Consider the following 143,277-nt stretch of genomic DNA (forward strand, 5'->3'; position numbering starts at 1 on the left):
CAGCCACTGGTGTGCATGTGTGGGGAGAAGGGCCCATGGCAGATTCCCAGATGTGACAGGCAAGTGGTTTCACCAGTCACAGTGTAGATGACAGTAGCTGGAGCAGGGAGGCAGCATACGGGGAACAGAGGCTGGTCTGTGCATTGCAGGTTTCTGCTTAGTTCCATCTAATATTCTTGCGCATATTAAAGAGTGAACGTGGGTATTGTATGTTCAGTTCATAGTGAGAACTAGATTAAAGCCTTTAAAGTAAAGTGGAAAGGTGGAGCATACTGAATTAAAAAAGTTTGTTGAGGTAGAATACATTTAGAGATAGCATAGGCTTCCAGAAGGTGCTACAGGGCATATTTTTGAATAATAGGCTTAGCTGGCAGCTGGCCATCCATTTTCATTTCTTTTCTGTCCAGAGTTTTTCATAAGCAGGAGCTCTGAAGCTGGGAGCAATCCGACATCATTCGGATTTCTGAATTTATTTTTAATTTATTTGTGGTGAGTTCTGGGTCTTGATTCTCACTGACAGTAGATTAACTCTTTTGCAGGGTTGTGTATGGCTTTTCTTTGGACTAACGTATGTATTGAGAAATGTACGTGAGCGTTTTTGTCCCAGTAGTTTTTCATACACCTTGGTCGCGTGATTTGAAAAAGAAAAACAAAAAAACAAAAACAAAGTCCAAAAAGTCCTTAGTACATGATATCTCTGGTTTTTGGTTCTGTCAGATAAATCCAGGATCCAGTGCATTAAAGCTAAATGATTTTAAAGTTGATGACCTTCTTAAAAAAACAGCAAAATCAGATGTGGTAATAGGCAAGGTTTAATTCGCTGTTCACGTTGCCTTGCCTTACCCTTGCCATGAGGCATTCAGATTACAGGCTCCTAAGTTTCTCAGCATTGGCCTTTGTCTGCAGCTGCCCTTTAGTTGGGGCACCGAGCTGCCCTCCTGCAGGAACTCTACTCAGTAGCTGCCTGTAGGCTAGAATTTTTTTTCCTGTTCTCTTTTGTTGACCACTGAAACCAATGAAACTATATTTCATTGTTCTGGTCATCTTTCCATCCAGCTCTCCACTGAACATCAGAGAAATTCAATAGGAGCCAACTTTTCTGTTTAGTGTTTCCCCATAAATTCTTCACTGCACTGACATATAAATTTCTTGGTAGGCTTCTCCATGATTTCTCTAAGCATTGTAGCCTTAACTCCTAGAAAAAATAATAAATGGTTTGTTTTGCTTTTACTGTGCTAGGCTGGATCGAGTAAAGCAAAGGCCAACAGCCTTAGTTGGTTGTTTTTTTCTTTTTTTTTTTTTTTGAAATGTTGTCAGAAGCTCTGTAATCACCATTTCTATTCACTTCTGCTTCATCCCAGATCAGCAAGCTTTAAAGTGCAGGGTTTTTTTGTTGACAGAACTTTAAAATGCAGTCCTCTGCATTTTCAGATAGATTTAAAGGCACAGCTGAGACTGAGAGGGAGTTGGAAATACCTAAACCCCTCATATTTCTGTGATTTCTCAGCTGACAAGCTTACTCATAAATTTTAATTTGTAGTGTTATTTCCAAGACAGTTACATAACACATGCTTCTGGCCCCAAGCAGATTTTCTAGATACCAAACATTGGTTGATAGCATTTTATCATCAGGCTCGGTTATAGTGCCTGGTTAGTTGGTGTTGCCAGCTAAGACAATCTAAGTAAGCTTTAACAGAGCACCTCAGAGAGGCAGAAAATGCCCCACATCATCTGTTTCACCACACAGAGGCTTCATTGAGCTTTCAGCCACCCATGGGATACATGGTTGAGGCTGAAATGGACTGGCCAGTCTAACCTCATGCTCAATGCAGAGCCAATATCAAAGTCAAGCCAAGGTTCTCAAAGCTTCACACTCTGAGCCAGTCAGGCTTCACACTCCAAGGATGGAGAGCCCACCATGACTCTGGCCACTTCTTTCACTGCTGAGCCACTCTGAAAGATTGTTTTCGTCTGAATATTTTAGTCAAAACATTCCTCTCTCCTCTCTGGGCTTCAAAATGTCCTACACCCAACTGCTCACAGGAAAATTTGAATTGCCAACAGGGACACAAGTCTTGCCTTTTCTATTGCAATAGTTGTATTCCAACCTAGTCACAAGGAAAGAAATGTGTGCCAGGCTACATCTTGGCAAATTAATATGCATTTTATGTGTGGTTGCTACTCAGCTGTATAATCACAAGTGGTGCTGGCAAAAATCCTTCCCTGAGCCACGTTAAAAAGTGTATCACATGTGGAGAGTAAGAAATGGTAGTACCATTCTGTTTGGGAAAAAAAAATCTCCAATACTTGGACAACTCCCCTGATTTTGGTATGTTTCTCCAGCCCTGGCCCTCAGCAAATCTGGCACCATATGCCATTTTATCACAACAGCCTTAGGCTTATGGGAAGGCTCTGGTCTAGTTCTCATGGATGCTGTTGTCTACTAAACAAAACTGTCCCTATGCTGGGATTACTCTCAGTTGTCGACTTGAAAAGCCATTCTCTATACAAAACAGCAAGCTGCCACTTCTTTTCATCGTGCACCACGGCTGCTCTTTAAATGTAAAACTGCAGAGTCAGTGGTTACTGAGTGGCAGTAGAGCCTGGACTTTCTTCCCTCAGCAAGTAGATTCCATGTTCACACCGACCTGGAGAGCAGAGATCCCTTCAACTCCCTCGTGTCCTACAGGAGAAAGAATCTATGCATCACTGTTTTTCAGCACGAAGAGATTGTTGGCTCTCTCTCACTTACTGGAAATAATCAGTGTAAAGATGTATGTTTTTACATCTACATGGTCATTTTTTGTTTTGTTTTGTTCTTCTATGTGCCATAAGCAATTGTCAGCTCTTCCACAGAGTCTTTTCCACAGAAATTCTGAGAAATTCACATGGAGTTTGCATCGAGTGATTTAAAACAGAAGCCCAGCAATATTGTGCATTATACAACCCTCCCCCAGATGCCTTGAAAAGCCTTTAAAATTGCTCCACCTTTCAAAGAGCTCCACCAACCTTCACCCTCTCTCCAAGAACTAGCTTATTTAAGCATAAACATTGCCACAGAACAGATGCTGGGATGGACAAGAGTGGTCCATGTAACCCCACTGTCACCACAGCTTCAAATGGCCAAACCAAGGCTAGGATGGGGAGAAAGGGCTGGGGAGTCAATTAGGCCCTCTCCACTCATGGCAAATCCACGTCTGCGTTAATGGTGTCAGTGCAATGCAGTATTCAGTTTTTCACACTACTGCCCTTTTGGCCAAGGAGTCATATATTAACCAAGTCTGAAGTTCTGGCAGGAAATAACAAGGATACAATGCATTTCAGCAGTGCTTTTCATCAGATCATTCCTACTTACTTTACAAACAGAATTAAGGAAGCCTCACAACATCCCTGTGAGGTAGGTGGCAATTCTTACACCCATTTTACAGGTGGAAAAAACAGGTACCGAGAGGTAAAGTGATTATCACAGCAAGTCAGAAGCAGAGCTGGAAATAAATCTAAGATCATTATCCTAGGTCCACCGCGCTAGACACTAGAGAACACCAACTCCCACATGCTAATATAAGCTAAGACACTACCTTTCTTTTCTATTTTAACCTCCTTTGGTGAATTTGACACTTGCATCCTAAGCTCCTTGTGGAGAGCCATGTGATCAGTTAATGATTTATTTGCACAGGGGGCCAAGGGAATGCCACACACCCTTACATGATCCAAGCATGGCTCTAATTGTCCAGTGTCCGCTTCCCAAGGTCATTTTTCCTTGTTCTTTACATATGTATTTATACATACATATGTTTTACTTAACTTTTTTTCTTTTAATACACCGAATCCACAGTTCTGAGGCTGTTATTAACTTCACTAGGAATTTCCTGAATAAACGATTAAATCTGTCTCACTGAGGGGGGAATAAAACAAATTTAAATGCTGTCACGTCCATAAATAATCCTTCGCTCGTCTGTAGGGCCTTCCTTCCAAGGACCTCCCATCCTATTACTAACAAAATATATTGAGCCTCACATCACCTCCGTGAGGTAGAAAACGATTCCCAATTGTAACAAGAGGGAAGAATGACTTGCTGGCAGTCCCAGCAGTGATTTCACTGCAGAGATAAGGCTGAATACCATAAAACCTGACTGTTAGTTCCCTGCACAGTTAGCTGAAAGGTGCTGCCTCGATGCCATGGCTCACACTTGGAGGCTTTAGCAGCTTGGCAGAATACTTGAAAACCAGCTTGAAAAAAATCAACAAGCAGTTGACAGGATGCAGGAGGGAAACATTAACTTAATTCATTGTGCACTATCATGACCTGGAGGAAGAAATGAGCTTTCCTGCAGCAGCAGTGAAAGAACAACAGAGCGTCTGTTCAGGATGTTGCATGTACTGTACTCTGCTAAGGACTCCAGTGGAAAAGAATGACATACTCAACATCTTACAACTGAAGACTGGATCGTCTGACATCCACATTACAAACCACGTACCTCTAATTAATAAGCAGTCATCCTTAATTAATCCAATGATCTAATGAAGGTGTGCATGTCAGAGGTGAGGAACGGGGATGGTCATTGAAATACTTTATAAAAGGACTCGTCAAGTATTTGGTAGTAAATGAGGATGGGAGGTGGTTCATCTAGACCAGTACATTGGTACGTGGAAGAGTCAGATGCTCTCAGTAAGGAAGAAGATGCCCCACACTGAACAGTTACAGATTTAATTTTTTTTTCCACCTCCAGGGAAGGGGTTTTCCAGATTGAGTGAACTCTGCTATGTTTTGAACTATTAAAATTATTATATCTTCTCTGTGAAGGAGAAAAGTGACACATCCCATATATAGTATAAATGTGCTGGTTTTGTTTTTCATCTAAATCTTTGCTCTTTCTGGGATTCTAGCAGAGTATTGAGCACAGTGGAATCTTTTCCTGTTGAAGACTTCTTTCCTCGATTTTCTTTTGCCACCTGCTTTTCATTTGTGCCAACTCTTCTCCTGTTTCTGTAGTAAGAGAACGGCTAGATGGTAGCATCCAAATTCTCCCTCTGCATTTCCCTTCACATATCCTGCTTTGTCATATTCTTTCTCAAAACTGAGGAGGTACATTCCAGTCTTCCTTCACAAGGAATTGTTTCTTAAAAACCTAACAGCCTTTGTCAAGGGAGCAAAGATTATGACAACAGGCTGCAAACCATGGGAAAATACACAGGCCCGAGAGGAGCAAAAGGAGTGATAGTGTAAAAACATACGTGGCACCGCTGCAGTGCTGAAGAATCCCAACACACCCTACAAACTTTATACATATGTACAGCTTACTTCATGCATCAGTGTAGTCCAGTCACCTTTGTGCCAGACCATGGCAGCTGCAAAACAAGGCACGTGAACTCTACCAAGCAGGTTAATCAGTGACAGAGCTGAGTGTACCTGTGGTTGCCTGGGCTGGGGTGTCGGACAACAGGACTGTGGGTGTGAGCCCAAGCCTAGGACATCTATCTCAGACACCCATCTAAGTTCAATGGGCTTTGGGTCAGCCCTGCCACAATGGGAGATGGCAGGGGGTCTTTTCTAGCTAATGGCAGGGTGAGTTATATGCATTATGCCAAAGACTGCTTTTTTTCCTGATTAGGATTAGAGCCTGCCCTGGGAACAATGGAACAGGCTGCAGCCCAGCAGAAAGAATTCGCTGAGCCGGCAGGGTCTGAGGTTTGCAGAGCAGAGCAGATGAGAGTGCATACCTGCACTTTTCTGGCATGAGGCTCAGTTTTAGAAGGGACATAGCTGTTAACCTGAAGCTTTAAACACAGTTGCATTGTCCCAGCCCAAAGGCGCTGCTGCAGTCCCGAAGGTAGAAATCCACAGACATTTAAACATTTGCAAGCACGTGTTTTTTCTGCCTTTTGTTACTAAAAAGATTTACTGAGGCTCTTAGAGTTTGCACAGTCCTGTTGGCACAAAAGATCTAAAAGATATAAGCTGAGATGCTACCTTTCTCTCCTACTCTAAAAGATATTTTGAAAGGCCTTGTTTTACTTGAGACTTTGGTATTTAACAGCGAAGTAGGCCACTGGATGGCTCCTGTCTGTCAAATTAAAAAAAAAGGATGTCAGAATTATCATTTCAGACTTTTCAAACTTGAACAACCAGTTATGCTTCAGAGATGCATAGTTACCTGTGGTTTAGATTCACAGGTGCCTTCAGAATGCTGTACCTGAGATTTGCTGAGTGCCTGTAAGTCATGGGGCTCCAGAAACTGAGCACATGTCAGGATCACGCTGTGAAGGCTTGGATTTGGTTTCATGCTCTGGGAACTGTAGCTGTCCCTTGTTTCACAGAAACCCTTCCACACTTGCTTTGCTAAATTGAGTTTCAGATCTTTAAGTCACAGGATTACATGTAAAAAATCTCACTTGATTTTTTTCTTCCCAGTACACTGAAGTACTCAGCTTGGAGCTGGATAACTCTCTTGGGAACAAATAATCCATCTGTGAGCATCTGCTAAATCCTAGAAGAGAGCTAGAGTTAACCTTGCCCACTGTCAATGTCACTTTGTCTCTTGTCAAGAGCAAAAATATTTGTGAGAAAGGGAAAATAAAAGTATTTTTACCTAAGTCCAATTTAAATTCACAGAGAAATCATAGACACTTTTGGTCTTTACTTTTGCAATAAAGAGGGGAAATAGTGCTTACTGTTTTAGTGTAGCAATGCTAAACACAGAATTCACTTTGTGAATTTAAATAATTGCAAATCCATGCCAACAGGAAAGGGGAGATCTGCTCAGCATGCCATAGGTGGAAACAGAAAAAGAAATAGTAGGTACAGTTGTTTATTAGCCTTCCCTTAGATGGCTCTAAGTGAGACAGATCCTCCCCACGTTCCTAAAGAGATATGGAACACAAAGCTTCCAGTAAGTACATTCACAGTAGTGACATTTGGGTTTCACTGCCACGTTAGGTTTTAAAGCACATCAGTTATGTGTACCATGTAGATATTACTGTAAGAAATGAGCTGGCATGTGGAAACAGGAAAATGTTCCTTTTCAAATGGACATACAGGGGAAATAAGGCACAGTTACCACAGTAGTACCTTTCCAGTTGAGAATCTCAAGATGAAATAATATTCAAATGATCATTTTAGCACTTTGCTTAAAATTCTTCTGATTCTTTCTCCTTTTTCTTCTTCTCCTTTTCATATGCTCCTCATATCCTGCCTCCTCATACAGTCAAATCATCTGACCTGGCCCTGCTGCTGGCTTTACTTAGCCTGCTGAGGGATCTCACATCAGAGGCAAGTTCAGCGGGTGCTGAAGGCCCTTCCACTTCATCACTCACCACCTCCTCCTCTGCTTTCTTCACCCCTGGCTCTTCCTGAGGTGCTGGCTGCTCCTCTTCTTGTTCCTCTTCCTCCTCCGCTCTTACTTTCTCCTCTTCCGGTTCCTTTGCTTGTACATATGATGGTAACCTCTCATCAAACGCCCTGGAGAGATCTTCCAATGGCCCCATCCCGATCTTCTCCTCAAATTCGTTGAAGGCGGATGGAAGGGGACTGGGCTCAACCCCTACTTCTGTGAGAGGGAAATAGTGGGACACTGGCTTTTCTTCTTCTAGCAGCTTGTAGCCTTTGGCCTTCGGGATGGAAGAGACAGCAATAGCGTGGAGGGGCTTCTCTGGCGCCTCCCCCATCTGCTCCTCTGCCGGTCTTCTCAGGGCCCTCCGGATCCTTTTCAGGATCAAGTGACTGATCTCCACCAGGTTAAGGAAGAGGGACACAGAGGCCACCACGAGCATGAACATAATAAAGATGGTCTTTTCCGTAGGCCTGGAGACAAAACAGTCCACTAGGTTGGGACAGGGCCACCGCCCACAGCGGTAAAGGGGAAGAATGCGGAAGCCATACAGAAAATACTGGCCAACTATGAACCCCACTTCAAAGAGGGTTTTGAAAATGATGTGGAAGATGTAGGTTCTCAGAAGGGTCCCCTCCAGGCGAAACTTCTTGGTCCCATCGGGGTTGTTGCCCTTGTTTTGATTTGGAGCTAGGGGCAGCTTCTCTTCATCCACCTCAGCTTGCTGACGCCTCTCAGCTTCCTCCCTCTCTTTCCTCTTCTCCTCCATGCGGACGTGGTGCACCGCGTGCCCAAAGTACACTAGCGAAGGTGTGGATACAAAAATGATCTGTAGGACCCAGAGCCGGATGTGGGAGATGGGAAAGGCCTCATCGTAGCAGACGTTCTCACAACCAGGTTGCTGGGTGTTGCACACAAAGTCTGACTGCTCATCTCCCCATACTAATTCGGCTGCTGTTCCCAGGATCAGGATGCGGAAAATGAAGAGCACTGTGAGCCAAACTCTCCCGATGACAGTGGACTGCTCATTCACCTGCTCTAAAATGTTCCCCAAGAAACTCCAGTCACCCATTTCTTACTGTCTAAGGAAAGAAAAGAAGAAAGAGAGTGACTACAAATTATGCTCCATATAAAAGCTTTCATGTTTTCCCACTGACGCTTGTTGTTACTTTTGACTAGTATTTCAGCAATATGCTTTGAGAACAGAAAGAAGATTGCTTGCTTCTTTGCTCTGATTGCAGTGATTTATTAGCAAGAGATGGGCTGGAAAGCCAGAGCAAACTGCTTGCCAAAATCATTCTTCCCTGGCTCTAAATGAGCAATTACTTTTGAGCCAAGGAGTGTATTTAACTCCTTTTCCAGATAGTAGTCTTCTGTGGTCTCTTGTAAGCTCAGTTATGTGTGCCTGCTTAGATTTTACACACGTACGAACACTTGCCAGCAGTACAGTAGAACACATTTATCAGCATGCAGAGCTGCAGTGGTTAGAATGAGTGAAACTTCTTCAGCAGAACTAAGCAGGGGTCAAGCAGATCTTGAATTGGGGCCCATCTTGTACATACACAAACATGCGCTTTCTATAGTTGCATATAGAAATCACTATGTTAGGGAATACCAGCAATAGCAACACCATTACTATGTTAGCGATAATTTGTAAGATTAATTACTGTCATATATACTAGTTTTTCTATACAGTAAATTATTTAGTGTTATAGGGGTTACTGCATCCTCTTCTGAAGTCAGTTGCCTCACTGACGTTGGAACCCACCTGTCATTGGGACCTTAGATACTAGCTCCTCTCTGTAAAACATCAGTGCTGCTATCTCGGGCTAACACAGAGCTGTAAGCCAGCTATAGATATCCTACTGGAAAGTTGATAATGTAGTTAATTTTTAAGTAATGCAGGTCAAACATTACATCTCTCAATTGAGATATTATTCCCAACCAGGACTTCATACTGCATATCCAAAACTTCTCACTGCATAACATCAGGTACAGGAAAATGAGAGCAGAGGAAACTCGTTTGGGATTGGCTAATTTAACATATTGCAGCAGTACGAAGACTCTGAGGAATGAGGAACATCACAGTGATCCAAAAAGATTAAATTGTGGACAATATCAAAAGAAACAGGTAACATTATTCATAAAATAGCTGTTCACAGGGATCTAAAAGTTCATCTCCTAGATGCTACCTCCAGCTACAGACTTCTAGATGAAAAAGCACACATACAGTTGCTGGGAGAATGTACAGTCATCAGTATGGAAATCTGAGTACCTCAACTTCCCTCCCTCCTTCAGATAGCACTGGGACATATTTGTAATCCCATATGTTATCACTCACCAGCACACACCAGTCTGTTTCAAATTCTGTGTGTACGTATTCACACATAGATGAACACACACAATACTGAGAGTTCTGTGGGTCTGGGGGATTTTACAAATTTTCAACCAAAAAATCCTTGTGATGTCATTTTTCTAAAACGCGTTAGACTCATTATTCTCATCTTCAAACACTTGAAACATTGAGCCCAGACATCAATGTTAGAAAATAAAGAGCAGAACGCAGCCCTTCAGTTTGCACAAACTCCTTGCATGCAGAAGTGGCAGACATATAATTTAATCACCAAAGAAAATTGCTACTTTGTCAGTCATTAAAGCTGTGTAAAGGAGTGTGTTAATGTCAGCACTTACATTAACAAGTCTAGCAGAAGATTATGCTGTTTACATACATTATCTAAACCGATTTAAACATTCTTTTTCTGCAGATTCACAGAGCAAAATATACCGCACATTAATGGTGTGCAACTCCGTAGAAAACACGACTACACACAATATTAGCCCCATCATCCCCCAGACACCACAGTTTACTACATCCCTTTCTTTCTTTGTGAGTCACACTGATACCCTTAAAGCTTGCAGCTTTCTACCTCTGACAAAACTCTGAACGCTTTTGAACTAGTCATGTTTTCCAAAACTCTGTCACAACCACTTTGCTTCCTACACGAGAGGCGGTCCAGTGTTGCTCAGTGGGTTCTTCAGCTGCAAGGAACAATTTTGGGTGGACCCCAGATGAGTGGTACAGCCAAACTCCACCTGCAATCAGTCAGCTCTTCTAGTCCCCCCCCAAAAAAAAAAAACAAAAAAAACAAGGGGAAAGCAACAAATGTAGGCAGTCCCCTCTTCCCTTAAATTGCCTATCATGAGGAAAAGAGGAAACTGCTTAAGATCACTCAGAGTCTACAAACTAATTATGTCCCTAACTTACATGGGCTTACTGCAAACCCCCACCCAGCAGTTCCAGATGCTGCAATCTGAGCACACTACCAGCAAGAAAGACTCTACAGATTAAGGACGTTGAGCAAGCAACTTGCCACTGGGAAAGGTTCCACCGAAGAATTGTGTCCCCCTCCTCTCCTGGCACTCTGCAGTGAAGAGTGAACTTTTGTCTCTTCCCTTCCCTACCCTAAAAGTCCCAATCTTGTCGCACGACTGAACAGATATGACTGAATTGGCTCTGATGGCAGGTTTTAGTTGCTGTGCAATATTTAAGCTCCGAGCCAGACGGCTTTATGAAGTGAGTGACAGTTGGTGACGTGGGGAACAATAGAGGGGAAAAAAAAGTAGAGAAAAAGAGGCAGAGACACAGAGAGGAGAATCCACTGAACATGAAAAAGCAGAGGGGGGAGAAGGGCAGGCAATGGGCAGTGAAAATCTAATGCATGCATAAAGGAGAGTTTGCATGGTTAAGCAGGGACCACAGCATCTCTGCTGATCTGCTGTAGTTCAGCACAACTCTGTGTGTCTCCACTTGCTCGTCTTTAGGTGTCACAGTGTGAGAGGTGAAAAGGGAGCATCCACATCTCTGATGGTGGCAGAACTAATTGAACTAATTTGCTACTTACACACAGCTCCAACAATTGAGTCTCATTGCTGACTTCCAGCACTGGTGGTCACTGGGGCATCACATCTCTGACATTCTTAGATACTTTGGTCTGGTCTTTGACATCTTTCAGCAGGAAAAAGAAGCGGTATGGAAAAACTAGATCTTCCCTCAATATTAACCAAAGCTGAGAAAGACTTGTTTTATGACCTAGACTTCCGGAGTCTTTGTTCTGCTTAGTTTATCCTCTAAATGCATTTTGTACATACATCAAAAATGTCTAAAACAAACTGTTTTGTTAAGGTGTGTATCCAAATTCCAGTAGCCTAGCAAACAGGAATGTTACCTCAGGCATAGCCATCTGCAGAAATGCTGGAGAGCCCACAGAAGAGGAAAATCTCATGTTCAGTAACACATCCTCAATACAACTAACTGCACGAAGTTTTGATTGTGAGGCAAAGTATATTGCTTTATTCTGAGGAGCTATTTTGGTAGTTTTTCTGCATGAATTGCTTAGAACATGCTCTTGGTGCCAAACTCTGAAGAAAAAGGGCATTAGGAGATACACCAAGCAATGATATAAGTACCTGGCTGATAAAGTGACAAATCAGCAAATCCTCCTCCTTTACACAAAAACATCACTGAAATTAATTTTCCAGAACAGCTCTGGGAGATTCTCTGTTTCTAGAAAAGTTGGAATTTGAGGGCCACAAAATTCTGTATCCTCAAACCAATTGTTTGAGGTCTCTTTTCACCATTTCTGAGCATTTGTGCCCAAGGAAATGCAGTACTTCAACTGTAGTCTTCCCAAACAGCTTCAAAACTAAGTTGCACAGTGCCTCTATCCAAAGAGCAACTTGAGGCATAAAGAACACTTCTCAGACTGGATTTCAGAGAGCTAGAGGATAAATGAGATGGAAAATAAGAATATTTTGCAAAAGGGACAACTTTAGAGAGACAAAAGAAAAATCAATCTCTATGCATAAAGTTGGAATGAAGGTCATATTTTGAACACCTTAATAAATCACTCTCTTAATAAAGAAGTAGTAGAGGTCTGGCACACGACATTTTTCAGCCTGTGCTATATAAAGCATAGAAAAAGGCTTCCTGGCAAGAGGACACACAGAGGAGATGATGCGGGGGCCCAAAAACACACTGTGATTAAGAACAGGCTCCATTTGTTCAACAAGAGGAATCAAAATGGTAAGGAAGAGTAAGGAATTCCTTTCTTGCTTTGTTTTGCTATTCACTGCTGAGGTTAACTATGATAAGTATGCAAGCAACTGGTGATCATTGCCACCCTTGTCCTCTCTTTGGGGAGCAGTTAAAGACAGAAGACTAATACAACCTGTGGCTCACATCTTTAAAGAATGCCTGCAAGCTGTGGTATCACAAAGACAAAATGGTTCAGATGTTAAACTGCCTGTCTCTATTCAGACTAAAACTGTCCTTTTGAAAAACAGCTCTGGCTGAATGTGTATATCCCTTTCCTGGGCCCTATCTCTAATAAAATGAGCCAAAACCCAAATCTGGTATGTAACTACATGGCTACAGTCCATCTTTAAATTACATCCAGCTACTGTCAGATACATTCCCCATTAACCTCCTATACTCCATTTGCAAACAGAGTCCAAATATCAAAGACTTTCTGGCGAGTTGCAGAACATTTGGAGGACGTAGCTGATGCAGAAATCACAGAATCACAGAATTGTAGGTGTTGGAAAGAATCTCTAGAGATCATCGAGCCCAATGCCCCGCTAAAGCAGTTCCCTACAGCAGGTCACAGGAAAGCATGCAGGCAAGTTGCAAGTATCTCCAGAGAAAGAAGACTCCACCACCTCTCTGGGCAGCCTGCAATGATATTCAAGTCACTCATCTTTGGGTACATGTAACTTCTTTCTGAATTATCTGAGTGTCTCTTTGCTGTCATTACAGTGCAGAACCTTTAATACAGGAACTGTGAGTTTGCTGGACATGAGTGGCTTGGGAAAAAGCACCTGACGTCTTCAACTGGTTTCCTGAAAAAAGCAAACACTGAGCTCTGGACCAGGTTCTCCAGCTAACTAGGGCCTCCTCTCCTTCCACAGGACAGAAAACAGTCTAAATGAAGATGGCAAATGAGGAATTCCTCTTGTATTGGTACTCCACAAGGAAGTAGTTGAGATGGCGATGGAGAGGAAAGAATAGAGCATGGGAGAACAGGAAGAGCACCTGATTCTCAGCCATGCGAGAAGTGCTGGAAATCAGGGCTGCTTTTCTAATACAAAAGCAGCATCTGTGAAAGAATGGAGTAAAGACCCATTAAACCAAAGGTCTGCAAAGAAGACCTCAGAGAGCATGGAACATCTGGGTGAGGCTGCACAAGATCTGCAACACTAACAGTGTCCAACCAATAGTGGGAAACACTTCCAACCTGTATACTTGGCCCATTTTTTATGCTTTCATTAAGCAATTTATAGGATTGCTGAGAACATATACCTCCAAATACCAGTGCAGGATATAGTCATGGCTAATGCGAGTAATATTGTTATTGGGAATTCTTCTTGCCTTGAAAAGAACCATGGAGATCTCCCACACTTTTAAGACTATATTTTCTTCACAAAGAAGTCTGTTTCATTGAGGACAGTGCACAACAAGCTCATTACCTTGGACTTCAGGATAGCAAACCTTGGCCTCTTCAGGGATCTGCTTGATAGCATTCAGTGAGATAAAACCCTGAAGATAAGAAAGGCCCAAATACAAGAACGAAGCCTACAGAGAGCAGAAGCAAGGACAGGAGCCTGGAAGGAATACAGAGAAATTCTCTGAGCGGCCAGAGATCAGGTTGGGAAAACTAATGCACTTGATAGGATTAAATCTGGCCAGGACATTAAGGACAACAGACAGGCTTCTGTAAGTACCTCTGTGGTAAAAGGAAAGAAAATGTGAGCCTTCTCCAGAAGGAAACAGGGACCAGATGAGATGAATCCACAGGTTCTGAGAGAACTGGCAGATGAAGTTGCTGAGCCAATGTCCATCATATCTGTGAAGTCACATTCCCACTGGAAAAGGGGAAATAGAATGTCAATAATTAAAAAGGGAAAAAATGGAAAACAAGGAGCTAAAGGCCAGTCAGTCTCATATCTCTGCCTGGCAAGATCATGGAGTGTATCCTCCTGGAAACTAAGCTAAGGGAAACAGAGGACAGCAAGGTGACAGGTGACAGCCAACTTGTCTTCACTAAGTACAAGTAGTGCCTGACAAATTTGGTAGCCTTCTACAGCAGGTAAGGGAATAGCAAAGATATGAGGAAGAAATTATTTATTCAGAGAGCAGTGAGGCCCTGGCACGACTGCCCAGAGAAGCACTTGATGTCCCATCCCTGGAGGTGCTGGGTTGGATGGACCCTGGGCAGCCTGAGCAGGTGGGGGCAGCCCTGCCTATGGCAGAGGGTTGGGGCTAGGTAGGCTGTGAGGCCCCTTCCTACCCAAATCATTCTGTGATCCTATGACTTCTTATCATTGAGCTGTTTTGATGTTGGTCACCAAGCTCCCAACTCCTAGCACCACTGAGACTGTAAAGTCTCCACTGCAACTCAGCCATTTGCTCACAAACTACGAGATCACTTGGGGAATGCGGGATTTTTCATTCCAAATGGATTTCCAACACAGACATGATGTCAGGACAAGGCAGGGCCGTGCTATTGAACAGCTCTTTTCATGCATGATAGCAGATTGTGCAATTATATAGTGCACAACCCTAGATAATGATACCTCTCCCTCAAACAAAGTTATCTTCTCCTGATCTGCTTAGCTAGAAAGTGGCACATGCTTCCTGTTCTTCTGCTGAACACATTAACCTTTCACTTATGGCTGAAGCTGAACACTAAACATATTAACCTTCCCTACAGGAAGCTGGAAGCTCTACACAGCTCTTATTTGCTAGATATTGCCCAACTTAACGGACACTTGTTTTCTAGGAACATGCTTCTTTGTCCATCCTTGAGCCAAAGCTGTTTATCAGTCTGATAACTAAGAGTGAGAGTCTCACCAGCTTTCGTCTTTTCTCTACCACCTACTGAAATCAGAAATTGTTTAAATTTAGCCAGCACTGGACAAATGTTTGGGCAGAAGTCGCCATGCCCCTGTAAGGCTGCTACAAGTCAGTGCCCCTATTTTTCTGAGATTTTTTCAACTTTGCCTGAAGTTCACCTTCTCTTCAGAGCCCTCAGAAAATCAGGGAATATATTTTGCTGGGAAATCACAGACAAAACAGAAAGAGAGGGAGAAAAATATAAAGCACCGAGGAGGGAAATTTGAGAAGTATGCAAGTAACAGGAGAAGAGGTGAAGGCAGGGTTGGATTATGCTGAGACTCAAGTGGAAGATAAATACTCACGGGAAATATGTTTTTAATTTATAGGATGGAACAAAACCAGACAAAGAATAAAGATAAGCAGAACAAAAGTGGAATGTCTTTCAGTATCTCTCTAACGTAAATGCAGCTCTGTTCTGAAAATTATTGCCAAGAGAGGGCATGGGGGATTACAGTCCAGCCCGCTTAATTGTGATACCTAGAAAGATACTGAAGCCCTTCACGAAACAATCAATTCATAAGTAGCTAAATGAAGATAACATAATAAGAAACAATCAGGAGGGAATTCTGAAGAACAAACACCATCGAACCAGGCTGATTTCCTCCTTTGGCTAATAGGCCTAGTAGATGGGAAGGAAATGGTAGATACCAAGTACACTGATTTTAATGAGTGATTTGGAAATATCTAGATCACAAACTCGCAGAGAAGCAAGCAGATGAAGTGACTATGCAGAGGTGGACAAGTTGAAGTACCATAATCAAGGGTAATTGTGAGGGCTTCACTTTTCCAGCTGGGAGGACCACATCCCTGAAGTTTTGGCTCCAGGATTGCCCAGCATTTCCATGGGAGATTTGGAAAACAACAGAGGGGAAAACTGAAAGGATGACAGCTGGGCTGAGGGGTTGCCATCTCTATGAAGGTTGGGGGCTGGGGGATCAGAATTTGACACGAACACAAGGCACTGCAGAGTTGGCCTACCTTCTGGAAAGGTGATGTATCAAGATACAATTCAGAGATGGTGAGGGCATAGACACCAACTGCACTGGTCCAAAGGAGTCGGCCTAGATGACCTCTAAGAGTCTGTTCCAACTCAAATGCTTCTATGATTGATAACCATTTTAACAGCAGTGCAGCCTAGAAAGAGCTGGATTGGGACTAAATATGAGGCTGTTAAGCAAGATTTCCACAGGAAAAAAAAAATAAAACAAATCTCAAATATAAGGGGAGTTTTGTGTATAAGACAAAGGAAGCAATTATTCAATACCGCTGAGCTCTCAGCAGGTACAGTGTGTCCAGTTCCAAGCACTGCATTTTCCAAAAGATGTAAACAAATTGGAGAGAGTTCAAAAAAAAACAAAAAAAAGATGAGATGAAAAAAAATATATACTTATAAGGAATGTGTAAAAGAACTGGGTTCATTTTCTGTAGGAAAGGAACAACAGGAGGGGAAGCATGATAACAGCCTTCCAGCACATAAACATTTGTTACAATGGGTGGAGAGACTGAGCAGTTGTCCTCCACATTCGTCAGAAGCAGAAGAAGAAATAATCAGCTTAATTTGCAATAAAGATGATATAGCTAGACATTAGAAAAACACTTTGCAACAGTAAGAATAGCAAAGCACTGCAGCACACTGCTCAGGGAGGCTGCAGAATCACAGGAGGTTTTTATGAAGAGGTAAACAAACATCTGTTAAGGATGATCTTATAAGCAGAAAAACAATCGTGGAGGCCTTCTGAGGTCTTCAGCCTGAGAATTTTATGATTTGTTAGCACCTGTCTCAGAGAAATAATCTCAGTAAATAAAAAGTATCTTGCCATGAACTCTGAAAACTCAGCTTGGACATCCCGGGAGTTCCTGTGCCACCCAGTGCAATGCTGAGCTGGACAGATAGCAACTCAGATTGGGAAGCAGGTGTGCTGCGTCAGCACTGTGTTCCACCAGAGCTAATTACCTTCTCTCTGGAGTAGGGCTAATTAGCAAGGGCAGCGTGAGGCACATGGGTGCCATGCCACTTCCCACACTAGGGCTAGCTCACGCCAAGCAGCAGAGGCATCTCTGTGCTGCACTGCCTGTCCTGCAAGGAGGGCTGTGCTCGAGGAAGCTTTGAGATGGCAGTTGCTTTGTTCTTCGCTTCAGGAATCAAGAACGGCTCTGAACGTGCTGTGGATTTAGAGCTGCGTGCTCCCTGTAACCCCATTTCAACCAATTTGTTCTCCTGCTATAGCAACTGTAAGATTAAACACCATGCCTTGTTTAGGGCGTTTCATCTGGACGCTGATGCTAAACATGAAAAACAGGGTGCATATGACCCGTGGCACTCCCAGCAAGAACCTCTTTTTTTTCCACACAGTTTAGCGCTGACCTTTTCCAGAGACGCTGATTGTATCTGAGGGAAGGAGCAACAGGAGCCACCCACCTCGTCCCGGTACAATTGGTGGAGTGGCATCAGTAAAGCAAAAATAGCCAGCAGCCTCTGCCAGGCGGCCTCTCGGGCTGCTGCAGCCACTAGCGGGCACTGTCTTCTCATTCAGGCACGATGAGGAACCGGAGGAGACCGAGGGATGCGATGAATGAGAGAAGGCACAAAGTGCCTGTTACGTGTGCCTGCACCCTGCCCTTAGACTTTCTCTGCGTATGCAGAACTAACACAAAGCAAACACAGAGAAGGTGGGATGATGCAGTAATATCTGCCCCAAATACCGTTTTTAGGCTACTTTTTTAATGGTTAAATAGATGGAGTCAAGCTGATGCGAAGATGACTCCTGCAATATCAATTTTACCTATGGAAACACTGTCACTTTAGTTGAAAAGGCAGGAGTATAGTCTGCATTTGCCAACACAGTCTGTATTTTGTCTTGAATTTGTATCCCTCATCCTTTATCCTGTTTGTCATGTATACCAGCTGACCTGCATGACTTCCCCTTTAATAACAGCACAGTTAATAAGATCTGAACCAAGCTTAAGAAAAACCTGCAAGGCAGAGGAGATAAGCTGTCACTTGTCACATGTAAGAGTACCACAGCAGCAGCACAAACACGGCTAGGAACAGAAGAATCTCAGATGCATGACTTCACAGCTTGGTACGACTTCATTTAAACCTTGTCTAAGCTTTGCAGACCTTTACAAACAGTGCTTTGCTTAGAAATTTGAACTTCTCACCCTAAAGCAGATGTTATTTCTGAATGTGTGTACTGGACAACCTTGTAAGCAAGGTGTACAAACATCACAGAGCTATCATACACAAAATGGTTGGACTAGATGATATTAGTGGTCTTTTCCAACACTAACGACTCTATGAAAATGCCTTTCCTGGGTCTCTGTGTATCCTCTTTCCCATCCTCTTTCCTGGCTCCTACCTAGAACCTGCCTCCTGATGTGGAGATGGCATATCAGCCAGAAGATACTCTTGAGAATACAAGCAAGTTGCATATGTAGGCGGTCCCAAGACTCAGTTATCTCTATGCATATATTCTAGGTTATGCTCCTTCCACACTATTGAGATCCTCTTCAAATAGATGGACAAATTGCTGTCAGAAGCAGTGAGGTACCAGGCCAATCACAGAACATGTTGCTTACAACCAATCTGAACTATGTAAAGTGGATCCAAAGAAAGCAGTGACACACACCTGATAATACTTCTGGTAATAATTAATTGCTTAATGCCTGCTAGTATAAGAGGAGCTAATAATATTTCCCAAGCTCTTGAGAGGATATTCATGTGTTTGTTTAAAAAACTTCGATAAGACAATCTCTTAACATTCTCAGGCACAAGATGCTGGAAGGGACCAAGCTTTTGAAGGATCTGAATGAGTGGGCACATCCGGAAACACCCTATGTTCCCTCCCCATCCACAGGGTTTGTGGCCCTCCAGCTTCTATAGGGAGCTTGTTCCCTGCTCCTTTATCCCTTCTTGTGAGCTCTTCTAACACCAAGGCCTGCCTCACTAAGTGGTTGGCTCAGGGCTCTTGGGAGCGTTGTCACCACCCACTCTCTGTCTTTATCTCCCTGCCTTCATTTCCACACCACAGAACGAGGTGGTGGAGGTGCATACAAGGTGTGGAGGTGGCTTGGGATGGGGCAGCATTGGGAATGGCAGAACAGACTGCTATCCCTGTGCTCCCAGTCCTTAAAGATGCGCATACCTGCCGTGCACTCTGGCTGACCTCAGCTTCCCATTTCCCACAGCAGAGAGTGTTCCCAGCCTCTCTGGGGAGGACATCCGTGGGGACGGTTCCTGTTTCCCTGCCCTTCCAGTCACTTGCCTTCCTGAACCTGATATGATTGTTTCTTTGGGCACAGAGTAAAGATGCCAGCAAGGAACGGAAACTTCTCATGCCTCAGCAATTTATTAAGAAGAAAAGGAGGTTATTGAACTTGGAAGCTGTCAAGCCAGCCGTTCTCTTTTCCTGATCAAGATGATAACCTGCTCATCCAGATAAATCATCCATCCAAAGGGCTTGGGCACCTCTGAGGCAGTTTGACCTCAAACTAACAAACAGGGAGGTGGAAGGAGGAAAGGACTGTTTGTGTGCAGACCTGCCAGAAAATCTAGATGCTAAGGCTGAAAGGCTTTCTAATTGAAAAGACCTTCAGAGAAGCACAATATAGAAGTCCACTCTATTGTAATACATCCTCTTTAATTGCATACAGTTGTGGCACCCCTTTCCATTTTATATTCAGTGAGGCTTTGCCTGCCCTTTAAAAGACCACAGCTATAAGAAGTTAGAGAAGATGCTAGGATGGCTCATATGACTCGGTGTTACAATTGATGCCTGCAGTCCTTACAAAGATTGAGCGGGCAGAAGTGAGTTAGAAAATGAAAAGGCATTACCTGCTCTGTTGCTTGTGACTTTGAATTGTGATTTCCTAATTAGCAATACCAAATATTTGTGAATTAGTATCCTGGTAACTGGAGCAATGACTTGGGTCTGCGACACACAACTCAGCAACACTGGGACAGTTGGTTATTTGAGCACTGCCTAGAGAAAAAACAAACCTAAGTTATCATTTAGTTTGACACATGTTGACGTCACTGTCTCAAGAATGACCTCAGGGATTCTTAAGTGCTCTAAGAAGCAGCCTCATTTAAAAAACCTTAAATCCAAAATGACCAAAACTTGTTTTTCCCTTCACTCAGGGGTAGCACTGGTAGAGATGAGAGAGCGGTAGTGAGTTTATGTTGTTAAAGGAAAGAAAAAAGTCCGAAGAGTTAATGCCTTGAAGGCAGTGTGCTTTCAAGAGGCCCATTTCCTGGCCATGATGGGAATGGCAGTGTTTAAAGAAGAAAACATGAATAATGATTGGGGAACTGATTAAAAACTTTTACTAGTCCCCAAAAATACACAATCCACAGTAAAGAAAGAACAGTGCAATGATTAAAGAAAATAACACAACCAGATTTAAAAGAGAAGCTGTGCTGGCTTTAAAATAAGTAGAACACATAACAGGTAAACAGAGGAGAAACTGAATATAAACCAGAAAACGGGAATTAGAAAAAACTGATGATGGAGGTAAAATAAGGGAAAAAAACACTGACAAAGCTTTTTCTTTCTTTGAAAGTAAATTAAGAATAAAATGAGTCCTGATCGCGGTATTGATTCTTTATCAGATGGAAATGTTAGATTGCTCAATAATAATGCAGACAAGACAGATGAAATCAATAAAAACTTCTGTCCTACTGCCAGGAAAAGAGTCAATGAAGATGACATGGTTGATGACACGTCTATTCCAATATCATCTCAGAAGAATTCGATACCATCTACTGAAATCAGGTATTTTACAGTCAGCAGGACAGGATACCTTGCACTGAAACTCTATTAGAAAAATAAAAACAAAAACAAAAAACCACCAACCACTGAAAAGGAGTTCTCCACTATTTGAGTCAATTTTGCTGTACCTCTTGGTGCAATGGAAGAGGAAGAGCCTGCAGTGTGGCATTTTGTTAAGACCACATAGAAAGGCGTAATTGTGGTACAATTGTGCCATAACTGTACTTATTCATAGACAACTACAAACCCACAATACGCTCTCAGTTCTGAGCTGAATAATGAAATAGTTAACGTAGAACATGGGGAATCATGATAACAAGGAAGGAAATGTAAGTAGGTACACTCACCCCTGGGAGTACAGAAAATTCATCCCATTTGACTGTACAGAAAAGTGCATATATTGTTAAATATAGCAAAACTGGTGCAGTATACTTAAGATCCTGGAAGGCAGTTTCCCTTCTATCACATGGCAATTTGATTTCAGAACTTGCCTGACATAAGATAATTGTCATTAAGTAGACTATTAATGGCTTATCAGACTGGTCCCAACATACAATTAAGAATGAGAAGTAATTAAGTTTAACTACATTTGTACCAAGATCCTGGAGGGTTTTGGTCCTTGGACTCACAATACTTTTAGTCCGCAATCTGGAAAAAAACAGTTGCATTTGCAAAACGTTTAATAAGACCAGGAGACATCTGAAACTTGGAAAAGGGAGCAGCTGATCTAGTGCACCCTGCACAGCACAGGGAGCTGGGAACACAGCTTTGCTTTAGCACAAAGAAGATCGTCTCCTGCACATGCACAAGATCAGCTACAGCTCTGCTGTAAGGAGGTCTGTCCAGGAAGAAGTGACTCTGCAGATGACCCTGAGCTCAGGACAGCTAAGGAGCTGCATATGAGCTTGCAGTGCAACACTGCTTGAAAGGGCTAATGCAATTCATGGGTGTACAGGTAGGGGCAAGATATGTATGTATACTGCCTCAGTTCTGATGTATATTCTCCAATTTTCTTGATTGTCCTCTACTGCCAAAATCTCACCATTATCTCTTCTTTATTCATCAAACTAGAAGAAGAAGAAGAAGAAAAAAGAGTGTTTATTTTCTAGTTCAGAAATCATCTTGTTTTAACTACCTGCTGGTTCAAATGAAGAATTTATCTCCTTGGACATATCTCCTTCTCACCTGGAACTGATCATTTGAGATCTGAGGTCTACCCATCTTTAGTCCTTCTGCCAGAAATACACTGACTATGAGGAAGCTCAGGAAGCATCATCACAAGCGGTAACATACATTATCATCCTGTAGATTTTTGCTCATGCATTTCAAAAGCTGATCCCGCCTGCGAGCAATATCTCATCTTTCAGTTCTAGAAAGATAGCACCTGTCTTTGTCTTTGCTAACCATAGAAGGCAAGCGAGAAGCAAATGAGAAGTGAGAAGACCAGAATTACTGACAAGCAGAATGAGAATGGCCTCAGAAAAAAAAAAAAAAAAGGATAAATATGCTGCCCAAGCACAGTGCACCTATCAAAGGACAGTCCAGAGACTACTTGAATGTAAACCACATCTCCTTCAAGCTTAAACAAGAAGATTCCCCACAAAACACCTAGGTGCATTTGTATCAAAGGGTATAAGGTATCAGCAACTGAGCTGCCCACAGCAGACTTGTATCTGTCCACCACAAAGTTGCCAGCAATTTTCTGATTATTATTGTATTGTTTCAGCTCTATTGGAGTATAAATTCTGGTATCAGTGAGCTGTCAGTAAACCCACAGATAGCCCTACAGAGACTTATGAGCAGCCAGCCACTGATCACATCCCTGAAACAGACACACATGCAGAAAAGTACTCTTGCAAATGGTCTTGGATGCAATTTGCTGTACGTATTGCCATGCCTGTTGAGAGTCACATGACTCTCCTGCAAGTAGATTTTAACTTATAGTTGGAAATTAGCACTGGAGTTAGCAGGTCTCATCAGTGCCAAAGACTTCGGGCACTGATGAATCACAGATGACAGAGGTTGGAACCACTTCATTTCCTGCAAACTAGTTCAAGCACTGTTATACTCAGAGTATTGCCTATTAAGCCAAAGCATGGAAAACCTGGACTTATCCTAGAAACATCTATCCTGGGAAAAGTAAAGGCTGCCAAGAAATTATGGGTGTTGATTTCTGATCTTCTTTTCAAGAAAGGATGCAGACAGCACAAGCCCAAATAGGAAAAATGGTAAGCAAGGAGAGTCCAATAGACTTGAAAAAGTAACATAGGCTTTCTCCTAGCACAGGGAGGAGGTTCAGGCTGAAACTTCTAGAGTCAGCACTGACCTCAGAGAGATGAACAGCCTCACAGAGGGAAGATAAAATTTCCATAGACTGCCAATTAAGGAGAGCTGTGAAAATGCCAAGTGCTTCTGACAATGTCCCTTTTAGGTAAGATATTTACCAGTGATAAAAGTAAAGATGGCCATACACAGACCACATGACTCTGACCCATGGAACCCACTGCCGTAGAATTGGGCCAGCAAGACAAAGGACCACGTTTATCCAAGAGCACTTAAGCTTTCAGCTGCTGCGTGGGTGCAGGAAGGGGAATGATCTTCTCGGGAAGGGTCTGTATCTGAACAGCATAGCTTTCGCACTGTGGGGACCAAGTGTTCCTTTTGAGTCATTAACTCAGCTATTTTGCACAGTAATAAAGCCTAGATAAGGAAACAGCCAAGAACAGCACAGATTGCCAGAGAGGGGTGGGGTAGAGCAGAGGTCCCTGCTTCAGATCCTGACAAAGCTGTTCACTTTTATTCCCCACCACAAGATAGCGGCTGTGGTGGCACAGGTTATCAATGACCAGAGCAATCCAGTGCCACTGGAAACAAACCCAGGGAATGAAGCCATGACGTGTTTCTGGCAAAAGCCTTCAAAGCAAAAACTCTGAGGACTGGGGAAGGTCTCTTGGGGCCCCAACTTCACTAACACAGCCGTCCTGACCATGTGCTGGCTCACAGTGATAACATTGTGTGTTGAGGTTGGCATGCAGTCCAGGTGAAATCATGAGTAGAAAAGCTTCCCAACCCTGCGTGGCCTCAGCAGTCACGTTCACAGCTCCTCGCCCACCTACCACCCCTCAACAGGCTCCACCCAGCACCCTCCTGCACCCACAGGGGCACTTTGCCCTTCCTGGCTTTCTTCCACAAAGCTGGGGTAGCTCTGGCTCCAAAGTAGCCATTGTATTTTCTTAGGAAATACTGCTACATCAAGTACCTGCACATACTGACCGCACACAAAAGCCCAGAGAGTCTGCTGGCACATATTCTTGCCCCATTCTTGGTATTGGTTAGACTTGATTTTAAAGGCCTTTTCCAGCCTAAGTGTTTCTACATTTTTTACACAATCACACCAAAATGCCCATTGGTGAGAGAAAAGAAAACCTTGTTACGCAGGTGAGAGAAATGCATCTAGCCCATGCACCCTTCTCCCAGCAAAGATGGGGCCTTGTCGCTCCCACTGGGGTCTGTCTTCTCCCATCCTGTACAACACAGCCAAACCCATGGGAGCAGTGCAGACAGTGGAATAGGACTCTGGAGATGAGGGGCTGGTGGAAGGTTGAGAGTGACGGCAACTTATCTTGGAAACACTGGTGCTCACTTCCACCACCTTCAGTGGTGAAGATGGCTGCCAATCCCACAGAGCACGATCAGGGTAGATGCTTATCTGGGAAACAGGAACAAAGTGGGGTCAAGGAGAGCTATTGGAGCATTAAGATTTGAAGATTAAAGAGGAAGAGTGATGTGGCTTGGTTGTTTGCAGGCCATTTGTAAAGAGCAGGGTGAAAATGAGTAACAGCTTGGGTTTAGAGGGGATGTCTTCTCTTGCTCTGAGGGCCAGCTCTCAATCATTTGCCTGCCAACGTTGAGACAACCTCAGACTGCAATTGCAGAAAGAACTACTGTGATCACTCAGATTCACACCTTAGAAAACCTGAGCCAGAAGTCTCGGCAGAAATCCTTTCCATCTCCACAAGGGTCTACTTTCTGACAAGAATCTAAGTAAATTAAAAGCCACCTTTGAAGAATCCTCCACAATCCTCAGTAAGAGACTGATTACAGAGAGCATTAAAAAGTTAGTTCTCTTTTGATGCTTTGAAAAAAAGTTTCAGATCGAATCAGTTATTGACTCTTTTTTCACTTGAGTCTCCTAGAACAAAAAGTTTGTTCTGCATATAGATATAGGTATACACACACTATGAAAGGTAGCCTTCAGCTTTATTTTTCCCTTCAATTCTTTGAACTCTTTCACTGGAAGGCTCTCTTCCAACACCCAGGCATATTCCCTGAAACCTCTCCCATCCAGGAACCACCAACAAAAGCACTAAATAGAGTACATGGGAAGTGACAATGTTAGTACTAAATGATACACACACCCAGTCTCTCCTAGAGCTATTCATCCTGAAGTTATTTACCAAAAGCTGCACGCATTTCCCCAGCTACGGCACCATCCTGGAATTCTGTTGTCAGCCAGTGAGCCACTCCAGTCCCCATCCTTCCTTGTCACTGCTGCTCAAGACAAACTCACTAACTGATAAGCATAGCCTGTATTCCTTTTTCTTTGACATGCGACTTGCAACAGCTAATGTTATGCTTGGATGCATCTTTCCAAGGGAACCAGGCTATTGCAATGTCTTTCTCTTCACTGCCTTACTGATTTTTCACTCATTACTACCATTCAATGACTGTTTCCCACTGTCTTTCAGGTGATTGATCGTAGAGTTCAATTATATACAGCAATAAGAGATCAACTTTGAAACACTTGTTTCCCCTTACAATTGAATAACCCCATCCATTTGGGAAGTGACACATTTCCTGTAAAGTTCTAACGTCGGCCCCACAAGAACCACCACCACCACGAATTTCTGGAAGCCCTGTACCAGCGCTACCCGTTCCTAATTCAGCCTACCTTGTTTAATTGGATGTTTTAAAGTAAAAGTAACCATCTGATCCATGTTTCCATAAGTGGGCCTCTACTTCAACAGCAGTTTTCCCTCTCTGGTTGGGGATAAAAGTAAATGATTTATGATTCTTGAACTGCTGCTGAGATCTTGTCTGTCAGAGGCATAAAATATCTCAGCAGAACACAGGAACATGAATAACTTGTTCTCAGAGTGTCTGCAGCACTAATCCTTCATCTGGCAAAGCTTATGCATGCGATTAACTTCGCTGCATCACAGGAGCTAGTGACAATGCACAGTAAAATACATGTTTACAGTTTTTAAAGGAACGGGGGCCCAGGAGAATGCCAAAGGGAAGACGAAACAGGAGGTTAGAGTGTTGGAAACTTTCCTTTACGCTGTTACACAGGCCTCGCATCTTTTCAGTTGTTGAGTAAATAGATAGCAGACTGCATTCCCACGGCCTGACTGCTTCAGGTGCGTTACACAAACTACAAATACAAACACAGATTCCCTTACTCCCAAGTGATTTTGAAGGTCAGTTGCTGAGTAATGAATGAGAGGAGGCAACACCCTTGGATGATGAGATTCATGAGGAAAATTGTGCGTTGTGCCCTCCCACGAAGGAGAGCTCATGGATCTGACATCACACTGCAGCTCTTCCATCTGCAATGGAGTCTCAGTTGCCTGCATCTATAAGAGCACCTGCATTTTGTTGTGGATCAGTGTATGCGAAGGAGTGAAATCCACTGTCTTTGGTGTAAGCAAAGGATCCAAGTGACACAAATCCTTCCTGGAAAGATGCTTTCCCCAACTGTCTGAGCTGGCTAATGCAAGAACAACTTACCTCCTATGAGATTATATCTTAGTTGTGTGTAACACTCTGGTTTCCCACATCATCCAGGCAGTTTGTCCATTTCTGTGTCAAGCTAAGTGCCAGAGGGGAAGCTAGCACACTGCAGGCTGCTCAGGTTTGGTGTTTCTGCTTGAGAGGACAGGTGTGGCTAAACGGTAAAACAATAGCCGTTGGTGTCAGGAAACACCAACCACTGCAGCATGCTACTAGATATTGAATCTTGAGTGACATTCACTTTGGTCTCTTGATTAGGACCAGGAAATACAGAACAACACAAGCATCAGCAAGGAAATACAAGCACTTCCAAGCATCAACATCCTGCACACTATGCACTCCAAGATATAGTGGCCTACGGCAAGAGACTCATGAATATTTCTAGCGCGAAGAACCTATATACCAAGAACAGTTTCAGAGACCCAAGTTGCAGAACCACTGCATTCAAGCTAGCTAGAAGGGTGAGGGTAAACAGCATCCACGGCTACTACGTGAAATACTTTGTGATCCACCAAGCAAAATATCAAGTACCAGAGAGGTCGTAGATGCCTCATTCCTGAAGCCATTCAAGGCAAGGCTGGATGTGGCTCTGGGCAACCTGTAGTGGTTGGCAACTTTGCCCATGGCAGGGGGGTTGAAACTAGATGATCTTTGAGGTCCTTTTCAACCCAGCCATTCTATGATCCTATGAAGTACACTCCTTTGGTCATATATTCCTTCAGGTTACTTTTGGCAATACAGACATCATAGAATCAAGGAATTGTTCGAGTTGGAAAGGACCCTTAAAGGGCATCCAGTCCAACTCCCCTACAGCTCCATCAGGTGCTCAGAGCCCTGTCCAGCCTGACCTTGGGTGTCTCCACAGATGATGGGGCATTCACCACCTCTATCGGCAACCTGATCCAGTGCCTCACCATCCTTACTGTAAAAAAAACTTCTTATATGCAATCTAAAACTCTCCTGTTTCACTTTGAAACCATTTCCCTGTCCTATCACAACAGACCCTGCTAAAGAGTCTGTCCCATTCCTTCTTATATCCCTCACTTCAGATACTGAAAGGCCTCTACCAGATCTCCCTGGAGCCTTCTATTCTCCCAGCTGAAGAGCCCCCAGCTCTCTCAGCCTGTCCTTGTAGGATCCCTTAGGTCATTTTTGTGGCCCTCCTCTGGACACACTCCAACAGGTCTACTTTTCTCCTGTACTGAGGACTCCACATCTGGACGCAGTACTCCAGGTGAGGTCTCATCAGCTCAGTGTAGAGGAGCAGGATCGCACCTTGGGAGTCCCATAATTTCATGTATTTGCCCCCACAGAAGTCTTTAGAATAGTTAGCTGAAAAAAATACATAGCATATATGGCACGTACTCCACACCTGGGTCATTTTTCTGTGTATAATAAACTGTTTATACTTCTTTCACACCTTCCTAAATTATTTTTCTTCATCTTCCCATCTTTATATATTTTTGACTCCTTATCCTGTCTCACTCTGCTTCAGCATGACCAAACTTTTCATTTCTTTACTCTGTGGTTTTTTTTTCTTCAATACATATCTCAGTAGTATTTGGATGGTATGGAAAAGCAGGCATCTTGTAGTTACTGTTAGAACCTTTATGATTCATACGGTAAGAGCCTGTTTATAGCCTTGAGCCTGCAAGGGCTTCTGGAATTTGAAATCCTTTCTCCTTCCATTTTCAGGGCAAGCAGCTGAAGAGACCAGGAATCTTGCCTCCCATCACAGATATCTTTGCCTTCCAGATAGCAATATTACCTTTAGATCCCGCAGTTCAGCAAATGGGCTATCATATAACCCAGTGTTTGCCCAGCCTATGCAATCTGATAGGCCACCTACATTGTAGAGAGTGATTAACATCTAAGAACGGATGGGAGGTGACCTTCCACACAGCCATGATATATTTTTGGAAGACCAAGGCAGAGTCAGAAGGGCTTAGTAAACTCTTTGATCATGCAAGTTTCTGGTTACAAGATAACCACCACTATCCTTCCCATAACTCCATTTATTCTTGAGTATGTGAATCCCCATCCCCATTTCTGCAGCATTAGCACCTACTGCTACACTGCATCTTTCACTCAGCTACACCACGATCCCTCAGCAGTTCCAGTAACTCACTGCCCAAGTGCTCTGCTTTCTGTGTTTGATGACATGGCCGTGTGCTTTTCTTGCTGCAAACTCCACTTACCTTCTGCAGCATCCCAATCATTTGACATGTGCAAGCACTCGACCACAATCTGAAAACTTTTAAGTACCCTTAAAAATCTATAAGAGAATCCACTTATTTCATGCATTTTTCATAGCTCCTCTCATTCTCCCCTCAGTTGTTACATTCACATCTGCTGCTAACCAGCCTCATTTTTAACAAAGCACAGCATGAGCTAGAGAAATCTCTATGTCTGGTGGCATTATAACATCAGGAGTACTCCCCCACTCGCATTATCTCCATGTCCCGCTTTTTATTTTCTCTCTTCCCTTTTCCTTCTCCTCCTTTCATTTTTGCTGGCACGAACAGTTACACTAGGACTATTGCAAACATGAGCTGGCTTCTGCTGAGCACAGCAACAGCTCAGCTAGTAATTTGTATCCCCTCACTGCCACAGGTTGGACCGAGCAGAGGCGGCTGATGCTGTGTGCTGCAGAACAACCCCAGGAGATAACAGCACCCTGAAGAGAAGACATAGGCTGCCCATGGGAAGACAGTGACATGACTTCTGCAGGACACAGACATCTTGCACTTGCTTCTAGCAGGGAGCAGGGAAATCCCTTTGAAAGCAGGACACCACCTTGCTGTCCTTCCTGGTCTAAGACAACGATGAAGATTTCTGTCAAGAGGGAAAGTAAAAAGAGCCACGTTGGTGGTGGCGACATCCAACAGTCCACCAGTTAATATATTTTGCAAGACTAGGAGTTGAAGGAAAGAAAAAGAACAAATGAAGTTCAACAGTTTTTCCCTGTGATCTCAAATTATAGACTTGAGGCACAATACTGGTGAGGTGGTTTCAGTAGTTTACTACTGGTCTCAAGAGCTAACAGGATGCCAGGTGCCCCACTGATGCACGAAGGCCTTAAGTGCACAGCTGCCTAACTCCTAGACGTGTAGCTATAAGTATTCATTTCAAGGGGAACTGTATGCTTATTATCTCAAATGTATTGCGCTTATTGATCCTGCGCAGTATGAAGAGCATTAAGGAAACAATGTTGAAGTGCAGGCAAAGATATTCTGAAGCCCTAGAGAAAGGCATTGGTGTGTGAAAAGATACAGAAAGAGGGATCAGAAAGCACTTAAACACTGTTCTGGAAGAGAGTGAGTATGAGGGGACAGCACCAGCTGTGAAACATGGATACAGAGTCCACATGGAGAGGATGAAACCTGACAGAGGAGCCACAGAAGGAAGATGAAGCTGAAGGGTGAGAAGGGGAAGGCAGCATATCTCAAGGGTAGTACAAAAATGTGCGGCAGGAGGCTGGGGACTGCAAGCAGCACAGCAGTAACTGAGGACAACAGAGCACTTCACTTTGAGGAGGTAGGCAGAAAGTCAGCCATTCAAGAAAAAAAAACTGAGATTTGATGGGTCCACATGTAAAATAGAGCTCAGATACAGTAAAATATGTGGTAATCTGGATATCACTCACAGGGAGAATAGCAGAAGTACTGGGGGGTAGCAAAGAGAAGTGGCCTTGGGAAAAGACCCAGATTTCCCTCATATCAAGATGTCAGAAATTATGGGAGACTGAAGAAATGGGAAGAAGCCAGAACAAAGAGATAGTAGTAGTACAAGATGTTGGACAGAAACAGCAGAAAAAGCAGAGGGGGAGAACAGAAGAAGAGAAGGGAAAAAGAAAGGTCAGGAAAGAGCAAAGCTGCTCAGAAAAAGATAGAGATTTCTAGAGGTAGCTGAGGCAACAGTAGATATCCCTGTGAGAACAGCCTTGGGATTACAGTATTTAAAGTAGACTAAAAGCTATGCAAGCAAGCAGTGGAGCAGAAGGAGCTTGCCAATGATGATGTGAATAGAGAGAACACAGAAAGGTTGTTCCATCTTGCAGAGACTGCAGCACGTGGAAATGATTGAAGGGATGACTGTAGGACTGGTGCCATATATAAGACACACAGTTGTAACAGTCAGTGGATAACAGCACAGAGAAGAGCTGCAGCCCCAAGAAGAAAAGAATACGAGCAAGATTATTTTCTTAATAAGGATGGAAGACTAAAGAGGCAAGTCAAACTGAATTTTTTCATTGAAACGTCTGTTTTGAAAAGATGATCCCTCCTCTAAAGGAGAAGCCCCTTATTTCAACTTCCAGGGCTTAAAGTAGTTGGGCCAGCAGAGTTGAAATTGCACCTTCAGCCATGGAGAAGCGAAGATCTTCATCTCCAAGTTCTTCGACAAAGAGCCTTCAGCACAATTTCATTTTATTTTCCAAAGTTTTTCTTCAGCGAGGAATTTTAGCATCATGACTTTTGCCTCCAATTCAGGAAGTAAAGCACTAGGTCTAGGATTATTATTATTTCAAAACAACATTTCAAACACCCAAATTTCCCACTCAGAAGGAACATGCTTCTTTCCCAACAGTTCCACTACAGCTTTCACTGTTCTCCTCTAGTGGAGAAAAGCTGTACACCAGTCTGGCACCATTTACAGGCTCCAAAATGATGTGCCTGCTCAGTAGTAGCTGAGTTTTTATATTCAGAGTTCCTTAGTTCAAACCTGTAAGGAGGGCAGTCTCAGGAGTATCACTGCGAGCTGCTTGTTTGTAATAATAATCCATTTTCTTTTAATCGTTGTGGGCCTACAGGTAGAGGTCAGATGCTCAGAAATGATACCCACTCGTAGCGATGATTCAGGTCAGTACGAGAACTACTTCATACCCCAGCAGAGAGAAATAAGAGACTTCTGAAATACTGAGAACAAAAAAAACATGTGCAGTCATTCCCACCTCCACGGTGCTTATAACCCTAAACACTAGTACTCCGCAGGCACATCAGACAGCTGACATTTCCTACTCCAACAGGTTCTGAAAAGCAATAGTTACCCCAAGTTCAGCAAACCCCTATCCTAACGCAACATTCCTGTGCTGCCATGCCGATCGCATCAGTAGATCAGCACCTCTGGTCAACACATCTTGGAAGCTCCTCTGCCCCAGCCTTGTTTCAGGTTAGAGCCTTTGCTTTATTACCGTGATCTAGATGGGAGTTCCACACCAGTTGCCGGCTGCCAGCGATTCAGGCTCTCATGCTCTGCAGTGCTTTCTGCAGAGCTGCTCAGCAGATTACACCAGCGATGGCATTTTATCAGCGCTGCCATGAGGTGAGTGCAGACATGATAAGGAAGTGTTAAAAGTCAACGAGGTGCCATTGACAAGGATTGAAGCTAGACTCACGCTTCCCCACCGACCATGTGTGCACTGAAGTTGTGCAGTCCAGTCGCCTTCTCACCAACTGTTCTTTGGCAGGCTGCACATTTCATCCTCCCTTTGTGGTAAGCAACTGAGAGTAGATACAGCCAGCTCATCTCCACTGGAAGCAGCCACAGCATCGGGCCTGTAGGAAACAAATCCTTTCTTTAGAAACCCACACAGGTTCCCTGGGTGAGCATTAAAGAGATTTTTTATCATTCAGATATTCTGATAGAGGGTTAACACAGTTGCTTCGGTTCCTTCCCACCACTCCCTCCCAGAATGGAAGGCTCCCTTGAAGAGATTCACTTCCCCAGAAGACTGCTTTCCCAGGCAAACATTCCCATGCTCTACATGGAGCCGAGCAGAGCCTCCAGCAGAACACCCGGCATTCAACCCACAGACACTAACCCCATGCACAATGGAGCCCCAGGGCTTAGGAGACCTGCTGTGACTAATGGCTTGATTAGAACCTAAGAGTCTCTCCTGTGGGTTTTCAGGGGCAGAAGAAGAGGTTCACAAGGAGCATATTTTTACTGTGCTGTTGGCACAATACCCAAGCTGGAAGTCACACAAGCAGCCAGCAAGCCAGAGTATTAACCACACCACAGAGCAGTACAAGATGTTAGAGTAAAGCAACCCAGTTCCATCCTTGCCACGGTGACCAGTAACTCTGCAGAGCTACAGCAGAGATACCTTAAGTGGCCACAGTATTTCAAACAGCTTGAAGACTGCTTTCAAAACAGCAGTCTCTTCTACAAACCTCTGTAGTAAGGATCCACTCACATATCAAGAGCATCTCCACCAGAGCTGTCACAGCTGAGATCCAGCTGCCCAAGCAACACTGCTCTGGAGAAAAAAAAACCAAACTTGCAGACTGTACTACAAACAAGCTCTAACACACAGCAAGCACCAACAACCAATGAGATAAAGGACTCCATTATATTCCTGAGGGACAGGTGTGGTTGCAGCGACCATCCCCTTTCCCAGCTGGTACCAATGCAATCCTTAGTGGCAGCCTCTGTGTTGTAATCCTCAGCTCACCTCCAGAAATTCTGCCTGTGCAAAGCTGAGGCACGTTGAGTAGCTACCATGCAGTCTGGCCATACTGTGACTGCTGCCCTGCTTGTATTTTCTTAGGTCAAGGGTGGGCCCATGACAGTGTATTTAACACCTATCGCTATGTCACAGACTATCTGCACTAAAGAAAAGATAAATTACTGAGCACAGTTTCCTTCCCCACTGCCAGGGCAAGCTGGTGGCAGTGCATGCCCTGCTGTGACAGCCTGCCTCCTCCCAGCTTCCCTGCTCGCACCTGCATGCCACTTTGTGCCCACCAACCCTCTTCTTTGCAGGTAGGGCCTGGCTTGTGCAGGAAGGGAGGTGTGTCCTGGGAGAAGCAGAGAGGATGCTGACTGACACAGGCATAGGATCACAGAACCGTTTGGGTTGGAAGGGACCTCAAAACTCACCTGCACCCAACCCCCTGCCATAACAGGGCTGCTCCCACCAGCTCAGGCTGCCCAGGACCCATCCAACCTGCTCTTGAACACTTCCAGGGATGGGGCTAGCCCTGCTCCCTGTCAAGGGAGCCCCACATCAGGTGCTTGGGCCCCGGCAGCAGTCTGACAGTGCTGGTCCTAGGGAGACAGGCCTTGCACCCTTGGTCAGGATCAAGGCTCCTGGCAGGCACCATCAGCTCCCTCTTTGTCTTTGTTGTTGGCCTTCAAGTGTTTTAGTCTGGGACCTAGCAAGCTCTTGAGAGCACAAAGTTTTGCAGAAATCCCACGCCTTCCTGGCTTGTCTGCAGCAGTAGCATCTGAGGTAGGGTTGCTCCCAGCATGTCTGCTCCCAGCCCTGGGCAAGACCTGCAAGTCTGCCTGCCTGGCGGGTTTCCCCCAGCATTTTCACAAGGTCTCCCTACTTTCTTTGAGCTTCAGGGAGTTCAGTTTGGGTTGAAGGGTAGGTCAGCTCTTATCTCGGATCTACATGCACAAGTGTAACCCTTACCGGTTCCCTTTCCAGCTCCAAGAGTTCCTGCCTGGCGGCACAGCAAGGACCATGCTTTCCCTCTTTGCTGGGGCCTTTCAGCACGAGTCAAGCAGTGCCAAAGAGCCACAAGGAGTTCTGAGAGACTCCCCAGCTTTAAGGAAAATCTTGGGGACATCTATGACCTTCCTCCTTGGGAGTCTTTGTTATAGAGCTTGCGGCAAGGGGAAAGCAGAGCCACCGGCTCCTGATCTAGGCCGGCCAGAGTAGCCTGGGGGTGACTTTGGGTTGTGACAGGAGCTGAATAAAGCCCTTGCTGGCCTGCAGGCCCTGTGAGACTGAGAGATTACATAAAGCCACCCTGAACTCCTTCTCTTTCTGCACATCGCTTGTATTGCAACCATCGTGGATTCAAGAGCTTGTGCTGCAGTTTGTTTTAGCAAATACTGTCGTTGTCAGCTTTCCAAATGTCTGTTCACACACAGACTGTCCTAGCACCCTGCCAGAGCTCTAAACATTCATCTGTGAAAAAAATTTCTAGGAAATTGCCTGCATTCTTGCCTATCCCTGTGACCATTTAAAGTCCAATCACACAAATATGAGCCCACGTGGATATGTAGGTGCCAAAGATCTAGTTCTCCAGAGCCTCGTAGATGTACGTGACTCCAGGAATCCTGCTCAGACCAATGCTACCTTCTTACCACAGGACATCATGCTCAGCAAGAGGTCCAGACTAACAACTGCTATATCCACCCCCCCACTCACGTGCTACCAGAGGACAGAGACGCCGAAACTGAGTGGGGGTGGATGGGAAGGGAATAGCACAGCAGGCAGAGACAGTTGGTCCCATGTGTTTTCTTTCTTTAAAGATAAAAACTTACACCAGTCAAATGAAAAGATCAGGAACAATGCAAGAATTTTAAAGAGGCCCAAGCTGCCACCTGAGTCAGCGTCTAGGCAGGATATTGATTAGCAAGGCTATTCTTTATTCCTCTGCTATTGTTTAAGACTGGCCTCGCTCATGACAGCAACAGGCGTGGGAACACAGCAGCTATGGTGTTAAAAAGTGTTTTTATCACCGAGCTGAGTAGAGGGGTCTCTGGGAACCAAAGATGGTGTGTCTGATAGTGAAGAAAAGGCACTTGAACAGAGAGCCTTACTCTGAGATCTCTAAGGCCAATCAAACATTTCTTTTGAGTTATGTTCAAGCTCCAGTGAGTTTGGAGAGATGCAGAAAGACAATATCTCTGCCTGCTAAAAATCCTTGGATTTCTCCTTGAGCCCCAGTAGCTGCTGCAGTGGAAGATCCTGGGTATGCATACTCACCCAAGTTTTAAACATGCCATTGGGTTCTGTAAGTGGTATGGCACAGCACAGACAACAGGATCACCACCCATGTCATTACCATGCTTGGGTAGGTTTTGCAAACCGGGCTGGGCTCCAGCCTACAATGGCCATCACAGGCATTCAGCAAAACCAAATGTACAGTAGTATACATCATTTCCATTTAAACTATCCATATGCTGCCAACTTATCATCCTGAAAAACACAGGTCTCTACCAAATGAACTGATGGACCACGGTGCAGTTTCCTGATGGCGCCAGGAAGGAATCATGCACAATTGTTGTCTCTCTGGCAATTCTACATGCACTAAAAAGCAACACACTTCATTACTTAAACACATCTGATTTCACTGACTAGAAGTCAGACAGTGACCACTCAGCAGGCTTTCAGCCAGGCAAAATATTTCTGGTTCCCTTAGGGCTGTGAAACATGCTGCTGATTTTATATTCTCTGTAGGTTTATTCTTCATTTGCATTACAATCTCAGATGTGACCACCTTATATATGTATGTATATATGTATATGTATATATATATATATATGTAGGGGTCTTATTTTCATCTATGCTTAAGACAAAATAAAACTGAAACTCCTTCGGGCGCTGACAGGACAAACATCTAAATACAGATTCACTCCAAAGACACTGGAAATGAAAACACACAGTGCACTGTAGAATGGACCTTCTGACACAGGACACGCTCTCTGCAGACACTACACATGTATGCCAGCACCTACAAAGATTCAACACTACCTCATGTGTCTGTGTAAGTACACACAGTTTGGTTGTAGTGTCAGTATAGCAACTTTCTCTGCAGGCTCTCATGCTTTGTTTCCATTCTTTCCAGAATCTCAGAACTATTTATGCTGTTTTTTATTATGTTGGTTGTTTATCCTACCTCCATGCCAGCTTGTACTCAGCATAGAGCAAGCCACGCGCCAGACGGGGAAGCTGAATCCTAGAGATGGGCTCACTCTGCCCACACAGCACCACAGACACTGCAGACTGAAGCCACTCAGCTGAAAACAAACTCTGCTCTAGCACTAACCCACACTCAATTCAGAGATAAGCAGAGCAGCTACTGCATCAGATCATAAGCTTAGCAAAGATGTCTGTTACGTCCTCATCCACGTCTTCTGGTAGTCGTAAGTTAAAGAAGCCATCTTCTTACCCACCATTCCACAGTCCAAAAAGCAATCCAATGAATATAGCAGGTTGCAATTTAAGGAACAGCTCCTCTCTCCTTGAGCTCAGGTGATATTACTTCCAAGCTCCCTTCTGATCCAGACCTAGCTTGCCCTCAGACAGCGTAGATACAGCTCACAAGCCAACAAGACCAAGGCACAGACTCCAATATGATCCTGCTGTCATCAGTACTGTTTAAATGTCCACACGTTCTCTGGCACTTTTTCTCCAGGCCAATGATGCTTTCCCAGGATGGATCAGGTACTAGCATCACTAATAGCAGCTCCCAGAAGGCAGTGTGGACAAAAGCAGCTGATCTGGGGTCTGAGGAGGGGTCGAGAGACATACACTGTGCTGTGTCATTTGCCCTCAGAGCCAATGAGCAGAACGGCCTCTCATCAACGTTAAAATATTGCCTTTTCATCCCATATTGGTCCAACCCAACAATCCCTTCCTGCAATGAAAAGCCTCATGTTTGGGCAATCGGGGCTCTGTTACCAAGCCAAGGTCACAAGAATGCTTCCAAAAACTTTTCCACTAAGGGTTAAGTTTATTCAGGAGCCTGGAGTACTAAGAGATGGATGTGCTTCCTCTGCTAATGCAGGGGCTCTTTATCCTCCCATGAGTTTCACCTGGTACTGTGCCACTGTGACTCCTAGCCATTTCAGCTTAGCATAGAAGCACTGAATGGCTTAGGCTGGGGGGAACTTTAAAGATCATCTAGTTTTATTACACAAATCCAGGCTACCACCCCCGCAGGACTTGGGGCATGGTATCTCACAGTGAAGAAGAGATGGCTCTGCCAAACTGCCTGAAAAATCCCTTGACATATTACATGGAAAATGTCAGTCTGTGAACCACCCCAACAAACGTTCCGTAACCAGAACCAGAGCCCAGAGGTTAGGACAGTCTATGCGAAACCTGGGGACAAAGTACAGGAGTTCTAACCATAGCACTATCTTACAGATGAACTACCTCACAACTCTGTTGCACTTGAACACAAAATGTGTCTCCAGGCCAGCACCTGCACAAGCAGGCCCAGTACCAATCCACATCTCACCATCAGCCTCTTTGTGGGTTCCTGTAATGCTGGTCAGTTTGCTTACACAGCTGCAGGCTATGACTTCACATCACATCAGTAGATGAAAGACAATCTTGTGTCAGTCCTGTGCTGGAATTTCTGCACAGTTCCACTTTTCATAGTGGAAAATAAAACTTTTTAATCATATGAAGAGATTTTGCAAGGTATTTTTAGTGCAAGGATGATCACAAGGATCTGAACAGGGGAGGAAAAATGAGAAAGAACCCTCGGGTGGAAGGAAAGTTGTGTGACCAGGATTAGAAAGGATTTGACTGGAACATTGGCTTGGATTTGCCCAGACTTGTCAGACAGCAATGGAAGTAGACCTCCTCTCAAGGGTTTTTGGGACAGGATTGCAGGAAGTGCAAGAGAAAGCAGCTTGTGTGAGCAGTATGGGCCAGCCACAGTAGTTTCAAGAGCAACACTGAAGTCTGGTATTAGATTTATACTGGACTGTGGGATTTGTGGAGACCTCCAACTTTTAAAAACCTGATGGCATTACAACACCAACAGCTCATCTCAAGGCAGCAGTCCTCATGTTTTCCCAACAATCTGCAAAGTTCACATTTCTCAACTCAGTAACTAAGATGTTGCCTCAGCATTTTTCTATTAGCATTCTTCAAAGCTCTTCAGATTTCCTCTGCCAGTGCAGCCACCCATCCTCCTCCAACAAATCTCAGACCTTAGTGATTATCACCAGTAAGATCATTGATGTTAGAAGTGCTGACTCGAGAAGATGAGGCTATTTAAGAGTGTTTTACCAGATGTCAGTTGAGTGATCCTGCATCATTTCATGAAGCATGTCACAAAACCTCTTTCTTCCCTGCTGTGTTAAATTGTTACTTACTCTCTCCCTGAGATAGAGACTTGTTTCTTCACAAAGTTGGTCTGAGAGGAACGCATGGGAAAAGTGTGGGAACAGCAGACAACCTCAAGGCTTCCCTTTTTCCTCTTCTCTGCTTCTTGTGAGCAATATTGCATGGTTTAGTTGCTGCACTCTGAAACGCTCTTTCAGTGGGCATGTCCTGCGGTGCCCCTGTTTTGGTGACAGCACTCCTAAATACTGAGAGCACTGTCAAAAAAACAGACTTGAGTTCCTTTTGATCTGAAAGAGACAATTTATTTTTCTCTTTCGGATAGACATAGAATAATTATAGAAGGCATCATGGCATCCACGTGGGAATCACATGCAAAAGCCATCTATCCTTCCAGCATGCGGTGCTTCAGCATCTCATCTCCTCACACGCACAGAAAGCCACAAAAATCATCTTTGGCCAGGAAAAACTTTACTCATGACTTCAATGGTTTTTATTCAAAACTTTTATCATGTCTGCATTTTCTTTTCTTTTCAAGAAAAATAAATCTGTGTTTTCTTATCAAGCAACCAAATCTGTATTTTGAGTACCAAATGTGTTCTAGAAGTGCTGTCACACTGCTGGCTGACACCACTTGTCAGGTTTTATCACCAGATTTTTGCACCAGCAACTCACAAAACCAGAAGAGGTAAAACCCACAGAAGAAGCATCTCAGTTCAGGCTAGCAGTTTTGCATATGGTTTTCTGCTCTGCACCCCTTGGTCACTCATCCTCTTAACCTCCACCAGCATTAAAAGCAAGAACATACAGTGTGCAAAGGTCTGGTGAGAAAGCAGTGCCTGGATTTATAGACAGCAGCCAGCAGTGAGGATTACAGCAGACTGCACCAGGTTGCTCACGAAGAGTAAGGTGAGAGGATTTCAATGAAATTACATAGGAATCTAAGTGAAGAAAGCCCTACCTGAGACCATCAGCAGTACTTCGGTGCTCAGAGGATTCCCTAGCACCAAGCCAGTCCTCACAGCTTCACAAATGGGTGCTGCCTTGGCCACCTGTAGAGCCCAGTGGTCCCGAGATGGTGGAGAGGCAATGGCAGACACTTCCTCGCCTTTGTGGCTGTTGGTGACTAACATGCACACCTGCTTCCTCTGCAGACTATCATCTCTCCTGGGCAGCTGGGCTGTGCATTTTACCAGGAAAACCAGGTGTCCAGAAATACAATTAAAGAAACTTAAATTCCTTCAGATCCTTCATGCTCGCAAAATGCACTGAATACAAATCTCTTTCAAGCTTTCCTCTAGAAAGCACTCAGGACATCATGTTAGTGCACAGGTGCTTAATGCATCTCTGTGTTTATTTGCATATATGCAGCCACACTGAAGGTGTGGCATGAGCACCAGGGCAGCCTGAATCCCTTTCATGGCTCTAGTTGACCTCATAGCACATTTTGGAAACAGAAGTTCCTTGTAAGGAAAATTCCCTAAGCACTGTACACTACTGCTGGGAATTGGGCTCATCTGTGAGCTCCTGCCAATAAGAGAAATATGCTTTTATTCCATATGTGTATGTGTGTGTGTGCATATAGCACATGAATATTTGTTCTGATGTAAAATGTACCTTTCTGTTCTCCTTTCTCCTTGGGCCAGCAGGGTACTCCTGCCCCCTCCGTTTGCTATAGCTTTTGTTGTTCACAGAAGGCATCAGAATCCAGCCAACACACATCACAGATCTGGTGAGAATCATTACTCAGAAATTTGTGCACTAATTAAGCTCTTAATTTTACACAGGAGATCATGTCCTGAAATGCCTTCATAGCATCACAAAAGAGAACAAGCTGGCTGGGATCAGTAAGCACCATCTGAGAATTCTTCTGTAACTTAGACCATCTTCTATTCCACTTCACCCACCCCCAGTCAAGCACGTCACTTTTCCCTCATATCCTTTTGCTGCTTTTTACTTTGAAGCTGACTTCCAGAGATAGCTCAAGTCCTCATTTCTCTGTCCCCCAGCAATGCCAAGCGCAGACTGAGGTCCTTCTACCACACTACAAAGCTAGGTTACTTTATAACAAGACTTGTCTGCCATTCTTTCTACACTGGTAGCGTTACTTAGGCAGCCTTTTTCTAAGCTCAGGCTTTAGAGCTGGGACATACTGCAGCACCACAGTTATCCAAACCACAGCCCAGGGACCAGCTGCTGGCACTGGCCCCACGTGGCAGCCTGTGCAGCAGACCAAGGTGAAAGGTTCCTCAGCACCCACACATCCAGCTGGCTGCCAACCTTTGCCACCCCAGAAGCTTCTGGGAAACCAGAATGACTCCTGATAGGAAAATCAGGAGCTTCAACAATCTACATCATTGTCCAGTCTATGACATTTGCACACAGAGGGACTCTTACGCACATGAATGGCCACAAGATGTAACTGTATCACTTACGTGAGTGAGCCTTTGCAGGATCCCAGCCCCAGGGATTACTGAGTCCAGCAGTGGGAGCGAGTGACAGCAAGATTCTCACAGCATACACGTGGGGTTCCTGATCATTAGAACAAAGTATGAATTATATCACTCCCGTTCAGATGACACAGTTTCCAAATAAGTGCAAACAAAATATTTTCCCTTTGTCAGGCCACCATCACATGATTTACATGTGGCACCCCTTACAACAGAGGCAATTGAGAAGTATATTGGCTAGCTGCTGTCTGCGCGGAATTCCCCCAGCAAAACTGGCCTGGTTAGCCTTGCAGGGCGGTCGACTTCCGCTGTTAAGGTTATTAAGTCTCACGGAAGTCAATGCAAATCATGAATGTACTTAAAAATAAGTATATGCCTGTGGACTGTGGTAAACTAGGATACTGCGCTTTCTGAGCTTTTATTTTTTTGGCTGCTTTGTTTACCAAGGAATATCTCTAAAGGACAGAAATTAGAGAAACTTTCTGAAAGCCGTAAGAATATCTTACAAGCAAGGTAAGTATAAATTTAATGTAAATGCAAGGCAGTTGTATTTACATTAAAATGATTACGTTTAAGATGCAGTTTCCTAGGCCTTTCCAGAGATCGTGCACTCCCTTTGACCCTCAAATAAGCATCTAACCTGGCTAAATTAAAAGAAAATGTAAACCAAATCTTCTACCACTTGCCAATGCAGGATGCACTATTGCCCCAGGCCTCAGAGATCAGGGTAGTTGTACATTCCCGCTTTTATTTAAGCTAATGAGAAGGAGTAGGAAGAGAATTTTTGAGGTGGGATCTTCTTCCTTTCATCTGAAAAGCGGTTACTGAGTTGTTCAAAGCTTTCATGCATAGCTCTGTGTGCTCAGTGCCTCTCAGCGTGTGACTTTCTAGAGACTACTGCTGCACCGTTGAAAGGAAAGGTGAGTTCTTCCTATATGACCCTGGGAAGCAGGCTAAAATCTCAATTAGCAGAGGGCCCCCTGAAAAAGGGGTATGGTTTTTCATTAAGGAGAGCTTGTGAGTGCTTCTCAGTAATTCATTCTATTCTCTTTTCGTTTCTTTGCCAATAATGAAACTCCTTAAAAAGGGTCAGACAGCACGGACATTTTTGGCTTGCAAGTCTAATAGTTTGGTTGTCTATTCTTCTCCATAGCTGCATGCCTGCATGTGTTCAATGACTTAATGGAACTGCTACTTTGGGGCAGCTAAACAGAGAAGCAGACTGCAGCTGCTTCTGAAGGATATAAATATTTTTATAGTCGGGGGGCTCAGCAAGTCCGACAGGATCAAAGACACCTGGGTTCTATTCCTGGCTCTTTTACAGACCTTCTGCATTGTTTTGCTCCTTTCGGTAGCTCTAACTGAAGACCTTTTCCTGCCATATCGATAACCTTAGGTGGGAGATTTTGATCTGAAAATCTGGAACACAACAAGGAATTTGGGGTGACAGGGCTGAACTGTGAATGCCGGCCTGGGCATTCACCTGATAACAAAATCCACCTAAAGCCGTTGAACTGGTCAACACCATGAATGGCTCCAAAGCCAGCTCTGCCTGCACCACTTACCAGTTAGCCATCTGCTCCCTTCAGATACTATTTTATGGCTTTCCTTTGTTTTCAGCAAGGCCTAAACAGGAATGAAATTGTGAGTCTTGTCGCTGGCCCTTTTAAACAAATAGCTCTGCCATCACTCTAATAAGTTTGACAAGTTGGTCTCAGGCCCTGGGCAGGAAGCTAATAAACTTTAAGTTGCTTTTCTATTGTTTTCCTAAAACAATTTGACTTCCTTTCTGATAGCTTCAAATTCCTTCATTAAAAATAGAGTAGCTGGGAGCCAGAGGAAGAGCTGAACTTGAGCCAAGTTGTGCTTACAATGCTGCCTGCGTAAGATCACATTTTTATCCTGATCCACGAAGACTCTTTAAAAGAATGGCAGGCAGACAGCTGCCAGTGCATGTCAGGAACAGCTCGGGAGCCAGTCTCCTCCAGCATTGGTCCTTCAGGCTAGAGGGAATCTCTGGCCAGTAAGCCAGTGTCAGACCACAGCGGGAGGCTGAGTTCCAGGGAGCGGACTGGGGCCAGCTCACCTGCCCAAAGTGTCCTCCCTCAGACACGGATCTCTTCTGGGAGCAAACAGGGACAGAGAGGTGGGCTACAGCAAGACACAGGGGCTGTGCTGAGCCAACGCTTCAGTCACCTGCTCCTCCCTTCACCTGTGCAGGCTCTGCAAAAAGAGGTAATACTCTGTTCTTTCTTCTCACTTTGTGAAACATATTTATGTACATATGTATGCATACTATATTTGTGTGAAGCAGCAGTTCATCTAGGTGGAACTGTACAGGACAAGGTAAATGTCTGGTGGCTGGGTAGATGAGGATTTATTGCTTGCAAATGGCTTGTTCCTCCCTTGGACAAATCTTTTAAGATCTCCATGGTTTGGTTCCTCCACCTGTAAAGCAAGGGGAGCATTTATTATTGCATTATTATTTGCAAAGCTCTTCTCGACTACTTAGAGATGCTGCAGAGTTGGGAGGTGGAAGCAGAGCTTGATTTTCAGCATCACAAAGAAGACATCTAAGCAATTACTTTGGGATATATGGCCATTTCTTCTCAGAGAGATGAAGTCCTCTTCCAGTTTTTCCCAGTGAAAACTTTATTGGCAGGTGATGCTGGCACACAGTGACATTTCACACCTTGTTATTTCTTGTTTTCTCTTTTCTCATTCTGGTGCTCTGAGCTCTGTGGTGGTTTCACACTGATGGGCAGCTCAACTCCACCAAACTGCTCTCTCCATCCCCTTCCTCAAAAGAAAAAGGGAAAAAAATACAATGAAAAAGAGCTCACAGGTTGATGTAAGGACAGGGAGACTGCTCACTAGTTACCATCACGGGCAAAACAGACTCAGCGTAGGGAAGTTACTATAATTTATTGCTTATTATTAACAAACTAGAGCAGTGAAAAGATAATAGCAAACTAAAATCACACTTCGATCCTGCTCACCCTCCTCCCCCTAAGCAGTACAGAGGAATAGGGGCTGCTGTCAGTTCACAGTCCTTCATCTCTGCTGTTCCTTCATGGTCGCTGCCCATGCTTCCCCAGACCTCCTGCTCCACCATGGACCCCTCCTGGGCTGCAGGGAGCTGCCGCTGTGTGCCTGGAGTGCCTCCTGTCCTCCTCCTGCACTGACCTAGGTGCCTGCAGGGCTGCTCCTCTCACATCTCTCACCCCTCTCTCCCAGCTGCTGTTGCACAGCAGATTTTCCCTTCCTTAACTCCTCTCTCCCAGAGCACACCCAGTGTCACTCACGGCTCAGCTCTGGCAGCAGCTGGTCCCTGTTGGAGCTGCTCTGCTCTGACATGGGGCAGCACTGGGCTCTGCTCACAGAGGCCACTCTGCAGCCTCTGCACTACAAAAAGCTTGCCACAGAAACCCAATACAAGCTAGAAAGGAACGGTGGGGAAAAATGTCCAATGGCATCAACAAGGATTTTTTTTTTTTTACTAAGGGAGGAATAGCGACTATAAAACTATCCCTCATCATTTGGGGACCTATCTCACACGCTACTCCTGCTCCCTTGGGCCAGGCCTGTCTTTGGGAATTTGCCTTCTGCTGGAGGATGCCTTCAAGCTGTCTCCAGAGGTCTAATCTATAACCAAGAACTTCTTTCTCTCTCCTTCTCTTTCAATCATACCCACGGCAGGGGATTTGGGATAGAATGCCTCACCAGGAAGGTAGCATCCTCAGGCACTTGAGAGAGAGTACTTAGCCATGTCCATTCAACACGTGACAATACAAAGAGGCAGAGTAACTGCAATGCTGGCCAGGCATCAGAGATAACATACCTACAAGAATTTTCTGTCTCAACCATTGGTGGTGACAGAGAGGCATCCGAAATTTCCCAGGACAGTAAATCTGATGTATTCCCCAGCCACATAGCCCTCTGTAGCAGCAGGACAGAGCGAGATATTTTACTTCTAGGCAATCTCTTGAAGTTCTCAAATCTCAGGAGGACATTTACCTGCATTTGAAGCAGCCTTCCAGCAAAGCCAGATGCTGCAAGAGCATCTGCTTTATGTGAAGAAGTTCTTTCTTATGTGAGCTCTCATCTGTATTACTGCATGCTTGCAGACCTTCTCCGCGTGCTGTGTCGGCTTGCTCTCGCTGTTTGTTTAAATCCCTGACACAGAATGAATACTCCATTAAATAACCATGGGATCAGTGCTGAAAAACTCATCACGCTGAAACTCTGTGCAGGATTTACCTGGCTTCTCCATGAAAAGGAGCAGCTCTGATAAGGCAATAAGGGAGGTGCAGGAAATAGAAAGAGAAGGGGACCTCTTGGCTTATCAGCTTCAATCCCTTTGAGTAACAGGCAAGTACAAAACAAATGGCCTTTTCTAAACTTACTAAGCTCTATCCTAAATCTCATTAGGTTTTTGCCCTCACTTCTGTTACTAGAATGCTGTTCCAGCACCTCCTTCTCTGCCCTGTTGCTTAGAAACCTTCTGATTTCCAACCTAAATTCATTCATGGCCAATTTATATCTATTTATTCTTATGCCACATTGTCCTTTAGTGTATGTAGCTCTTCTCTCTCCCTAGCACTTACTCGCCCAACCCCCAACTCTGGGAAGTATTTATAGGCAGCAAATCTCTCCTCTCTTAACCTTTGTTCTGCCAGACTAAGTAACCAAGCTCCCTTGTAGTATTCACCCTGCAGGCACGTCACACCATGTTTTAATTACTTCAGGTAGCTGCAGTAGCATGAAGCTCAGTGCAAAATAATGAATGCAGGAAAGCTTGTACTGATACCTCATCTATTTTCAAATCAGCTCAGATATCTGTTTGCAGTCACTTCTGTGACTGGTAAGTAAACACACTCTTGGCTGAGGGACGCTTTCCGTTCCTCTGATCACCCTGATGCCTTTCTCTGCACCTGCTCCAGGCTGAGCATCTCTCTTGAACATGAGCAAGCACTGCACACACTGCTCTGCTGGGGGTCTCACATCCTCTTGAACAACATTAATCTTACCTGCTGCAAGTGGAAATACTGCTGTGTCCTTGGGGTTCACCTGCCATTTTTACCTGCACATCCCATCGCTGGTTCCTCCCCTGGTGACCTTCACCCAGGACGTTCCCTTTCTGTCATGCCAGCTAGGAACTTCCAAAGGCTAAGAGAGATTTTTGTTACAGCAGCAAGGTCCTAGTGTGTGCGACTTTGTATTTTCCCATTTAAACCTCACCTTAGTCACTCCAGTCATAAAGAGCCTCCAGTTCTCCTGGTGCTGGAATCCACCTCTACCCCAACACTACTTCCCAGCTTTCCTACATCAGCAGATTTCAGTAGCATTTCTACTTTCGGTGCCAAGGTAATTAACACAAACATTTAGAAAAATCAGTCCTAAGTACAATCCTTGATCAGCCCCACAGCTAACTTCCCTTCAGCCTGTTAGGAAACTGGTGTCTCAGTGCCAGCAGTCTCTTACTCACTTGAGGATTTCACTAATAATCCCTGCCTTCTTCAGCTGAATCTTCTACATTAATTTGCTCTTTTTTTCTGGGACACTGTATCTTGTGCCTCACTGAAGTCTAGGTAGATACAGTCTGCTATGTTTCTTTTACCAAGAAGATCAGGAATCTTAGCCCCAAAAAGCCACTTATATTTGATCAAAAGATGGCGCATGTTGTTCTATTTTTCCCTTACCTCCTGTATTTCTCCTTTGCTGCAAAATATGTTCTACAGCGCTGCAAACTGCTGAGATTCACAGTCTGCACATGGCAACTGTCAGCTGTTCATCTCATTCCCACTGTCTAGGGGAATCTTCTCTTCCACTTGATCTCCTCATTCAAGCCATAAAAGCTTTGCATAGCAGTTGCTTGGGGAAGGGAGGAAAAATCCTTCTTCCCAGCTCACCAGTGGAGCTGGGGAAGCTGCCTCTGTTTTTCTCAAGAGGTGGCAATAGCAAGAGGAGGAAGGGCACACTGAGGGTCTGGCAGAGGCATCCATACAACACCCCCACCCTCCTGTCTTTTGCATCCCACACTGCCTTCACCCATTTCCCTTCTGTGCACCAAAATTCAAACAGCTCCCATCATCACCAAAGAAAAAAAATGAAAAAAGAACTCGTAACGGTTACCTCATGTGCTCAATGTGTGTATCTGACAGAAACCTTCTCCTCATATCATACATACATACATATACAGCATATCTGTTCAATTGTAGGGGAACTAGAACAATGCTCAGGTAAGAAATATAAAGGAATGATAAAGAAAAATCAGATCTGACCATTCTGAGTATACAACAAAGGTTCAGCAAGGCAGGGAGCATATGCTGTATTTCAGACAGCTTGCTCACAGGAACAAGCCCTAAGACATCTACAAGCTAGAGCTGTATTACTAACATCTGTTTTGGACATCTCTTTGATGAAGTTCTTGACAATTTCACTGGCATAAAATCAATGGAATAATCAAAGATATAATACTGCTATGCAGGAGAGAGAAAATCAACTCCAGAAATATTCCTATTTTCTTTGAAGTCATAGGAGACCCTTCAACAAAAAGTTAGAAATGTAGTGGCAAATGATTATCAGTTTCTTGATATCAGGAGTTGACTGAACTGTAATGGGAACGTACTGCATGTCCTACAGCAGCCATCAGTGAGGATTTAGCAGGAGGGAGTTTTGCCCTCCTGAAAATGAGGCGCATTCTTCGCTTCAGGATGGGAGTGCCCACATAGGGCACGAATCCAAAGTAGCTTCTGTACAGCTCTATCCCTGCATAGCCTGGCCTCCAGTCTTCTGATTTAGCATGAGAACAATGATTGGATCAGAAGAGTTGTCAGTTCTGTGGTTTAGTCTCTGGACTTCATGATCTACATTAGCTGCTGTACAGAGACAGCTGGGGAGTTATGTTCTGGATGGGAGATACTTAGCTCAGGAAGGATGGCTAGAGGATCACCAGCCAAAGTTTGTGTGTAGCAAAACAGTCTTCTAAGCAAAACATACTCTCCTTTATCAAAGCAAGAAAGGCCCAAATGTTCATGTATCGAAGTGTATGTGTGGGAATGTGGGAGGCTGTCAAAAACCACCTCGCCTGACAGGCAGGTTCTCTCTATGCATCTCTAAGGGGATCTGGGATTTGTTTCTGGGAATCACTAAGTGCCCTGTGGGACAAAGCAGTAGCTATGCTCCAGCTCCTTACTTGCAGAGGCGCAGGATCTCACTCCTCACAAATTCTGCTTTGCCTAATCTTGAATGAGTCAGAAAAAAACCCTTCACTGATGTCCTGTGCACAAGAACCTTCTCAAGTTCTGGCTGGGATAGCTGTGGGGCAACCCCATCTCTTTACATTTAAGGAAGACTTAGACCATGGCATGTTATCTGGAGGAGGAGGTGTAAGGAGCAGCGGCAGCAGCAACTGGAAGGGACGGGGTTCAGAAGGCAGCAGTGAGTGCCTCCTGTCAGTATGGGGAGGGTGGCACGGGGAGAGGCTGAGTATGGAGAGGGAGAAAAAAAAACATGGTCTTTAAAGGAAAAAAAACAGGAAACTAGGTTTGAAAATAGAAAGATTAAGTTGGAGGTTGTGGGAGAGACAAGAAAAGTAGGTGAAGAAAGAAGGGGAAAGGCAGAGAGGCGGTGGGGAAGACAGAAAGTGACATGGAAAGGGGGTGGAGAAAAAAGAGGGGAAGAGAGAGAGAACCATACAAAAGGAATAAAACCAAGCAACTGAGAAGAACGAAGGATTGAACTCAAGTACAGAAAGGAAAAGCAAGGAAAGGAGGAAAAGAAGAAAAGACACTGGAAATCAGGTAAGTAACCTTGAGGGGGAAATAACTAGAGAAGCATCAACAGGGAGATCAGGCTGTTAGACTCCAGGGTAAAACAGCAAGAGGGGAGAGGTGGCCTTGGTGAGGCAGAAAAGGACAGACAAAAATAACTTCACAGTTCTGCATTTTCTTCTCATTTCTCTCCAAAACATTCCCACTAGTAACAAGGTGGGCTTGGAGCATTTAAAAAATTACATTGCCTTTGCCAAAGGCACTGACAGAACTGACGGAGTGCCCTTGCAGTGAATGTGGATACCAACAGATTTCAGTGTACAGGAAGGCAGGATAAAAGCTCCAAGTACCCTCCAACATTATAATGTGCAAATTGCAGTTTCTCCTAGATCCTGTCTCAGCACACTGTCAGGCTGAGTGGTGAAGGGAACTCTTACCTGTGAGAAGCTACCAGGGCATGAGCGCTTTAACAAGCATCTGCTTGAGCTGCCTATCCCAAAGCACACAGAATAGTTTAAAATGTTGTAGCTTCTTTTCCATGAGGATACTCTGTCCTGGAGTTTGTGGCACAGACCCTGGGAATGCAAGTCAAGTGTAGGAAGGTGCCATGCTCGTGTCCCCCAATCATATGTACAGCACACACAGTGGGTGGAATGCTTTCCTTTTCCATCCCAACACTGCTCAGAGCAGCCTCAGGGCAGACGTACACAGATCCAGGGGACAAACACTCACCCCCACTAGCAGATTCCTCTTTTTTTTTTGCCTTCCAAACTTTTTTCCCCCTTGCATTTTCAATAATTATCCTATTACACTTCTATAATTTAACATCTCTTGTGTGTCTCAAAGAATAGCCCAGCTTGAAAATATGGTACCCTTATAGCTCCATCTGGAAAGAAGCAATGACTGAATGCAAAGGTTATCTGGTAATTGCCACCTCTGATCCAGCACAATTTCTTTGGTAACCCAAAATCAAACTTTCATTTCCCAAAGGGTCATTCTACTCATCACTCATAGCATCTAATGAATGAGCTTTGTGCCATTCTGGTTTTAATAGCTTGAGTAAACTGAGGCAATACCTCTGTCCCAGAAGTACTGCACGAACCCATCAGAGGATGATGTAAATAGCCTTTCTGGATAAACTTTAGACAAAAACAACAACAACAACAAAACCTAACAGGCTAAATCAGCATTAATTGCTGAAGTCTTCCTTCACGCTACCATCTTGGTGAAGCAGTATGTATGAAAAGTTTTCCCTGCTGCTTATATGATCCTCTCCTTAAGGCTAAAGAACTCAACGTGTGGGGTATATGTCTGCATATCCGTGTGCAGCTAGGAGTGGGTTAAACTGTTATTCAGAATTCTCACATCCTTGCTGTAGTTGTGCTAGAAGCCAAGCATTTCGGCATCAGCTGGTCTTTTAAAAATCAACTTTGAGAAGAAAACAGAATCTTTCTGACTTTCTTCCCTCTTTCCTTGAGAGCTAAACGATAGTTGAGGAGAATTCCTGAAGGGTTCAGGGTTTAAAATACTCATCAAAATCTGGCTGCTTGGGAACTATGTTAAGTATTCCTGCCACTGTAAGTATTTGGGATTTGTTTTTGTTCTTCCACTCACCAGAATATATTATCACAATTCTTTAGTATTTTGGACTTCCACATGAAAAATGTAAATCTTGCCACAGAAGATACAGAAGTTCCTACCCAGCCTCTCTTCTCTTTTTGACCTTCAGACAGATTTCACTCATTCTGCATGTTTGTCCTTGTTTTCTGACTTATCTCAAAGCATTGAAGGAATGAGTAATTCAGCTCTATTCCAGGTCATCAGGGAGCAGATTTCAGAGACTGCTCTGCACCTCGGGTGCTGCTGTATGAAGCACGAGGACAGAGACTTAAAATTAGAAATAGCTCCCGGGAGGCACCAGAGAAACTTCAATCTTCAAGCTAAAAATTCATAAAGAGAAAAATAAATCAATTTTATGGCTATTGATAAGCAACAGAGAGATCTCACTAAGCACTGTGCTAATAGGCCAGCTCTTTCCTGAAACAAAGAAACATTCATGCCATGCAGCAAGAAATGAGCATACAGATGAAGAAATGAGCATCCAGTCTATTTTCCAAGAGGGGTCAGTATTTTTTTAATGTAAGAACTAAGAGTTTTACACTTAACATTTCTATCTTTCTTCATTACCTTTGTTGTGATGGACACATCTTGAGAGTGGTTGAGAATTTCTGTATGATGCTCTTCTGCCTTAGAAGTGGAAAAGCTGGCAGGTGCCTTTGTCAGGGCACAGGGTGACCACAGAAGCAGTGGTCCAGCCAGGGTGTTCCAGAGCTCCAAGATCTGGTGAAAAAGGGAAAGAAGAGTGGCATGGGAGAAAAACTGTCCCCAGTTTAAAACCACATAGAGCTATCCAAGACTGGGTTTTAATCTTGCTGTTCACTCCAATGTCCTATGCCATGAATCACTCAATCCATGTTTGTTTACAAATGGTTCCCCAGCGGTGCCTCTTAAATGCCTGAATTTTGGATGTGGTCTGACGGGTGGAACTGATACGTGCTTCTGCTCCACTGTTAACCCAAGAGAGCTCCGTGTCAAACATACGTTATACAGGTCTGAGATCATGGAGGAAAAAGCTAGCAGATTATTAACATCTCCATCCAGCTTCTGAAAGTAAATAACATTTTTTTATCTTAATCTCTGACTGCTGTAAAGTTGCTATAATACCATTTGCGTACCTCCAAGTAATCATGAAAATAAGTACAGAAATAATTGTGAAGCAATCAGATACTGTAGGGATGAAAGCCGTAGGAAAACCCATGAGGAAACGAATAATTCTGTCTTTTGAATCGGACTTGAATAAAGTACAGTAAATGAGGCACAGGCCACCCACTGAACAATAAGGAGAAAACAAAGCATTGAATAGCTGCTGTGCAAGAAAGTCCCAGCCAGGCTGGCACAGAATGAGGCAGGCATCCTGTACAAAGAATGAGGTGACAATGCAAGGATGTGGTTAAAGGCTCATAGCTATGAGGCACAGGCACAAAGAGATTGAATTAAGATTACTTAAAAAGTAAAGATTACTTAGAAAAGTAACTACTTGATAACTCTCTACCGCTTTTGAGCATTTAATATTAGCTGTTGTTAAAGGAGTATGTATATGCCGATACATGCATGTATGCTTAGTATATAAAATAATCCACTCACAAGCTACAGCCATACTCTGCTCTGAATGAGAAACAAAATACTTGGAGGCAAAGCTATGGCAATGAGGCTGGGATGTGAAGAGCATCCTATGGATCTTTGGACAGAAAGAAGAAATGTAATACTGAGTGGGCATTAGACAGCTGCTGAAAATTTCCCCATTCTAAATCTGAAAGTGCTAGCAACCTGAGTGATGTAGAGATAAGCAATCAAGAGAGCCAAACAGCTTCAGGCATGGGACCAGAGGAGGGAAGGGGTAGGCAGAGGGGAGAAGCAGGGACATGGTATGTCTGAATGTGAGCCGTGTCCTTTTCCCATTAACTCTACAGTCTGTTTTGCTTCAATACTGCTCTACGTTGCATCTTGTGCAGTCTGTGGAACAGCCTAAGCCCATGTGGACTGTTTGTTTTACCACTATATCAGGTCCAATGTGATGCCTACCATCACCTCCTTGTCCCCTTACACCAGCCTCCCCCACTGACGATGCAACGCACACAAACAGTTTCTGTCAGCAGAGCTCAAGAACTGCTTTACTATGGCAATCCCCACATTTGTCAACGTGATTCTGCCTTCCAGAGTTCCCTCTGCCTTGTTTGGCTGTCCCCTCTCTGGTACACAGCTCTGCCCAATTTAGTATCAGTTGCAGATACATCTAGGCTAGCTTCTCCCCACAGAGATAAACAAACTGTCAAGAGCACCGAGCTCTGTAATTCCGAAATGGATGCTCTTCAACATGCTGGTTAAGGAATAAGGAATAATACCCATCAGCCTGTTTGTAGTGTTTACATCAGAGAGAGAATTGATTTCTTTTTTCTAGCAAAAAGCATATCTGTGCCTTTATTTAGCTTATCCCAGGTCCATTTCTATCACATTTGTTTGGCTAAGGGCCTATATTTGCAAGGCACAGAGAGAATCCCAAGAGAATGAGAGGGTGCTCCCTGCATGCTAAGTATAAGCCTGGATGCCACTACCATGTAACTATTTGAAGCAGGCTTTCAAACACAGAGGGACAAATTCATTCCTCAGCTGGACCCAGATGAGTTCAAGGTCTTCTCTGTTTTTAGTCTCTCATGTCTGCATCGGGCAGAGCTGGGCTCTAACGCCTGGGTTACATATGAGCACAATCTGGCTACAGACATAAAAAAAAGAAAACCAAAATATTAGCTATTCTGTACAGACAAGCAATAATAATACAGCAAACGGGGAGCCTGCAGTTTCCACTATCACTCTAGATGAAAATATTCCACATAATACCGTCATCTGTGTGTGTAACACGTCCCTGATGTATGCACTTAGAGGTGTTGAGTGAGCTCCCTCTGTGCTCCTGTGCGTCAGGAGGTGACAGGTCATTCGGCTCCCTTATCTCCTCACCCACACCCTTTTTTGTGAACTCTGAGATTTTCCACATTTGGAGAGGAGGGGGAAGGCACACCTCATTAGGAATAACGAGCTGTCTGCAACTGCAAGCTGGGCCATGGCCTGGGTATCAGCACGACCCCTCCAGAATCTGCAGTGAACTCAGGATGAGCAGAGAGATGAGAAGCATGGGATGGCTGTCTGCTGGCACAGAGGTGTTAATACAGAGAGCTGCCTCTCCTGTGAGATATGAGCACAGGAGTCAAAGTCACTGTCCTTGCTGCTTATTCGGGACAGGACTCAGACCCCAAGGAACTAGGAAGGAACCCAAGCAAACATGTCACTTATTTTTTGTTTTGTTCTTTGGAAGCAGAAAGGAACGAACCTATTAGACCAGATCCATGAACAGATCAGAGTAACCACTCTGGCTAAAGAACTATTCTATTTCAGGCAGAAATTTATCATAAACACGTGTACATGCCTATGAAGCCACAGGGATGGTGTTTCATGGAATCATAGAATCAGAAAGGTTGGAAATGACCACTAGGTCATCTAATCCAACCACCAATCCAACACCGTGCCTACTAACAATGTCCCTAAGTGCCACATCAGTGTGTTTCTGCAACACCCCCAGGGACAGTGACTCCACCACCTCCCTCGGCAGCCTGTGCCACTGCCTCACCACTCCTTCTGAGAAGAAATTTTGGTAAGCTTTGGATCACAATACCTGATGTGTCACTGCACGTTTATTGTATATACACACAAAAGAGCCAGTGCCAGTTGACTGAACAAAGCTATACGTACTGTGGTGGGCTTCAGCATCGCATTGATTTACATCCAGTTGCATTGACTTATGACCTGAGGCTCTAAAAGGCCTCTGGAATTCAAAGCATTGCTCTCACACTGAAGAGAGCATTTCTCAATTTATTCATCTTTTAATGTTTAAGTCATGTGCCCCTAGAAGGCTCCCTGACAACAAAGGAGCACTGTATTTGTACATTGAAAAGTCAACTTCCTTTGAGACACTGACCCAAGGCTGTGCACTCTGCTGCAATAACAAGATGGTCACCTCTTAGAAAACACCCACTGGTTCTGCCAGGCATCTCTGCTACAGAAGAGTAGCATGACAGGAATATATTTCAGATTACAGAAAGATAGAATGGCTTGGGTTGGGAGAGACTTCAAAGATCATCCAGTTCCAACCCCCCTGCTGTGGGCAGGGTTGTGATCCACTAGATCAGGCTGCTCAGGGCCCCAACCAACCTAAGTGTCCAAGACAGTATTGTCTCGGGACACAAGCAAGAAGGGCATCAACTTGTCCTGTGGTTGTGGTGGGTAGAAAAAGATTAGAAGCAGTGCTTGTCACTATCACAAAGTCTAAGAAGCAGTGCTACACGGCATAAAGGCCATAGATTTGCAAGCCACAGACACTGTCCCCATGCTGCATAGTGACACAGTGACCTTGAACATGCAGTTTGAGCATTTCTGCACCCGAAGTGGAATGCTGAGAGATTGTACTGCTGCTAACAGGGGGCTGGAGATCATTAAGTGAAATGTGCAGCCGTAAAGCAAACCTGGGCTAACTACCTGGCAGTGCAGAGATGGAAACCTCTTTCCTAAGTGTCTACAGGTGTGAACAGCCAAATTTACAGTGCTGGGAGCTCTCAGGTCTGGTTGCAACCAGACAGTTATTAATGCAAGGGAAAAGACCTCTGCTACGTGCCTCAGCAGTAGCTACCTGCTGTGCCACAGATTGCCTGGACCTGGTAGGAGGTGACAAAGCTGGAGGAAGGCAGGCCACGAGTAACTCCTAGGCACTGGCCTTGCCACAGCTGGCTGGCATGCTCCACTAAACAGGACTGAGGCTTTCAGTTGCTCAGAGTGGGGGACCTGTTGCACGGCCTTGAGCAAAATGCACTGACTTCGAATCCACGACTTTCTCACCTCTCTGGGGAACCACACCTCCATGACACAAAGGAGCCCTTCTCTACAGCCTCTCTGAGCCTGCCTGGGACTCACCAAGAGAAAGAGGTAGGCTGAGTGGGAGAGCAGAGAGTACAGTCAGGCTCTCCACCTTATTTTAGAAACAGTCCGCAGAGATGTCGACCTCCTGTCACCTTCCTTGTGGGAAAAGTTAGTGTGAAGTGTTGAGCTCAGCTATTTATATCACTGCTGATAGTCTCGCCTGTCTGATAAAGAGGGGAAAACAGTGGATTCCTAACAACTCCTGGGGAATCAGACTCTTATAAAGAAGGAAATCGGACAGCGATAGCCTTCTTGCCTTTTTGGTGCGACCTTCCTAGCCGTGCTCCACAGCCCTGGTCAGTCTGCCCAGCAGAAATGCAAAATGCCTGCCTGCCATTCACAGCACATTGCATCAGGACAGGAGAGGCAAAACTGCTCTGAGAGCTACGAACACTTCTCCTCTCACAGAGGAAGGTAGCGCAAGGAAAGGATAGTGGAGAGCTGCACTTTGGTGCTGAGCCAGCCTGGCATACTAGCAGGTGCCATCCCGCTGGGGTATTTTTACCTTGGAATTTGGCAGTCACAAGGCTCGGAGTTGGGTGGATGCCATGCTTGGTCTGCAGTTTTGATACTTGTTTTTTTCCCAGCTTTAATTGCGTTCCAGGTGATGATTAAGGCAGGACAGCCACATCGCTGGGTTTATGCTGGGCTTTGTCACATACACGTTTCATGCTGCCAAGATCTCCCGGCTGCACACAACTCCTTTGTTAATCCAGCGGAAAGCTGCCAGCCAAGTGCACCACAGTGCAGTGGCACAGCCAGAGACACTGCATGAATATGCATGACTGCTGTCAAGGCAGCCTGCTATCAGGTGCTGAGACCTCACAAAGATACCCAGAGGTATTTTTTTGCTGAGTCACGCCAGAGAGAGATGAGATTTGTCCAATTAAGTCCAAAGTAGGAATGTAAAAGCTACAGATGCTCACACGCTGAGAGGTCAAAGCATGTGGGGATAACAGTCTGGGAATGAGGAAAGGGAACTATATGGAAAATTCCCAATAATGGTAAAGCCCTGATGAGAAAGGCTAGGTCAAAGTGTGTCCTGCATAGCCTGGAAAAGCTGTCAGGAGGTGACAGTAATTCTTTGCTTGCTGGCAGCACAGAACTAGATGCTTTCGCCTGCTGTTGTCAGAGGCCCTTTAACTGGCATCACAAGAATAGCTCACTAATACCTAAAAACAGCTAAGCCAAAAGCACTGAACTAGGAAGGAACCACTTTCTCTTGGTATCCAACACCTATCCCCTTGCAGCAGCCCCCTGGCTCTCTGGGGCTGCAGCAGGAAAAACATTCAGCTCTTTGGGCAGCCCCTCCACCAAGCAGCCTGTGCAGGGGAGCAGCCAGAAGGGAAGGACAGAAGGAATGGCCCTACTACCTAGTCCAAGCCTAATTGCTGCCAACATTGGGTCATTCAGATTTAACTCCTTTTGAAAGATACTGTGCAAACATTTGACTGTCACTCTCATGTCCGGTGCCATTTTTAACCTCTGGACTCCTCCTGCACTCACGTGTGCCAAATTCATGTTCAGTACACATTAATTTTAATATTCGAGAGTATCTAGGTGTAGTAACCTTCCCTACAGGATGGCTTGTCATCAGTTTGTCAAGAAAAAAAAAGAAAAAGAAAGAAAAAAAAATCCTGGATTAAATGCAATTCTCTGTAAATATCTCCTATCACTGATTTATCTGTCTGTACTGAATTCCCTGGGGCTCACAGAACAAAGCCATATTATAATTTCCCCCGAACACACTAACTGCACCAGAGTCATTTGGTGTAAAGTCATTTCAAAAGACAGGCCCTCCGATTTCACAGTTTACCAGTGCCAATAGGGGGAGAGTTAGCAAGACATGATGATTTTCTGTGTTGCTGCTCTCTGGTTCTTGGCTGGCAGCAGATAAAACAACTTCAGCATACCCCCGAAGCCTCCAGGATCTACATTCACATGACTGCAGCATGTCTGCCAGCAAAGAGCCACAGCCCATCTTTGGCTTCCCTGTATGCCCCTTCTTTCTCCCTCCTCACACAGATTCCAACAGGTGGAGGGGCAGCAGGAGACCGCCTCCCATCTCCTTACCTGGGAAATCCTCATGGTAGCCCTCAGCAGCACCAGCAGCTTAGGGATTCAGCTTTTGATCTTTGTCTCATCCATCCTTGCAGACTGACACTGCGCACAGACAAGTAATGGTGTAAATCATCATGTGCATTGCTACATTAAATTATACCAGTTACATAGCTGGAGGAGGGGTATCATTCTCTCAGCAATCATATCTCTGTGCTCTCCAGCTTTTGCTCACAGGAAATCTACACAATATTACTGCAGTAAATTTTCAGCGTTTAACAGTGTCTATTGTCCACAGTCTTTGCACAGCAAAAACAACTGCTTCTCAAATATGAGATGAAGGAAAATAAAGAAGCATTAACACTTCTGGCCCCTATAACTGTGAAGTTTACCTCGACTAGTGCTTTTAGTATTTCATTATAACGATTATTAAGTTTGCATATATTTATTAAAAAGTATTTTTATTTAATTAAAAAAATTAAATAAGTCCCTCTTATTTTCCAAAAGAGGAACTGTGGGATCAGAGCCCCTAACCCATGCACAAGAAAGAGCTTCTCAGTGCCCAGGGAAGGTATGTACAGTCAGCCTAACTGGACCAAATTATTACACAAGAGCCCCACAAAAGACAGAGTAAACCCATCATTCTCTTTTTATCCAGGGGGTTAAATTTCTTGGCCAGAAACAATCTGCCAGAGTAAAACAAAACTGAAGTAGGCTCCCCTACACCTCAACTTTGCAGTCACAGTACCAGCCCAACTAACTTTTCCTCCTCACAGCATATGATTGTTCCCAGAAGCTCCTGCTCCCCAGGAAGCATTGCAGGGAAACTTTTCTTCTTTGTCTATATAATTTGAGCAGTGAATACCATCTCAGGGCTTAAAAGGAAGGAACAATCTCCACCATTTTGACTGGGTAGGTATGGCAGTGTGGCTGCAAGTTAGGTTTATAACACTGGCACAGCTCTTGGAAATCTATACACATCCCAAAACTGTTCAAACATGAAACAGCTGGAACTAGTCATACTGCCAAACCAAAGCACAACTTATGGGCAAAAGGCAGGTGGGCAACAGGAAGGCTTTCCACGCATTTCTTTCGGTGATGACACTGAGATCAGAAACAAAGCCCAGATCTGCAGGGTCTTCACATTCTAAGTGTCAGTGTAGATTTCATGCAAAGGCAACACATGAACGAGCCCAGGCAGTGCTGAGACCAAGCTGTGTGCTCCAGCCTTATCTCCTGGAGAATCAATCCATTTATGGATTCTCCAGAGTGCCGTTTGCAGACGGATGAATACTGTTTTAACTACACAGTCCACAGGGGACACAGTGTGCAGGCTGTGGTGAAAGGACTTTCTAAAGTGAGAAAAAAATCTGTCTCACCCTCAATATTTTAGTAGCTCGTTTACAGATTGTGGTTGGATCGTGCTGAAAGTACTGAATTAAAAAAATAAAATAAAATAGAGCCAGCCAACTCACATTGTCTTTAGCAGATATGAAACAAAGTTTTCAGCAAACATGAACCCATTGATTTCAGGTCAAATAAAAACATTCCCTTCGACACAAGATAAATCGTTTCACTCCATGCATCCCTAGCTGGCCATTTCCTAACCTTAGGATCACTCTCTTCTATCTTCTCCCACAGAGGCTGTCTCCAACTCTGTCTTCAGGACTTCTACCCACTCCTGGTGAGCAGAAATGGGGGACTGGAGTTTCCTGGGAGAGTTCCTCGAGGAGGTCCACAAGCACTCCACAGTGGTGGGGAAGGTCTGGTTGACTGTGCTGTTCATCTTCAGGATGCTGGTACTCGGTACAGCAGCTGAGTCCTCTTGGGGGGATGAGCAGTCCGATTTCATGTGTGACACTCAGCAGCCTGGCTGTGAGAATGTCTGCTACGACAAGGCCTTCCCCATTTCCCATGTCCGGTTTTGGGTGCTTCAGATCATCTTCGTCTCCACCCCGTCTCTGGTATATATGGGCCACGCGATGCACACAGTGCGCATGGAGGAGAAGAGGAAGATGAAGGAAGCAGAAAGAGAGGCCCAGGAGATGAAGAATAGTGGTGACACGTACTATCAGCAGAAGTGCCCCATAGCAGAGAAAGCTGAATTGTCTTGCTGGGATGAATCAGGAGGCAAAATCATACTCAGAGGCAGTCTGCTGAACACCTATGTCTACAGTATTTTGATTCGCACTGCCATGGAAGTTGCCTTCATTGTGGGACAGTACATCTTGTACGGGATCTTCCTGGAGACCCTGTATATCTGCCAGCGGGCACCTTGCCCCCATCCTGTCAACTGCTATGTTTCCCGTCCCACAGAGAAGAACGTGTTCATCATCTTCATGCTTGCCGTGGCCGTGCTCTCCCTGTTTCTCAGCCTGGCTGAGTTATACCACTTGGGCTGGAAGAAAGCCAAAGAAAGGTGCTCCCGTGCCTACAAGCCCAGCCCAAGCTCAGCTCCACGGAGGCTGGAATCCTCCCCACAAGTAGAAAGAGCCCAGATGTACACTCCCCCGCCGGATTTCAATCAGTGTTTGGCAAGTCCCAACGGGAAGTTCATCAGCCCCTTCAGCAACAAGATGGCCTCCCAGCAGAACACAGCCAACTTCGCCACTGAGAGGGTCCACAGCCAGGAGGATGCTGCTGGGGAGGGGCCCTTCGTGAAATCCAGCTACATGGAGAGCCCAGAGGTGGCCAACGATTGTGCGGCGCCTGCCCTCCCTGAGAGCTACTTCAACGAGAAACGCCGCTTCAGTAAGGCCAGCCGTGCCAGCAGCAAGGCAAGGTCCGACGATCTGTCGGTGTGACCTGTCTCCAGGAGGGAGGAGGAGCGGTCTCAGCGTTTAGTAAAACTCCTGCAAAGTGGACTGCAGACTCTTGCCACAAATCCCTCTCCGTTTTAATGCCCTCCTGCTCCTTTTCGGTGAACGTCATTGTCATAATCAGACAGCACTTCTCACAGCTTAAGGCAGGGGCGGCCCTTGGAAGACGCATACCTGGAGGTTGAAGAGAGGCACCAGTCTTCAGATGTGAAGTTCTCAGCCCCTGAGACTTGAGGGGACTGAGGATTCACCAACCTTAGCCACAGGCTGGCACGCTCCTGCAGCTGCCCGGCTGCCTCAAATGCAAGGCAGCCATCACTGTGACACCATTCTGCAGACTGAGTGGACCTCAACCCGCTCCTGTCTTTTTTGATGTCTATTCAACATGTACTAAAACAGGTGGGCAGTTATACCGAGCTGAAGCTTCTCTCACCTGCAGGGATCAGAAACACGCTTTTAGAAAGACTTCCTCTTTTTCTTTGCTCTTTCTCTTTTTAACCCCCTCCCCTTTTAACCCCTACCCAGATATTTTAATCCAGTTTACTTATACAGTAAATCCTACTTGAATTTTTGACACTGTGCATAAAGCTCTTCCCCATAGATAAGGATGCCCATGCACAGCTGCCTCGTGTCTAACTTTGGTATCCCTTCCTCATTCTTAAGCCAGCAGAGCAGCTGGGCCGGGGCCCTGGGATATCGCTCAGATGACTGCTTGATGAAGACTAGGGAATGTTCCCAACATACTTATGTCATCAATTACAAGCAAGACACCCACTAACAGAAATAGAGATTGTCCTGTGAGAACAGATATCTAACTACTAAAAAAGGAGGAAATATCACATGGAAACAGTGATTTTTCCCCCTTTTAAACTCATCTTTCAAGCAATCTGAATGCTGCCAAAAGGGTGCTACCACCTGCTCATTTGGGAGAAAAACATCCTCTGTTTATCTGCAGAACAGGTACAGCCTGTGTTTTCTTGCTACCACCCCATCAAAATATTTCAGCATCTTTTGCAAGGAGCAAGAGTCCTGTCCAGGTCCTGCACATCACTGAGCTCCTGGCTGCTCTCTCAAGTCTGCCAGTCACTGCAAGCTATTTCTCCTCTCAGCAAATCTCTGTTCTGCAAACAGGTCATCTTCATCTTTACTGCTAGTGCACACAGTACAAGAAACCACCTGCAGACCACCTCTTTTCACCACTGTAAACTCCCAGAGCAGCCGCTGGAGCCCAGCACTGCACAGTGAGCCTGGTGGGTGAGGTCTGCAGGCAGCTCCCACCCTGGACATGTTTTCTCACTGCAGAGCTGACATATTGAGACCAACCAAAGCCACGCCACTCCCTGTTGTTTACCCTGCACTGCCCTTTCAGATATGGGCTGCAGCCTCCCAATATTGGACTGTGTAAGCGAATGGCCTGGGACCAGCTTGTCAGGGGACTGAGCCATTCCCTCTTTTAGGAGCTGCTACGAGTTTGTGAACCCTTGCTCCTGCATAGTTAGCTTTGGTACAGTTCCCTGTACATGTGCATACATACCCCTACACAGAAAGGGCAAAACCTTTTTTGTTGTTGTTGTTGGTGTTTTATAAACATGTATTTTTTAATCTTGAAAAGACCAGTGTGCTCTTCTCAACATGTGATTTTAGTCAACTGTGCATAGGTTTCTCCTAATAAAGTTCTAACTCCATCTCTTCGTGTTGGTGTTGTGCCTTTCACATGGCTGGAGAATGAGCTGCTAGCATCTATCAGGCTGCCTGCCAGCCCCTGCTGCTCAGGGATCACCCGAATTCCCATTGCCCAGAATGGCAGAGATGAGGAGATGGCTTGGCCAGGGGGACAAATAATAAACACTGGGAAATGATTGATTGACTAGCTAGCAGAAAACCCTCCAGCTCCCCTGCACTACCAAGAAAGAACAGAAAGAGCTGTCTAGAGTGCAGCTGCTCTGTCTAGTTCCATCCTCTAGCAAGCACACTTTTACACACAGAGACCTCTTGCTACCTGAGGCCAAACCAGCAGGAAAAAGGTCCCCTGAGCACCTGATTGCATGTCCATGGCCTTGGAAGGCTTTTTAAGATGCAAGGTCCTACGAGACAGTGAGAATCCATGGCTAATCATCACTGTAGAGAGCTCCCATATGAGAGAGCTACTCAGCTCTCATAAGACTTGGTTTTCCAGCCCATCTCCCCTCTTCATGCCTCCCCTTCCTATACCCAGTCTGAACTTCATCCCTTGTTTCCACTTTCTGGCTTTCACAGGCTCCTTTCTTCTGACCTTGGATCTCTCTGTCCACCCAAAGGAAGTGCCCTTCCTTCCTTTCTCCACACAATCTCCCATCCCCAGGGATTCTTCATGCTGGGAAGCTGGAGACAAGTAAGGCACTGCACTCCGGCAAGGAGCCTGAAAGAAGGCACAGAGAATTAAACTGGAATTTGATGAGGACACTGGAGTAGGGACCTTTAGCTGTCAGAATCTGCAGGGATCAAATGAGGCTTGGTTTGGGAATTTTCAGCACAGACATGAGGATATCATGTGGGCACCCACTGCCCCACAGTGCAGCAAGGGGAAAGTATTAGTTCTAGTACAAATTTTTACTGACATATGGACAGCTTTGAGTGTGCCCATCCCTTAGGATGCCCCCTTGGTGGAAGAGATATGCAGTGAGCAAGTCAGGAGCTTGAAAGCATATTCATAGATCGCTTCCCTCAGATAACTTGGCTCTAAAGTGATACTGCTGACAAGTGGTGGTCTAAACTTAAAAGATTCTATGTCACAGGCACTTAGAGAGGTAGTGTCTGGAGACCAAGACATGGTCAAAGAAAGAAACAAGATAATAAGGATCTTCTTTACACTACTTCAGTCCCCACAATCTAAACAAATTCACAGGCTGGGTTTTGGTGATCTTTGAGACCACAGCAGGACAACCATCCCATCGCAGCTCTCTGTCTGCCATATAAACTCATGCATCAAAGCCAACAAGCTCCCTCTGCCACTCTTACCTTATTGCATTCATAGTTCTGTCTTCCAGATAGAACAAGCAGGGAATAGTTGATGGATGGATGTTTGTACTGGCTGACAGACTGTAGACTTATAACTCGTAGAATCCATTGTCAAGGAGAGACAAGCTATCATATCACAGCAGGAGGACATTTACTTCAGCCAGTAAGCAGAGAGGCTGGCCTGTCATTTCAGAGTTTGTATTCATTGCTTTATACCAGATGGACATATGGTCGGACTATCTTATAGCTGTGGCCTAAATCAACATTACGTATTAAATTCAACCCTTGGATAGGCACTCAGTATTTAAATGGCTGCACTACAAAGACAGTGCTTTGAGGGGAAAAAGAAAACATCTGAGAACTTTTTATTCTGCATTTGTCCCTTACTACTCAAGAGCCTTACTTGATGGGGCTAGCACAGTCTTTGAAACCTGTGTATTTTGCAGTGAGAGATGGAACTGCCATTTAACAGAAATACTGACTCTTGTCTTCACCTCGTCAAATTCACACCTCAAATTGCTCCAGCATTTCCTTCTCTTAATGGTGTCAGAAGTCAATTCTGTCTTACAGTTGTTTGCTAATCAGCTGCAGAAAATATGTGTTTCATCAAGCTCTTAAAAGAGAAGTGCTCAATCCTATAAAAGGAAAAACTATATTTAAAAATACAGAGAATGCCAAAACTAACAAAGTAACGAATCAGGGCAAGGTCATGCCTGTAGTCCCTCTCCTCTCTCCAAAAACCACAGTGGGACAGCTGAGCGGGCAAGAGACAGATGTGGGAGATAGTGAGGGCAATACCTAAAATTAATGGCTGATCTGGAGCACGAAGATGAAGCAAGTTGTTTCCTCTTTCAGAACGTGTGAGCTCATGGAAACTCAAAGCTGATCTTTAAGATTGCTAAAATGGAACTGATGAAAAGATGCTGGACTGCAATCTCCCCTTAAATATTTTTCATAGTTACTGAATATCCTGCATCAGAAGGGACTCACAAGGGTAGAATCATAGAACCACAGTATGGAATCATAGAATGTCTTGGGTTGGAAGGGGCCTTAAAGGCCCTCTAGTTCAAACATCCTGCAGTGGAAATGGTTGCCACCTGTTAGATGAGGCTGCCCAGGGCCCCTCCAACCTGGATGACTGAGTCTAACTCCTGGCTCCACACAAGAGTACCCACATTTCAAACCCTATGTCTGAGAGCATTGTCCAAATGCTCCTTGAACTCTGGCAGCTTGGGGCCACGACCACTGCCTGATCACCCTCTGGAGGAAAGAAAACATGACTTCAAAGTGCAAAATTAATAGCTTTGCTTTTGCCCTAAGTGTTTGTCGCTTGTATGGTCTAGATGATTAAGACTTTTTCTGAGGATCACAGGAATGGTAATACCACATACATACATATATATAAAATACTGTCATGAAAAGATGATGACAGAAAAAGAAAGAGGATCAAATGAGCTTATAACACCCACTGTAGACAAGTAATTCAGAAATGCTTCATTTTTCCTCCAGTGAGCATTGCTTTACAGTTTTTAAAATGAATTTTCTAAGACCACATTCACATACCACCACTGGCTTCCCACAGATAGTTCAGCAATTGAGTTTGACAGGCAATAGAGCTCTTAGAAGCTGAATGACAGTCACGGAAACCCTGTTTTACATTCATATGTACAAATATTCACCCCAGAGACAGTTGTGCATCCCCTGAGCCATCAGGAAGCACAAACAATACTGTGTAACCAGTCCTGTCAACCACTAGCCAAACAACATACCTTCACTGTACATGCCATTTACTCACACCAGAACATGTTTTAAGGACGGTTACGGAATAGGTCTATCAGAGTTAAACATCTGAGAGAACTGGGATCCATTAGTACTCTGTGGGTAGGAGAGGTGGTTACACATTTAGCTGCCTTTCACAAAGACCTGAGATGCTGCTGGGAGTCCCCTGCACCTACAAAAGGAGGTGTGTGGATAACGGGTGCAGATGATCTCACTTTCTTGGTAGCTCACAAAGTCCCCATGGGAAAATGATTTTCCAACAGCTGCTTAACACAAGCACTTGTCACTGTTCCGTGCTTCTGCACGCAGGCCTTCAAAATATCCCTGCAAGCTCCTGCACTTCAGAAGCACACAACGTAGCAGAAGTGTTGCAAAAGCACAGTCACTCATGCATAAACCACGCTCCCCAAGTCTAACCCAATTTGCCAAGTTAATGCAGGGCTTTGTAGCCTACCTATTCACACAAAGGCACTGGGCTCTGGATGGATAAAAGTAATCAATCATGCAGTGTTTCTTGGCAAAAAGGACTCCCCTAGAGCAAGCTGGGAAGCAAAGCTCTGAAAACCTGCACTATTTACTTATTCCTGTAAACTGATTTCTGGACTGAGGCCTGTAAGATGGCTACATTAAGTCATGTTCATTCCTCGAGGTGGCTACAGTGTACTAGTGGATTAGGAAATCCCTTCCTTTTTCCCATTTCCATATTGCTCCAGCCTCAACCCTTGCTCAGCTGTCGTGATGAGCTCCCAAAAGGCCACAGCTCCACTTCGACGCCTGCAGGAGCAGGGTAAGGGCAGCAGTGGACTTGGATGACAAGTTGACACTTCCTTGTCCTGGAGGTGATATCCTTCGTATCACTGCCTGTGTTGCCCCCTTCCTCTGATGTGTAGGTGCCCCATGAGCTCTTTGTAGACCACTGCTGGATTTTATGAGGACATCTCCATCTGGCAGGGCTGGACCATAGTGGGAAAGCACTCTGAGATTACTTTGAGTGGAGTTCTGTGACTCACTGTTCATACACAATAGCTCCTCTTCACCGCAAGATTAATTTAGATGCAAGGGTAAGGCAGATATGGCCATGCCAGACACTGGAATGAATTGTGAAGGACCCATGAGAGAGTTAAATTTTCTTGTTCGTGTTGGACATGAGCCTAACCTTAAAAAGGCATGTCAGCAATGGTCAGCTATACAATATTAAGAGAGCAAAAGTCACATCTAGCAATTTTTCCAGAAACTGGATATGGGCTGCTAGGACATGCCATTTTTAACAGACCCCCTTCCCCCACCAGTAAAATCCGACACTCTCATACTCAGCTACACACAGGCTTTCACAAAAAACTTAGATTAGCCACCAGCTCCTGCCCTTAAAAGGAATCAGATTAGCAGGGAGAGGGAAGCTTGGGGTCAGAAACTTGCTATTTGTTTGGGTGTGTTCTGAAGTAAATGTCATGCCAGCTGTGCAGCCTGGGAACAAAGTCTGAGGTTGAAAAGGGCTCTTAACAGAACTGGTTTGATGGGTGCCACGATGCAGTCAAGAAGTCTCGGAAGCAACTATTTCAACTTAACCATCACTAAATAATGCTCGTTTCCCACCTGGCTTTTCTTCCACTTCATCCCACATCCAAGAAAGCATTAGGTATGCGTGCAGAGCAGAAATTACCATCACCTTCACTACATAACATGAAATGATGACCCAAGGCACACACGGTTTGTAACTGATACTCCACTGAAAACTGGGCTTTTCTTCCTTTCCTCTTATAGATCACTAGAATGCTTTTCTCATCCTTTTTTTTTCCCTCTGAAATGAGACACCGGATTGTTTTCCCCCACCCCGGCTCTTATTTTGTTAGGATTCAGCCTGGTGTTCCTTTCCTTATTCCTAGTTTTTCCAGATTTCCTTTTGACTCTGGCAATTCCAGTGCATCAAATTCAAGGACTTTCTGAAAAGTTCATCGACATCCCCGCTTCTAAGTTACTGACAAAGATGTTCATTTTATTAGAGATCAGAATAAACCTCACTGGTCCTTGACAGCTCCCTCTGACCTCACAGGCACATTGCAGAGTGGTACTGGGTGCCATGTAAGAAGGACGTAAAGACATTAGAGAGCATCCAATGTAGGGCTCTGAAGATGGGGCAAGGTCAGGAGAGCAGGGTGTATGAGGAGCAGCTGAGGTCTCCTGGTTGGCTCAGCGCAGAGCAGAGCTGAGGGGAGGCCTGATGGCGGCTGCAGCTCTCCCAGGGAGCGGAGGGGCAGCGCTGAGCTCTGCTCTGTGTGACAGCGACAGGGCGCGAGGGAACGGCATGGAGCTGTGTCAGGGGAGGGGCGGCTGGGGGTGAGGGACAGTGCTGCACCACAGGGCGGTGGGCACGGAGCAGGCTGCCAGGGCAGAGGGCACGGCCTCAGTACTGGAGTTCAGGGAACATTTGGACACCACTCCCAGACATAGGGTTTGGATTTCAGGTGGTGCTGTGTGGAACTAGGAGTTGGGCTTGCTGACCCTTGCTGGTGCCTTTAAGCTCTGGATATTCTCTGATCCCTCCCGGTACCTCTGCAATGCAGGCAGTCCTATCAGAACAGTGAATGTAATTAACAACTAGAAAGAACAGTCTGGGGATGGGATAATTTCTAACTACTGCAATGTGATTTAAAAGGTATGCACTGGTACTGATAGAAGTTACTGATCCCACCAGAAATTACTGGTTATGGTCTTCTCCCCTGCACTAAGCAGGAGTTGGGTTAGCCACCCCAGCATTAAAGTCTACACATCTGTGAAAAATTTGCCGCAGTCGATGCGCTGCAGTTCATAATGATTATTTTCTGTCCACAGTGCTGCTGTTTGTTTCAATCCATTTAGCAGTACTCATTAGCTCCCTACTTCAAATTAGGGTAATTGAGAGTAAGAGATCATGTAATAAAGTCTTTTACTAAGGGAGACCTGCCACATTCCCTTCACTGACTCATTTGTCGACTCTATCAGCTTGCAGTCGTGCTTTACCAGGAATCTTTCTTCAGATTTGCCAGATGATTCTTGAGAAACATCACAACACCCCTTTGTTATCATCTCATTATCGCCAACAATTTAAAATGGTAAGCTTCTTTTCAAATTTATCCTACTGTCTTACACAGAAAAGACATTGAACTCCAACACCAAGATGGTTTTGCCTCTGACCCAATCTCACAGCCAAAACCACGGTTACCAAAGCCCTAGAAAAACTCGTGCCTGTCAACAATCTTTAAAATAAATACTAAAAAGCAGTCTTATGACAAAGCTGCTGTTAGCCATACCATTGTCTGGGATACTTTAAATTCTTCTTCTCAGGGAATCTCAGTCACTCGCATTAAATGACTCCCAATTGGGACATGAGAACTGGAAGCAGCACAAATACCCATGGAGCAGTGACCAGTACAGCTGACAGCCACACGGCACCAGAATGGCAACAAAAGATAACACTGCGCCCAGAGGAGAGGCTCCAATACCCATCTGAAGCTTCGGAGAGCACCCTCAGCTCCCTTCTGCAGGAGGCTGTGCGCATGACAACAACCAAGTCAATGAGCCTTTCTTCACCTGAAATCCATCTGAAAAATGACTACAGTGGCCCTGCCCTACTGCTGAGATCTTACAGGACCAAACATCCTGAAATGGGCAAGAGGCGGATATGGGAACCAGAACAAATAAAATTATATCCAAAGCAAAATCAGTCAGAAAAAAAATCAAGATAAAAAAGTTAAAACTCCATGTCTGAAGCTGCAGTAAAACACAGAGATGGCACTGTGCACGTACAAGTGTACCATGCACAAAAGCAATGCAGGACTATTTCTATTTTGTAAGAGCAATTTTTTTGCAGCCACGATGGGCCAGGGATGTAAGGCAGGACCTGGAGAAAGATCACATCCCTAGTTCAAACAGCTACTAATAGAGTTGGAAAAACAGATGAGGTTTTATACAAACCTTTCTGCATGTTCTTTCCTACCTCAGAGCTTTCCTGGTGAGGCAGGGAACAAACGTTTCTCCAATTTGTGAAAAGATTATCTATTTTTCAGTGGCCTACTGAACACTCCATGTGAAATTGCACCAACTTCTATTCAGCTCAACTTCCCAGTGCTCCCTCTCCAATTCTCCCAGTGTCATAAGCACCACTTTATGTTCATTACCTTCATGTTTTGCATTATCACCTACCAGCTGCACAACTTGCAGCTACCATTTCAACAGCTTTGAAAAACTGTGAAAACTCTTAGAAGAAAAGCAGTTAATTCCTTCTGGCACTGTTGCATAACAACGGGTAACTTTATTACTTCACTGAAATCATCCGTTGGTGATTTGTAATGGATGTCCCTTCCGACAATAAGCAGTATGTACCTCCTTTACTTATGAACATAAAAACAACAGTACACATCTTCTCTGCTAGTTCTTGATACCAGCAGCATTCACCCTATGGTTCTGCAACTGGTACAACACCAGATTTAGAGACTGTCCATCCTTTTCTGTAATTCATCTGGTTTTATTTTTCCTTAGAACGGTTATGCTGAGCTAACTGCTGCTGGCTCACTTCTGATTTACCAGTCTGATATGCAAAATAATACTTTTTCCATTCGACTTTACAAAATGTGTTTAAGAGACCTACCACACATTTGCCATTAGACACTGAAAAAAAGAGCGACAAAGGTCCATTTTAGGCTAATAAGAATGATTTTCTCAAACCTGTGGGAAAAATGCAGTTTGAAAGAAGGATTATTTTCCCAGGATATGATTGCTGCAGGACCAAGAATAGAAGGATGAGTTATAAGCCTTTCAAAGCAGAGATTTATCATGGAAAATTCTGACAACCGTCAATGCAAGCAATGCCGCCAGGCACCATTTAGAATCCACAACATCTTTCAAACCTGTCGGCGTTTTTTAGAAAGGGCTAAAAATAAATGCAGAAATGCAGCAATATATACACACACATATATATATTATTGTTCAAAAAATAACAGGTGGTCCTGCCAGCACTGTAAACACAGATGACTCTTGAAAACAGTTAGCAAACACTCAGCTAGACAGCCCTTCCTAGCCATGCAAGCAGCACATTCAGAGCTCTCCCTGAATTCTCCCAGTCCATAAGCCATAATCATCTGGGATCCTGACTCCCCGTCATGACGAGGCCTGAGGACTCCCAAGCGTTTTGATCTCCTTCACTTTGCACAATTCCACCCTTACTGACCTTCATCGGATTATTGCCCTTCTGAAAATAACACACACAGAACAGCTGGTGGGGCCAGAGACATCGTGAATTTAAATAGCACAGGTCCTTGAGATGAGCTTTACATCCTCTCTTGTAGCTCCTCACCACTTGATCTGGTCCCCATCCTCAAATAAAAAAAGGGTATATACTAAAAGAGAAAAGAGACTGGGGTACTATGGGCAATCCAAAGGGATTCAATCAGCCAGTCTGGATGACTGAGCATTGAAACTCAGCAGGGAGGGCAAAGCAAGTAAGAAGCTGCCCTTGAGTCTCAAAACTTAACCTAAGCCTGCAGCAAAACAAAAGGAACACATTTCACCCCATGCACCAGGTGTGCCTTTCCATTTCACAGCAGGAAGAAGACAGGTCACAGGTTTTATTGCACACACAAATCCTACAGTTTGGGCACTTCTGTATGAGTGTGAAAGCATAACGATACAGCTCAACATAATAGGAACCCACTTTAAGGTGCAAAATGATCTCTTTGTAGCCCCTATTTCCTGGTTGATCAGAAGACAGTAACTAGAATCACTTACACTTGCATTTATCTCCTTTCATTTCATATCATCTCGACCCATTTGATGTAATATATATGCCCAAAAAAGCAAATGAGATGGTAAAGATTAAAAGTGCCAAACATTTAAATGCTGCCACAGGGAAGCACATCTGCCACAGTATCAAAGCACCAAGCCTCGAGACACAGCAGCTGAGCAACCGTGGAAGCTCAGCAGCACTCCAACCACATCTAGGGCAGCTCTACAACTAAAACACAGAGAGCTCATCTTATCCTGGAGGTTCCTCCTTATCAGAGCCTTCATCTTCCAAGGAAAAAAAAACCACCTACAGCTGATGAGAAAACTGGCCTGCTGTTATTCCAGAGAGGTGCATAATTGAGCCTGTATGATCCTACAGACGACCAAATGCAGCAGATGGCTGTAGGCCATGCAGTTTAGGATGACAAAGTTTGAACAAAAGAAAAACAGAAGGCAAAGAGTGTGTCTTTCTCGCTAGGACAGGGGATGAACAGCTACACAACCAGCATGCCACCCAGCATTCAGCCCGCTTCTGCCACTCACAGAGACCAAATGCCCAATCCTGCAATTTAAAAGGGAAAAAAAATAAGAGGGGAAATAATGCAGTCCCCAGGAAAGGGCACTCAGAACAACCAACCACCTGATATGCTGTTTCTGAAATCCAGAGAAAAAAGTCTCAGAAAATGTCACAGAATCACAGAATGGTAGGGGTTGGAAGGGACCTCTAGAGATCAGCTAGTTCAAACCCCCTGCCCAAGTAGCTCCCTAGCCTAGGTTGCACAGGTAGGTGTCCAGGTGGGTCTTGAACGTCTCCAAAGAAGGAGATTCCACCACCTCTCTGTGCAGCTGTGCCAGTGCTCCATCACCTGCACTGCAGAGCTGCTGGTCTCATGATGCTGACTCTAAATGCCACAGCTCCAGCTTCCAGGGCTGTCTCTCACAGCCCACACAAACTCCAAAATTACATGTAAGTATCAACACACACAATTTCAACAAAGCAAGGAAAGTAAACTGACGGTGCAAAAGCATGCAGGGGAAGATGAGATGCATAGATCCACACGCTGTACTATGAATGGTGCTTGGTCTGGCAGCATTTAGGAGTTTATTTTTTGCCAGTTCCACCCCAAAGGATCACCAAAATGAGGAGTGGAAACATGGAAACATTCTTTCCATTTCCCTGGATGCCTTGCTCGCACAGCAGCTGGCTGAAGGTTTACACCAACAGACAGACTGGAGCACAGACAAGAGTGATACCGCTCCACAGGAAGCAATACAGCACACTCAAACAGTTTATAAATAGATTTCCACTCTTTTTGACTGCTGTGCAGCTTATAAGCCCAGACTGACTAGTTTTTTATAGTCACTGTGGTCATCGATTGCTGCAGGACAGAGATAGCACCATTAGCAATACAGCTGAGAGAGGTGAAGGCCCTTTTGGTGGCAGCGTAAAGAGGTCTGTGATTCTGCATGAGTACTGCTCACGCTGCAAGGCTCCTGACAGTTACAACACCTGAGATTTGGGTAGTCATCAACCAGAGTGAAAAGTAGCACTCTGTAATCAATTGGAAAGCCAGCCATAGGAACACTTTTTGTGGGGAGAAGACATATAGTAGAACACCCACAGTTAGGTTCCGGCCATTTCTACTGCACTCAGATGCTCTCTGTCCCCTGCAAGACCGGGGCAAGGAAACACTACACCGGGCACTAGCTGCTCGTGGCTGCCTTTGGACACAGACACCAGCCTGGATGTGTCACCCTCCTGCGGCAGCCAGCTGCACTGCCCAGCTCACAGTACAGCTGCAATCTGTGCCTGCCCACGGCTGCTCCGAGCCCTTCCAGCTCACTCCCCTCTCTGAGCAAAAGCAATTCAGAATGCAGGCAAAGAAAACAGAGGCAATACAAGTCTATTTTCTGGAACTCTACTACCCCAGAAAAGTGCATCTACCTAAGGGGCATCCAAATTCTGTTTGCATTCCTACCGGGTATCTCTGATTTACACCATGATCAGCTATAGCCATTTGCTCACGGAGAAGGCATCCAGGTAGTCCAAGAAACAATAAAACACTCAGACACGTCAGGATAACTTGTTTCACGGCTTTTTAAACACTAATTTCAATGGACACTGTGGAACAAAAGCCTGATCGCAACAGACTTTGAGTGTTGGACTCAAAGTAAACATCAGTGGGCATAACTTATCACTGTATCAGCCACATAACGACTGTGTGGTTGAAACTCACTATGAATCAGTTTTCTTTACAAGAAATTGAGAGTGTAAATGCAAGTTTACTGTACAGGAGTGCTCTGAGGCATGATATGTTTGTGAAATATTATGAAAAGGCAAAGGATAAGGATAGTAATACTTTGCAAAGGTAAGCAATCATTGTAAATTGGTTAAATTCCAGCCAGGAGGAAATCTGCACTCTGCTTTCAAGAGGAAGAGTTCCCCAAACTTGGTTATTCGTTAGAGCTCACTAACGATAATCAGTGAAACACCGTTCACTCACGGTGGTCACTGGAATAGCCTCCTGCTCCTCGTCTTGTTGCAAAGGGTGACAATAACACATCCTTGGAATATGCTTCTGTAAAGACAACGCATCTTAGAATAACTACACATTTGGACAAAGCAAAAATGGGCGACGCCACTTGCTCAGAAATTGACAGCCGCCTGCTATTTCAGAGAGCTCTCCTCTAATTGCACACACCTGCTGTGGCACAAAACACTCTAAAACACGTCTCTACAGCAATGCTGCTCAGGAGCAGCCAAATCCCCCCAGGAGGGACTGCAGGCTCAGTCTTCACAGCTTCACAGAAGCTGGGATTTTCTTGCAGGGTAACACTGGAATGGAAATGCAGATCAGTGCACTGCCAGCCTCCTCCCTCCCTCCACCTCTGCTCATTTATATCACGCCATCTCTCTTCCTCACTCTGCCTCTTTCCCCCCTCCCTATATCTTAACTGCATTTTCCTTTTCCCCCTCCATCCAGCATCTCTGCCTGCCTCGCTCCCCACACAACACCGAGGCTTGTTTTCTCTTGAGCTGTTATTTGATCAGCTTCTGCAATGGTCTTTTCCATCTCTCTGCTCTGTCTCTCTGCCTCACGTGTCCAAACTCAGAAAACTCAGGTAACCCTGCACGAACAGCGCTGCTTTAAGACACCAAAGGGACAGAGGTGCTGGTGGCTGCGCGATTCTCCTCCTCTCTCTGCCTACTGCTCCACCAGAAGCCCCTCAGCTTCCATCAGCGCTGGGTACTGCTCCTACAGGGATCTGAGGACGTCCTCAAGATGTGCAGCACCGGACCCACTCGCCCCACCCCGCGCCTGCGCGGTGCCCGCTGGAAGCTGTAGTTCACCGCCGAGCCCGCCTACCGGGCGCCGCCCGCAAGGGGACTCCGTTTCCCGTCGTCCTCCGCGGCCCACGCGGCGCGGTGCCGGCAGTGCCGCCGCCATGGGTTGGGGCTGGCGGCTGGGCTTGCTGGGCGGCCTGGCCGTGTGGGCGCAGCGGCGGCGGGCCGCGGCAGCGCAGAGCCCCGCGGGCACGGAGCGGCGGGAGCTGGAGCTGCGGCTGGTGCAGGTGGTGTTCCGGCATGGGGCACGCACCCCGCTGCGGGCCGTCCCGGGGGCTGCGCCGGTGAGGAGGAGCGGGGCGCCGGCTTCCGGGCTCTTTTCTTCCGGAGCTCGGGGAAACGGGACGGGGGGCGGCACGAGGGAACGTCCGGTGCCGGGTTAGGGCGTTCTCCTGAAGCAGTCCGTTTGGAAGCAGGTGGAGTGGCCCCCGAGCCTGCTGGAGGTGCCCGCTCACACCGAGCTGGACTACACGGTGACCGACCTCCGTGGCGGCCCGCAGCCTCCCTCGCCCTATGAGGAACGCTATAGGAAAACCGCTTTCAAGGTGAGGCTGGCTTCCTCTGCAGGCTGCTGTGTTGTTTGCGTGCCGCAGGGAGACCCTTCCTGTTCTTTGTGAGCAGGGCGGAGCGCTGGCAGGACAGCTGACCACCGTCGGGATGCAGCAGATGTTTGCCCTGGGGGAAAGGCTGAGGAAGAGCTACGTGGAGGAAGCCAGCTTTCTCTCACCTGCATTTAAGCCTGCTGAGGTCTTGTGAGTTTTTTAGTACCTTTCCGGTCTTTCCTTTGCTTCCTCCCTGTGCTAGGGAAACTTTCAGACCGGCATATGCTCCTCCCCAGAAAGCAGGCTGGGCAGCTCAGTCTGCTGGGCAGCTCAGTCTGCTGAACGTCGTTTGAGACCTCCCTCAGAACATGAAGCAGTCCTGGGAGGGACGCTAGGGACAGATGACACCCAAGCACAGGTTTCCAAAGCCACACTGAAAAGCCAAATCCTCAGTTCCAGCAAGTCCTCCCCAGTTGCAGCCCCAGTCACGTGTAGGAGAAAGTGCTACCTCACACACTGCTTTCTTTCTTTCAGTATCCGTTCCACTAATATTTTCCGGAACCTGGAATCCACGCGGTGCCTGCTAGCTGGGCTGTACCAACAGCAGAAAGAAGGTTAGGGAGACTTCTGTCCAGTACTATTCCCTTCTCAGTCTTCCTAGATGCACGCGTCTGTCACATCCTGACTCTCCCTGGCTCCTGGTTGTTGCTTCGTAAGCTCATTGCTCCTGGCCCTCTTCCCCACTCTGTCCTGTTTGGTACTTCCTTTATCAATTTGTCACTTGCCTCCCTCTCTTTGTGTAGCTTACTGCTGGTGCTTGGATCTGTTGCCATCAGTGCTGCAATTTCAGACCTACTGAGGAGGTTTGCATTAACTGCACTTCAGAATCAAGAGAGCAAAGAGTTCCAGGTCCAGTGTTCACAAGATGCACTTTCACATCTGAAAAAACTTTGAGTCTCAGAGTGTGTCAGCAGTAGGAGTCCAAGATCCTTTGCAAGTTCAGTATCTGGAGTATAATATTCAGCTGTATCTGATAGTTGACAACTACTTGTACATCCTAGAAGTATACTCTGGAGCTTTAAGATCTCATCTCTGTTCCCTCTGTACTGAGTTCCAGGAACAGATAAATAACAGAAGTGACTTGGCCAGAGATCAGTACACCTCATGACAAAGAAACTAATTTTTGTTTGGCACATGCAGACAATAAAAGCAAGTGGACACGCAACTAGGTCATATTACAAAGTACACAGCAGATAAATACACAGATGTCCTAATCATCACACAGTCTTCCTTCTTATTCCACAGGCGCTGTTGTCATTGTCACTGATGAAGCAAGCTCAGAAATCCTCTACCCCAATTACTCCAACTGCCAGCGCCTCAAGTGCTTGACCAGGTAATTGCCAGCCATACCTCCCTTCTATATCATTTTACTGCAGCTTCATTTCAGCAACAGTATTTCAAACAGCACCTTTTATTTCCTTTTCTTGCTGCCTGTTGGGAATGGGTAGCTAACTGTAAAACTTAAGGTGAGCACAGTCATATACCGAGCAGTAGCACCAGAACAAAAAAAAGAGACCTTTTCTTGAAAGATCAATTCAATTTAGTGTGCTAACAAACACTCGTTACTAACTAATGTGTAGCTATTCTGTGGCATTGCTGTGGGGCAGAATTTACATCCCTTAACACGCTTTTAATGTGTGAACACATTGGGCCTCCTTCTAAATTGATCTTCTCTTGCCACACTTAAGCTTGAAGAAACTGAAATATACTCCACCTTGACACATCTTAACAAAAAGTACTGAATTCAAATAAGAAACACCTGACATAAAAAGAACAGCTGTGTTTGCAGAATCTAGTACTCCATAAATGCTTATACCAGGTGGGGCATGGGGTGGAAACCAGACAACAAGGCAACTATATGCTAATACGTAATCCAACCAAATGGTAATATTTTGGTCCCAGGTTATCTAAGGGTTTTCAGAATTCACTTGCAAAAGCTTATTGTCAGGTAGTGGGCTGTTCATGACAGTGGTGAGCTGAAAATCCATAGAAGCAACTCAGGAAAGCCAAAGTATATTCAGACTCAGCTAGTCATACTGACAGTGCAAATAGAAAGTGAGGTGTGAGTCCTTCCCCTCCCTCCACTCATCTCCCTTACTGTACACATTTTGCCACTGTGCCAAGGTGGGTTTTTTAAGCTGCATTAAGAAGCAGTGGCCCAGCCCAAAGGTTACCCACACTAGAACATCCAGCACATTTGATTTCAAACAGAAAGTACAGCTGTTTCTGGGGGAAAAAATGAAAAAAAAAAAAGAAAAAAAGGGGAAAAAAAAAGGCAATCAATGACAGTAAAAAGCACCAAACTTTCTCATCACTTCCCCGGCAGACCTGTGTAAGAGAAAAAAAAAGAAGTCTGCAATATACTTAGCTTCAAGTACTGCTAGTCTCAGCTAAACTTCTTAACAGATAATTCAAAACAATGTTAGTGGGGCGTATGGATTGTACCAGAGTGAGAAGCAAATTGAAGCTACCAATGTTTATCTGGGTATTTCTGTTTTCCCACATCATGCATAAATTTGTTCAGAGTTCCTAACCTTTTTGCTTCCGTGAGGTAAAGGCTGTTCCCCAGAGATAAGAGGCTTGCAATCCCATCATCAGGAATTCCTCAGTCTCCTCTGGTACATCTACCCCTTACTAATATGAGACAGTTCCACTGGACTGGGAGTTACCAAAAAAAACCTGAGAGATAATAAGCCCGATGTGTGAACAGTTTTTGGCTTTTGTTTTTTTTTCCCAATTCCCTGACAGGCAGAAGTTGAAGGATGCTCAGCTACAGCCAGGTATTTCTGATGACTTAAAAACAATTAAGGAGAAGATGGGTGTCGGTGGTGATGAGTCTGTGGACTTTTTTCTCCTCTTTGATAACATTTATGCTGAGCAGGTAAGCTGGTGATCTGTTGCATAAAGAAACATCACTTTTTTTTTCCTGACCCCAGGCATATGGAGAAAACAACAGAGGTGCCAACTCTCACTGATACCATTGGGTATCCCCAGTGTAATCCAGGAAGTCAATAGAAGTAGCATGGCCTTTTTGAAAAGCAAGAAAACGGAGTCAGCTTTCTTCTAGATGTACTCCTGTGGTCAGGTTCTTACCCTGAAATACAGCATCTTCTTTCAAACATAATGCAGTAATGCTGAGAGGGTGGTTGCTCCTTGTTTACCCCATCACAGTGGGGTAAAAAAGGGAAAACACAGCGTTCTTTTTTTTGATAGTCAACACCTAACAAGATAATCTTAATTCTGGTTCCAGCTTACCACCCCTGAGCCAGATTGTCTCTGCTACTGGAATAGAGCTGAGTTTATCTGTGCCTCTCTTTAATACACCTTTTTGCTGGTGCAACTGGTAATTGGACTTGCTGCGAGTTGACTAACTCAAGGCCTGTTACACTGTCTTCATCTAGCCTCAAGAAAAGACATCCAATATTTTGGTCTGTAGAGCAAGTCTGTGTGTTTAAAAACCTGTTTACTAGAACTCCTCAAGTGAACACAGTAGTGTGTACAGTAGGACAAATGCTGTAATACAAACAGCCATTTTCTGAAGGCGGTCGTTTGTATGGCTTCAGGATTGGCTTAGAAAAGAGCAAACCTGTTCTTAATGTTGCCTTCTTTCCTTCCAGGTGCATGGTTTGCCAAGCTGCCCTGTGCTGAAAGACTTTCAACAGACCATTGAGCGTCGATGCATAGACTCACTGCTTTTCGTTCTGGAAGACAGTTCAAGGTGATAGCTTCTGTTTGTGCCTCCAGCCTCAGCCTTTGTTTTGTTTTAGGTTACCCAGGGTGGATGAGCTGCACCAGCTTACAGTGGCAGACAGGAGTTCTTTCCAGTCTATCGGAGGTCACTGTCCCCTCATCAGGCTTGTGCCTTAGCCATCCCAGCACCAAGTTCAGTGCCTCGAGTCAGGAATATGAGCTAGGACAAAGGAGCCCGTACTGAGGAGGCAAGATGTGTTCTTAGGTCCTGTTTTGGTGGCAGTCATGGAGTAAGTAATTTCCAAGGAACAGGAGCAAGACACTGTGGTAAGCAGTGAATGCTTCAGTTGCTAAAGTGGCATCAGGGAACCCATGTCACAAAAGCAGAAGAAAATAGGAATTCTTCAAGCCTGGGTGCTGAGGCTGCACAGGCAAAGTTGTCCTTGCAGACACACAGCTACAATTTGATTTCCAGCCGGGTACGTTTATTCCAGAGAGGGCACCTGTTCAGCTGGGCTGCAGAGTGTTGATGCTAGTGGGAAAGGTGATGCCAGGCCCTCCACACACGTAACAACTTGCAAAACAACTGTTGCTACATGCAGTTAATTTCTTGCTTCACAGTAATTTGTGTAGGCAGCAGTTGCTAACCTAGCAGCAGTTTTCTTTCCAGAATCTATTGGAGCTGCCAGTTGTCTGCTCTTCTCAGATAGTGGCACAGGGCTGCCTTTTCTGGTAGGACACTTGGCCTTAGCCTTTTCTTCAATTTGTATTAAGAGATTTTAAGCATTGATTTTTCTCTCAGTTCCGCAATACCCAATACAGTCACACTCCCATTTCCACTTAGGTATTCATTAATTAGTTTCTTCACAACAGAAGTTGTCTGAAGGGCTCCTCTTTGCTACAGAAGTAACAATATTAAAAAATAATAATAATAAAAGCAGTAGCTTTCTTCTTATTTCTACTCCCAAAGGCACCCAACACTTCAGGTTTTTTTTTTTTTTGTTTTTTTTAGGGTCAGCTACTGTCTTCTTCCCTAGTAAAATCCATGCTTCCAGAATCACAGCTAGGGAAAGAAAACAGGACAGAGAACATCAGGGAGCTTCTGGGTTTTCCTTTTAGCATACCACATCTTGTGAGACTGGCTTGTTAGCACTTCTCCCCTTCTAATCTGCAATCATGTTGGAATCTCTGCGGTGACTAAGCGACTGCTGAAAGAAAACGTAACCGTAGGGATCACATTCAATAGTTCTTAGCTCCGTTCAATACACGTTATCAATTTGTAAGAGAAAAGCAGTTTCCAAGTGTTCATTTGAAATTAAGTAGTTTGAAGGTTAGAAAGTTAGTAGATTTATTTCTGCTTCTTTTGTAGAGAAGTTCTTCAGATGAGCGTTGGTCTCCTTTTCTATACCTTACAGAAGAACATTAGAGAAGCAGCAGATCCCTCATCTCCAGCTGAAAAGGCCAGGTACAGGGCAGATCTCTCCCTCTAATCGTTATAAATTCTGACTTGCTGTCAGTGTGAAAAAACAGTTCAGAGGGATGTTCAGTGGGTGGGTAAAGAGGATGAGTGCTCATCTGCTAGAAAAAGCGTAAGCGATACTGGCTGTCTGTGGGAAAACACAGCTAACCATTTAGGACTGTTTTTTCCCCCCCCCTTTTTTTTTTGTTATCAGAAAGCTCATTCTGTACGCTTCTCATGATGTTACCCTTATTCCTCTCCTGCTGGCCCTGGGCACCTTTGATCACAAGTGGCCCCCTTATGCTGCAGATGTGACCCTCGAACTGTATCGGCACCGGCAGTCCAAGGAGTGGTTTGTTCGCGTGTCTTACCACGGAGAGGTAGGATCCCCTAGGAAGCCCGCCTTACAAATCCTGAGCTTTTGGTTTTGCTCTACATCTGTGCAAAACTGTGAAATAAGACTTGTTTTGAGCATGCCATCAAGCTGAGTAACAGAGTAAGACACATAGAGCACATCTATAGTAGCTGAGGTATCTTTTCTCTTGAGCTGGCTGTTGCTCTGATGTGACTTCACACAAGGACTTGCCTCAGCCATCTTATTTCCCTGCTGCAGAATGCATCTGGATTAACAACAAAGTTAGCAGTGCCTTGTGAGGTCTGTGATTCTGTCTCTTTGCCTTTGCAGGAGCAAGTGGTGAGAGGATGCAGAGCAGGCCTCTGCCCACTGGAAGAATTTCTAAAAGTTCTTTCACAGTACTCGGTCAGTCCAGAGGAATACAATAACCTGTGTTCTCAAATGGACAGGAATCAGCAAAGTGACTTGTAAAACAGCAGTCTTAAATTAAACACTTTAATATCATCAGAATCTTTGACTATTTTTCTTAGTATTCCTGCCAGCCACCCTTCCCTATTCTAAAGCTATTGTAGATGAGGGAACTTTTTCTGAGCAGACACAGGGTGGCACAGTCACATTTCACTGTTAGTAACGAGAGGAAGGAGGCTGAATAACAAAATGGCTCAAGTTCACTTCTGAGACAGCCATACAAAGGCAGAAAGAGTCTGAAAACAGCAAGGGAGAGAAGAGCCCTGTTGGAACTGCCCTGCTGCCTCAGGAATACATGAAAACATAACAGCTCGTCATATGCTGGGACTGTGAGATGAAGCCCAGCCTGCTTTGTGCTACCAGAACTAAGAGCTGCAGAAGCTCCTGTGCCTTTCCCTTTCTTTTGTCATGCTGCAGATAGACAAACCTCACAAATCACATAGCATTTAACTATCCCATCTATCTTCTCAAGTGTGCTTCTGTGCACACAAAACCTCTCTGAAGGGACAGTAAGCGTCCTAAGCTCTCCCCTGCACTCCAGTAATTATGGAAATTCTGCTGTGAACATGCAAAACAGCTACAGTGGGACAAGTACAAGAACAGGCACTCAGTGAACTCTGCTTAAACGTGAAGAAAGTCTGTGGAGCTGCTACTGACTTCAGCTTTGGGCAGTGTTGCAGCTATGTAGGTCACTCCAAAAGTAATGCCTCCTATTTATTTCCATGGAAACTACATCTACCAAGAGCACGATAACACTATTTGTTATAGCAAGTTCTCAGCTACAAAACTCTGTTTTTCAACAGTCACCACCACTAGCTGTGCATTTTCACCAGCAATGAACAAAAGCCTGCATGCCACGCCCATAGAAATTACGCCAGCAGAGGTGTCCCACTGTTACACAGCTGCTATGATGATGTGGCTATGTCATTGGCCCAAACAGCTGGATGTCAGGAGGCACCAAATCCAGATTATACAATGGGCGTGATAGGACAGTCCAGCCAAGATTAGCAGTGTACTTCATGGTCCCCAAATGGGTTTGGGGCCTGGCATTATTGTGTTGCAAGAGAAAAACTGTCCTCTTCCCTTGCCTGACTCAGGAAGTTTGAGCTTTCAGCTTAGTCAGCATCATAATATAGAGGTCAAAGTGGATGGTTACTCTGGCTTCCAGGAAATTCAGAAGAATCACCCCTTTTCCTGCCTCAACACAGTGCACATCACTGTAGCCACTGAGGGCTGCGTGTTTGTCTTTGATGAGGAATCCATGTCACCACTCCATGGACTGCTGTTTTGACTTTGGCTCATAATGGTGACACCATGTCTCATTACTGGTAATGACGCTGTCCATGAAACGGTCACCTTCAGCCTAATATTGGTCCAGTAGGTCCTGACAATCTTAGATGTGGGGTTCTTTCTGTTCCTGTGTGAGAAATCCTGGGACCTACCTGCTGCAAACATTGGCACCATCATTTCCAATGCACTGAAGCGGATATTCAGCTCTGTGCAGAGTTCCCTGGTCATAATCTGCTGATTCACACAGATGAGCTGATTGAGACACTCTTCATTCCATGGTGTGACAGCTGTGCTCAGCTGTCTAAAGCACAGCCTGTCTTTCATGTCACTGTCACACCGCTGCTAAAATGCACCACCCACCACCTCACTGTGCTCACATCCACCGTTTGGTCTCCACAAACGTTCAGCAAGTGTTGATGAATGTCCACGGGTGCCATTCTTTCTGCACGGAGGAATTCAATGACACACCTTTGTCTCATCCGCACTTCCACGTCAGATGCCATTTTATAAAACTGCCCCTTTGCTGCTGTATCACCAACATCCACTTTGATATCATAATAAAACAGAAGGCGTTATTTTTGGAGCAGCCCTCGCACTTTGCACTTGCTGAAACAGGAATATTGCCAGCATAGCCAAAAGAAGTATTTCTAGCTGCGATGCTAAGGATTTTTCCTAAAGGACAGTACTAAGGACCGCTATGTTGCCAAGATTTCTCTCTTAGTTAATACAACTTGGATCCTACTTTCTTGGGGATGCGTGAAGGCTAAAACATGGGGACCACTTACTGAAGTGGTGCTGCAGCACTGGTTGTCCAACACCCCTTCTCACTTGAGACTGCAGCGATGTCACAAGCAAACCCCTGACAGACAGGTGACTGCAGGCATCAGGCTACCTTCTCCCAAGAAGAGTGGGCTGGATTGAACTCTTTCCTTAGAATCATAGAATCATAGAAACATAGGGGTTGGAAGGGACCTCAAGAGATCATCGAGTCCAACCCCCCTGCCAAAGCAGGTTCCCTACACCAGGTCACACAGGTAGGCGTCCAGGCAGGTCTTGAATATCTCCAGAGAAGGAGACTCCACAACCCCCCTGTGCAGCCTGCGCCAGTGCTCCATCACCCTCACCATAAAGAAGTTCTTGCGCACATTCATGCAGAACCTCCTGTGCTGCAATTTCTGGCTGTAGATAAGCCTGCATCTCTCCACTGACCCTAAAGGAGTTGCTAACTGAAATGAGGATACCTACTCTTGAGCTGTATACATCCAACAGAAGGAACTGAATCACAGACTCACAGAATAGTAGAGGAGAGAAGGGACTTTTGGAGGTCATCCAGTCCTCCTCAAGCAGAGTAACCCAAAACAGAATTTCCAGGACCACAACCAGACAGCTTTCAAATGTCTCCAAGAGTCCCCACAAGCTCTTTCATCAATCTGTTCCAGTGTTTATCCAACCTCACAGAAAAAAAGTTTCTTGTGTTCCAGTTTGTGCCTATCCTCTTGTTCTGTCACAGAGCACAGCCAAAAAGAGTTTGACTCTTAGGCTTAAGAGTTAGGCTGCCCCCACCACAGTTACTTGCTGACACGGTGCACAATGAACAGAACAATCTGCATACTAAATACATCACTGGAGGTCTCACTGAACTGCTGTCAGAAGCTGTCAAAAAAGCAAACAAAATGTTACTTTCCACGTAAGGCCTAAAACCATAATAGAGTTACATAAAAATCAATGGCCTTGCTTAAGAACACGTTGATCTGCTCTAACCAAGCTCTCTCTTAGGCATGGTATGAAGTATATCGAGAGTAGAGATTGAAACATGAGGCATATGATCATTTAAGTCATCTGCAAGACATGGACTGCTTAAGAAAGGAGATATTAAAGAACACTGCTGGAGGCTTGAGCTGTGGCGGTAGGCAAAGCAGGAATTCACGCACACTCAGAAACAAGAGCCAAGATCATATCCCAGCAAAATCGAGTGGGAACTGCAATTGCAACACTCAGAAACTGCAACACACTCAAGAGAAGTCAGCAGCACAAAGCTGTTCTAGCGCACATATGATTGTTAGAAGGCATTGCATTCACACCATTAAAATAATCTGATCGCTCCAGGCAGGAAAACATACTGAAATACATTATTGCAACAGCAAAGGATTTCAGAAAAACAAGCCACCTCCTTGGCAGCAGCTAGGAAGAAACCTCTGAACAGGTTGTTCACGCTTGTCTCATAGATTACTGCACCCCATTCTGCCTTCCCCTTGGAGCAGAATTGCTTGGACGGCACATTGTCCAAAGCCCACCAAGCAGCTACAAAGCGGTCACAGCCAATAGTATGAAGGTGGTACATTTAAATACTGATTTTGGAAGTGGGATTGATGGGACAGTGGAAGAGTTCAAAGACCACAGGACACAGGTGGTAAGTGCAAAACTGCAGAAGAGCTGCACCATTTCTGAGAAAAATAAATAAATGAAAACAGTAAAATTATGTATCTCAAGATACATATGTACGTAGAGAGAGAGTGTGCTAAATTTCCTATAGAACCAATGCATCTATATGGAACAGCCTCCTTTCCACAAGATCCATGAAAGACACAAATCCAAAAAATTCCAAAACTTTCTTACCCCAGGGCTGTTAATAGGAGTTGCTGAAGTGAACTAAGGGAGTTCAGCCTCAGGTTCCCCTCATGAACTGCTGCTAACCCATGTTCACCTGCCTCCCTGGCCATCTTAATCCAGTGCAGTTAATTCACATTGATCAGCTTAAACCTAAGACTTCTCTTCATTTTGCATTACAAACCTGTCCTCGTAGAGGATGTTACACTTAAGGCAATGTTAGTACAGCAGGTAACTGTCAGGAAAGCTGACAAACTTAGGGTATTGTATTCATTTTATGTAAACAGATTCTCAAGGTTTCTAGCATCTCAGAACAGCATTGCTTTCTTTCCTGCCTCAAACAAAAACAACCAGGATGGCCAGACTGGATGATCGTAGCGGTCTTTCCAACATTAATGATTCTATGATTCTATATTTATCAAATCCAACATAATAAAGCTAGCAGTTTGATTTGGGAGTTTAATGCCTGAAAAAAAACCAAAAAACATTTCAGGAGATATGCTTTAATCTTAAACAGAACCGGCACAATAAAGCTCAGTGTTACACATCTATCACAACAAACAGCATTAACAGAAATAACTGAAAACTACGTGGACTGCCTGAGAATAGGAAAATCTTTCAGTTAGAAGTCGCTTCATCAGGAGGACAGCACAGACCACGTAAGCAACACAGAACTTACAGCTCAGGATAGCTTTAGGATTACTACCTAATCGACACAGTGAAGCACACTCCATTAAAGTACCGGCCCACATCAAATACGGATCATTTCTCCTCGTGAAGTATCAAAACAGGGACCAGGCTTCACCAACGGCCTGCCAAGGCTGTATGAAAGTGTTCACCGCCATGAGCAAAGAAGACCAGCATCAAATGTAGCTTTTCTTTCATCGAAATAGAAAACAGCAGAGTAGACAACCAATGTGCTGAGCACTGCAAATGTAATTCATGCCATATCTCCCAAAGCCCAAACACTTCGGTGCTACACATGCTAAGTTCCAACAGTCCAAAGAGTTCAGTTTCACATCTGCCCTCCTTAGGAGGGGTCATTCTCTCAGGATAGGCGCAGCCAGCGCTCAAATCCCAAGACTGAGGAAACTCAGATCTCCATGTATTGGTCTGTCTCCTGAAATATTACCCATCAGGTAGCACTAGGAAGTCGGTACCGAGCTAGCTGGTCTAGCACATCACTTGTTACGCCCTTTGGTGGATTAGCTAACCCACGGTACAGGCACAAAGCTCAAATTCATTTGGGCAGTGCTGAAAACCGCCGGCGAACTTCACAGGTGAGCTGTTCGCAACAGTCTACTACTTTAAAACAAACAGATTTCAAACATTTTAAACTTTTGATTTAGCAGGCACATTACTTCGCGTTTCAGAAGTTCACCATCTGCTGGGTTTACCTTTTAAGTCTCTGCGCTCCGGCTGCGCAGCCATCTGGGATGAGATAATTTGAACAGCAGACTGTTTCCTCCCATGCTACTAGAGAGGAAGAGCAGCCAAGCATGTATGAATAAAGTCTATTTCATTCTTTCAGACAAAAGTGGAGGAGGAGGATTTGAAAATTAAAAAAAAAAAAAAAAAAAGAAAGGATGGGGGAGAGGAACTAAAAATGGCAACCCCAATTTCCTTCTTCAAGTGCACCATGACTACCAGAGCTGAGTCACAGCTACTACTGATTAAAAATAAGCAGGAGAGAGCAGAGCCTGAACTTACAGATCCTAAGGTGAATTTGCAAGGCTGGCAGCTAGAAAGCTTCTACATTTGGGAAAAGGGGGAAAAGTGAGATCAGAACAAAATAAAGCAGCTCAGTCTGCATCTACCATGTAATTTTTCCAACTGGAGCAAGCTGAAGCCTTTTGAATCTCACAGCTGGGAATGCCACTGAGGTTAAGGGGACCTTTGTGACTCAGGAGGACCCAAGTCTTCTGCATTTTCTGCAGGAAAAATCTTGTTAAGATGCCAAATGCCAACATATGAAGTCAGATGGAGCTTTAATTACCCAACATCTTAAAAATGCATCTTCCCACTTGCCAAGAGCCCTTGATGCAGTCATTGTATATCCTTTCCTACCTCAGTATGTACAGAAAGAAGTGGGGAAGACTTACACAAAAAAATTCTGCTCATTACCATGACAATCAATTCTGCTCCGTTCAACACAGTAAAAACAGTCAGATGTGGCAGAAGCAGAAACGTTTATAAAAGTTGCACTGTGACAATTCCCATGCAAGATCCTGAAAAGGGAGCTGTGCAACCACTTAAAGAAAAAGTAACTACTGTACAGGAATAACACTTACTATGTCATTGTCAGCTGTCTGAAATCTTGACAAGCCCATGCTTCAGGCACGCTACTTGTCTTGTTAAGAGGGAAGCACCACAACATACATCCCACACGTTGTCAGAAGAGTAATTCTCACCCAAAATCATCTCAAATTTGCATGACAGCACAAAGGTGAATTTGGAACAGCCAACACAATGCTTTGAAGATTGCGTGCCTCCTGAGGTGAGTGGGTTCACTCATTCTGTAACACTAACAACTAAACTTTGGTAAAACAGCCACGGACATTAATTCTTTTTCCACCCTTTAAACATCAGCTGACTTTTCACAAACTCACGCACAAGCATATTAAAGATACTCATTCTCATGTGAAGTTTCGTACAAATCAACAACCTTCTAATTACAAACAAGGGCAAGCGAGAGGAAGAACAGAGACTACATGCCCCATATACAGTGCTGGCGCGAGCAGAGAGCAGCTACAGAGCCCACTCCCTCCCCTACAGATGTGATATATCCCAGTTTTCTCCAGCAGTGGGGCACAACTCACAGACCGTGGTTTAGCATCCAGTCTTTTACTTCTCATAGACAAAAGCAGAAATCCCGCTCGCTGAAACTCTCTGAGAAGGCAAGTTGGAAAAGACAGGATTAGGAAGCAATCGATGAGAACTGCAGCAAAGCAGTAATTTACCCAGCAGGGCTGTCTTGATAAAAATCTACTCACTGATAACTTCTTTCTCACCTTTGTTATTTAAGTTCATTCATTCCCTGCTATCTCAGCCTTTGAGTGACAGAAGTCAGAGATGCAACACAATCCAAAGCCCCGGGGGGGGGAAGGGGGGGAACACAGCCCATGCACCCTGCACAGCATTAAGACTCCAGTGCTCAGCAGGTGGACACTGCTGCTTTGGGAAAACTCAAACCACTTACCTTCCAGAGTTGCAAGCACTTGCCAAGAGAATGCAATAGAAACAACAGGTGTAATCTGTTCCTTGACTGTGAGTAGAAGAAAGATCGTAACCGTCATCCCTGGGGCATTGAGAAATCTCGCTCCAAGGAAAACCAAGCTTCATCCAGGAGGAAGCAAACAGAAGCACCCTGCACAGAGCACGTGGCTCCTACACACCTGATTTTTATGAGCCAACGGAGCTTGCCCCACCTAGCCACCAGACTGGCTGTGACCACTGGACAGAGCAAACATTCACCTTGTCAGCCTTTCGATGTACGTAGGAATCAACTGTACTGGATAAAAAAGACAGTTCATTTTGTAAGAAACAATATATTTTATTTTTCTGACACCACAGCCCTGGCGAGTGGTTTTGTACCAAATTTAATGGAGGTTACACAGAACGTTTTACGCTGGGGAGGAAAAAAAAAAATAACCACAAAAAAAATTCCGGATAACTTTTAGTGTCTGTTCCACTCCCACATTAATAAAATCACTTGGGGTTTCTAAGAAAAGGAGAATAGGAAACAGTGAGAGAGACTACTGTAGAATGTAACAGTGTCCAAGTCCAGCCCCTTCCTAGAAGTGGGAAGAGTCCCCACGTGAGGAGAGGCGCACCTAGATTTACCCCCCAAAATAACACAATGTATTGCAGCTGCCATAGGAGGAGATAGAAGGGGGACGGAGAGAGAGAGAGAAGCCTATTTAATAAAGAGTGGGAGGGAGAGACAGAAGGTGCTGGACAGCACGCCATAATTTGAAAAATATGTCCTTAACTTATTATTTATTTCTTTTAAAAGATTCCCCTCACTGAACTTAAGTTCCTTTTTGTGCTTTTCATTAATACTCTGCTCTGAGGTCGTAGTTTGGTTTTTCTATACATTGGAGTTGAAGGAAAATAGTCCGAAGTTCTGAAGATGGATTCTCCACCTAAAGTAAACAGCCTAGAATCCCATTCTCCTCTCACCCCAAAGACTAAAGTCTCTGCTAAAATCCCTTTTACAATATAGTACAGTACACAAAAAGAAAACAACAAAAAAAAAAAACCAACAAAAAACAAACCCAAAATAACCGAGAGTCCTGGGAGAAGCCAGTCCGAAGGACGTAAACATACAGAGAATGGTGCAACTTGTGACAAATGGCAATTCTCAAAATACAGCTACAGATTCTCAAAGCAGGTGCCGTCACGGGATACCCAAGTCCACAAAAATAATTTTTAAAAAATAAATCTTAAAAAAAAAACAACCTGTTAAAATGAATAATTTTTTTTTTCAGGTAATTCCATACATTCGAGATTTCCCAAAGTGTCCTCTGGTCTCTTTTCACCTATTGCATGGCCAAACTGTATTCCTGAAGCTCCCAAAAAAGCCCTCAGGACTTGGAATCTCATCTTGACAAGGATTGGAACATCCAGTCTTACGGTAGCAGCTTAAAACATCATGTTCCCTGGGTTTCCAGGGCCTTGGCTAAATCCTCCCATGCCAACATCAGCAGCCATACCTCGGGGCCTCATCTGGGGGGGAATCATGATGTTTTGTTGGGGTCCCATCATGCCCTGCATTGACATCATCATCCCAGGTGACCCCACGGGGCCCGGGTGGCTATAGAGCCCTGCGGGGGCTCGGTCCTTTCCTGGGATCATGCCCACGGCAGCCACGGGGTTGCTCATTAGCGCAGGCTGGCCAGGCATTGCTGTTTGTGCTGGTGACATCATGCGGTGGTGCGGCCCCATCATGCCTTGCTGCAGAAAGGCCGGCGGTCTCATTGGGTTGTGACCCGGCATGGACGGAGCCGTCCCGAGGGGGATATCCGGAGTTCCCACTGGCCCAGGGCCCCCCATGCCAGGCAACGTTAGTCCCATCCGTGGGGTCTGCTCTCCAATCATCCCCTGCATGTGGGAGAACCCGGGCCCGGGGCCCTGTGGTTGCTTGCGGCCTGGCACCTCCCCGCGTGGGAAATACTGTAGTGTCTGGCTGGGCTTCTCCGATGGGATAATCCGGGACAGGTCGAACTCAGGTATTCCCGTGGCTCCAGGACGGATCACCTCCTGCAGCTCTGGATCAGTGAAAACCGAAGGCATATTGTTTCCGAGAACAGTGAAGGAGTCCGGACCACCAGGGCCTCCAGTCTTGCAAAGTGCTGGATCTGTCGAACTTTGGGGCAGGTTGGTGGGGCGCCCCAGAGGTCCTTCTCCATGGAAACCCATTCCCGCTGGGAAGTTGCCTTGTCCACCGCTGGGCCCGTTGTGTGGGAATGGCACCTGCTGTGGAGGGGACTGTACGGGAGGGAACCCCTGCGGGAAGCCCAGGCGTCCTTGAGGTACCATTGGAGACTCTTGGGAACCATGCCCCATCATCGGGTTGTGTGACATCAGGCCTGGTCCCACGGGGACCCCGTGAGGAGGTATATTGGGTCCCATAGCATTTGGAGAGGGCATCTGGTTGTTATGGGAAAGAGGCTGGGTCATTCCCATGGGGCTAAGGGTTGGCATTGGACCCACTGGGTTTGGACCTGAAATTCGAGGATTCTGAGAATTAATGCCCATTCCTAGGGAAGAAATAAGGAATCGGATTTAGATAACAGCCAACAACCCACAAACAGTGAAGATACCAGAGAGCTTTCCGCATGGTAACCAAGTCCATACACATACACACGTGAGAATTAAAAATACCAAAAACTCAGTGCTAATAAAAAAAGCATCAGAAGTGGCTCCAGAGTGACATTTTAACCAGAAAATTGAGATAGACTGCTGTGCAGGTGACATAAGCCTGTCACTGCTCTATCAAAAAGGAACTGAAGTAAGTAGTCTCTCAATCCAACGTGTACCCTTACTATTTCCCTGGTACTCTAGCTGAGGCAGTCAGTGACAAACACGTCCATGACACCTGTCCACCAGGAGGTGACAACCTCCTTTCAAAACCTAAGAAGAGATGAATGAGATAATGCTCATAAGCCTGGGTAGCAGAGACCAGTGAGCTATCGTCAAACTTACTCAGGTAAGCCAGCTTTCCCAGGTACATTTAGCAACTCTCACTACTACTGCATGAAACAAATAGCACAGCTACAGGTAAACTCATCAAGAATTCATTGCTAATTGCCACTTTCTTCGAACATCCAGTCATCCACTCTTTCAGCTGCATTAATTCAATTGGGTGGCTACTTATGTATTTAATAAACATGTGCCCATCATCACTGAACTGTCAGCAGAAATTGGATTTATCCTATAAATGTGCTGATCCACAAGAAATCCCAGAAGATCGGCATTTTATGTTACCTTCCCTCCCACCCTCTCAAGTAGGGACCAGGACGATTTCCCTCAATCCTGGCATTACACATGCACCACATATAAGTAAATTTTGAGAAACTGCTTTAACACTCTATTCTGTAACAAAGGCAATACATGAAGCATAACGGAGGAGAAAAGACTAGATGATTCAGTGTCAACAATTAAACAACTCTGTGAAGCTTCTATGACACTGCCTGAAGAAGATGAAAGAAGAGTTCTCTCTGGACAGTATTTTTTTACTCTGGAGAGTAGTTTCAGGACTGACAATTACCTTCATGAGCAGCTTTGACTTACATAAGTAACTCCATTCAACCTGAGTGGAAATCTCTCCTATACACAAAACAGTTTTTACAAAGGGATTTACAAAGGGAAGATTTACAAAGGGAAGACACCTTCCAGTCAGAGAAACTGGCTGCAAAGAGAACGTCCATCTCCCCGCTGCAGAGAACTACAGCCGTCTTCCTTGAAAAATACCCATGGCCCTCCATCCTTCAAGGTTTTCCCTCTCACCATCTCCACCTGGTGAAACTTCCGCAAAAATCACCCACTGTATTATTTGATAGCTTGGGCTTATGTTTCTTAGTATTTCTTACCTGGTACACTGTTCATAGGTGGCAAGTTTGGGGAACGTGCAGGAGGGGAGTCATCATCTGAACTGGCCACAGTTTTGATGGCATCATGATAGAGCGGTGTTGAGCTGGGCATGGCAAATTTGGACATCCTGGACATCATAATGGAGAGAGGATTCTGGGAGAGGGTCGGCTCTGGAGGCATTGTGTAAGGACTGCTAGAGGGAAGATTTCCAGGGAGAGTCACAGGAGCAGGCTGGCTGACTGTGGAAGGAGGTGGACCACCTTAGGAAAAGAGGAGGGGAAAAAGAATTTTTGTTTAAATCTTTTCAAAGTTTCTTCTAGTAAAGCTCAAGAACTAGAAAACATTTTTATTACAGGAGACCATCTGACACCTGCAGTCAGAGCCCGTGCAAGGTAACCAGACAAATAAGCCTATCAGCCAAGATGGTTAACATTTGTTATCTCAGATTTTACTGCTGACTATCCTGAGCCTGTACAAATCCAAACAACTATCAGGTAAGTCTACAAATCCTACAATTTGACTTCCCTGCACTGAAGACAGATGTACGTACCAGACCTAGTCATAAAAATCCAAAATAAATACATGGTCAATTAATTGCTCCTCCACCCACCAAGCGTCAACTGTAACGCCTTCCCCTTTTTCTTTAGGAGGCATCTAACAAGCACAGAAGACACAGGCAAAGCAACGAAAAGATGTAGCAGATATTACGCTGAGACACGTGGGCAGATTTCTGACATGATATATTAGCAGCTACAAACAAAACTCCTTGTTTAAATTTCACTTTGGATTTTACACATGTATGTATGCTTACCGCTCACTCCAGTACCTATCAGCTTAATGTATCCCTTTGTTCTCCCAAAACTAGAAATATCTGCACTTCCAACCTCCTTTGTTCTTCAGCAATGAATTCCACACCCCTCAGAACACATTTGAAGGAAAGATGCTAAATCAAAGTCGTATCATCCCTCAACATTCACTGCACGCTTTCGGCCCACCTCAGAAGAAGGAAGGGAGAACAGAGAAGACAAAAATCCCGCAGTGCCAGAACGCTTCCACTTTGAAAGAATTATATATAAAACGCGTCCTTCAGGCGCAGACTGAAGCATCTGGTTCTGACTTGCAGGAGCTCGAGCTCACGCTGAGCAGACACCAACAGCCAGGCTCCCCTGCCGCACACCCTACAGCACGGAGACGCAGCCAGCAACCCTGCTCCGTGATGTAAGGGTCACCCTGCCCGCCACCGCCGCTGCTGGAGATTCCAGTCTCACCAGCCACGTCCCAGCCCGAGCCTCTGCAGCGCTGTTACCCGCGGCAGCACTAGGGGGCAACGTGGGCAAGCCTCTCCCAGCCTCGGGCCGGCTCTCAGCAAGGAGATCTCCCCAGGCTGGAAAGCTCCCGCGCCTGGAGCCTGGCCGGAGGGTGCAGCCTGCTCCTCTGCAAGGGTGGGGAGCATCTGGGAGAGGAGAAGGGGGGAGCAGCATACCAACAACCCAGAGACACTCAGGAGCACCCTTTCACTTCACTGTCCTCCCAACGACCGTCCCTCACCCTGACCAGACCTCTGGGTAACCTCGCTGAAGCCAAAGGGCCGACTCACCCGACTCCACGTTCCCCAGCATGGCCGGAGAAGACATGGTGAGAGACGCCTTGTGATTCGGGGGGATGCCAGGGCTCTGCAAAGGAGGCTTTGGAGACGAAGTCCATCCCGGAGAAGGTGCGGGGAGAGACGGTGATTTGAGGTGGACAGGAGAAGCAGCAGCAGAGCCCAAGACAGGGGGGGACTTGATGGAAGCAGCAGCTGCTGCGGCAGTGGGGCCTGCAAGCATTCCTGCCAGCTGGGAAGGTGTCTGAGGAGACTTGAGGTTCCCCGAGGGAGACCCCATCATGGGAGACTGGACCTGGCGCATGGTGGGAGACTTCAAAGGGTTGATTCCTGGAGAATGCACCTGACCGGCTGCGGAGATATCCAGGGGCTTGCGGCCCAGGCTGCGCTGCGCAGGGGGAGCAGTGTTGAGGCTATTAGGGTTACTGGTGGGATTGAGAGGTAGTGGCGGCATGTGGCTGAGCCGGTTGTTAGTCCTTTGGTCAGGCCCCATCTGTTCTCTGAGGTTTCGGAGACCGACTCCCGGGCCCTGAGACATGGGAAGGAAAGGCCTGGGACCCATGCCATACTCCTGCTGTGGGTGCTCCCCGAACGGCAGCGGCACCATCTTCTGCTGAGAGGAGAGCATCTCCGAGACACCCGGTCGCAGTTTCATCATCTCTTCGGGCCCGACTCCCGCCTCCCTCAACTTCTGTGGTACCAGGGGTGGGTTGGAGCCCATGCTGACATTCATGCCCATGTCCCCCTTCATGCCACCAGGGCCCATCCCAAACTCCAGCTCTCTGCCAGAGCCCATTTGGGGGGGCATTCCTTTTGGGAAGTCCCCCCTGGAGGGGCTCATCGGCCCTTCCACTGGCATGCGAGGGAAGATGGGGTTATTCCCAGGCTCCATGTGTCTCTGGGAAGCGATCATTCTGTTGATCTCCATGCCAGGCCTGATGCCTTCCATGTTGAGGCCAGGAGGGAGGCCCATCTGCTTCTCAGCCAGCTGTTGCTGATAGATTTCTTCCGGTAGGCCCTGCGGGTTGGGGAACCGCTCCCCTCGGCCAGGGCCACTGAAGACACCCTGACCAGGAGGGAAGTTTCGGCCATCTGGGATTTTTGGCACATCATCTGGCCAATTGACTCCTGAAAGCCCCGGCCGAGAAGGGGGATTTGGGACATTGGGGCCCTCCATGTCAGGGTTCATCATTCCCGCAAAACCAGGCAGGCGCATCTGGCTCCCAGGCATGTTGGGATGAGGGGCCATGCCCCTGGGGGGCAGAGAGTGGGACATGTTCATGCCTTCGGGGAAGGGCTCTGGACCCCCAGGTCCCCAGCCTTCCCCAGGGGTCATCTGATAGGGAGGGGGGGGGCCTCGGACAACCCCACGAGGCCCGTGCTGATGGACCATCATGTCCTGCAGGGAACACTGCTGCACAACAACCTGCTCTTGCTTTCTTCTCTTCTCCTCATAGAACTCCTGCTGCAGCTTGAGCCAGGCCACTTGCTCAGGAGTCATGTGGTCCAGGTGATCCGGGCCTATCGGTCCCGACTGGGAGTTCATTGGTGGCGGCCCCATTTCATCCGGAGAAAAGGGCATGTCCCTGTGTCCTTGAGGGCCAAACGGAGCCCCTCCATCTGTCCGAGACCCTGACCCTTTGCCTAAACTTTGGGATTGAGCCATCATGGCCTGTATTGGCCCTTCAGGTTTCTTCTGGGGACCATCCATCACCCCAGAATTTGGAGGTGGCCCTCCGCTTTGCCCTCCAGCAAACTCCTTCTCATCAGGGAAGAGCATGCGCTGTATGTCTCTCAAGGTCTGCAATGAGCGCTCTCGATGTTCCAGCTGCTCCTGCGACAGTCCATCTGGATTCTCGCCCAAACTGGATGGGTCCCCACCAGGCACCTGCTGGGGAGGACCTTTGGGGTCTGCAGCAGAGCTATTGCTACCTTGGGAAACAGGGCTAACTGCACGATTATTGGGGGTTGAACTCTGCCCAAATCCTTCTGTCTGCAACGGGGTCGAGTTGGCAGGGCTGCCCACGGACATCACTTTGCTTTCCACGCTGGGACTGTCCTGGTCTATGGGACACGGGGGACCAGTGGATTTGGATACTGGTGCTGACACAGGTGGAGTCGGCTGCATTTTGGCGTTCTGGGGAGGGTTCTGGTCCTGGGCAGCGGGGGGCTGCGGCTGCGGCAAGGGTTTGGGTTCAGTCCGAAGTGCATTGATCTGGGGGTTCTGAAAGAGAAAGCCACACGCCATCACCCCCTTCTTACAGCTGTGCAACATAAGCAGAGTTGCCAATATAATGTCCTGCCTTATCCCCACCGGCCCACACTCTGCAAGGAAGGGTGGCCTCGTTGTAAACAGCATTTACGGAGCAGCATCTCGGCCGTAAAATAAATGAAACAAAAAAACCCAAACATATTTAATCAAGCATTACAGCGGGTACCCCTTGCTTCTGCCTTAGCTCTGTATGATCAATGGTTGGAAATACACTACACAAATACTGCAAGACAAACTCTTCTTTGGATAATTCAAGACATTTATTTGTAGAAGGCTAGGAGCAACAACCAACTCTCTCTTTTCCATCCCAAATCTTATTCCAGAGCATAAACAATCACTCATCTCTCCCAATCAAGCATGCACAAGCACATTGAACAGTTCCCTTCCCACCCACTCGCAGGCAACTCCCTACCAAGGGTACAGTGTTTCGTTCCACCTTGCTGTTTGAGATGTTCTGGATATGAAAGGACACGATGGTTTCCACCTGTCCCTTCAGCACGGCTTCTGCAGCCCTGCAAAGACAGACAGATGCACATATCCACTTGAAGCTAAGAATCAAATTTTCCTAACCAGCATCCTTCAGCCATCGTTCAGCTGGCAGAAGGGAAAAAGACTTCACCACACATATTTGACACCAGATAAGCAGTAAAAGGAAAACACACCTATAAACTCGACAACACTTAGGGGTCACATCTCGGTTTAAGCCACCCCAGCTTCCACTTGCTGTGTGGACTGCAAACCAATATCTTACTGGCATCTACCAAAATTGTACTCCATAGGAATAAATCGTCACTTCCCAGAGAGCAAGAGGCCTCTTCCCCACTCCAAACCTTTCAGCATCCCAAAACACTTAACACCACCCTTTTGCTACAAAAACATACTTGACGGAGAAAGGGCACCTGAGTTTCATCAAAAGGGAATAAAAACACAAGCCCCTTTCCCTGAAGGCATTCAAGCATCTACCTACTTGTTGGCCATCTCAGTAGAAAAGACGTAAACCACTTTGGATGGAGTCTTCTGCCCACTTGCTGGCTCCAAAGCAGCAGTCAGGCCATGGGAAGGCGTGGAAGACCTTGGGGCTGAAGCATTTGAAGGTGTCATGGAGTGCGGCGTGTGCTGAGAATCCTGGGACTTCACATGATCAGCAGAATTGCAGTCTGGAAGGGGGAAAGAGGAAAAGAGGGGAAATCACATCTTCGCACCTCTCTGGGAACCGTTTCTGGTTCGCATCCGGAAACTGACAGAGTTTATCTTCCTCTGAAGTTTCCTGCTTATCCACCAAGCACTAATAAAGGCAATTCATTTATTACACGATGTCCCTTCCCTCTAATGCCATGCTGCCCTGGAGGTACAGCTGGGAGAAAGCTCATCTTGGCACATACCAAGACAAGCAGCAGTTCCCAGAGCTGGTCTCTTTACATTCTCTAATGGCCACAGAGAACAGCAGGAAGACTACACACAAAAATGTGCAAATATAAAAATGTCTGCATTCAAGGAGAACACTGCAACAAACTCTCGTCCTGTCACTTTAGACAGGACACCTAGCAAACAGACAAAATAAATGAAAGATGGACAACTGTCCATCTTGTCTGTTTTCACACCACCTCACAAGGCAGTGTTGAAGCCAGGAACACAACGCAGAAACCTCAACTCTCTAACTTGTGTTACCAGTCAGAGTGCCACAGGTTCTGTATCTGTGTTGACAAAACAGGCTTGCATATTGTTCAAAACCCCAGTTACAACAGAGCAGTTCCTGAAAGGCCAAAGGCCAGAAGGAAACCAACAGGTTGTATTTGTACTTTTGAATCCTCTGGGGGAGTTTCAGAGTCACAAAGGAACTTTCCCATCAGAGTCAGGTCTGCACTTCAACTTAACATGAACAAGATGACACGCTTACTGATGTCAGCTATAGCATCCCCTCTCTACTTGCTCAAGACCTTCAGACATCTTTGGCTGGAACCACAGATAAACAAACATTTCACTAACACTCGCATAGCAATTCTCTGTCTCACAGAGGATGTACACCAATTGTCTGCAGTTGTGCACATATCCTAGCAAGCATACCTTTGATTTCAGGGTCGTCATTAGGAGTCCCAGCTTCCCTCTGTTCAAAGGAGTCTGCTGAAATGCTTCTCTCTCTCTTTCCCTTCCCCTTGGCACCATTTCCAGCCCCGTTCTTCAGCCCCATGCTCCCACCTGGGCCAGGGAGCACTTTTGGGGGATGACCTCCACTTTTGGGGTCACAGGGAGAGGGCTGGGATTGGCTGGTCGAGCCCCCTTGCTTGCCCTGGTTGGAAAACTTGGAATCCAGCTGGGGGTTGCCAGACGGGGACATCACTGTAGGGGGACGGACCATCACCTCCTGCTTTGATTTGGGGCTACTGGGGGCAGAAGGAAAAAAGGAAAAAATAATAATAATAATAAAAAGAAAGTGACAAATCACTCCATGGATTCATTCAACCCTGTGGGAACAGAAAGTAGAAACAACCACTGCCACCTTTGCAAGCTTAAGACAACTGCTGACAAATAAGAAATGCCTGCAAGCTTAGAGTCATCCAGGTGGTTTTTTCAACATGCCCTGAAAGGGTTATTATCCAAGATGGGATCTCATTGCTCAAGAAGACACTAAAGCAAGCTACAGACCTGCAAGATCCCAGGAACTGCTGTCACATGAGGACCTACCTCTGGGGCTTCTGTCAATAAAGACAACGGTTTCTATGTGCACAGAGAAGCGCCTCACACCAAGACCGGCTCAGAGTAAACAAACACAGTACAATAAAGTTCACCTCACTGCTCTTGCGGACCCAAATTACACAGCGTAGCCCTGATTCGAGCAGATCCCCCCCCCCCCGCCACACACCTCCCCATCCAGTTCTACAGGGAGCACAAGGAAAACCCAGCATTACTGCAGCATTCATCATACTTCAGGGCGAGCTGCCAGGAAAACACAAATCTCTGACCGTGAAAACAATTAAACCAGCTACAACCTGCTTCTGAATAACGAAAGAGAAGGATACTATCTCCCTGCACACTTCTTCGAAATAGGGTAAATGAAGCTTCTTTCATGTGCCAGAACAAATTCAGAGTCTTCTCCTCCCCTCATCCAGTCAGTCAATTGCACCCTAAAAATATTTTGATCCTCTGGGTTTTACGAACGCTATCAACCATCTTTTTCTCCTCAGCCTCCAGTTACTCCATTGCTACTGCTTTTCTTCCCCAGCATCAGTGACACTTACAACAGGCAGCGCTCACTAGCATCCTCACTGAGGGACTCACACATGCTATTTCCTCCTTCGGATGGACATCTGAATCAGAGGCACTCCCTCTGAGTTACTGTTAAGGTCCACATGACCCCTAGGAGTAAATAATCAAACTTGAGAATGCTGTCAGTCAGATCACTGTGAGTCCCTGGATGCTGCTTCGCTTCCATATTTTTCCCCTTACGAATTAGCAGAGGAGAGATGCTGACCTGCTGCACCAGCAGGTGAACGATACACAGGATCTCAGTGCACAGCTGATCAGTTCTCCAGGCTGTTCAGTTCAGGCACATAATAAGAAGGAAGCATTTTGTGTGAAAATACAGAAAGACCTTCTGCTGCCCAACCACCCCTAGGGGAAACAGATAATTAGAAAGGGGTGGAGGGAAGAACACATAAGAAACAGCACGTTCGCTCTCCTACAACCTATTTAGATGCCTGATGGAAGGGAAGAGGCCATGAGGAACACCGAATCCAAACTTCAAGGGCTTAGAGCTCTTTCAACTCACCCCGAGCCTGGCAAATGTGGAGGCACAGAGGCACAGCACAGCTGCCCGACAAGAGCGCAGACTGGTAAGTCACATGCATCAGCCTGGCTAACACTGCAGCAGAGCAGGGGCAGCATCACGCACCAACCCAGAAGGCTGTTTTGCTTACCTCTGTGTGTTGCCTGACGGGGAGTTCCTCACTTTGGGGTTACTGGAATGCATTGACAGAAATCCTGAGCTCAGTCTCACACACACGCAGATGGGCTCTTGTCAAGTTCCTCTGGGGACCGCGCCGCCAGAGGCAGCTCCGAAGCACTCGCTGCCACCCGCTCCTCTCAGTGCTGTCTGTCTGCTTGCCTTTTTTCTCTTTGCTCCTCTCTGGTTTTGCACGGGGTGCTCCCCTCCTGCAGCTCCAGCATTCTCTAGACGCGTGCCTCCTGCTGCCCAGGGGAAGTCTCGCATCTCCAGGGCACTCTGTTAAAACCATCCCACAAGAAGAGAACAGAAATCTGGTGAGGAGCTTCCCAAGCAGATGCCTCTGATGCGAAGCAGTAAATGGCAGTCCTTCACTGTTACTGAGAAGACGCAGGAGGAGAGCTTTCAGATGGCTCAGCACAGCTGTCTGTGTATTTCAAACAGAGGCAGCCCTGGCTGGCCGTTCAGTTTACAGGCAGAGGCCAGCTCTCTCTCATCCAAAGCAAATTGCACTGGAGACAATAAAGCAGGGAAGCTTCTCATACCTGCATGCTTTGATTCCATCTCTACGCTCAGCATGAAGACACCTCAGAGCGAGCCAGCAGGAAGCCAAAATTACAAATCCCCAACATGACTTAGCTATCTAGACTTCCCCCGTGAATGGCCATAATCTGATATTTCTTAAGAACATAAATTCTGCTGAAATCTTTTCTGTCTCCTTGGTCCAATACAACTAGACATACGTTCAGCGATGTGTGCTGAGAGTTGCACAGAGGGAGGAAAATAAAATGCCTTCCTGTCCACCTGTAAGCAACCAGCTATGCTGTGATTACTCTGTAAATACCAGAGAAGTTAGTCAGTCATTATTTCCTATTAGAAAGGCCAAAAGATCACTAGAGAGCAGTCCCTCTAAAATTTGCTCAGCAACAAGGTACAAACTATCGAGACACTAATAAACAAACAAACAACAGCAAAAACCACACAACAAAATAAGCATCTTTTTCAGCTTATTACCGATAAACAAGCATGCATGATGCAAGCAACGTGGCACACAAAACTGTTTCTGGAGGAGGAAACTATCGAACATTACTGTTTACGTCCTTTGGGCTAAATTATTTTGGAACAAATTTCCGTCTTGTTTATGTTTCAACAGAATCTCTTCTCTTCATCTCATCTACTCAGATGCAAATCCACTTAATTTAGAATCTAACCAAGATTTATTGTTAATGTATTAAGCATTGCTAGTTAAATATTATTCAAATGTAAATATTCCCAGTATTCCTTCCCAGCACCCAAGAAGCAATTTCTTTCTGTATGTATCAAATGAAACAAAATAAACCTCATCACAAAGGGAGTATGTTGGATACGTATTATGGAGAAACTACCACTTGAATTGTATTTAAAAAGCAAAAACTTGGTTTGTTTCTATGTTGACATGAGAGGACTACATGTCACCTTTGGCCAAGGAGTGTTATCAGTAACATATTATTGAGCGTATGGTTCTCCAGTTCCCAAAATGATTTTGTTGTGAGGTTGTGCCATTACAATTCTTTGTGACTTTGCACGGCTGTGCTTGAACAGGGCAGCTCTCCACACTGCAATCCTTCCATGAAGAACAACACCTCCAAGGATTCTCCCCTCTGCAATGTACCTCCTTCACGAGGAAGAGGAATCAGCTCCACAGTCTCACCTCCACTGTGCTGCACAACCCATTAACAAGGGACATGTTTCTGCAGTAACGGCCTCACTTGTCCTACCTCTTACTGGGCACAATCAGATGAACTCCAGCCTGAACTGCACACTCCACAAGATCCACGTGCCTCTCTGGGACTTTAAACTGGTTAGCCCATTGATTCCAAGAACAACGTTGAGTTACTCCATTACTATTGTTACCATTATCGTGCTGTAATTGGAGCTGCTGCTATACCAGCACACTGAAGACAAAAGAGAACATCTTCCCAAGCATCTAAACCGTAGCAGCTTTCCATACAAATTCTACTACAAGTTGCTACTACAACTGTTTTGGAAACAAACCTGTAGCTTATCAACATCACCAAATTCCGCTTTTCAAAACAGATTTACTCATCGTTAGAAGTCAGTAAGTCTAGACAAGGTGAAAGTGTGACTGAAAATACAGTGAATTTCATGTTAATTAAAAAAAAAAGTGAATAGGAGCAACAGTTTTAAAATGAGCTGAGCTCAATCTAAAAGGAGCATACAGGTGCCTGAGTGTTAGACTTCAGGTATTCTAGTTGCTTCCCTCTGCTTTTCTTCCACTTCTGATATTTCTGCATTCTGATGTTTCCTTCTATTGTAAGATGAGAATTTCCTCAGATTCCCAGTCTTGCACAGTGCAATGGGAAAACACGAAGAATAGAATCACGACCACACTACTGCCTGTGCAAGACTTCTGACGTCACCAAACTTTCAAGTACTTCACAGGGCAAATTAAAAACCTCCCTTTCTTCCAACCCTGCATTTTATACTACGTATACATATCTTCCATTTAGCAGAACTGACATGCTCTGAAAGGGACCTGTATATTCCAACCTCAGTTTAAATTTCTTCTTACCAGAGAAAGCTACAAAGGACACATCAATATCGTCACTGGTGCAACAGTGGCAACTCGCCTTTCTCTGCTTCTCATCTCTGCACACTGGGAACGTGTCATCTTTTATAATGTGAAACTGAACACCTCATGATTTTTCTAAATGCACTTCTAACATACATCTGTCTGGAGAGCTAGGGCCCAGTAATGGAAAATCTCTACAGAAATGCATTTTTGCAGTTGGATTCTGCTAGGCATCGCAAAGCCCTTATCACTGCCTTAGAATTAGAGGTAGGGTCACTGATGGTGAATGATGAAGCAACTTTTTAAAGCATTTTGGCAAGCTGCATCCAAGGCTGTATTTTCAACATTGCTTTAAGGCATGCCAGGGTGGTTCGACTATCTGCTCATTCTCACCACTTCTCTCCTGACCAGATCAAGGGAATATCTGAATGGGAATCAACCCAAGGCAAACAGCAGAAATCTCCTTTCAGCTGGATCAGTCTCCCTGTTCTGGCTGATGATGCAAACATCAGTGCCAAGCTCAAAGGAGGTGAGAACAGGTGAAAAGTAGCCTCACCCAACTTGGAAGCACTTCGGATGGCTAAAAACGACTTTAAACATCAATTTCGGAGACAAAAGAGACGGCCGCGTTTGCAGAGCTATTAAAGGCCCTCCCCTTTCCATCAAGTAGCTTACCAAGACCCCTGGCGTCACGACACAGCAGTACTCATTGTGGAGGCCATGAGGTGCAAACCACTCCTCTCACAAGCAATGATCACCTGAAAACAAGGAGAGAGGAAGAGTTTCAGCAGTAAGAACACACAGCCCAGCCAGCTGCCACCCCTCCCTTCCCTGCACCTGGTCCCACAAGCAGAAAAGTCAAAACTTGCTCTGAGTCACTGATAGGGAGAGCCTTTGCCTAGGCTGGCAACATTTTGTCAGCAGCAAAAATGCCATCGTCAGACTGGAGCCATCTGAAGAAGTTTGCAGCACAAGGATGCGCAGAGGGGAGGTAGCTCAGACCTGCTACAACACTCCCACATTTGAGCTTGCTGGATTATCACGAGCACATCAGTGCTCCAAGAGGCTGGCACAGGTCTCATATGAGCAACCTCCTCCTTCTCTGCACCCATTCCTCTTGAAAGGCTCACTTTCCCTTTCACTGTGAGTTCAGCCAAACCCCTATGCTCCATACAAAACCTCCTCCACATCCACACAAGCCATAGACAAAAACACAAAGCTTCAGGTAAAGTCAGCTAACACTTCCATTACATCTAGGGGGAAATCAGGCAGGTTTTGGAAGGAAGACACACTACCTGCTGTTCTACCAGCCCTTATTTCACATCACTGTGCTGTGCCACGGGAAGGAGGGAGCCCAAGTGAAAACCTTTCAGTGTAAGACAGTCCAAAACTCTGCTCATGAGGAGCGCAGACAGGACCCTTTGCACCATGGTTGTTTCTTATAAGGCCAAAGGAGCTCACAGCCTAAGAATAGATCAGCCACACTCTCAGTACAACCCTGCAACAATAACACTCAGCCACATCTTAAAGAAAACACAAGTGCCTGAAAACGTACTCACACAGAGAAACACAGACTGTGAGGCAGAGCTCAATGGCAAAACTTGAGGTCAGTAAAGAAAGAGTGGCTAGCTACCTGCCAGCCTCTTTGCCTCACCCACTCTGAAAACTGGCGAGGCTGAAGGGGCAGAATGAATCCGGACAGCATCCAAACCGACAGGGCCAGCACAGTCCCACTGAGCACCCCAGTTACACCAGCGGACAGGACAGCCTTGCAGTTAGTGTGACTGCATGCCAAAAGAGCTACCAGGGCTTTTTCCGTGCTACCTCTGTCTGTTCTGCAGACCAAATCCCTCCCACAGGAGCAGCTGTGAGGCTCTATTAGTCCTCCTCCCTCCAATGTTCTCCAACTGTTATCTACTGCAGCTTCACCTTAATAATGACGCAATATTTTGTCGTGTAATACACTTCAACGAAACCAAACTACAAAGCTGGTCCCAAACAATGGAGCTACATTCTCCACTCAATCCAGCCAAATCAAACAATGAAATCATCAACGTGATAGACCATCCTTATCTAGCTAAGTCACACCTGCAGACAGAAGCTGAAACAAATAACTATCGCAACAAGCTGCTTCATCCTGCAAGATGTACCACAGCAGCACAACCATCCCTGCTTCCAATTACCTGCCTGTTTCACCTCTTCCCTATCCCCACCCAAGAGAACAATAGTGGCTGTGCCGTGTTGGTGCCTATAGTGACGCACCAATGTCAGAGCAGTGACAAATTCACCCCTTCCCTTGAAAGAGAAAGCGCAAACACCAGCGTACATCACGATGGAGAGAATCTACCAGAAGAAAGCAGTTGAAGCTCCATTGCTTGAAACTTCCAAGTTCAACTTGGCACAGCACCAGAGAAAGCCTGATAAAATTAAGGTGAGCACCATGAGAGGAACAAACACGAGCCAGCTTTAAGGTGACCCAGGCTAGGTAATGCCACCCTTTAATTTCCTTCCCTTTGCTGCTCACCAACGCAGTCTTAGCTCACCGCCAGTGTAAGACAGCTTGGCTTCTCAGCAAAAGGGTGAGAGCACACACACAAGCAGCCACCTTGTGTACCTTGAGTACCTACCAAGACACAGATGCTCATCTTAGCTTAGCTTTCGGTAACTCACTCGTGAGCCATCTTCTGTGAACTAACCATCCTATGACTGTGATGCAAACAGAAGTTAAAAGAAGATAAAACAAACAACACAAAGTAGCTTTTTCCCCCTTTGTGTCCTTAGACTGCAGAAGCAGTGCTCGTATTGCTTGACAGCAACAAGTGGCCAGGTACTTGCAGGTGTACAGCACTGTGGCTGCTTCAGCAGGAACAGCTGTACGTAGCGCTGATTCACTTCAGTCTTTTCTCCCTCTTTGAGGAGGAGAATGTGGAGATGAAATAAAGGCACACCAAGTAGATAAAAGTATCAAACTTATGGCCTCACTGTGACATGAAGCATTAAAGGCAAGAAACCTCTCAGCGTACAAGAAAGAGTGCAGCTCTTTTTTTTTTTTTTTTCCCCACAGCCTTTCTGAGGCTGTCAATCTGTGCTGGACCAAGGGTGGCAAGAGCCCAAAATCAGCATGGAAAAAGAAAAAGGCTAGAGACCTGCTGCTACTGAAAACAAGTGATGACTTTGAATGCAAGCTGAGCCCACACCCTGAATTGTAGCTGGGGTAGTGAAGTGGGAAAGAGATGAAACAGCAACTGGAGTAGAGACTGCACTGCAAAGAGCTGGGGCCTCAGGAGGGACTGAGAGCAATGGCATCAGCAGCAGGAGCTGTGTGAGCCACTGCCACCAGAAAGCGAACGTATGCAGCCACCAATGGGTTCCCCATGTGACTGAAGAGGTGAGGAAAGGCAAGGAATGAATCCACACACTCCTTCTGCAAAATTTGGTTGGGAAGGGCACATCCTATTTCCCCCATTCTCTATCACTTAAGAGGGAGAACACCTGCACTGGAAAAAGGTGACTCCAGAGTTACTGCTGGTTTTCAAACACATGCAAATCTTAACAGTTGGTTAACATCTGCCTTTCCTGCACGCTTGCGGCTGAACTGCATGTGTTACCATTTTTAATAAGCTGCTGTTTAACAAAGTATCTGATTACACACCTCATTGATAAGGGTGCAACTAGGAAACGAGGACGCAGGAAGTGTTATTCAATGCTTTTATTCAGCTGTCACACTCCTTTAAGATCGTACATAAGCAAACAGACAAGTTGACATGAGTATGCCAACACCACACACATCTCCCCATGACAACTGAGGAGGTGGTGACACAGAACACTTAATATCTTGAATCAGTCCATACTTATAGATATAGCCCCCACCAGGGACTTCTAACTACATCTTTAAATGGGCCCCACCTCTCTTAGGAAAAGCTTTCCCAGAACAAAGCACACACCTGTAATACAACCTTTGCTGGACCCATTTGCATTCAGATGGGTTTGTCAAAACACTGCCTTACCTTCTGTGGGCCAAGCACGTGCTGCAGCCAAGCAAATAACTTCTATCAGCCGAAGACTATCCAAGTCCATACCTGCCAGCCACCATTTGCACTTGTGATCCAGCTAATAACTAACTCTAACAAAGGCAGGTAACCCTTTTTAGCAGGTAACCCTCCTACTTCAGCCATCCAGGTGGCTGCATGCTCACCGGTGTTGGCACAAAGCAAAAAGCAGAGTCTGATGGTACAAGCATGGATAGGCTTCAGATGGTTGTTCAAAGGCACCTACACTTCTCCCTTGCCTATTTCTTCTGCACTTTTTCTTAAGTGAGAGCAGAAAATACACTGGGTACCTACAAAACCACCAGGGCTAGAGACACATGACCAACACACATCATGTGGAAGTATTACAGTTCTGCTTGTACAAGTAAGTAATCAGTAGATAGTTAACTATTACCAAGCCCTCTCTATAGCAGTGCTTGTAAACACCATCCTTTAAACAACCAGCATCATAACTCAGTAGACATTCAGGTGAACACTCATGTGTTCCTTCGGCCAGAATGGCAAAGGCTATTTGCTCCAGGAGCACCTCACATGGCCCATGGATCTCATTCTGCCCCAAACCAGACGCTGATCTGGGAAAGCTAGCAAGTGTCAATCAAAAGAAGAATCCAAATCCTGTCACCTAAATTCATTTCATGACATGAATATGGAATAAGGTTCACTACAACTTCCAAAAGAGGTTCATGAAATAACTTTCCTTGTACACCTACTGTAAATCCACTGCTCCACTAACCTCTAAAACATGGGCAGGTTATTGCTCAGAACGAACTCCACGTCTTGAAGCACAGAGAAAAGGACTGAGCAAAGATAGGCACACACAAAATCAATACTTGATGATCTACAAGGACATTTACACGAGAAAGAAAGAAGACGACTATGCCATTACAAGAAAATAAGTTCTTTTGAGTAGCTCAGCTTAATGTAAGATTTCATGACTATGGTAGAAACCTCCCTGAAATGATAAAAAAAAAACAACCACCAACACACTGCAGAAATATGATGATGTGATGTGTGGTCATGTAAGTGCAACTCCACTGGGCCTAGCTGTGTGTTCACATTCACACACCTTGGTTAAGACAGCATAGATACTCTTCCTTCCACACACTCTGCCCACTTCTACCACCATATGGATATTTCCCAAAGAACTGGTCTCCCCTGCAGTCCACTCTCAAAATAAGCAGGGACAGCCACAGAAAGCACTACCTTTCATTCTGCAGTCTTAGAAATGCACAGCCAAAACCATCACTGACAAAACACAATCCCACCTAAAGGCTCAGAGAATAAAGTTTCATGACATTCCTAATGCAACCGCCCCCTCCTCTCATCCACTGTTCTCCTTCTGACAAGCACAAGGATAACTGACAGCAACTCTGATGTAAAGGCTGCTTAAGTAGTTATTCATTCTAGGTATTTACAGAAACCATTCCAAAACAATCTTTTGCAATAGGCAAGTGGTCCACTAAACCATAATAAAAGCTGCCCGTAACACGTCCATTAAACTTTATTTTTGGTGCCATAACAACACCTCATTGTGCTATCATTACAAGGAGGATCATCACCTTTCATAGACTGTTTCTGATTTCATGCAACTCTTTCCACAACTCCTTCATTGTATTACATTACATTGTATGTAATGGTGGAGACAGATATTAATGGTCACTGATGAGCAGACTCAAGGTGTCCGCAGCCATCTGGAGTCCCCTGCAATTTCTGACAGTTCCAGTTTTGTTTGTTTTGGTGGGTGATTTTTTTTTTTTGGGGGGGGGGGGGAGGAGGAAGAGCAACAAAAAAACAACACACCAACGCTATTAACTACCTGCTTCTGTACTATTATGATATAAGTAATTCCATGGCTTCACCAACTTTGCAGCTACAGGTTAGTCAGGGTGCCGGCAGGGTGCTTGGCACACTGTGGCCATGATGTGCTGCGGCGTCCCACTAGCACCAGCCTCAGCATCCTCCAGCACGGCTGCCAGAGTGATCCCAGCTTGACTTACTTCAGCAAAGCTGTTTCTGTACTTGTACGTTAGTTACAGCTGGAGTTTTAAGCAGTTTACGTGGAGTGTCACTTACCTGAGCAGCAGCCTGTCTGCTCTAGAGTTCCTGCTATTGTTAACACTGACAAAGATCAAAAGCTTTTAGCAATCAGGGATTTCTCAAGAAATGCTTTAACTTTTATTTTCCCTAATATACGACAGGCTTCTGCAGCTTTCTACATCATGTTAGCAGTTAACAGACATAGCATCACTCAACATTACATGGTGCAGTCCAGTGCATAATGCCAGAGATGTCCACAGGCTGCCTTCACAGCTTTGCCTCCTGTCAAAATCACATCTGTTTGGGGCAAAAAGGTAACATAAGTGCAGCCAGAGGCAATGCCCCCTACTCCTCTGGGTTTACTTTCTCTAAAACATAAATAGTGACATCGGCATGAACAACAACCACAGGTAAATTAGACCTGTATAAAGCTTTCCAGAAGCCCATTCTTTGCAAATTAACCTGTGGAAACGGCGTGGGGAAAAAAAAAAGAAAAAGTGACAACAATGGATAAGAATACAGGACTGAAGAGACATTGAGTTTGTTGTTCAATATGTATTAACACTGCACTGTTTAAGCAGAAGCCTTGGGAGAAATAAGTTACCTATCAGCTCAGAATGGAGGAAGAAAAAAAAAGGCAAGGCAAGCACTTCTTCATTTCATTTTGGCATCCCCTCACTAGGCTTCTAGAATGAAAGGTATGAAACAGTCCTCAGGCATAACACCTCAGGCTGCAATCTTGTCAGTTTTCATAAGCTAAACGGGGCTGGGCTGTGTCAGCACAGGACAAACCTCCTCTAAGGAGGATCCGGTGCTAACGCAAGCAGTAGTTAGCAGCTACACTGGGTGGGGACACCACACACCAGGTCTGGCAGGAGCGCTGGGGGCAACCCACACACCTTCCTTTATCTAACCTCAGCTGATCCGTGACCTGGCCTCCCCCTCATCCCAGACAATGCAGCTTCTCAAGGTCCCCCTGAACCTGAATGTCCTCCAGCACCAGTTTTCTTCCAAGCACGCCGCCACCAGCTGCCCCCGGCTCTGCTCACCCACACAAGTCCTCCTGAAGCCTTCTGACACCAGGCTCTCCCACCACCTCAGGAGGTTGGCGGGTGAAGCACATGTGCCCACGGTGGCAGAGCAGAAGGACTGCCACAGCCCTCGCATGCAGCTCACCAAGGCTGTGCCGAACCTTCCCTTTCTCTGTTTTTAGAGGCACGTTGGGAACATGACACGCATCACCATCTCTAGTGAGCCAGCACGGTGCTTCTGCATGCTGGTTTCCTAGCTGTTAAACGTCAGCTCGTCAGCACAGCAATGATTTTTCTGAGAAGGAAGGCACTTCAAAGGACCCTACAAGCAAAGACTGCGTGCACACCATGCTCCAGGAGGCTACATGATCGTATCAAAGCTGCCAGGATGAAAAACCGACATTTGTTAAATAACGCGAGGTCACCTAGAAGATCTCAAAACACATAAAAACGCGTTAGAATTTTATTCAGACAAGAAATTAAGCAGCTCTACAATCAGGCCTATTATCTAACCTACTGCCTTGACGAGATCTTATAACAGCACAAAGTGCACACAATTCCAACCGCTGTTGAATCCTCCCTCATTCGACCAACATGTACACATTTAATATTTTCCTAGTTAGCCACGCATCTACAGCAAAGCCTGAAGAACTTCAAAGTATTTACAGTGCTGTATAAACAGAGTGCTATTCTCAAAGCCTTGTAACTGTCAAATCAAAGCTACCTTTCACAAGAACACTCAGAAGCGTTTCTCCTGGATGGTGGCTATTTGCCTGACAGTTTCAACTTTCTATCCCCAACCACAAGAAGGTTAAGGGCTTTTTTTTTTTTTTTTTTTGAGGCAGGAGAGCATTTTCTTGCTAACAAGCTGTCAAGCCGTTTCAGCTCTTTACTCCCTTCTCATTCATACACATAAAACACTGCAGAAAATTCCAATTCCGCTCGCGCAGGTTCTGAGAGGAGCTCCTCCACACCGAGGATGGCCTCAACCCTACTGCAACAGCTCCAATTGCAGAAGCTGTGGCTGCTCTGCTTTGACAGGCTACAGCTTATATTACACTGTGAATACACCTCTCATCAATCCTCAAACAAAACCAGATCGCTACGTAGATAAACCACTGCCATTTCGTAGGCAAAGAAACAGCGGTGTCAAGATGCCTCAAGTCACTTCAGCAAAATGCAGAGTAGAGCTCTGAGTAAGCTACAGAAGGGTCCACTGTTTGACCTTGGGGCACCTGCACCCTCTGTTCCAGTAGTACATAGGGCACTTGGGGGCCACGCAGTGACAAGATGGACAAATGCTGCTGAGCTCTTCCCACTCTGCTGACACGCAGGCAGGCCCTGGCCAAGGTAAGCAGAAGCAATACAGCAGCACTCCTTTCTTAAAAGGCCCAACATCAGAAAAACTGGACAGCTAGCTCAGAGGAACTGCTCACATGCTATCTGTGCCTGAATCACAACTACTCCGACCCAAATACAGAAGGAAGCAAACACTCCCTCCATTCTGTATGCAGTCAAATTATCACATATATCACGCACTCTTTCGGCTATAGATTGCATCTCTAAGGAGCACTTAAAATCACCATTGTTTTCAAGACTGCAGCACCCGGTTCTCAGTGAACTCTCAGAGGACATTGCTCCAGCACCTCTCAGCCTTGCTTTGTTGAGATAAATTGTGTCACATGTAAAGCATACTTGCCATTCTTTCTCCTTCAAAAGCATTTCATTGATTCCGGCTAGGCTTCAGAAACAAGCAGACAGACAAACCAGCCACCTTACTTCTCATCTCCATTCCCTATTCCACAAGCTCCTTCTCAGAGGCCAAGCTGGGAACAGCACACCTCTGCTTTTAAGTCTCTGAAAACTAAGGGATCTTGGAACATGTTCAGCTACCCAAAAGAGATAAGACTCATTCTTAAGATATAGTAAACTGCAATTTCCTAGCAGCCTTTCAAATAAATTCAGTGAGTGTCAACGAAGTAGATCAAAAACAGAGCGCCAAGCTCTGACTCTTGGTAACAACTCACAGAAGCAGGAGTGAAGCAAACATACCAACTCGGGGAGCAGCAGGTCACTTTCCACCACAGGCATGGTTTAGGACCTCAGACCAGATTTCAGGAGGTCACCAAGATAAAACCAGAAACCTACGCAGTTTAAAGGCACATCTCAAATTCTGGTACCAATCACATTTCCAGAGAAGCATGTGAGACCAAAACAGTAAAGGCGGGCAAAACAACCCCTGCCCTGTCCTGCCCTCCCCCTCTTTTCCCAATATAGAAGCACATCCGTTAGAGCAGAATAAAATCAAGGTTTAGATCACAGGCTTAATACTTCTTCCAAAAATTTTTACTGTCACTGATTATGATAATTGAATATTCTTCGTATTCCTACAGACATCTGATCCTTTTAACTCCAGTTGAATTCTTGCTCCTGATGATTCTCACAGCGTGAGTTTCACTGCTTAATTGCAACCACGCTAAATATTCTACCATCAATTTACACTGCATGTTCTGTATCATCAGACGGCCATGAAGCAGCACAAACTTCTTACAGCTCAGCAGCTACGCTCCTCTTTTGCCCCCACTTGCACCTAACCATGGCTTCTCTTTTCACACACAGCAGACATGTTTTGGGAGAAACACTTTTGGCAGAAAGGATAAGGTAAGCTGAAGGAATCACTCCCAGGCAAGAGAAGCTGTAACAAATAGGTGTAAATAACATTTAGCAAGTTTAGCAGACTCTTAGGGGTACAGTTAGGTGTGCGTTCCTATTGGCAGCAATGCCAGCTGAAATGACTGCTGCTACCAAGATTTACTTCCACCCCTGCACCACACTGTCTGATGTTCCAGTACCACCGCGTGCCTGGCCAAACAGCAAACTACTTTGGCAAACCGATGCAGGCTAAATATAACCTTTTTTATTCCTTTTTCATTTTTTTGTGCCCCGCTACTTATAGCCCAGATCGGTCCCTTGATCCATTTCAGCATCCAGAAGCTCAGGCAGCACTGGCACAAGGAAGGGTTGGCACGAGGTCCAGAAGCCAGGCTCCTCAAAAGATGTCTTGCTATTGTTACAGAGTTAACCAGTGCCTGTAAGATGCCGTGGGCTTAAAGAAACTTCCAAAATCTCGTAACAGATGGGGTCAGGGTTTTTTTCCTCAAATTTGTCAAGATCATCTGCAGTCCCTAACTCTGTGTAAGGTCCCTGTTCCGTGCTTGCACAGCCCTACCGCGACAGATCTCCTGCCCCAAAATAATTAAAACAGGAGAAGAAAAACATAATGAAACAAGTAAAAATATGAGGAAAGGCATTTTAAACACGACAGGCACACAGTACTCAGACCAAAGGAGAAAAAAAAAAATCAGCAAAGAAATCTCCTCCCATTCACAAAATGCATTCAAAACCTGAGTTAACACCTTCATTTTGCCAGCAGGAAGACTAGAGGGACTCCAGCTGAGCTTGTAAGCAGGAAATCCTAGCCCACAGCAAATCTTGCTGGGTTAAAGGACTTGATATCTATGTAAACAGACCACAGACCTTACTGAGGCACCGAGATTTCTGTGAAGTCCAAGGCCGTGCAAACTAGATAGCAGGATTTTATGAAGGCTGCCCGCCTCGCTCTGAAGAAATCCCAGTAAACTTCTAGAAAGTGGGAGAGATCAAATCCTGCTGGGTAACACAGCTGACATTTAGGATGTGAATGAGTTTGAGTACTCACTTGAGCCTTGGTTGCTCTCCAAGATAAGGATAAGGAATTTGCTTTTTTCCCACTGAATTTATAAAAGACCAACCAACTCTAAAGCCACACACACAGTTTGCAAGGCAACAGAACTGCCACAGTGTGCTAGGAACTCAAGAAGAAACAAAAATCTAGAAAGAAGTCTGGTAGAAATAGCGATGGAAATTCAACATGTTACAGAGCAGCAAGTCTTCGAACAGGAAAGATGGATCAAAGGTTACTCCATTCTTATCCACCTCGCACGTACAAATCATTCACAAGAATTGTTCCGTATCAATATTTTAGACTTGTGGCTTACAGGTGCCTTAGTTTTGATATTCGGATGTTCAGTGACAAATGCAGCTGTGGACTAACTGAAAATAATCCAAGTACGCGAACTGTGAAGATTAAATGCAAGATGAGCAGGGAGGGAAGCGTGGGGAAGAAAGAGTCTGTGCTCTTTGTATTCATAATATACAGAAGAGATCTACAAAGTTTCTGGTTGTATGAACAGAAACCTATTTATTTTCTTGCACATAAAAATTCAGGTCCTGCCTAGAAGACCATGTTGACCGACAAACTAGTGAACTGATCTCAAGAGCCAAAAGAAAAGCATCTTCCCCAAACCTCTCAAAAGCCCCAAAATACACTGCATGCACCCTTCCCCCCAAAAGAAAATGGTTACAACTGCATTGTCACATTCTTGCTATTTCCCTCACACCACAGCAGAGCACAGCTTCTCTCAGAACTTTTTGATTGCATCTACCAAATAATTTGCCCTGGAAAAAAAAAATATATATATATACATATATAAATATGTATATATATACATATATAAATATGTATATATATATATATATGTATATATATATATATATATATATACTGGGAAGTCAGAAACATAACTTCTACCAAACACTGTCCAAGTACAAACCAAGTACATGTATGCACACAAAGTACATCCCCAGAAGAATTGCTAACACCAACCTGACCAAAGACTGAGCAACTGAATGGGAGGGGGGGGGGACTTAGACAAAAACTTGTTTAGGGTTTTTTTTTAGTTGGTTTTGTTCACACTTATTTAACGTCAATGATTGATTAACATTTTGGATAAAGGAGGTCTTTGTTAATGGTTCAGCATCTCCACCCCTTCAATTAAGGTGTTAAGAGTTCACAACAGTGCAGTGAGACCCAAGAACCCAAGGCCCCTTTGCCACAAAAAAAAAAAAAAAAAAACCCCACCATCAAAAGCTCTACCTTCAGTGGGAAAATTCCCAAATCCCAAAACTGCTACCGTTGCTAACTCCAACTTAAAATAAGAATGCTGTCTTTCTTTTGTTGTTTGAGGAGGAGCCAGCAAGGGGAGAAAATATGAGCCCTTGAGCCATTTTTATGCTCTGAGTAAGAAAAAAGGTCACATTCATTACAAATCACCTTTTCTGGAGATCACTGTTAAAGAAAACAAAAAAACAACCAGAGCCATCACACAAAACGATCCAAAACGGCTATAATATCTCACAGGAGCAACTCCTAAGATTTCCAGGATAAAGTTGACCGGGCTGCTATGGGATACAGACACATACATGCACTTGTGCTGGAGGAAGGCACTCCAGCCACCTGCCAGCCCTTACTCGGCACCACCAGCCCCACACCTGTAGCACCCCACCACCACAAGCATTACAGCCCCAATATAAAGCTGGAGAGAGGAGAACAAAAAGAAGAGAGGACTAATGCTCTTTAGGTATGTCAATTCTTTCATTTCATACCCTGTGGGTTTTTTTATTTGATTTCACATAGCACATTGCTTAGCTTCTCAATACTTGTTTTTGTAACGTGTTGAGCAATCACTGACTGCATGTTAACTTCCAACAAAACAGAAGAAAATAAGCTTCACTTCCTTTCCTGGTTTTAAAGGTTGATGCATTTAAGGATGCTTCCCAACTCCTATCATGTCTGTGTAGGCTTCTCATGGAGAAATCCAGGACAAAATACTTACAAAGGAAGATAAAAACATTACTGGAACCCCTCAAAACTGGAAGAGCTGTTTCCTCTGCCTCCTCCAACTCTATTTTGACAGCAGAGCAGCCAGTCACCCACAAGACTTGGCGAGACAAGCCTGACTTGTCACAGCCTCCTCTCCTCAGCCCCAAGTCGGTGAGGTTAACAACTGCCCCAACCAAGGAGAAGCTGCTGCTTTCCAAGGTGAGCACTATGAGACCTGCTGCTCACCTCCCAGGTCTTGTTCTGTCTCCAAGCAAGGTTTGGCATCTAAAGAATAAAAGCATCTTCCCTTTCATACTGTCAGGCTTAGAACTGTTCCATAATAAGCTCTAAACTTTCACTTATTTGTTCACTTTTTTCTACTTGCATCATGCCAATTTACTGACCGATTTATCGTTTTGTTTACTACTAAGCCACTAACTGTGTCACCATCCCACCTTCATGTTTTATGCCCAAATGATAACCCACTGTTGACTGTCGCTTCTGATTCTTCCCATCTGTGTCCTGTGTCATGCTTTGTCTACTCTCCCAGAACATCCATCTCCATCGATGCAATACAGCACGATGGCCTCATGAACAGAACGCAGGACCACACAGAAGTGCAGGACACTCTTTCATCCCAAAAGTGAAACCTCACTGCTTGCACGTACCTACGTGTCCCATCACTTCCCTTACCATTTGGACTCTACAGCATCGTTCTCGAACAGGCTGCCCAGAGAAGCAGTGGATACCCTATCCCTAGAGGCGCTCAAGGTTGGATTGGAGAGGGCTCAGGGCAGCTTGAAGTGGTGGGAGGCAACTCTGTTGACAGCAGGCAGTTGCAATTGAGTGGGCTTTAAGGCCCCTTCCAGCCCAACGCATTCTCTAATTCTTCCCATCATCCAACTCTAGAACTTGCAGACTCTCTGCAGAAGCCTCCCTCACTCTGCTGACAGCCCCTGCTCACCTCTTTGCAGTAGGTCAGGTCACAGGCTCCCCATCACGTACACACGTGCGGTGCCTAGCAAAAACTCATACGACCATTTCCTCTGCCTTCAGATACTTCTGCTCACAATCCTTACACGTAAGACCTTTTCCCACACTTCTAGCATCCCAGACTCCCCTTGTGCAACTACATCACACACAGCCCCACACTGAACGCTCAGCTTCCCTCTGCTTTCACCCCTGAACAGCACGCGCTGCTCCCCAGCTCCAGAGCCCCACAGTTCCCTGGCAGACACACATACACCACCTTCTTGCCAAAAGCCCTTCATAGCCCGTTCCCTGGCTCCTAGTGCTTCCCCGCAACTTGGCCTCCTCCTCCCAGCTACTCCAGCCCCGGTTCCTCGCACCCTCCCCTCGCTACGTTCCCTCCTCCCGTACTAACTCCAGCATACCTCGTGCTGCGTGCAGCTCTCCACATCCCTTCACGCAGACACCGATATCTCAATTCCCCCCTGCAACAAAGCCCCCACCCCTTCCTCACAGCCTATCCCAAACGATCACGTCCTCACTGCACCCCTCGCCTCCCGCCCCGGCATCCCGGCCCCGCACACCTTTGTGTCCCGACCCAGAGGTCAGACCCAGATCCCTCCCCACCGGTGCCAGCTCCCTGTCCCCGAACACCCCGCACCGCAGTCCCCAAAAGGTCCCCCATCCCCTCCTGGGACTCAGCCCCGAAGCCCCATGTGCCGCACGCAGCACACACCTCAGTGCCTGTCGCTCACAGCCCCCTCCCCGCAGCCCCCGGGGCAGCCCGAAGCCCCCGCACAGCGCAGCATCGCGCGTACCTCTCCGCAGCCCCGCACGCACCGATCTCCCCCCGCCCGCCGCGCATCCCCGTGCCGCCGCCCCACCGCACGGCCCCGGCCCGCGGGCGGCGCTCTCCCCCAGGCCCCCAACTCTCAAACTTTGGGCGGGCGGCGGCCGTCGCCGGGGGGCGGTTTGAAGCGGGGGGAGGGGGAAGGAGGGGGGAGATGGTTGGCGCGGGGGGGGGGGGCAGTGCCCGAGAGCCGCCTCCCCTCACTCACCGCCGGCCGCTGGGGGAGGGGCGGGGGCCGCGGCCGGGCTCAGCCCCGGGCGGGAGGGGGCGGCGCGGCGTCTCCCCCCGGCGGCGGCGGGTCCTTCCCCCTCCCGCAAACACACACAGGCTCCATTGTCCGCCGGCGCCTCCCCCCCCTCCTCGCCGCACGCGTGGTACCGCCCATCGCAGCCCCTCTCTCGCGCTCCCCACCCCCCGCCCCCTCCCGCTCCCCTCTTTTTCACCACGCACCGCTTCTCCCCCCTCTCCCCCCACCTCACGGCCCGCGCCCCGCTCCCGCCCGCCTCCCCCCTCCCGCCGCGTCCCGCAACCCGCGGAGAGCGATGGTACCGCCCGTCGCGCGCGCCCCGCCCCGGGAATGGTACCGTCCCCGACTCACTCCGGCGGCAGGACCGCCTCCTACTCCCCGTTCCGGGCAGTGGTCTCGCCCGGCCTCCCGACCCGCCCCTGCCCAGCGAGGGGGCGGGGATTGCTCCCCTTCCCCCCCCCACCCCTTCCCGCCCTCCCCTCCCCTATCCCCCCGCACGCGCTCCCCTCCCGCCTTCGCCTGCACGGTGGTAGCAGCCGGGCTCTTAAAGGGACAGGCGCGGCGCCCCCCGCGCCTGCAAGCAGCGCTGCCCCGACCTCCCGCTGGCCGCGCCCCTAACCTTAGCATAGCCCCACCCCCATCCGCGGTGGCCCCGCCCCTCCGTCCCTTTTAAAGAGACGGCGCGCCCACCGCGGGCTGCCCGCCCCCTAACGGCCCCCTAAAGCGGGCACGGCCGTCGGGGAGCTGCGCTCCTTCGGGCCGCTGAAGCCGGGCGTGAAAATTGCCTTCCTCGCGCTTCCGAACGGAGCCGAGGGCTTCTTCTGGTGAAGGCAGCACCAGGCCGGGCAGCAGCCCGCAGGTGAGCGGAGAAACGGGGCAGCGGTGGCAAACAGACACAACCTATCGGCACGTAGGTGTGCCCTGGGGTCTCGTCCTGAGTACATGGCCCATGTTTGGGGACTGAGCACGGTGAGGTCTTCTGAAGCTTTGTGGTGGCCTCCCATCCTTCTCAGCCCGTGATTTATTCAGTGAAAAGAGTGCTTTCAGCATCAGCCAATCCTCACCTCCAAAATACGTCCTTAAAATGGGCGATCCCGTGGGCTACAAGCGAGATCCTTCCACCTCGCAGCTGCCAGAGGTGGCACAGAACCACTGCAGCGTCCTTGGGGAAAGCAGGCTGCTGGTTTTTGCATATCCACAATGCTTGAATAACCAGTTTTGCCAATACACCAGAAGCGAACAGAAATGCAGTGGGCTCTCCCTCTATCCTCAGATGACCTGCCCTGCCAGGTCCCTCTTCCACCTCTAGCACCATCCCACATGGCAACCCTGGCAGCACACGGTGCCATTCTTGCAGATGAAACCACCTCCTCTGCCCTCGTTCCCCAGGTGGCTTTTCCTCTTCTCCAGTCCCGGTCCGAACGCTCTTCTGCACAATACTAAAGGCAAGACCTGGCTACAACTTCCTCAACAGGGCAACAGTAGCTAACTCGAACCTGGGAAGCTATTAGACGTTCTTCCTCGAGATGGATACTTCTTAGCAGCAGCCCTCAATCCTTTCAATTTGCAGACCCACCGGACAGACAGACTTTCAACCCCTTGACTTTTTTCAGACAAGTCCCATTCCCCTGATCCCTGACCCCAAGGTGGCACTCCCAGTCCCAGGCTAGTCTTTCCAACCCATCCACCACTGCTAGTCCTAGGGGAACCTTCCAGCTGACATCAGTAACCTTGTGGAAAATGATAGTGAAAACACCTAACTGTGCTCAGCTCTGCTTGGAACTACCATCTCTGCTGCCATGGGCTCTGCCCACTCCGTTACTGATGTACAAGCCTTACCCACTTTTACATCGATACAGGCCTACATTTTGGTAACACTAATCCACACTTTCTCCTCTCCCTTGCACTTCCCCCTCCAGAGATTGGCTGACAAAGCCCAGGAGAGGCTGCAGCACTGGTGGCTGCACAGAATGCACAGGTCGAAGCAGCAAATCACTGCATATGGGTCAGATACACCCGTGGTGCTGTGGGCCTAAGAGCCACTCCTGCTCTCACTGATAGCACGCACCCACGGTGGTTTGTTGAAGAGGAAGCTTGCTTACCCTGGGCAGTAGAGGCTGGGATTTTTCACTCTAAGGAGAGTGAAAAAGCCAGATACCCGGCCTCACTTCTCTGAAGGCATGTTTCGATAATCCTACCCTGTGCTTCAGCCCTGACAAATACAACAGCAGTGATAAGCAAGAGGTGTTAGTGGGCTGCTGCTCTTGTTCTCGTTCCTCCTCTGGCCAAGTACTTTGCTGTCTTTTCCCTGGAGGAGTTACAGGGGGAAAGGGAGCATAAAATGCTCCGAGCTCACATATGCTGTGGTTCCTCTGGCTCCTCTCCCATCCCCCTAACCCCATCCCCCCACATTTCAAACAGTTATAAATGACTGTGCAACTCTGCAGGCAGCGGTCTCAAATAACCACACCGAGCCTCTCCCCTCCAACGGCTTTATGTCTCTTCCTTCCTCTCTTTGGGGCTCTGGATTGCCACAATCAAGGTGTTCTCCTTCACCCTCAGGAGTTAAGTTGATGCTGCACCCGCTGCCTTTGGGAATTTGCCACAGCAAACCACCACAAGCAGTGAATTCCCAAGGCAGAGATTCTCAGCCGCGAAATCTCTGGTGCTGTCCTTGAAGGGTTCCACCATGGGAACTGACAACAAGAGGCTCCCAAGCGACATTCACTGTGACAACAGGCTGTAACACAGCTAAGTCAAGCCCCAGACCACAGAGCCATCCTGGCCAATCTGGAGAGCGTCACCTTATGTCAAGGCTTGCCTCCCTTTGGCCACGCTTCTAATGGCAGCACTGGAGAAGGCAGCTGTGCCCGGCTCTGCAGAGTGCTCCAGCAAATCCAAGAACATCACAGAAACAGTGCAGCACACCACCCTGGGTACGCTCCCCTCACAGCTCCCTGGCAGCAGCAGTGTCAGAAGACCAGCTTTTCAACTCAGAAGCAGGTTCCTCTTCCATCAGTGCGAAGCAAGCCTAAGGAAAGTTGCTACAGGAGCTCCAGCTCTGCAGAACAGATTAGACGAGATAGGACAGCCAGCAAAATACATTTGCATTACACTTGCTATAGATGCTGGCACACCCCAATCCCAGCTTTTATGCTCTTTAGGGGCCTGGCCCTGCAAATACTGAGTTTTACATGTGTAAGTAGAGTCCCACTGAAATACAATGGAGTTACTCATGCAAATAATATTAAGAGTGTGTAGGGCTGTGGCTCCTCCATCTGCAGCAGACTTTGAGGATCCTGCCACACTCTCTCTCACATACAGTCACTGCCACACATTGATGCCAGTCAAACTGTTTATGTAGCCACACTCACAGGTGAACCACTTAAGCAATCCAACTTTTCCTTAAAAGCTTTACTAACAAGAAAACTCCTTAACACCACACCAGCTCCAATGCAGATTTCATCCCTGCAAGTGACTGAACTGGCACAACTGGAGGAGGTGAAAACATCTGAAGAGAAGGAACTTTTGAAAATGGGATTGAGGGCAGGCGAGATGGCGACACAGAGCCTTACCATGTGGAGGCTGGAGGCACGACTCTTGTCTGAAGTTACACCCTGCTGACCATCCACTCTCTGAAGCTAAACCAGCTCTAACCACACAGCCGCTCCATGTGAAAGAAACATCACCTCATGTGAAACAGCAGAATGTGCCTTTCCAGCCACTTAAAAATGTTTCCTCAAGAAAATTTGCTGCCACTCAGAAGAATCTGCAGACAGTTATTATTTCCAGGATCAGGGGCATACACTCCTCCCTACGGGTATGGGATGCAGTCGCCACGTGCATCTGTGGTTGGTACACCACTGCTCCTGCAGTCAAAGGATCCCTCATCATTAGCTTTGACGTGGCACACGTTGGCCACGCAAAGTGTTCCCCCCAGTTTTTTCAGTTTATGGGCTATTTTATCTCCAGCAACTCTGCGCTGAAATTGCATCACATATTTCCTGTCTGCTGAGGCAAGATTTCCCACTTTCAGTGTGATCATAACCTTCCAGCTCCACTACGTCCTTAGGAGTTCTGTTCTCTGTACTGCTTCCTGACTTCTTTATTCATGTACACCTGTGGAAAGTCAGTGTAAAATGCCAACACGGTTGGAAATGAAGAACATACATCACTGGGAGGATATTTTGCTTTGTTTGCTTTGGGTCTGGGGCTTTTTGCCCTCTTTCAGCTCTGGTGCAAATACTCAGAAGAGCTGCAGGACCAAAGATGGACTGCACCCTGTGAAATCTTCTTCTTACTAGCTCTGGGTTTTACATGTCTTTGTGTTCTAATGAGCCTTCTCAAAAGAAAACAATCCATTCTGTGAGGAACCCGGGTGATGATGGTTCTCATAGCACCGTGATCTTTCTACTCAGGCGTAGGAGAGACGTCTTCATGGATTGTGCTGTGAAATGAAGTCTAAATCTGGGTGGTGTAAAAGAGACAGCAAAGGACCACAGCAAAGGGTAGTTTAACATCCCCCATTAACTTGGAAAAAAACCTCCTCTTCCAAAAAAAATTTATCTGTACTAAATCATTCCAGAAAGATGAGGAAATCAGGAATAGGGGGAGGGGGGCAGATCTCTGTGGCTTTGTCTGCAGTTCAGTTTCTTTTAGCATTAGATGCTACTCTGAGCCCAGTCAGTGTTGCCCATCCATAAACCCGCAAACACCAAAGTACATTCCTAACTGGTTTCAGGTGAATGGTCCCTCTGCACCTTGATGTGTGTGGAACCATCCAAACTCACAGAGAAGGGAAATGCTAACATACCCCTAACAATATCTATATCTTTATGTGCAGACACATATACACCTTCTTGCAAAAACACACATACACATCCCTACTTCTGTCCCCGCTCCTGGCATAAAGCCACCTGTAGCTCACCTACATGGATTCACAATGCTTTGTTGGCTGCAGAGGGTGCAGATGTCTGCTGTGAAGGCCGGCAGTGCAGGCTGCACAACATCACCCTGTGGCAACAGCATACAGATGATGGCAAACTCAGCTAGGGCAAATAATGCCTCACTCTCACTTTCCCTATCAGCAAGGAGAAGCATTTAATCTGGTGTTTTCCTCCTGTTCACTCATCAATCTCAGAACAACCTGAGCCCTAAAAGGGTTTGGGTTGGAGTACTGAACCAGACCTGTGGTTAAAATATGTGACAGAAATGCACCTCCAGGCAGCCTTCTAGTAGATGTGCCCTTCTTCAAGGGCTGACTAACCTCTGCTCCCCAGGAGAAACACTTCTTAAACTCAATATAAGTAAACTTCTATTTACACACACAACTTTCAAATTATCCCACAACAAAACTGAAATGTGATGAACAAATCCCACACATTATAACATTCCAGTCACAGGAAGCTCTTGCCTTATTTAAAGAGTCGTCTCCAAAGTCAATAAGGAGGTACGAGGCAAATGCTATGCAGCAATACAGATAAATGCTCGGTTTTATCTTCTGTGATTAAAGAAGAAAAAAGAAGGAGGAGAGAAGAGATACTGAATCAGAAGGGAAATCAGGTAAACAGAATCTGGGGAAACATATGCTCATGCAACGCATGAAAAATACGAACTGATACAAAACAGAGGTGGAAAAATTTGGCACACGGGAGATTCCAAAACCAATGTTTGCCCAGGAACACTGTTCCCATTACACTGCTCCTGTGTTTTACAGAGAAGCGCCAACATACACCAAGCGCTGTGGCCCAGCCAGGAGAATTTGGCTGCGGAACTGCCTGGCCCTTGAGCATTTTAAGATTCTCAGCCACCACTTTACACTCCCTTTGTATGTGTATGATTGTCTTTGACTGCAATGAGAAAAGGCATGGCAGCAGTCCAGAAAATTGCCAAGCACACCTCCTGCTTCCATTCAGCCACCTGACGAGCCTATTCCAAGACAGCAAGCACCCTAGCACAGCCACGCAGCCCTATGATGCCAGCCCCACCACACAGAGGGGCACACACACGTGCGATTTCATGGCATCAAACCAACCAAACAAAATGTTAACCCCAAAGGAACATTTCCAAGAAAGTCACGAAGTGCTGAAGAAAGCACCTTTCATTAGGAGCATCCTTTGCACAGGGTAAGTGGAGGAAGGCTAAGCCTGCCCTTAGACAGACAGAAATCATCTGTGGCCAGCATGTACAACAGCCCTTTTAGCATAGTAGGCTCCTTGTCCCTCGCTGCACTGCTCCTCCAGCATCCAGCTGCTTGGGGTGCCCGCCGTACAATGGGCAGCAGCACCACAGACCACAGCTACCCCTACAGTCAGAGCACAGATGTTTGAGGGTAAAATGTGGCTCACATCTCTCCCACGAGGCTACAATAAAATAAAAATAACTTCAGCATGACTTCCCCTCTAGATCGCACATGAAGAAGAACCCAAGCCCCCACGGTACTGCAGACTGGCCCATTAAAGTGAATGGTTAAATCCTCGCTATGAAAAAGTAGGCGTTGTTGTCTGTTTTGTGAGGCAGAAATCAATATTCCCGCCTCCTCTCCTTCTGTTATTTCACCTTGAGATACTCATACTCAGATAGATGAGATCTGAATCTTCCTCCCCGCTACTGCAACTTTTCTCTCCCCAGCACTTCACAGGGTCATCGATGTTCTCGCAGCCCTAACCCGCCTGTAATTTACCACTCGGCTCCCTAAACCGAGCGCCACTGGGGACTGACGCAGTGACTCATTTTCCTTCCAAATCACACCATTGTGCCTATTTCTAACTATTTATCTACGCCCTCTATCTCAGTCATTTGGCTCCCCGTGTGCTCCAATAACAACCCTCTCTCTGCCGCAGCCTCTTTCCTCCCCTTGCCCCTATAATTCGCTCCCTGGTGCTAGCCTTCTTCCATACCACGGCCATCTCATACAAATGATGTTTTGCTGCAAAACGCTCCTTCTGCTCCCTCTTAAGCTAACTGCGGGGGGCAGCTCGGTTAAGCCTGTGAACGGGGTGGAGGGAGCGAGGTGAGAAGGACCCGAGTGACTGACATTCAGCCCAAGCACGCCCGAAGCGATGCTGGCTGGGGAGAGACAAGCAGGGCAAGATAAGCTAGCAGCACACAGCAACAGCTGCTCCCGCAACGAGGTTTCCCTTTGGCAGCTGAGACTCAGGGGCTGGGACCGATTCCCGCAGATCAGGTAGAGGTAATGCCAGGCTGCCTGGGCTGATCTGATGAGTCCTCTTGGATGCGGCTCTGCCTACTATCATGCCTTCCTCTGTCACCTAGGATTAGACAACTGCAATATGCTCTGCTTGGCACCATGCTTTAAATCCATTCATAAACTGAAGGCAGTGCAGAATTCAGCACTCTGTGAGATAAGCCACGTCTCTCACCCACGATCATTCTCACATTTGCGCTCCATTTTTATGCCATCTGACCGCTGCTTTCCAGACAGATTTTAACATGTTCCTACTGACCATGAGTGCCTTGCACACTAGAAACCTTCCCACCTGAGAAATCACCTCTTCTCACACTTCGGAAGCAGCATAAAAGGCAATGGTTGTTGTGACTCGATGCTGAGGAATCCCTTCCCCAGCTGGATGGAAACAGACAGCAGTCGGCCGCATTTGGCATCACATCCTAGCACCCCAAGGATGTGCAAATTTGCACAGGTACTAAGGAGAGCGGTGCTGAGGGCTGTTCAGTCTCTAATCTGCCATTGTTTGCCGGTGACAGCCTGATGAAATTGCTTGAGTTATAATGAAGACAGTTTTCATTATCTGTCATTTAAAAATGTCAGGGGAGCTCAGGCTGAATGAATAGGCGCTACTTGTTGTTTCAAACAGCTTTTGATGAAGGCAATACATTTGAGAAGTGCTAGTCACTGATTTATAGGTGCTGCACAAAGATTACATAAAACAGTGAAAACTCTCCAAAGAAAACAATCAGATTTCCCCCTTGCTCTTCAGACACCGGTTCACTATCAGCTCGTGCTGCTGACTTTCTCCTGCAATAATCATCGGCGGCTTTTCAGATCTGCAAGATGACAGAGGACCATACAGACAAAAACAGGCATCTTCTCTATCTCTATTAGAGGGCACTTGAGAGTTCTGGCACAGCTACATAAACGCCTCACTCCAGTTCTGCATTTTCACTTATGTGCTTGGACTACTTCAGCAACAGATGTAATGACTGGACATACTTCTGTCCAAACGTTTTGCTAGTCCCTCTCTGTTGAAGGTGTTGGCCTCTCACAGCTGAACTGCAAGAACAGACTGTGTGAAAGTTCCTAGCCCATCTGAGCACAAAATCTGCTAGCTTCTTTTAAACTATGCCTGTTTATTCCTTTGTATGGATGCATCTGCTCACAATACCTGCCTTGCAGATCCTGAGAGACACCTAGGACAGCATGTTTCTTTTCTGAGTACATCTTTATATCTCAGAGCATCAATGTAACAAGTGAGATGTGTAGGGGACCAGCTGCAGTAATGTTACCTTCATGAGATACAGCCATTGTGCCTCAGATTGCTTGCAACGTGGGCAGCTCCTGCAGACAGCCTGTACCTCATGCCTGTCCTTTCTCAGATCACAACAAAATGAATACCAGAAGCCCAGCCAGCAGACAAGGACTGCAGGTAACATTCTGGCTGTGCTGTTTTTAAGAACCACTTGCATTTTTGGCAATTGCTTTTATATGAGTACCCGGCATCAAAGGGTGCAGCATGAATCTCTAGTAAGCACTTACATCTTGAAGCACAGGTACCTTCAGCTTAAGAATGAGACAATGGCAAAGATCGCTGCTTTATACAACTGCTGCCTGCCCTGGTCCCATGCAAGTCACTTAGCTTCCTCCCCCAGTTCACTATCTCCCCACGCACAGAAGCTGCAGTGTCCCTCACGGCATCCCACTTCTCAGTGTTGTGCACGTTGTCCAAAACTAAGAATTGATGGCACCGAAGGAGGGAAGGATGGAGCCTTCAGAAGGTGGACTCTGTAAGTCACAGATGTGGGGGAGAAATAACAGTTGTTCTGAGACCCGATCACTTCCGCATCTTGTTTCCATTAGGACAATGTTTCCCAGGCACTCAAATGAGCCATCCTTACAAAGCGTCTCCCAAAGAAAAGAGTTTATGTTCCTGGCAACATGCTCCAAAAAAACATGTCCCCAGTTGCCTGCTGCCATAAGCAAGCGCAACTCCAATGATTTCAATAAAGCTGTACTTTCTGTGGCCCTAAGGCTATAGCACTACAGTAAACAAAGCCAAATACCATCAGCCAGATGCTTGAAGCTCTGAACCAGCCCTCCAATGTCTCACAAGCACGATTCACCAGAAGATGGCTGAATCCCCCATCTCAGCTAGCCATCACAGAGCTCCCTCCCTGCCAGCAGAACACGGGTCTGGGGCTCCAATGCAAGGCAAAGCAAGGGCTGGTGCACATCAGCTCAAACAAATACCTCTCACTTCAAGCTCTGGGCTACTGCCAGAACCGTCTGGGGACCCATCGGCACAAGTTGAAAGCAAGCCCACAGCTCTGTTAGATGCCGGAATACAACCTGGAGCAGGAAGGATGCAATGCTAGATGACAGCTCAGGACTGAGGGGACGCAGCAGAGTCCTTCTGGCTTCAAAAGCAGACCCTCAAAGCTGGCAGCAAGGAACCCCAGCTTAATAGCATAGTCTGGGGAAAGCACAGCATGCAGATCCAGTGGATAACGCTGCAAATCCACAGGCAAAGGAAGTATTTTAAAAGAGAGAAGGAAACTCTACTTGAAATTAATTCCGAGAGGGTCTCTAACATTAAACGCTCTGCAAAAAAAAAAAAAAAAGGGGAAAAAAAGGATGCATTTGCCACATATAAATCTTTAATGATATCCTGTAGTTCTAACAAAGCCCCTTTTTAGAAAACAAACAAACAAACAAAAATAAGAGTGCACCTGACAGAGCAACAATCCTCACACAGTCAAATATGATTTTCACACCTGGTAGATGAAATGAGTCTGCCACATCCCAATGCCAGGGTTAGGGTCTAAGGTGATCTGCTAATGGAAGGTTAGAGACCACAGAACACATAATGGCTCTTCAGGGAGCACCTTTCAGATGCTCTTTTCATGTACAGTAGTGCGCAGTGATCAGAAGGTCCTGGCAGCACACACTGAAGTCACCGTCACTGACAGGGCTCCTCACTGTGCAGAAGCCAGCTGATAGCTTGGGTTAAGACAGGCAGCTCACATGCCCATGCTCGGGCTCAGGATAAGGTCTGCTTTCTTTTAAGGGCAGTCCCGTTCTCTTTCATCTCTCTCTAGACATGCCTCCTGCAGCACACCAGGGTTAACCAGCCGCTCTCCTCACAGGCGAGCAGCAAAGCCATTGAACTGAGACAACAAACTTCTCCGCCACGTACAGATGGAACCTCTGAGCCTTTAAAAGTGAGGCATGCCGCGAAAATCAAGGGAAATACTGATCACAGGCCATGCTGGCAGGTACCCAATGGCATTCAGAGTCTGCCCTGCACCAGCACGCGAGACTGCCAGATCAGGCTGCACAACTTGCTGGTTGCTCGGGGACAAGAGAGCTCCAGCCTGCAGCAAGCCAGCAGCCCCTGGGGTACTGATACTCAGAACAAAACATCTGAGTGGAACCCGCTAGGGGAGGAGGCGAGGAGAAGTGTACTACACGCCCTAGCACCACACAAAACATGTGGCTGAACGATGCACTCAAAAAAATCTGGCTCCATAAATTAGGCTGCGATTCCCAGTTCTTTAACTCTCGGCTCCTGCTGACTTCTGTGGATAAAGGGGATGTTTGGCGCTCCCAAGATCAGAAGCCAGATCGAATGCTTTTCAAGAAGTACACGGATGAGCATGTTCCCAGGGAAGAACGAGCTACAGCTAAGCCTTCAAATGATCACAAGGAGAACCTCCTGCCCACAGACAGGAAAGTGGTAACCTCCTTCACTTCCTTTGTGGCTTTAACCTAAACCACAACTCCTCCCTTTGGGTTAGAAGTCTCTTCCACTCATTCAGATGTTTGTCAGCTTGCCTCTGTCTATTACCCGGCATCTGTCACTACCGCATAGCAAAAACAAGTTGTCATCTTTTCTCCTCTATCCCACACCCCTTCTGCAGCCTCTTCTCTAAACAAGGATGGCTTCAATGTGAGGCAAAGCAAGACTCACTCAAGTCTCCAGGCACAAGCAAAAGCTTGGCAATTCCAACAGCAGGGATGTGGGGGAAAGGAGCAGACACTGCATGCAGGCTGCAGGAGGAAAGAAGACATTGGCATTTGAGAATGCCAGCAGCAAGGGAACTTTGCAGCCAGCAGAGAGGACAATGCTGAACGAGCTCACAAGTGCTCCTTTGAGGCCCTGGGTGGAATGTCGCTCTTGTGCCCCAAAGAACTTCAGAGCACGGATGAGATGCTGAGAGTGGGGCAGAGCTCAGTGAAGATCTGTGCTGCACAGAGGAGCCCTCTGCCCATGCACACAGAGATGGGAAGGATGGGTCCTGTCACCACAGTGGGGAGAGGCAGCAGCTCCCCTCCCTGGGATCAGCTCACCTGCTGAACAGAGCCAAGGGAAGGCTTTCTCTTCCTTTCAGAGATTTCAAACCATTGTTCCATACCTAATTAAGGGGAAAAAAATGCTTTCACAACCCATACCCAGAAAACTGTGATCAAATGAATCAAAGGCAAGATTTCATTTTATCTTCTTGAAGCACTTTACTTCAAACTTAGACATATTTTGTAGCAATTTACTCAAAAAGAACTGATCGCTCTGAAGGACAGAATTATAATACTGAGATCTTTCAAGCCCCGGGGCATTTTAAGTTTCAAAACTTTTCTCTACCTTTTCTTTTTTTTTTTTTTCCCAAGATGGGATCCAACACTGGAACCAACATTTCCCAAAAATAGCAACAGCTTTGGCAAATCAGCAGTTCTCTGAGAAAAGCGTACCAACGGAGAAAAATCTTCTAGTTCTGTTATTTCCTCCCAGCGCTGCACAAGGATATGCCTCCGTGGTGTAATTCAGCCTTAAGTTTCATAGCAACTCTGATTCAGACATATTGCACGCACAGATATTAGACCATGCCTCTGATATCATGAGAGCAATGCAAAATAGTGTATATACAATATGGCCAAGCAATGCTGCTATGGAAACCCCTTGCTTTTGAATTCCTGTAGATGGCTCGTTTCAGTTCTTATCCCTAACACTGCTTTAACAGAATGCGGTGCATTTGATTTCCCTGCTCAAGTCATCTCTCTCCTTTTGGACTCTCCCCTTTTGAAAAGGTTTTTGTGAGTGCAGCAGGAGGTGACAAGACCTGCTGCGCTCTCCTGGTTCTGTACACATCATGAACTCCAGCAAGATTTGTGCCTCGGATGCTGCAACTCTAACATGGAAACAGCTGGCAAAGAACTGTTTGCATGTCTGCCTTTGGCTACGACTCTAATACGCCTGTGGCAGCCAGAAGATGCACACATCTTGATTCTTATTTGCTACCTTCTGTAGGCGAGGAGTCGCTGTCCTCTGCAGACCTATGCTGCTGATCTCTCCATATCGAAGAGCCGAATCAGGAAGTACGGTCGCCCACTCACGTAGCGAAGAGATAAGTAATAAAGCGGTGCACTTGCCAAGTTCTAAGGAGGCGGTTTCTTAAAAAGACATAGGAAGCTTTCATGCTTTGAAGCTGACTAATTTCAGAAAGCTCCCTTCTTCTTGAACTTCTTCAAACTGTAGGATTACCCGCTCCCCCAAAGGGCTTGCTGCTAGAGACCAGCTATATGAGAGGCACTAATGCTGAAGGAAGGGAACTTTCTGCCAGCCAGCAAACTGCTCCCAAGGACCACCCGCCCCCTCCCAGCACCTTTGTCTCCCTGTGGCATTGAGGGCCAGCCCAACTGCTGCAGGTCCCAGGGTAAAGTGTTCCCTGCCAGCCACCCGCAGCACCTGAGCAGAGAGGTCCCACTTGCAGGGACAGTGCAGCGGACAAATAAACTCAGCCATGCAACCCAAAGATTGCAAACGCAGATTAAGTTACTTGCAATTGTCTGATTGTGTAATTGCCAGACTGCACATTCAAACGAGTATTTGTTTAACTGTGTGATATACAGATAGAGCTTATGTACTCGAGGCCGAATTCACCCCAGTTGCAATTTCCCCAACTCCAGCAGCAATTACGCTAAGGATTAATTTGGCCCACAGTGTTTTCTAGTGGATGTGATTCATCATCTTTCCTATAACAAAGAATAATGCAGTGTTTCAATCAGCGGTGATGTCCTGGCCTCCTCGAGGCTGCTGGACTCCCTGTTTAATCAGACATAAAACAAATCACTTGTAGAGGCAGAGGCGTATAAGCATGCTTTAATTACAATATTGTAACACCAATTAGAGATCTATCTAATCGAGGACTCAGTACTTCCTACTCGGGTATTACTCCCATGTTGGGATAATTACTACTAATTAAGCTGGGAACTAATTAGGCCAAATGATCTCATTTATACCAACATAGATGACTTCTAGGAGTTCACACACACACAAAAAAAGTGATTGTATCACTCCCGGACTCAGCAGCACTTGGCTTTTGAGACAGACCATCCCTCCCCAGCAGAGAAGTCGTGCTGGAACCCAAGTCCCAGACCTCAGGGCTCTTCCCAAGGTGCAGCAATGCTCTTCGGAGGCACTCCCATTGGCTGGCTCAACTCACTGCCTGCTCTAAAGGACACTGTGCATTAACAGAGCTGTATCCCATCACGGTCCCGTTCAGGAAAACGTACGAATCACCCTTACCCAGTCCTGGTCAACTTCTCAGCACACTTCTACCACCAATGCATTTCTTAAGCACACTGCGCATACTTGTTGCATGATTTGCATCAATGCTGTGTATAGTTAGGAATTAAATCCCAAGCGTTAGGTAAAAGTGGCTCAACACACCTCTCAGTGTGGCTGAGGGAAGCAGCTAACTGGCAAACGGAGCTCCCAAGCTCACCGTGCTTACAGCCTGGCTGGTTTTAACAAAGCCAACTTCTCACTGCAGTCAGAAAAATAAAGGACAGCCTGTCAGGCCGTGTTTATGTTGCAGCTTCTCCTCCTCTCCCCTAGCTTCAGAATCTCTGCACCAGCTCAGCACTGAGACTCTCAGGTGGAGAGACACCAAGTCAAAGCAGCTGTTAGCAAAACTACCACTTAAACCAGCCTCTGGTTGTTGGAAAGAGCAGCAGGCAGACAGCGTGGTGTTCCTTGCCTAATGCCAACAGGCTTGAACTGGTGCTAAGGCAAAGCTTAAAAACAAAACCTTTGAGTGCAGGATTTTCATCTGGTTAGTTTAGGGATTGAGTCAAACAGGAATTCAACTGCTGTTTTTCACCCAAAAGATGCTTTTGCATCAGCAGCGTGATTTTCTCCTACATCATTTGCTGATTTCTGCTTCATAGTGACTGAAAGAAGAAAGCCACTTATTTTGAAGCAACTGGACATCCTGCAAAGGCACGGGGGGACTCAGATCTCCAGCACCACCTGGGCCCCACCTGTCTGTTCCACCAACATCACAAACATACATGGCCTCCCATCCTCACGCTGCCAGAGCAGCTCAACACCGCTGCTCAGCTTGTCACAGCTGCTGAGGCTGCAAACTGATGAGTCTGTGCTATAGGCCAGAACAGTTCCATCACACTCACTGCCCAGATGACTTCTTTCCTTGCATCCTTTCTTCCAGCTTCTTGGAGATTTCCAAGATCTGCTTCAAGGTGCAGAACAACTCTGCATGCAGTAAAACCTGCTTTCTCTTTCCTGCTGGCTTTCGCTCACCAGCTCCCTTTATTGCTCCTAAACACTTCAATTCTTTTATGCTCTCTCCTTCTTCAAGCCGGAACCCCAAAGCCGAAGCCGCTGACACCAGGAATGTGCCATTGTCTTCAGGTCTTCTTCCAGCCTGCCCTTTTGTCCTCACATGATCATTGTTCCCTGGTGAGTCACAGCTCCCCCCCTTCCCTTCCACATGCCTCTCCAACAGGCTCCTCTTTCTCAAAGCCTGTCAGAGGGGAGCCCAGCACGATTCCCTGCACCAGCCTGACAGCACCTCCTGGAGCAGACCCTCCGGCTGCCCGAGGCATTTCTGCACAAGCGCAACTTCTTTGTGTGGCACCGTAAGCGTAAGATTCATACACCACACACGGGAACAACGCAGTCCTCAGCAAACAATATCCTACTTCTGCCATTTTCTTCAGTGAGCGACATGGCTCCTAAATCTTATCTCCCCCTCCACTTGTTACCCACTCCCATCTCAGCTCCCAGGCTCTCCCTCCCCTGGCAGTCCTGTCATTCCTTTCTTCCCAGCTGCCAAGGCCTTCCGTGCTACCTCCTCTGGCCCAGATACACCAGCAGACTACAAACGCAATCATCCATACACATATCAAATTGCATACTGGAAATGCACATGCTTCCACACGCTGCAACAGAGCAGCCTGTGGCCCGCTGAATCACATTTATTTGGGTATCTTGAGGAAAGGGGTGGGTTGGAGATCTTCTAACAGAAACACAGCCGTTGGACTTAAAGACTCAGCAAGGCGGTGGAGGATACGTCATAGGGGCAGCATTCAGCAGAAGCACACTCTGGGCCCAGGGAGTCTGTCTGAATGGTTAAAGGGGAGAAACTCAGGAGCTTGTGATCAGAAGTGCATCCCAACTGAGCAGAAGACACCAACAAATAAGATGCTTTAGAGTGACTGAGTGCCAGGAACCTCCCAACACCGCCCCCAAGCTCTGCATACAGGACTCCCTTCAGCTGCCAGTGTTTTGGATGGCAGAAACCAAGCAAACGAGCTCCCTGAGTAACAGAGGAAGGAAGGGAAGCAACACCCAGGTGGAGGAACATCAAGTCACAGCCACTACAGAAAGCACCAAGAATGGTCTAATTCTGGACTACAAGAAGTTCTTCAGGATACAGGCTGTCTCTTGCCAGGGCCTAGCCACAGGACCCCAGCACACAAATACCTTCTGTCACCGCCTGCCACAGCACCTCCCAGGGGACAGCTGCAGAAGATGATGGTCTCAGACAGTCCCAGCTCCAGAAAAACACCCAAGGTCCCAGTGTCAGAATGGCAGGTGAGGTAGTACACCAGCCCTGGCCCCTTTCATCCCAAACGCCTGGGTTGGAACCAGCTGCATTTTCAAAAGGAAAGCAAAGGGGCTGCTGCTTACTGCAGGCAATTGGTGGTTTTGAATTCCCATCCCTCGCAAGAGCCCTGGCTCAGGCTGCTGCAGCATCCGGCAGGAACACATCCCTAAGTCTGAGCTTAGAAACAAGACGTATTTATTTGTTATTATTTTCAGTTATCCGAGCGCGGTAAAGGTCAGAGCACTTATCTTCTGGGGTTGGTTCCTGTTCCCACTCATGTGATTCAAAACCAATTGAATGATTTTTTCCATCCTTCTCAGACAGAAAAAAAAAATATCTAGTGGGCCTGAAACTTGATACAGGGCGTTTTCTAAAGAGGATCTGTGAGAAGCAAGGATCCACCAAGCCAGGGAGGCTTGTAGACACTCCTGGGTACTCCTCCCCAGTCCCATGAGAAGCAGTGAAACATGCATCGAGAGATGGGTAGGGAGGCCATGGCTTTTTCTCCAAGTTTTACATAAGCTGACAAGGACAGGAGTGGGTAGATCACCTACATAGCACTTCAAGGGGCCACATTTTGGATGAGTGGACTCAAGAATAGGGCCCCATGTACTGTGCCCTGTGCATGGGCTGCTCCATCATCTACAGGATTTATTTATTGAAACCATGGGAAGATGTGCTACTTCTCTCTGCACTGAAGGACTTCGTTAACCTTTCAGGAGCTTGCTGATAGTGAACTAGGAGCAATGGAAAAATCATTGCCCTGGGGGAAAGGGACTTTTGCTGTGTCACTAATAGTACACACCTGAGAGAGATGAAAGCCGCCAGCAAGCAATGGATGCTGACCCAGTAACGCTCTGCCTTCCACCTCTGCATTCTGATCTTCAGTCTCAGTGTCCCTTCTCCCCTTGCTCTGGTTGACAGCATGACCAGGAAGACAAGGAAGCTAGATGGGGAGGCAAACAAGGCTGAAGAACACGATGGTAAGGATTTGGGGAAAGACCTAGCCCAAAGTCAGAGCATTGGGGAATGAGCAGGTAGAACTGGCGAAGCAGGTACAGAAAGGAGGACAAACAGCTGTAGGAAAAACAGAAAAGGGTGTATGGCACCTTGCACGAAGCACGAGGGATGGATGCAAGGTCAGTCTGCTGCAGAGACAGAAGAGGGAAATCAGGAACTGTTTGGGTAGCAGAGCCAAAGCCTGTGACTTCTATTAGCCTAGGACTGAGTCATGCCTGGCAAGGACAAATGTGGTGTTACTCAGAAGCGGTGGAGAAAGTCACTGTGCCCTGTCCTGATAGATGCTGGCTGAACTTGAACACATGGCCGTAAGTGTGACATCCTGATGCTTCGCTGCCAGGAGCCAATGAGCCCTGACCTGGCCAGCCCATCAACCTGCTGCATTACTGCAACCCACCCTGGCAAAGAGCTCCTTCGTGCCACACATCCCTGCAGGGGTTGTCACTCTCCTTGTGAGAACCACAGGTATCTCCAGACGATAGCCAGAGGAGCTAGCTATACCATAGCCAGGTAGGTGACAAAAAGCCAGGGGATGGCTGGCAGCATGGGAGTAGAACCTGCCAGGACCAGAGCAAGCTGTGAGGTGCTGTCCAAGGAAGTACAGGGACACTGGGAGGCAAAATGTGAGATGACAGACTCCAGGATGTCAGGCTGATCCCACGTGCTGTCCTCTCCCCTCAGCCCTTGCTAGCCTGGCCTGCAGGCACAGTCAGCAACTCCCATGCAGACAAGCTACTGAGGACAGACAGCAGAGGAAAGCAAAAAGAGGTCCAAGGCGAAGAGACTCACAAGAGAGGGATCCAGGGGAATCAACCAGAGAAAAGAGAGATGAAGAGTGTGCGGCACATGAATAATGGGGGAGGGTAGGAGATACAGGGTGAGAGAATAAAATGACATGAACAGAAGGAAGGGAGCTGCAAATAGAAGGGGATGTGGAAACAGCAGAGAGAAACAGATTGCCAGAGCGGTGGAAGTAGAGGAGACCTAGAGGGACAGAATATAATAAGAACTCTTAAAATCAGAGAAAAATAGGAGAGAGAAGGGAGGGTGAGGAAGAGTGAGAGAAGGATTTATGGTTTCCCTGAGAAGGAAGAAAGCCTTGAGCTTTTTTCTCCCTCTCTCTCAAAGGTTTTGTGAAAGTGGAGAGAAGACGTCATCCTCATTTTAAGAATGGAGGAGCTAAGGTGCGGAGACTGAGGGATGCAGTGGATGAATGAGATGGCAAAAAAAAGCTTAGCTTCCTACTTAAACACTCCTGTCAGAGACACCGGTGAACAACAACCCTGACTTTCTCCTCTTGAGTACAGCAGAGAGGGATCACTACCCAGAGACAGGAGGAAGATGGCCTGGGAGAAGAATGAGATAAACCAAAGTAATGTAGCTGAAAGAGATGCACCTGCTCTTTTTTTACCAGCACCTGATCTCTAGAGATCCAAACATCTCTATGTATTTGGAGTGAATTAACCTAGAAAGCACCAAAACAAGTGACAGCTGCCTGCTGATGTGGAGAATCATCTGCAGGGGCAGGGACAGGACACTACAGCACGGGTCCAGCTGCTCACCTACCCCAGCAGCTCACAGGGAAGAGCAACAGGGGCTCCGCTCCTACAGCGCTCACCAACACCATTCACATGCAGTGATTTCTTTTTCTTCCTTCTAGAGTGTCTAATATTTATCCAGCTTTATTTTTTACCATCTTTATGTTTCAGCCGCCACTGCCGAGAACTGTCTTTCCGTGCACACAAATAAACATCAAACCCCTGAAGTCACATACGCCTGAGTCAAACACAGTATGCAAGATCCCTGACCCAACCAGATACCTGGTGCCTGTTTGCTCCCCTGTGTGCACACAGAGCTTCCCAGTTACCCACTGCACTCAGCAGCCCACAGGATCAGGTGCTGTCCTAACCCCAGGCAGGGCTCCTGGGTGACTTGTACATTCAGGAGACATCTAGGATTCCCCCCTCGGTGAGTGATGAAGGTCCCTCAGCTATGAACTGATGTTAATGGCGGGTTGTGTACCTTGTTTGTTTACTGCCGAGGAGGAATGCTTGTCGTGGCTGTCAAGACTATAAAAATATTTCCATGACTTCAGACAGCTTGGCATTTTTACATGCAGCTGAGAGAGTGGGTGAATGTACAGATGAAAAATTGAAGAAACGTTATTAAGGGAGTACAGAGACATCTCCTAGCACCACCAAGATGGCTCAGAAAAGCCAGAGAGGTCAGAGACATTTCTGAATAAAATGCATTTTTCCCCCCCTCTACAGTCTCTGAAGAGCTGGCAATAATTAAGCCTTACAACACCATTCTGGAGTAGATAAGTCAGCTGAGGCCAGACAAGGTTAAGAGACTCGCCCATGATCACACTTAGCAAACCAGAGAGGAGAATAAAACCCAACAGATATAGCTCCTGTTAAAGAAGGCCTGGAACACCCGCTGACACCCAGGCCCAGGGACAGTGCTACATGGGGAGACTGCCACAAGCATGTCCTCAAAGCCAGAGCAACAATGGGACAAAGAGCCCAACGGCAGCACCCGCTGCGACTTGAAGATGGTAATTGTGAAAGCAAGTGACAGAAGGCTGGGAAGCAGTGCCTAGTTACGAACTGTGGTGCCAAGTGTATTAAATATACATCGATAGATTCAATTACAATGAGCATCATGCAAAATGGAAACGTCTGCAGTCAAGGACCCAGGATGGCAAGACGGGCATAACCCCAAAACATCATCATGTTTTTTTCAGGAAGAAACTCTGGCTTCCTGATTTCATAGCGAGGGTGCAGCCCTCTCTCCCTGGGCACTGCCCGAAGCTGCTGGCCCAGCCAGGGTCTGGATGGTGACACCCAAGCTCCAGGGCTAACAAGAAGGGCAGATGACTCAGGTTTAGTGGGCTCCACTCAGCTGTGAGAGATCCATATCATCTACCACCGAGCAGCCCTTTTGTTATCGGCGTCACCAGAGAAGCTGCAGAGTGAAGTGGCAGAGAAAGTGAGCTACTCATCAGCGAGCCACCGCCACCTCGCCAGCATCTGCTGAACCTGGACTAGGATGTGCCACGCTCAGGGGTGTGCTGCCCTATGCCAGCCCCATATTCAGCCCTACATCCATTTGTGCCCAGATCCTGGCATCATTAGCTGACTCAATGGTTAATATGCTGAATCCACTCTGGGAAGGGAAGGTCACCGCTTTGCTCTTCTCCCGTTTTTATGCATTTCCTCAGGATTCCAGAGTTATGAAATTATCACTGTCACTCCCCAGAGCTCCATCCTGTGCTTTCCATGACACCTGGACTACCCAGACCACCAGCAATGATTTAATTTCCTCCTCCTCGGAGCAAAAACAGCAAGGATAATCATTCAGCACTCCATACACACAGCTGCCACCTGAAAAGTGCAGGTGAGCGCAGTTAAATGGAGAGGCAAGTACAATCTTAGGCCATTTTTTCTACCTGGAGAACTAGACCAGCCGTATTTTGCATGCAAGATTACAGGTCTGCGCGTAGCTGCATTTTCACATGCCATTACTGCAATTGCACACGGCCAGTTACGTGCTTTAGCAGCAGCTTACAAAAGCAAATGCCGCTAAACATACGAAATGCAGCTCACAGATGCAGACTAAAAACATGTTCCTTGTTTTTCTGCCATAGAAAAAAACACGCATTTGCTGTCTGCCTGCCCCTTGTGCAAACAGCAGCCCAGCATACTGCTTCGTGCTTACACTTGCATGTTGATCCACATTCAGCCAAGCCTTCTAATAACCTGAAGAGTATACAGCATTTTGCAATTAGATGAGTCTCAAAAATGCAAAAAAGGACCGGCTTTTGCATAAAAAAATCTCCCAGCAAGCAGCTGTAACCACCTCTCTGCCTCCAATGTACTATCTGTTCCAGGCTCCCCAGAAACACAACACTCACAGTGTAAGACAGTAAGAGAAGAATACTTTTTTTCATTTTAAACTATAGGGGACTTTTACCTAGATAGACTGCAATTTCCTGAGCTGGAACCTGGCAAAGTGCCCAGGGCTACGACCACCCCCACCCCCACCTTTCGCTTGCAAAAATGACTGTGGAGTCTCTAGTAGCCAGAAGTAGTTTTCACAGTTTTGTTTTTACATTTGTTCCGAAAGATGCTGAGGCAAGCTCAGTTGCAAGCAAACCCGGGTACTGCAGAACCTCTTCCAAGAACTAAACTGATACGCACTGTCCTAAGCACACTATCCCCAAATACCCTACTGAGGAATGGTTCAGCACTGAGTCACAGGGAAGCAGGCTGAATCACAAATAGCGATTCCTGCGAGCTGCTTCCCCCCCCCCCCCCAAGTCCTCAATCCAAGCAGTGACCAGGTTGTGGTTAGCTTGGGAAATCTGATGAGATCACAGTCTGGGGAGATACAGCTTCAAACACTGGATTTTTTTGTTAACCAGCTCCTTGTTTTGCGTGGACATGGACGGCAGTTGCTCTACCAGGTTTCCCATATGTTTATAATACTGTTGTTATGGGAATACATGTACAGTCCATGTCACTGGCAAGTTGCGCTGCTTTGTGCTGGAAAGACAAAACAGAACTCATTGTCCAACAGAGCACCGAGTCTAGGCATAGCTCAAGCAAAATTTATCACAGCGTGAGTCACGCTCAGTGCAAAATGTGTGCTTTGTTCACTCAATGCTGTGGGACCCTGCCACGCTGCCCACAGACAGGCACACGGCATCTCACCAGCACAGGCCCTCAGCTGGACACGCTGCTTCTCAGGACATTAGCAAGTGCTGCTTCCATCTCACAGTTCTGGGGTCCAGGAGGATCCACCTGAGCGCCAGAGCAACTTGCCTCAAGCTATCCACCAGATCAGCATCAGGACCCACCTTCTGCAAACCTCCGTGTTTGAGACGACTCTTTCTCCAATGGGACAAGTGAAGGATAAAGCAGGACAGAGCAAAAGCATCTGCTTCCCAAGGGGCCCCAAAACGGGCAGTGAGTTTGCTTACAGGAACAATGTGCATGTTTATGTCTCCAAGGCTCTTATCAAAACCACTGTGCCTGAGAAGCCTTCATACACCCTTAGGTGCTAGCAGGGAGTATCCATGGGGCTCACATCTCTGGGGGCAGCAGCAGCAACTGAGGCTCTGCCACCTCAGAGTGGCACTGAAGAACTGACGAGGAGAAACCTTCATGCCTGACAGCCCCAAACAGCGCAAAATGCAGGCAGAAGGAATTAAATCTGTTTTGTTTACTGCCAACTCCACTGACTCCAGAGCTACTGCTGAAGATCTCAGCTGCAGAACGGAGCTGACTGGATCAAAACGCAACCAGCTCAAAGGAAAACCAATTAGCCCATTTAGGCTCCTTTTAGCCATCCACAGGCAGCGAAAGACATGGCAAGCTGCCCTCCCTGCCCCCCCCAGCCCTGAGAGATTGCCATTTTTCTGTCCCCATCTCAGGCAGCCAGGCACATCCCATGCTGCAGTTGAGGTTTAATTGTGTACACACTCTGTGGGGAAGGGCAGCATGGGATAGAGCCGCCTGTCCACAAAGGAGAGAAGCAGGAGGCCAAGGCTTGTTCCCAGCCCCCAGCCACCCTCACCAACCAGCATATCTAAGATTTTAAAGTGCATCGCTGATCAGATCAGCAGGTTGTCCTAGAAGGAGAAAAGTGACATAAAATATGCACAAGCCTTCCTTCTGTCCTGACAGCAGGTTGAGTTTTCAGATGATGTGGAAACAGCAGCCTACTCTCCTCCCCCAACATGGTCTCCTCACTCCTTCACTTCAGCACTGCAGCCTCGCTGCCCACTCCAGGGCCCTGCTCCCTCCCCAGAATTCCCACCGAGGCTTCTTGTCACTGCCTTCGTGCCTGCTTAGCCCTTGGCCTCTCCTCTCAGCACACCAAGCAAGGGACCGTTAGCAGTTTCCGTTGTTCAGTGCAAAGCAAAAACAGAGGGCATCAAATTGCCATGTGGGGGGCAGAACTTGTCCGTGCTGCCAACCTGGCTGCATTCCCAACAGGTGATCCCAGAGAGGATGGGAAGAGCATACACACGTGCAACGCGTTCATGTGCACAGCATGCCCGCCTGTCTGCTAGGCTCCAGCACTACCTTCCTTTTCTCATTTTCAGGAAGAGACACTCAAAGAACATCTGACCCGAGATCAGCTCTCTGCATGTATATGTGCATGAAATTTTTATGGCATTGTTTGTGTGTGTGATGTCTGCTGTGCGTGTCTGCTCCATCACAAGACTGCTGTTGTGAACAGAAATGCCAAAGAGTGGCACATCTTGGTTTTCTGTCTTAACTGCCCTGCACCTCCCATCAGCTTTCGTGAAAAGCCAGATGTAAAATCCTACCAGTGCCTCACTGATGGAATGAGCTCCGATCTACACCGAGGAGAACAAGAGAACGGGGCCATGCCTACCAAGAGCCATGTTTATAACGTGTACCCCTTGCCTCTCTGGAGGGACAGCAAGCCGCACGTGCAGGTTCATCAGCAAAAACTTGCTGCTTCCAAGAACAGGGGTAGGATGCATGTGAGAAGCCTGACTTCACCCCTAGGCCTATTTCACAAAGGCTTGGGGAGCATCAGATAGGTCCTCGCCATAGCCAGATTCCAACATAATCAACAGAGATTCACAGAGTCACGCTAACAGAAGGTCCCCTAGCACACCGCTCACAGACAAGGCAAGCTGTCCGCCAGCAGCCCTCGGGCTGCTTACCAAGAGCTCTCCCTTCCCCTGCTCAGCGGTCAAACAGCGACTCTCCCCTGCCGTGCCCGAAACCCCGGAGCGCGTCTCCGCGCACGCCTCCATCACCGGGCTTCCTCCTGCAGAGCGCGGGATGGAGGAGGCAAAACGGAGAGAGCGCTACAGCCAGCCGCGGCTTTCCGCTTTGATTCTTTCGCCGCTTATTTATTTATTTCGCGGAGGGAGGCGGCGATGCCGAGAGAAACCGGCAGAGATTTGTGCCGCGCACGTTTTTTGCGGCAGCAGCGAGAGCCTCCATCTTCCTCGCCGGATCGAGCGGGGTCTCGGGACGGCGCGTTTCCCACCCCGGCTCCGCTCCCCGCGTCCCCCAGCGGCGACGATCGGCTCGTGGGGGCCGCGGGTGCCTGTCCTCTGCCCACCCCGCTCCCCCCTCGGCTCCCGCTCGCACAGGCAACGCCGGGACGACGAATTGGCGCAGCCGGTCGCTTAATTTCACCAAAACGACCGCAAGCAGTGAAACCCGACGCCGAACTCACAGAGCTCCCGAGAGGCGCGGAGGAGCTCCCCGAGGGCAGAACCCCTCCACCCGCCGGGCCCCGCCGACGAAAGCCCCCGCGGGGCCGGCTCGGGCCCGGCCGCCAACAGGTGCCGCGCCGGGGGAAAGCGAGGCACGGCGCCGCCCGCCGCAAAACTTTCCGCCCCCCGCCGCGCAGCGCCGGGCCGGACTGCGGCACGCACCGCCCGCAGCCGCCGCGGCGGAGGCGTCCCGGGGCCGGGCCGGGCCGGGCCGGGCAGCGGCCGGCGCTTACCTGCCTCAGGCGGAGGGCGCGCGGCGCGGCATGGCGGCGAGGCGGGCGGCGGGAGGCGGCCGGCGGCCCGGCCTGCGCTCGCGGGGCGCTAGGGCAGCATCAAGGCAACTTAGGGGGAAGGCTGGCGGGGCCTATTGTCTGCGCGGGGCGGCGGGGCGGCGGGGCGGCCTCCCCCCGCGGGCGCCGCGGCGCTTGGTACGGCCCAGGCATTCATGCCAAGCGGCTCTGGCGCACGGCGCTCGCCTCCCGCGGCTGCTGACGAGCCGCGAACGAGGCGCCCCCTCTCGCCTCCTCCCCCCGCCCCGGCGGCGGGCGGGACGCGGCGCGGCCTCCCCCGCCTCGCGCGCTCCGGGGGCTGCTCCGCCCGGGTCTCCCTCCTTCGCGGGGAGCCGGGGCCGAGCGCCGCGGTGCCCGTCGAGCTCGGCGACCGAGACGTGCCCGAGGTGGCGGGAGCCATCTCGACGCCGGCCCCTCTCGAGGGGTGCCGGCTTCCAGCTCTTTGGGACTTCCGACGACCACGGAAGCCCGGGGATGAAGTCAGAGCGGCTCCCAGGCTGCGAAACGCCGCCGGGCTGAGGCCGGGGCCGAGCCATTTGGTGACACCCTGGCCGTCCAGGCCTGCGAGCCCTCCGTCCAGCGAAGGCTACGCTGAAACGTGGCCGGTGTGAATCACGGAGCGGTGTGCCTGGCGCACGGGTTCACGAGGGTTCAGTCGGCGCAGCGAGCAGCCACATGACCCACTGTCATAGGTTTCATAACAAAACCACAGAACTCCATCTCAAAAAACACATCCCTGTCCAGGGACAACAAAAGGTTTTTCTGTGAGGCTCAGCAGAACAGGACTGCGGGGCCCAGAAGTGTTGCACAAGCATCAGCTGGTTGCGTTTAATAAAAATAATTCTTACAATCATGTTAATCACCACTCAGATGGCTTTTTCGTCCAGTGATCTCAAAGACATTTCACTAACTCGAGCATTTTTATCTAAATTCAACGAGGGGTAAAAAAGTCAGACAGACAAAGTGACCTGCCAAGGTCATCTTGTGAACCTGCAGCAGAAAGGAGAATGCGTACTTGTGAATTCAAGAGCCCAATGGAGAAGCCACCTCCCAAAAACAGAGCTCCTACAACCTCCCAAAACTCCAAAGTTCTACCAAATCACAGAATAACAGACGTTCTGCATTTGTCCATGTTGGTCTGTGAAGAATTTTAATCAGGTCCAATTTGCAGTTTGGGTACTAGGACAGATGCAAATGATGTGTTTCCTAGGAAAGAGAAATGAAGGTCAAGCGAGGAAGAAAGACTGTGATCAAGAGTATCTGGAGACAGAGAGAAGGATGGGCTGGGGGAAGAACAGCTAGGCTGGAAAACCAGCATGCGTGCAGGCAACGTAGCTCCGTACACCAAAGCCACTTCACAGTGCCAGTGCTCTGCCCTGAGAGCAGCTGAAGCCAGAGTTTGTCTCTCAGTGAGAGACCTGGGTCTTGTCAGGGTGCCATGAAGGATGCCCACTCAAGCCCTCCTAAAAAGCTCAAGATTTGCACATATTCTCCTAGTCCTTGTAGGGAGAACAAACCTCCCCAGGCTG

At 46.5% G+C, this 143,277-nt stretch overlaps 4 protein-coding genes across 12 annotated transcripts; 2 read left to right on the forward strand and 2 right to left on the reverse strand.

Annotated features, from left to right (window-relative positions):
* Window positions 1-6,755: 6,755 nt before the first annotated feature.
* Window positions 6,756-32,310, reverse strand: GJA8 (gap junction protein alpha 8). Of its 2 annotated transcripts, none has more exons than XM_065741918.1 (2): window positions 32,242-32,310; window positions 6,756-8,410 (listed from the first exon to the last, which is right to left on the reverse strand). In XM_065741918.1, exon 2 carries the CDS (start codon window positions 8,398-8,400, stop codon window positions 7,198-7,200), a length of 1,203 nt encoding a protein of 400 aa, XP_065597990.1. In that variant the 5' UTR covers window positions 8,401-8,410; window positions 32,242-32,310; the 3' UTR covers window positions 6,756-7,197. The 2 variants fall into 2 exon arrangements, with proteins under 2 accessions (XP_065597990.1, XP_065597991.1); XM_065741919.1 differs by lacking the exon at window positions 32,242-32,310 and adding an exon at window positions 32,038-32,093 and having other exon boundaries at window positions 6,756-8,406.
* A 10,776-nt stretch (window positions 32,311-43,086) lies between these two features.
* On the forward strand, window positions 43,087-62,030 carry GJA5 (gap junction protein alpha 5). 2 transcript variants are annotated; one of them, XM_065741924.1, is made up of 2 exons: window positions 43,087-43,352; window positions 59,174-62,030. In XM_065741924.1, the coding sequence occupies exon 2, from the start codon at window positions 59,227-59,229 to the stop codon at window positions 60,334-60,336; it is 1,110 nt and encodes a 369-aa protein (XP_065597996.1). In that variant the 5' UTR covers window positions 43,087-43,352; window positions 59,174-59,226; the 3' UTR covers window positions 60,337-62,030. The 2 variants fall into 2 exon arrangements, with proteins under 2 accessions (XP_065597996.1, XP_065597997.1); XM_065741925.1 differs by lacking the exon at window positions 43,087-43,352 and adding an exon at window positions 48,648-48,922.
* Window positions 62,031-74,326: 12,296 nt separating this feature from the next.
* ACP6 (acid phosphatase 6, lysophosphatidic) lies at window positions 74,327-80,874 on the forward strand. 3 transcript variants are annotated; one of them, XM_065741863.1, is made up of 10 exons: window positions 74,327-74,514; window positions 74,647-74,775; window positions 74,852-74,977; window positions 75,576-75,681; window positions 76,078-76,165; window positions 77,581-77,713; window positions 78,450-78,550; window positions 79,892-79,987; window positions 80,196-80,361; window positions 80,667-80,874. In XM_065741863.1, exons 1-10 carry the CDS (start codon window positions 74,332-74,334, stop codon window positions 80,805-80,807), a joined length of 1,269 nt encoding a protein of 422 aa, XP_065597935.1. In that variant the 5' UTR covers window positions 74,327-74,331; the 3' UTR covers window positions 80,808-80,874. The 3 variants fall into 3 exon arrangements, with proteins under 3 accessions (XP_065597935.1, XP_065597937.1, XP_065597938.1); XM_065741865.1 differs by lacking the exon at window positions 75,576-75,681 and adding an exon at window positions 75,307-75,386 and having other exon boundaries at window positions 74,644-74,775; window positions 74,852-74,982; window positions 80,667-80,867; XM_065741866.1 differs by lacking the exon at window positions 75,576-75,681 and adding an exon at window positions 75,307-75,386 and having other exon boundaries at window positions 74,852-74,982; window positions 80,667-80,864.
* Window positions 80,875-88,233: 7,359 nt separating this feature from the next.
* On the reverse strand, window positions 88,234-141,860 carry BCL9 (BCL9 transcription coactivator). 5 transcript variants are annotated; one of them, XM_065741884.1, is made up of 10 exons: window positions 117,029-117,226; window positions 116,396-116,455; window positions 102,859-102,941; window positions 99,586-99,890; window positions 97,736-98,049; window positions 96,639-96,828; window positions 96,084-96,183; window positions 93,394-95,623; window positions 91,796-92,056; window positions 88,234-90,463 (listed from the first exon to the last, which is right to left on the reverse strand). In XM_065741884.1, exons 4-10 carry the CDS (start codon window positions 99,636-99,638, stop codon window positions 89,346-89,348), a joined length of 4,266 nt encoding a protein of 1,421 aa, XP_065597956.1. In that variant the 5' UTR covers window positions 99,639-99,890; window positions 102,859-102,941; window positions 116,396-116,455; window positions 117,029-117,226; the 3' UTR covers window positions 88,234-89,345. The 5 variants fall into 5 exon arrangements, with proteins under 5 accessions (XP_065597956.1, XP_065597957.1, XP_065597958.1 ...); XM_065741885.1 differs by having other exon boundaries at window positions 96,108-96,183; window positions 97,736-98,052; XM_065741886.1 differs by having other exon boundaries at window positions 88,234-90,427; window positions 97,736-98,052.
* Between the last annotated feature and the right edge of the window lie 1,417 nt (window positions 141,861-143,277).

Source organism: Cyrtonyx montezumae, unplaced genomic scaffold, assembly GCF_038088225.1.
Source record: "Cyrtonyx montezumae isolate F1298 unplaced genomic scaffold, pur_monq_1.0 scaffold_3, whole genome shotgun sequence".
Taxonomy (NCBI): Eukaryota; Metazoa; Chordata; class Aves; order Galliformes; family Odontophoridae; genus Cyrtonyx; species Cyrtonyx montezumae.

Excerpts from the sequence above, each read along its gene's own strand:
- GJA8 (XM_065741918.1), bottom strand. The coding sequence starts at position 8,400 with ATGGGTGACTGGAGTTTCTTGGGGAACATTTTAGAGCAGGTGAATGAG.
- GJA5 (XM_065741924.1), top strand. The coding sequence starts at position 59,227 with ATGGGGGACTGGAGTTTCCTGGGAGAGTTCCTCGAGGAGGTCCACAAG.
- ACP6 (XM_065741863.1), top strand. The coding sequence starts at position 74,332 with ATGGGTTGGGGCTGGCGGCTGGGCTTGCTGGGCGGCCTGGCCGTGTGG. Across the intron at positions 74,515-74,646 it reads CCGTCCCGGGGGCTGCGCCG|GTGGAGTGGCCCCCGAGCCT; the intron begins GTGAGGAGGAGC and ends GTTTGGAAGCAG. Across the intron at positions 76,166-77,580 it reads CGCCTCAAGTGCTTGACCAG|GCAGAAGTTGAAGGATGCTC; the intron begins GTAATTGCCAGC and ends ATTCCCTGACAG.
- BCL9 (XM_065741883.1), bottom strand. The coding sequence starts at position 99,638 with ATGCATTCCAGTAACCCCAAAGTGAGGAACTCCCCGTCAGGCAACACA. Across the intron at positions 98,053-99,585 it reads CCGTCAGGCAACACACAGAG|TAGCCCCAAATCAAAGCAGG; the intron begins GTAAGCAAAACA and ends TTCTGCCCCCAG. Across the intron at positions 96,829-97,735 it reads TGACGACCCTGAAATCAAAG|ACTGCAATTCTGCTGATCAT; the intron begins GTATGCTTGCTA and ends TCCCCCTTCCAG.